The sequence below is a fragment of the Clarias gariepinus genome, chromosome 28 (genome assembly GCF_024256425.1).
Source record: "Clarias gariepinus isolate MV-2021 ecotype Netherlands chromosome 28, CGAR_prim_01v2, whole genome shotgun sequence".
Classification (NCBI taxonomy): domain Eukaryota; kingdom Metazoa; phylum Chordata; class Actinopteri; order Siluriformes; family Clariidae; genus Clarias; species Clarias gariepinus.
This window is the reverse complement of record NC_071127.1, coordinates 16,418,713-16,539,420: the sequence shown is the minus strand read 5'-3', so window position 1 is coordinate 16,539,420 and position 120,708 is coordinate 16,418,713. Positions and strand designations below refer to the sequence as shown.

At 39.1% G+C, this 120,708-nt stretch overlaps 4 protein-coding genes across 9 annotated transcripts in view; 3 read left to right on the top strand and 1 right to left on the bottom strand.

The window, feature by feature from the left end:
• Positions 1-5,504: 5,504 nt before the first annotated feature.
• On the top strand, positions 5,505-36,238 carry clcn1a (chloride channel, voltage-sensitive 1a). Its single transcript, XM_053489989.1, has 23 exons — positions 5,505-5,572; positions 8,987-9,251; positions 9,914-10,045; positions 10,410-10,538; positions 12,014-12,147; positions 13,012-13,089; positions 13,489-13,567; positions 14,479-14,604; positions 14,771-14,855; positions 16,721-16,822; positions 17,095-17,179; positions 17,268-17,423; positions 22,573-22,642; positions 24,159-24,269; positions 26,067-26,280; positions 28,868-29,001; positions 29,084-29,265; positions 30,441-30,522; positions 30,649-30,734; positions 30,853-30,897; positions 31,608-31,712; positions 32,417-32,503; positions 32,608-36,238. Exons 1-23 carry the CDS (start codon positions 5,522-5,524, stop codon positions 33,064-33,066), a joined length of 2,997 nt encoding a protein of 998 aa, XP_053345964.1. The 5' UTR covers positions 5,505-5,521; the 3' UTR covers positions 33,067-36,238.
• A 1,362-nt stretch (positions 36,239-37,600) lies between these two features.
• Positions 37,601-83,710, bottom strand: fam131ba (family with sequence similarity 131 member Ba). 4 transcript variants are annotated; one of them, XM_053490128.1, is made up of 9 exons: positions 83,596-83,710; positions 61,652-61,689; positions 58,064-58,099; positions 52,946-53,048; positions 47,306-47,524; positions 46,158-46,298; positions 42,531-42,823; positions 41,647-41,904; positions 37,601-39,171 (listed from the first exon to the last, which is right to left on the bottom strand). In XM_053490128.1, the coding sequence occupies exons 1-9, from the start codon at positions 83,621-83,623 to the stop codon at positions 38,935-38,937; spliced, it is 1,353 nt and encodes a 450-aa protein (XP_053346103.1). In that variant the 5' UTR covers positions 83,624-83,710; the 3' UTR covers positions 37,601-38,934. The 4 variants fall into 4 exon arrangements, with proteins under 4 accessions (XP_053346103.1, XP_053346104.1, XP_053346105.1 ...); XM_053490129.1 differs by having other exon boundaries at positions 52,955-53,048; XM_053490130.1 differs by lacking the exon at positions 58,064-58,099.
• Positions 83,711-99,153: 15,443 nt separating this feature from the next.
• ing4 (inhibitor of growth family, member 4) lies at positions 99,154-113,427 on the top strand. 3 transcript variants are annotated; one of them, XM_053489954.1, is made up of 8 exons: positions 99,154-99,378; positions 102,473-102,544; positions 108,335-108,501; positions 109,762-109,861; positions 109,994-110,108; positions 110,202-110,346; positions 111,286-111,347; positions 111,460-113,427. In XM_053489954.1, the coding sequence occupies exons 1-8, from the start codon at positions 99,342-99,344 to the stop codon at positions 111,497-111,499; spliced, it is 738 nt and encodes a 245-aa protein (XP_053345929.1). In that variant the 5' UTR covers positions 99,154-99,341; the 3' UTR covers positions 111,500-113,427. The 3 variants fall into 3 exon arrangements, with proteins under 3 accessions (XP_053345929.1, XP_053345928.1, XP_053345927.1); XM_053489953.1 differs by having other exon boundaries at positions 109,762-109,876; XM_053489952.1 differs by lacking the exon at positions 99,154-99,378 and having other exon boundaries at positions 102,403-102,544; positions 109,762-109,876.
• Positions 113,428-117,467: 4,040 nt separating this feature from the next.
• Positions 117,468-120,708, top strand: part of iffo1a (intermediate filament family orphan 1a) — a 12,114-nt gene continuing 8,873 nt past the window's right edge. The window contains exon 1 of the mRNA XM_053489701.1: positions 117,468-118,437. Coding sequence (XP_053345676.1) covers positions 117,575-118,437 — 863 coding nt within the window. The 5' untranslated portion in view covers positions 117,468-117,574. The remainder of the gene's footprint in view (positions 118,438-120,708) is intronic.

The window sequence follows — 120,708 nt, the reverse complement described above, 5'->3', positions numbered from 1 at the left end:
AATCTGTACTTTTTGAGATAGCTTCAGCTATCAGCTTCAGATAGATTCAACCCGCGAAGATTCAAAATCGAACGCAGCCCCCCGCCTTTCTTGGGAACCAGAAAGTAGCGACTGTAGTAGCCTGACTCCCTGTCTGGAGGAGGAACCTGTTCTATGGCTCCCTTCTCCAGCAACACCTGGAGTTCGGAGTTTAGCAGATGCGCTCTCTCCGGTATCACGGAAGTGTAGACCACGCCGTTGAAACGCGGAGGGCGATGAGCAAACTGAATCCTGTAGCCTTTCTCTACAGTCTTCAGCACCCAGGGAGATATGCCTGGCAGTAGCTTCCACGCTGCCAGTTTCTCCGAAAGCAGTACAAGTTTTAGTGCGCGGGGGGGTGGTAATGGTTCGGCATCCTGAAATATAGCAGGATAAAACCGAGGCACTAACATATCTCTGGAGGTCGGTGAGGTCCGAAACACCAGAGGCGGCGGAAACTGAACACGGGGGGGGCATGCTCTTATATGAAAGAGAGTTGAGTGCCGTTCCCCGGGGGGGATCACCCCCACAGTCCTGGGCACGTAGGCTTCAAGAAGACAGTGCGGCGATCTGCTCTTTTGGAGGCAGCCTGTTGGGGGCGACGAGCCGTACCCCAGTCCTTACGGGGGGGTGCCCGGCTGCTGACGCTCTCTTTCTGTGCCTCTCGCCTGGTGAGATTCAGATCTGGCCGAGGCTGGGTGGCCGAGGGCCTCGACTCTTGAGCACGGCGTGGGAGAAATTTTCCAAAAGCCTGTTCATACAATTTAGCTTCTCGGAACCTAGTGGCGACGGAATTCACAGCGTCGCCAAATAGGCCGGAAGGTGAGACAGGGGCATCAAGGAGGAATCTTCTATCCTTGTCCTTGATGCCTGTCAGGTTTAACCACAGGTGCCTTTCAGCGGTCACCAAGGAGGCCATGGAACGGCCGATTGCACGGGCTGTCTGTTTAGTCGCACGCAGGGATAAATCAGTAGCCCGGCGTAATTCATTGAATGCGTCATGATTCAGTGTGCCGCTCGTGCTCAAATCTTTCAGCAGATCAGCCTGATACGCCTGCAAAACCGCCATGGTGTGCAAGGAAGCGCCGGCCTGACCTGCTGCTTGGAACGCTTTCCCTACCAGGGTAGAAGAAGTTCTACACGGCTTGGAGGGAAGTGTTGGTTTCTTTAATGAGGATGATGTTCCAGGAGAGAGATAGCCCGCAAGCGTCTCTTCTATCTGGGGCATCACCACATAACCTCGTGCTTTTGCATCAACGATGTTCGAATAAAACGAAGTCGATTGTACAAAAATACGGTAAGAAAAAGGATTTCTCCAAGAACAAGATAACTCGTTGTGGAGGTCATCAAAAAATGGGAGAGAGCGGTGTTTTGGCTCCATCTCCTGGCCACCCGACAGAAATCTGTCATCTAATTTAGATTGTTTTGGGTGAACCTGCTCCTGTGGCCAGTCAATATGCAGTCGTTCGACTGCACGCGTTATAACTTCGAGCAATTCCTCATATTCTCTTTCATCTTTTAAGGAGCGTTCTGAGGAAGCAACTTCCATTTCCACAGAAGCAGGAGAACGAGTCTCTTCAACACACCCGCGAGAAGCACCGGAGTGCGCTCGTGAAGTGGAAGGAGAGACATCGGGATCGGGGGAGAGGGCGAGAGAAAGGAGGGACTCCGTCTCTCGCTCCTCGGCCAAATCTGCTTGTGATCCCCATGAGTGCAGCGCGGCTCGTGGTTCCCTAAAGAACGCGAGACGCGCGCGAAGCAGCTTCATGGGGAGAAGATCACAGTGCTCACACTCTCAATTAAGCCCTTCGAGAGCGTGCTTTTCACCCAAACATTCGAAGCAGAATGTGTGCATATCGCCCTCCGAAAGGAAATTTTCACAAGGAGGGGGACATCTAGTTCTAAACTCCGCCATAATAACTGGTGAGTTTTATAGATTTAATTCTGCTTATTTTTGTTATGCTTGCTGACACACACACGCGCACAATGCGGTGAAGAAAAAGATCTGAGGAATGTTGCCGGCTCACTCCTATTTATAACCTGCAGGTGCATCTAATCAGATGACGTCACCTGACCGAGGTTATATAAGCCAAAATTTGGCATGTTTGGTACACACATGCTTCACAACCGGCAACACGAAAAGATATTCCCATAGCGTTTTCACGCAGCATCGAGTGTAGCCTTTGAAAGGGAACTTAAAGTTTCACCAACTTAAGATCTTTTAAGCTAGCGATTTTGTGTCTGACATCATCAGGGCAATAGGGCACTGGTGGCTCGGTGGTAGGTGTTTTGCCTGTCATGCGAGAGGCCCAGGTTCAATTCCCAACATCTGAATGAAGTGCCTGTCTCAAGCTGAAGATAAAATGGGAGGGTTGTGTCGGAAGGGGCATCTGGCGTAAAACGGACCGGATCGTCTGCTGTAGACCCATTGCTGGGAGCATTCAAAAGACCAACAGAAATTCTTTTGATTTGCAATAACTAAAAAAAAAAAAGGTATTAAATAGTATAAGTTAGGCGACTCATCAAGAATGATTAATATGAATGAGTTCAACAAACTCAAAAACTGATAGAGTTTTGCCAACTGGGGTTTACAGTGTGCTTATTCCCACATCTAGGCTTCTACTAACAGTCAGAAAGGTGCCGAAGACGATCACTTATCACTATATTCTCCGAACCATGTTATACCAGGAAACAAACTTTTTAAACTGCTACAGATGCCCATGATTGGTTGTAGAGCTGTGATTGATGTGAGAGTGCTAGGTGCCTCACATCCCACCCCTCTGAGAGAGCCACCGGCTGTGGAAGGCTACAGCATCACCTGGGAATTGAACTAGCGATCTCCAATGATAGGCCGAGCACTATACCACTATTTACTTAAAGACATGTCATATTGCACATATACAGTAGCTGCCTAACATACACTATGACTTCCTATTGCCATCTCAGGGAGTTTTTCCTTGCCACTGTCACCCTCGGCTTGCTCACCAGGGACTATCTGATATTTTTTATTCATACACATTTCTCACATTCCATACACATTTCCCTAATTTTCTTTTGATTCTGTGGCCATTGTTAATAGTCTTTTGATTTGATTCAATGACCATTGTTAAAATGGAATTGAGTTGAATGTCTCATGCTACCTGAACCACTCTTTCACAATTTGAACCTGCTCAATCCTGACATGGTCATCTTGGAATCTGGTCGTGACATTAGGGAAGAAAAAATACATTGATGGGGAAAACCTGGTCACTTAGTATATTCAAGTTGTCAGCTGGCCTAATTTTTCTGGTCATATAGCATTGCTGAACCTACAGTAGACCTGACCAACATAACTACACCCAGATCATAACACTGACACCACGGTAGGCACTAAGTATGATGAGTGAATCACTTTATCCACATCTCTTCTTACCCTGACACTCCTATCACTCTGACTCTGACCACATGACCTTTTTCCAATGCTTCACAGTCCATTCTTTATGCTCCATAGCAATTTAAAGCCTTTTCTTTTCTCACTGATAAGGGGGTTTCTTAAGGCTTAACAGCTGTCCATCTGGACATCTGGACACTCTCTCTCTATATATATTTAATGATTTGTTTCAACAAACGTTTAAGAGTTCTCTATTCATGATGATTTTAAAAGACCACAAATTTTTCTTGAAGTTAATGTTTCACTGCAATTCTTCCTGGTTTTAATAATATGTTGGACAGTTTTTAACCTAATTTTGAGTACAAATTAGCTAAAAATGAGTTGCAAAATCTTCTTAATCTTCTTTTCTTTGCTTGTTGAGGGACAATAACCTGACCCTTTTTTCTTTACTAACTTGTGCAATGTTTATCTTAAAAATATTTTCCTTTATTGATTGATTGGGTCATTGATTCATTGATTGATTCATTTTCTTTCTGCAGTAGTTTCCTGGTAGGGGTTCTGATTGCAAAAGTCTAAGAGCTGCTTCTAAACTGCAGAGAACAATGACTACACTGGGAATGGAGAGCTGCTTACACTCAGAATACCCTTGCGAGGATGCATGAACTGGTCAGCTGAATGAGCCCTTACTGGTTCTCACCGTTCACCACAGTGCATAAAAAACCATGAAAATGAACAGACCCTACCTCATACACAGGATGAACGGTATAGATAATGGATGGATGGATACATGTACTCCCATAAACCACCACACCATACAGTAGTACCAGAATCATATCCTCTTGAACCTCGATAAACACAAAGGAATGCAGATTAGGGAGATCTACTTGAACCTGTGGTGGCACGGTGGCGTAGTGGTTACCGCTGTGGCTTTGCATCTCCAGGGTCAAGGGTTCAATCCTCCGGATTTTAGGGACTTTTCATCTTGGGCCACCATAATATTGGACTGCTGACAAGAGAACAAGAGAAAGAGTAGAGGACTACTAGGCTCTTGTGCATAAGCTATCCAATGATTTATCATTGGATTACCGTCCCTATGAAGAACAGAGAGATGGAGAAAGAGAAATAACACTAGGAATTAGCTTTGACAGTGCAAGCTGCATCTCTGTCTCTTTCAGCAGACAATGAGTTGAACGCCCTCCAGACCTGAGCTAACTCCGCCTTAGGAGCACGTGCATTTGTTATTGTTGTGATGGCCGTCCACGCGCTCATGTCGTAGCTGGCCGTGGTGCTGAATTTATATTCAGGAGGTGGGAATGGGTGTCTGGCATCATGAGATATATTAAGCGCCATTCATATTTGAAGGCAGGTGTTGTCTTTTTTTCTGTTTACCAACAACTAACAATTCCATAAAGCTAACAGGCTGACAGTCCGCTAACCGAGGCTCTGTCACATTATCAGCTGGTGACCAAGTTGGAGGCACTTTAACCCTTATATTGTAATGTTTATTTTGTATTGGTCGCAGGCTCCTACCCTTTAAAAGTCTGTGTTTTTTTAAGCATATTGAAAAATCATTGGCAACATTTAATACCCTTTCCTGCCCACTGGTTTTCACGGCTTCGTTTTTAGAAAAAACATAATGAGAGCAGACTACAATCTAACAAGAATCCTTCAGTTTTAACAACAATTACAAAGTGCCACTTAACATATACCTATGAGAGATGTACATAGTTATTAAAAAGATTTAGATTCTGTTACTTTACCTGATCTTGTGTTAAACCATTTATATAGTTATATATTTAGTTATATAGTCATGGCTGTGTTGTGCCTTTTCTGCTTTTTTCCAAACCGTTCAGAGGTAGCGTGTCTACAATGACCAAATTTTACTGTATCGTTAACTCATTAGCAAGTTTTTTTAAGCATATAGGCCAGTATTAGACCCAAAGAAACATGGATTAATGTCTTACCTTAAAAACCTTATAATAAGTCTTAAGAAGGTGTGTGTATTTAAGAGTTTGATGACCATGTGCACAGTCTGTGTAAAAGTGCACACACTCTCCATCAGGCTGCACCACTCCAGGCTGGGAGCGCCGAGACAGACACACGGTTTATTTTTGGGTCAGTGGCAGTGTGTCAATGGCCGCAGATGCATCGCAAAGGAAGGCTCTGAGATACAAACAGTCCCTGGTTTGTCCCTCTTTTTTCCAACTTTATCCTCTGACACTTTAACCAACCTCTCTTAAGGTGTGCTTTGTTGTGTGGTTTGTTGTCTTGTACTGACATTGACATGATTTAAGTTCTTTTTCACTCGTGTGAAATCATGGTCCGATGTTAGATCGTTCATTTCTGCCAGGACACTTTCTGTGAGTTCAACACTAAAAGCTTAGCACTCTAGGGTTCTGTATTATACAGGAGAGATCTTTATCGTACTTTATGGCACTTTGTGCTCTTTTTGAGTCCTTTATATTGGCCAGTAAGCAGGCTCATTGCTCATAGCGACACATTTTTATTTACTCACATTTCATAACATCTGCGACAATGATTTTAGAACAATAATTTTGTAATGCTTGCGTTACCACCGGTGTGTTGCTTTATATGCATAGAAAAATATAATCATAAGCTGTTGTCTTGTCTGAAGGGCAAACCTGATAATCTAGTCACAAGGGTGATGAACTTGGCACTTAGTATTTAAGAACATCTGGAACTGTTTTGATAAAAGAGAGCAAAAGAGAGAGAAAAAAAAAAGAGAGAGAGAGAGAGGTCCTCGTCCAAAGGTTTGCTTGCATTTTCATAAGGGTAGCTGGTAAGTATGACGGTGTTTATCACCATGGAGGCAGATGTGTCACCTTATTATATATTTTAGATAGCTAGGGCTGTTTAAGATTCACCACCCAGGTTATTGTACAGGGTGTCAGTGCTTTGGGCAAGGGCAACAGGCATGGCGATCGCGGCTCATGTTGGACAAACATGATCATCACCATGGTGAACAACTTCAAAGGAATGTCTATTTTAGAGGACTTTACATTGCGCCATGTGATGACAGCTTATGTATCCCGCTGTCCATGTAGTAAATACCCATCATTGTTATGGAGTGTCCAGTCTATCCTACTGTCATGAATACCACGTGTGAAGGCATGGGTAAGGTCATATAACATTAACACCTTCGAAATAACAAACTGACATCTGTGGAATCTTAGACTTTAGAATTTCATCAGACAGTTAGAGAATAAACGGAACAACGGAGATCAATCAGTAAAAAGCAACACACCGTATAGTAAGGAAGAAAGGAACGATAGAGAGTGAATGTTGGCTCACTCAGTCTAAAAATAGCCTGGCGGGTTGTGTTACAGAAAGAGAGGGAAAAGGGGGTAACTCCAGTCCAAGGGGGTGAAAGGGAGGGTACGGGGAGGTGTCAAAGGGACTGTCCATATCGAGGTATGGGGCAGATCGCAGAAAGAGAAAGAGGAGGGGTGGAATACAGAGAAGACAGGGATTATATGTACTGTGGGAACGGCAAAAGTAATAGGAGAGACTAATGGAAAAGAGCCAGACAAATGTGTAATGAGGGAATGAGATACTTGATAAATCCATCAACAGCCCATTTGCAATTCAAGAGATGTCGTGAAGCATTTAATACTAGAAAATGATATGCATAAACAAATATTTTTATGTTTAATCAGAGCGAATTTTCTTATCAGCCGCTGATATTACACACAGAAATGCACATTTAGCAGTATTGATTAAAGACATTTTCCAGCGCCATGACTGGTTTGGTTGCTCAGAATAACAGAACACAGTTATTAAAGTAAAAATTCTCCTTATTGTCTATATAATCCCCTCCTACACTAATGCACTTATCCCAGGGTTTCACTAGTGCTTGGAAATCGGGGCCATGATTAGACCGCCTGCTTCACATCTGGAACACTGGCCTTAATTAGAAAATATGAAAAAGCAGGTTTGCATCAAATGACATCTGAGCATTTAGGTTTTTAGATACATCGGGTAGAACCAAAGAATATGGAAATGTAAAACTGTGCATGTTATCCCCTGGTCATTCATTAAAGTAATTTTTTTTGCCGCATAACGTTGCTGGTACCATAACACGGTCTCCAGAGGCTTGTACAGTGGCCACTATGCATGATGAGTGCTTTGCTTCATGCGCTTACCTTCCTAACCTGATCACATCATGACCCATGGCTCCAAAGTCCAATCTTTATGCTCGCAAACAAACTGAAGCCTTTTTTAAAATAAGTCTTAATAACAACTGGTTTTCTTATGGCCAGACAGCTCTTTAATCCCATCCTGTTAGTTCTCATCACATTGTGTGTCTTACTTTTACTATTAAACATATCTCTGTTTTTTACTGTTGTTAATTTTTAGTTGTTTACCACATTTCTTTTACAAAGTTGTCGTTTATCACTATCCTTTCAGGTTTTAATAATGTATTAAAGGGACTTTTAACCCAGTTCCAGTCATTTGAAATCTCCTTAGTTGTTTTCTTCGCCTTGGGCCCAATAATTTGATCCGTCTGAAGAGGCGACTTTATTTTTTCGGCCAGGTAGTCTGTTTCCATAGGGACATTTACTGTACAGTATGTCAAAATTTTAAATATATATACAAAACCTGCATGCCTTTGGAGTGGGCATGGAAAGGAAACCCACCACGGGGAGCACATGCAAACTTCACGAGGCAGGAATTGAGCCCAGACCCTGGAGATGCAAGGCGACAGTGCTAACCACTAAGCCAGTGTGCCACCAGACATGCTTATGGAATGTAAATAAGTAAACTATTTATTCCTTATTTGATCAAAAGTATGTGGACACCTGATAATCACATGCATACTGTATGATGGCCTTCTAAGTTGGATGGAATGGCTTTGTCTGCTGAAACATTATGGATTTCCTTTAACTAAGAGGCCCAAAACTTGTTGACATAGGTTGGAGTGATAGAACTTGAGCGTTCTGTACTCACCCCTCACTAATCACTTTTGGGCTAACCCCAAACACCATTCATACCCCCAGGTCTCTGCACTCAATATCAATGGACACCAATCCCGACTCTTCAACATCTAGTGGAAGGACTTTCCATAAGAGTGGTCCTTATTATAGCAGCAAATGGGGATTATATATGGAATGGGCTGATTAAGAAGTAGATGTCTACATACTTTTGGCACTATAGTGTAGGATTTGAGGCTTATTCATATGATCAGGCTAAAGGTTTAAATTGCAGCACAAATCTCCTTATGAGTAATTTCACTTAGGATATGAACTGAGGAATATAACATTTCTTGTTTAAGCGCTTCAGTGAATGATTTATGACTAAATGTCTTTGTATTAGCTTAATAAATGAGAAACAATATTTCTTCCTTATGTCACGTCATAGAGTTTTTTATTACCACTATTGCCCCCGGCCTGTACATTAGAGATGCATATTTCTGTAAAGCTGCTTTCTGATCATGTCTATGTTTAGTCAGGGATTTTATAATAGACTTTAGGAAGAGATTAAATGTATGATGAGGGTCACTAAGGTGTTCTGGGATTTTCTACAGAAATATCATGTCAATAATAATATTATAAATAATTTACTGCTTTTCCTGCCTAGCTCTATGGGGAGTACAGTGAACAACCAGGAGGGTCCTGTGAGCGAGGGGCTGGTCACCTACTGACAGAGAACCAGACGAAGAAACATCCTCATCGTCATCACGATCATGGGCACCATCAGTATGGTCATCAAAGAAACCATCGGCACAGTCACAGCCGCCGTAGCCGACGCCACATGGTTCCGGGTGATGGACAGAATGGAAAAGAATCAGAGAAGAGGCGTGCATCCTCGCCCAAAACACCACCCTCCTACTCCAAGTGTAAAGGTGGCATTCAATGCTTTATTAACTATAGTGCTGAAGACTCAGACGTCGGGGTACCAAAAGTATTCGCTCACCTGCTGTCACATGCATATAATCTTGAGGGCATGTTGGAACAGGAAGGGGGTGTCCCCAAACTGTTCCCATAAAGTTGGGAGCGTAAAATTGTCCAAAATGTCTTGGTATGCTGAAGCATTAAGAGTTCCTTTCACTGGAAGTAAGAGGCCAGTGCACGAACAAGATCATAAAGACATGGATGGGTGGGTTTGGTGCACACAACCTGATAGAGCACATTTGGGATGAATTAAAGCGGAAACTGCGAACCAGACCCCAAAAATGTGCTTCTGGAGTAATTGTCAATAATTCCCATAAACACACTCTTAAACCTTGTGTGTAGCCTTCCCAGAAGCATTTAAGCTGTTATGGCTGCAAAGGGTGGGCAAACATCATATTAAACCCTATGGATTAAGGATTGGATATTAATCAAGCTCATGTGATGGCAGACGAGCGAATACTTTTGGCAATATAGTGTATTTGTTAAAAGCGTGGTACTGTGTGAATGTTATTTAGCAGTGTTGCAGTTGTGTTAATTCTAATGAGCATCCTAAAATGTCCAAATTCCTGAAGAGGAAGATCTCTGGTTGGCTAAGCACCTTTGGTCTGTGCAGACTGTGTGGCTCGTGTCCAGACGTTCCTAGTGACTAAACTGGGAGAAGACTGGATCTTTCTAGTGCTCCTGGGGATCTCCATGGCGTTAGTCAGCTGGACCATGGACTATGCCAGCGCCAAGAGCCTTCAAGGTACCATACCATTTAGAATTTAACAGTAGTCCTTCAATCTCCAGATTCATCCTGAGTAGTTGAGGTCTTTGAAACACTGCACACAGAAGTATCCATAATGGATGGCTGTGTCTACAATGTTGAAACGTTCTTTGGAGGGCTCCATTGGGCAAAAGTCATGTTTTCTGCTCTCTTGGTCTCCATTTCCTTACTTTTCTTTAACCATTCTGTCTCTTTTTCTACTTTGTTTCTGTCCCTCTCGTTCTATCCTCTTAATCATTTTTCTACACCTCTCAACTGTTTCCATTTTCTAATCCTGCACACTTCCCCTTCACTCTGTCCTCTTCTTTTATTCATTGCTGCTGCCACTACCCCTGACACACAGCTTATAAGTGGATGTATGGAAAACTGATGGGAAATGTCCCACTGCAGTTCTTGGTTTGGGTCGCCTATCCAATGATGCTCATCTTGTTCGCCTCCTTCTTCTGCAACCTGGTTGCTCCACAAGCCATCGGTGTGTACTTTTTGCTTTTCCCTGAGCTATTAACATCTGTACGTCTTCTGCTTTCTCGTAGCGATTTCATTTTAACCAAATCTGCTGCTAACCTGTCAAATAAATGCTGTAAAGCTTAAAAATGCTGCCTTGAAATTGCATGGTGCATGCTCCTATAGCTGATGTAAATTGTGATCATCCATTGGTTGCAGTGATGGCAGTGTGTTATCAGAGGCAAGCGCTAAAGTCTAACATCTGTCAATAGCCCCTGAATGAATCATCAAGGGCGTAACAACCATGCTGTGGGTCAAATTATTATATACATTTAAAGACATATACTGAAGATTCATTCGTTATTAATTCTTATCATTTTCAAATGTTTCAAGTTTGAACCGCCCCATCTGGGTTCATGTAATGTTTTAGCAGGAAAGCTGATTCACCTACTTTCTCATTCATCGTCTATAACACTTTATCAAGTATACAGGGTCATAGGGGGCCTGGAGCCTATCCCAGGGCACAAGGCAGGGCACACCCTGGACTGGGTGGCAATCCATCACATCTGTAGCCCAACAAAAAAAAAAATACATTTATGGAATCAGATTTGTGCAAATAAAAAAGATTTAGGACCCCAAAACAATGAGAACACAGTACTGTGGGACTCACTCAAAGGCAGCTTGCCAATGAGAACGCAGTACAAAAGCAGCTCCCCAGTGAGCACACGGTTCTGTAAGACTTACCCAAAATCAGTTGGCCAGTGAGGAAGCAGTAGTGTAAAAGTCACCCAAAAGCAGCTGGCCGATCAGGACACAACTACTGGTTAATAACGACACTTAGGCCAACGAGGACACAACTGTTCTGTATGATCTGCCCAAAAGCAGCTGGCCAATAAGGGTGCATTATTGTAACTCTAACTCATTTTGGCCAGAAGTACACATCAATTTTATTTTTTACATTAGAGGGATAAAAGAAAAGAAGCAATTCACCCACTCTCACATTCATTTCACATTTCATGATGGTAATTGATTTGCATGCGCCTCTTCCATCATCACTGACTTGACATCATCAACTGCTGGATTTCACTCTGTGCTATCTTCTAACAAGCAAGACTTACTACATGACTAACTGTCTATTCATTACTTATACTTTCTATAATTCTTTAAGATATAATAATTAAATAAGAGGTTGCAAAAGGTTATTCCACAAATGTTTTCTATTTTATGGATAAATTATGACATAATTAAAAAAACTCAAAATCTGACGTGCATGCTTAAAGAATGGACTTTTTTTTTCTTGCCATACCATCATATACCAGGTAATAAGAACAGCATAGCACTTTATACTGTACACTTTATTAGTGGTACAATAGAAACTTATGAGCAATATACTTTTATTCTTAAAATTGAAAGTGATGATTGTTTATCTTAAGTCATTCTGCCTGGTGTTACCACTTAACAGTTACATCCTTCTCCTCCTTCACCAACTTATTCTTTCCTTAGGTTCTGGTATCCCTGAGATGAAAACAATCCTTAGAGGAGTTGTGTTGAAAGAGTACCTCACATGTAAAGCCTTTGCAGCAAAAGCAGTTGGACTTACAGCAGCGCTAGGAAGCGGAATGCCAGTAGGCAAAGAGGTGAAGCGCTCACAGAGCTGGATCTAACCTTTCCGGGGACTTAAGGAGAAAATCTGCTATGGGGCGCTCCTACAGTACCTGTTCCGTTAGCCATTTTATACTGACACACAGTAAAACCTGACGCCCCAAATAAACAATTTATATTCATTCATTCATCATACCGCTTATCCTTATACAGAGAAGTGGGGACCTGGAGCCTATCCCAGGAGAATTTGGGCATAAAGCAGGATACACCCTGGACAGGGTGCCAATGCTTTGCAGGGCACATACACACTTAGGATAATTTGGGAACACCGGTTATTTATATCTGCATGCCATTGGAGTGTGGGAGGAAAGCGAAGTACCCGGAGGAAACCCACCATGCTTACAGATAGCAGGGTAGGAATCGAACCCAGAACCTGAAGGTCCACTACACCACCATGCTGCCATGCTACGTAATTTAAAATTCTCATGAGCTTGAATGTTGTTTACCCATGACACAACATTAAAGATTCCCTATTTCTTGAAATACTGTGCAGTATCATGAACAGCATGGCTCAAGCACTGAACTGCACTGATTCTAAACACGGGTCCTGCTAAAAGCACATTTTGAAATGTCAAGTCACTTTTTTATTGATTTTTTATCTCTTGGAGTATAATCACGCTCCACGGTTTTTAAATTTGTCCCCGGACAGACGGGCACGTTGGCATTAGGGGGAGGGGCTTTAACAGTTTGTGGGGTCCTGTGGAATGTGTGCAGTGAGCGAATAGGAAGGTCCAGTTACAGTATGAGCACTCATGTATACTACTGTATATAAAATTTCCTTGTGCAACTTACTGCCTGCAACAAAGCAGTTAATGCATATTTCTTTATGTGTTACTCAGGGTCCTTTTGTACACATAGCCAGCATCTGTGCCGCTGTGCTCAGCAAGTTCATGTCCTTTTTTTCTGGGGTCTATCAGGTAAGTAGAAGTTCACTGAACCACCTTGCTCCTGTAAATGCATGTAGCGAGTTGAAAATAAAAAAAAATTGTTAACCGTTGTTAACGGAGGGTCAAAAGTATGTGCACCTGACCATCACACCTATATATGATTCTTCACCCAAATGTTGTAGGCACATGATTGCATAGAATTGTATTGTATTTTAATAAGCGTTTCACTGTTGATTTTTGAACCTTTTCCCTGATAATGTTCTAATACTGGCGCTTGAGAATCCCAAGATTCTCAAGATCACATAGATATTTACAGAGTGAGCAGTTAAATAATATTTTATTAGTTTTTTGCAAAATGGTATTAAATTACTTATTTATACAACAGGCTGTATTTATTTATTTATTCTGTCTGTTTCTCTGTGTCAGTAGAGCCCATATTGCTACACCGATATCCTCACAGTCGGGTGTGCTGTGGGGGTTGGCTGCTGTTTTGGTACCCCTCTTGGAGGTAAAAATTTAATAATTCCTTCATATATTTCTGATGGTTCCTCCATAACTTGTCATATTTCATATGTATACTGTACACTGATCAAGCATAACATTAACATATTATAATTGATTATCAATTATATACCAGTTGGTGGCATGGTGGCTTAGTGGGTAGCACTGTCGCCTTGTACCTCCAGGGTTCGGGTTCAATTCTCAGCTAGGTTTGATTCCCGTCTCTGTGTGCATGGAGTTTGCAAGTTCTCCACCTGCTTGGTGGGTTTCCTCCCGCACTCTCCCAAGACATGCAGATTTGGCTAATTGGTGTTCCCAAATTGCCAGTAGTGTGTACAGTAAATGAGTGTTTGTGTGTGTACAGTACGTGTGTGTGCCCAGTGATAGGCTCCAGGCCTCCACGACCCTGTATACAGGATTAGGTGGTATAGATGATATAGTGAGTGAGTATATACTGTACTAGTAAAATGGTGACAGGTTCGTGGGTATCCAAGGCTCATGTTTGCAGGGACCAGAGGCTTGTGCAACCTCCACCCGACGAGGCCACCAACCCGACCTCCAAAATTCCATGGGTTGTGCTGGACAAAAAAGTCTGATCCATTAAAGCCATACCCCACAAGCCACAGCAACCAAAGCAATTTCTTGGTGCCAGACATCACGCATACCCCTGGAGGTCTTGTAGCATCATGGCCTGAGGGACCAGAGCTACCCAGGCTACACACCCAGGCTATTAATGTTTTGGCTGATCAGTTTACTGTATATATATATATATATATATATATATATATATATATATATATATATATATATATATATAAACTCTAACTCATGGTGTAAAAGTACACTATATTTAATATTATGCACACCTCTTGCTATTAATATCTTAATTAATCCTACTTTCCTTTTTTTCCTCTTTAGGAGTGCTGTTCAGCATTGAGGTAACCTCGACTTTCTTTGCAGTGAGGAACTACTGGAGGGGGTACTTTGCTGCCACATTTAGTGCCTTTATATTCAGAGTGCTTTCCGTGGTCAATAAAGATGCAGGTCAGAATTTGCTAAATATTGTTGCTTATTTTATACAGCATCTACAGTATATATATATTAATCTCTTTCTTTTCAGATTTGTAAAATACAATGCAGTCATAACCTGTGAATCGTTTATTCTAGTTCTATAATTTGTTCTAATCTCTATCCTTTTTCTATCCTCCAGTCACCATCACTGCTCTGTTTCGTACCAATTTCCGCATGGACTTCCCGTTTGACCTACAGGAGCTGCCGGCATTCGCCATCATTGGGTGAGAGCGTGGGGCAAGCGCGTGCCGTTCGTGGTGAGGGCACAATCCTCGAGTTATGTTTGCTGTATCGCAACCCTCGCAATGCAGCAGAGCTATATCAAAAGCATGCAACATGACTTGGGTGTTTCGTAACATCCTAGTTTTGATTTTAGAACCTCAGTTTCTTTGTGCACATTTACAGTATATATCGCAAACTTACCAAGCTTGTTGTTTAAACCGAAGTGAATATATTAATGATATTAACATGCCTTGCCTTAACATGCACGTCAGTTGATTGGCCATGGGCACAGCTGTCCTGGGAACAATAGCCTACTGATCTCTTTTGAAAGGAAATGCAAAAAATAAAATAAAAAACAGCTGAATAACTTTTTTCAATCTTTAAAGCACACTGTGTTTTAACTGTTTATACACTGCCTGGGCAAAAAAAATAAGTCGCCATTTGTGAAGTGGCAAATTATAGGCCTAAATCAAGCGAGAAAAACTCAAAATTAATGCAACTGGGTTAAGATCTGTTCAACACATTATTAAAGCATGGAATAAGACATCAACTTTACTGAAGAAATAATAATAATAATAATAAAATATAGATGAGCAGGCTCAAGCATTCTGCACCATAACCACCCCGGTGCATAAGAAAGACAACGGGGACAGTGCGGACATGCATTTAAAGGGGACATACCAATACCATTATGACATAATTTTGGAAAAAGGGGAATTTTATGTTTAGACCTAAAACCCCAAGATGCTGGGGAAAAAAAGCATCACACTATGATGTCACTCAATGTGATGTCCCACAGAAAGTTATTAACCACTTTTCGGCATAAGTTTAAGGCCTCGTCATGGCTGACCTGTTTGAGATATCCGAAATTTCTGTATCCTCAATGTCTTAAGTTCACATAGGCCTGGTTTCATGGCGATCGTATAAATTCCGTCGAGTGCATTTTGCAAACGACACAAAATAATTGACTTCCTGTTGAGTTAAACCCATGACGTGTGAAAGTTCGAAATATGTTCCAGGTTTTGCGTGTATACGTGTAAGTGTGTACGGGCTATGCAGCAAAATCTCGTGTGAGTCCCGTCTGGGGCCCAGACCCCCCAAAAGGTGGAAAAAATCCCTAGGAAAACAATAGGGCCCTTAAGACATTATGATGACATAAGGTTGACGTCATAGGGCTTGGGCCCTAAAAAACATGAACAAGCTTAATCAGTAATCAGTAGAAAGCATGAATCAGTAGGACTGGGAATAAACAGCTGTGTGGCCATACCACAAAACCACTTATTAGTCCGACTCATTAGAAGAAAAACTTCTTTTTGCTTGGGAGCTAAAGATTGGACTTTGGAATGATGGTCTGATAAGTTCAGATTTACCCTATTCCAGAGTGATGGTGATGCCAGAGTGGGAAGATAAGCGATGCACCCATCATGCATCATCCACTGTAGAGTCCTCTAGAGAAAGTGTTATGATCTGGGGTTGCTTCAGTTGGTCAGGTCGAGGCTCATTAATGTTACGTGGCAACAAAATGAAGTCACCTGAATGTGCTGAATGACCAGGTGTTTTTCTACCCAGATGGTACGCGTACTGTATATTCCAAAACTTAGATTGGGAAAGAGTGGTTCTGGGAGCATGAGGAATCATTTTGACATTGACTTGGTCCCCATAAACAATGCTAAAGGCAATCAACCCAAAATATTAGTGTGTGCAACTTTATTTTTGGCCAGGCAGTGAAAGTTTAAATGAATTTCTTTTATTATTATTATTATTTTGCGTCAGACCTTGATGCTTGATTTAGTGCTCGGTCTTGGATTTGTGGTATGTTCAATCTTAAAACTAATCTAATGTTTGTTTCTGTTGCTCTGTTACACAGCATTTTTTGTGGGTTTCTTGGAGCTTTCTTCGTCTACTTGAACCGGCAGATTGTCCTCTTTATGAGAAGACCCAACCCGCTTACATGGTTTCTTACCAGACAGTAAGAGTGACATGTAAATAGAAAGAGAGAAACTATGTCTGCCTGCATATATAGTATAGTACTTGCCAACTTTAGATTTTGAAGGAACTAGTCAGTTTACCAAATTGACTTGGCTGGATGTTCTCGTTGCGTAATCAAACTAAAAATCAGACCTTACTAAAGATTCTTTATCTCGAGATGTAGTTTTTATACTGTATTTTGGTGGATTAGCAATTCAAAAAATTATTGCAATAAATACAATTAAACAATTTTTTTTCTTCCCTCACACGCAGCCGACTAATTTACCCAGGAGTTGTAACATTTGTCATCACAATGCTGACATTCCCTCCAGGATTTGGACACTTTATGGCTGGGGAGGTTAGAAAAACACTACTTTATTTCTGAGATTGCAAGCGGATATCATTCAGTCTCTTTATAACAGTATATCAATCTTATTATTAAACAGCTCATGCCAAGAGAGGCTATAAACTCTCTGTTTGATAACTTCACCTGGGCCAAAATATGGGATGCGCCTGCTCCACCTGGTCTGGGACGATCTTCTGCCTGGCTTCATCCAGATGTCAATGTGTTCATCGTACTACTTCTCTTCTTCATCATGAAGGTAACGTTCTGTTTATATTTCTTTTTCCAGCGTATCTTAACTAACTGTATTTTATGTCTTTGTTTAAACTTAAATCATCAAAAGCGTAACATGTGGCTTGGCTTGCCTTGATAGACACAGTGCTGTGCTGAGAGGTCAGGTGTAGGATTATATGATCCTCTGCCCGAAGTAGATATCAGGCTTCAGGAGAATTGCTGAGACTTGCATGCTGTGGATTACAGCGTGCACTGGCTATCGCCCATCATAAATGCCTGGCAGCACCCAGAGTCATCAAGGGCCCTTCTGCTACATCGTAACTGCCGAGAGTAGTAGTGGTACAAAATCTTACTTGGGATTGCTTATTATTTATCTATCTATCCATCTATTGTCTATACTGCTAATCCTGCTTAGGGGGTGTGGAGCATATTGTCAGGGCACAAAGTACAGCCTACAGCACATGCATTTGGAAAGTGAAAGGAACGCTGAGAACCGAGCACAGTGAGAACATGCATACAGACCAGAGGCGAGATTCAACCCCCCAACCCTGGATGGGCAAAGTGCAGTGCCTCTCAACAAGTACACTATGGCTATGTGATGTAGTATGTAAGAGCTATAAGAGCTTGAGCGAGGTGCAACCGAGAACTCGACTTATGTCGAGTGCACTCTATATGATTTTAGCCCTGATTTCCCTGTCACACACTAATGCTTGGGATTTGTCTCCAGCTCAGTGACAAATCGCTGTATGCCCTCCATGGTGACAGCTTGTCTAGTGTGAGTGGTTCTGCAATGCTTTTTTTTCTCACTTTTCAAGCTGTCGCAGATGCTCTAATATTTTCGACTGTGTTTGAAATTCCTCGCAATGAATCTTGTAGTGTGAGCGTGTCCATGACAAGTACTAAACATCGATGAGCAGAAGCCAATGGGAGTCAGAAAGCTAACTATTGTGTGCATGGTGATGCCTCTGTGAGAAATGATTGGAAAATTAAACATTGATCTCTTGCAGTATTTTTTTTTTTTTTTTGTTTGGTCGTGACAAAATAACAAGATCAGGCAACCTTTATAAGGGATCTCTCCAGGAGATCAACTGGGTCTCTCTTAATGGTCATAATGCAACTAATGTTATATTACTATTGGCCTGTAGGTACAAACTCTTGTATACTGTGTATAAGTCCTGTGCCCACTTATTTTGACAGGCTGCAAAGTGCCTGTTTTTGTTAGTCTTTTGGCTATTCCCATTGAGGTGTCGCCACAGCGCACCAAATTGATCTGCACAAAAACTTGGAACAGGATTTACGCCGGATGCCCTACCTGACACAACCCTCCCATTTCATCCAGGCTTGGGACTCGCACTACATCCAGTGGCTGGGGTTTTGGGCATTGGCTGGGAATTGAACTGCATCCAGTGGCTGAGGTTTTGTGCATTAGCTGGGAATTAAACCTGGGCCTTTCATGTAGCTTTTGGTTTTAGTTAAACCTTTCTCATTTTTTTATGTAACAACCTCAGCAGCAACCTCATTTCCCCCCTCATTTGTTCCAACCAATCAGCATTCAGCACCACCAGTATACTAATCACCAGGCTGATCATCTGTCATCATCTGCACCTGTTTGTCACTGGTTCATGCCTTAAGTTAGATGGTTTTGGTCTTGAATGGTTCATAAGTCACTGTATGGCTTAATCAACAAAAAACATTCCTCTTAACCTGCTCAGGTAAAGGGACTGGACTGAAAAGTGAGACCCAAAAAAGTCCTTCAAAACTAAGCATGAAGAACTATTCATCAAGACTATATTAAAAATACAAGAAAGTCTGACTCTTTGAAAGCAATACGAAGAAATGATTGCCACTGTATGTTTTAGTGTTTTTTCTTCCAAACCTTAACATGTTTTGCCCTCATGTAACTGCTCCTCTGTTAGCAGGTCCAACTGATATACAGATTTTATATCAAGTGACTAACAAGCCATGCAGCCTGATAAACGATAACTGTGTGAGTCCTGTCCTGGCATGCACATTGTTAAATTACTTAAGATATCCTTTGCTCTGACTATGTGGCAATGCTGATGTTGGTATATTGTCTGACAGATTTACACCCTGATTCAAAGTTGAATCTGACCCCACCTCAGGCTAGATAACATGCTAGTCTCAAACCCCTATGTCCAGCAATGATTTATACGCAGAGTAAAGAGGTCAGAAAGCTGTCTAAGGCACTCTCTAGATGAAAATGCCCAGCTTGGTGTCAGACAAGCCTCTGCTAAATCAATAACCCATGAACTTGTAAGCTCATACATTAAGCCAAGGACTGGTCTGCTTTGTCAAAGGAATACGAGAATGCTACATATAATTTTCAGCTGCATCTGGGAAAGTTTTTCCACGCTGATGCAAGTGCTTTAATAGCATGCTAATGTGCCTACAATCCCGGCAAAGAAGTGCATTGTGACATCCAAAAAAAGTCTCATACAATTTTCACTCTTTCATACAGTGGTGTCTCACTCAGTTGAGGCTCTGACTTGCTAATCAGTTGGTTGGGGGTTTGAGCTCACCACTGTTGGGTTGCAACTGTTGGGTCATTGTTGGGTCATTGTGCAAGACCCCTAACCCTATGGTCCCAAGCCTGGTCAGGGTTGTAATTGGATGGGCATCCCGCATAAAATCCTGCGCTGGATCTGCCAGACAAAGCAAACACTCTTTCATACAGTGCTAATTATCGTGCCATCGTATAAATCATATTATTGTGACAAAAACCACCATTACTTGACTATTTCATTGATTCTACAGGACCTGCAGCTGTAGATCCCTCTGTAGGGAGCTGGTCTCAAGGTCTCCCTCATAACACTTGGGCATGGGGACACCAGGCCCAGGGCATAGAATGGCTCTCTGTCAGTCTGGTTTATGCATGCTAGCAGGTGTTATTGGACACACTCTACATTGCTGGTCACGTGCCAGGGTAAATTTTTTTGGCCTGCTGCTGTCCAACAACTCACTATCAAGTGTGGGTCTCCCTGTATGTGTTGCTGCCATCTAAGCATGCCACATCGCTATGAATTGCGTCACACTGACGCTCATAAACTTATTACAACCTTTCTGAAAAAAGCAAGCTGCCTCTGTCCAGCCCATTCACCAATGACCCCCCAGAACCCCAATACCTCTTCGAATGGACTGCAATGAGTGGCATTAATACTGCCTTTTTCCTATTACTTTAGCAAAAAGTGTAGAAGAACTGGGTGACCATCTAACTTGGGGGGGGGGTCACCTTGCCACTTTACACAGTCCACAATCAGTCCAAAGGTGTTTTGGTTCCTCATGGCACTGTGACATATGTAGTACCTCTTCATGCTGTTAGGAGGGGTGAAATAGAAGATTAGTCACATATGAAACTGTAGTCCTAAGAACACCACGGTTCCCAGTTATTTGGAACCAGTCCTGATACAAGCTGAAGGTCACATGGTGGAATGACAAATGTATCATCATACATTCCTCTTAAGTTTGGTTGGAAAGTCTTGGCATGTGTCTGATAGTCATTTAAGTGAGATTGACTGCCCCTAGTGGTGATAGACATGTCACTGTTGCTGACTTTCTGGAGGTTAGAACTACTATGCGTATATTTCTTCTTGTCCCCAGGACAACATGCATCGTACCATGATAGAACTTGGGTTGGATACTTGGGTTGGATACTTTTTATGCTTGGGGTTTTGTCCATTAACAATGATATACATTTACATTTAGGCATTTGGCAGACACTCTTATCCAGAGCGACTTACATTTTTATCTCATTACACACCTGTGCAGTTGAGGGTTAAGGGCCTTGCTCAAGGGCCCAACAGTGGCAACTTGGTGGTTGTGGGGTTTGCACCTAGGACCTTCCGAACTGTAGTGCAATGCCTTAACCACTGAGCTACCACTAGCCCAAAACTTAACTTCCCTGACCGGGAATCGAACCCAGGCCACGGCGGTGAAAGCGCCGAATCCTAGCCACAGTGATGTTTGTCTGTGTTCAATAGTAATAGATAACTGTGTCATAGTTTAACAAAGAATCCCGGATGGTAATGTCAAAATCTAGAAAGTTATAGGTAAACATGGAAATGTGAGAAACAAACCCTGGATTAATAATTTATTTATTTATTTATTTATATGGAAATACTAGATTACTAGAGTTTCTAACAGCAGGGTAGAGTGTTGCTGTTAAAAATGTACAGGCTGTAATGTACAGCGTAGTAATGTTTTGAATGTCACGATTGCTAAAATTAGAATTTTATGTAGTGATAAAACACAAGCGGAGCGAAGCAAACTGTGAAATGCACCTTTGCTCTTATCCGAAATGTCAGCGCTCTTGGAATACTGCTTATCCAATCACATTTTTATAAGACAGTTAAGCCCTGGAAAAGAATCACTTATGTTGTAAAACTTTACCTGGCTCGAAATGGTTTAAGATACTTCTGGAAATACTGGATTTTCACTGAAACAAATAGAAAACAGAAAATGCTTAGAACAAACAACTCTAAATCAAATTTTAATGAACAAAAACACTTCCTAACAAAATATAAATAGATCTTTCTTTAAATAAAATCAATTCCCTTTTATAAGTTAATAAACATGTACACTAATGTCTTCATCCTTTAAAGTGCAATTAATTTAAGGGTCATCATATACAGAATATTAGCCACCAGCTTTAGCATAAAGCATGCTAATGGCATACTTCTAAGGCTTTTCAAACTTTGCTGTTTATTTTAAAAGTTCGAGAAAACTTTAAAACAATTTAACGATATCACACAAGAGAGGGTGCTGTTGTTCTGGGATATCAGCACAGCTGAGACGAGTGCTGAAGATATCACAGCTGTGCTAATATATACTGCTTGACCTCAAGTGTGATATTGCATATGGAATTAAACGGAAAGCTAGTGGACAATGCCTAATGTTTAATCCGTTTTTCCACACATCAGGTAGTGACCTTGATAAGGAGAGGGATTTGAGATTCAGCCTTGAACAATCCCACATGGATAGTTCAAACCTAAATCAGAATGGCTTAAAAACAGGTTATTAAAATACTTGTTGTGCAGAGTATAGTAGTTAAACATGCCAGTGCTGTTATGCTCTATATTAGCACTTGTGAAATGCTTCTTGTCCAATTTAGATTGGAACTAACTGCTGTATAAATAATGTTATTAATATCTTTGCAGTTCTGGATGTCAGCTGTTTCAACGACAATGCCCATTCCCTCTGGAGCATTCATGCCTGTGTTTGTACTTGGTAAGATAATGATAACCTGCAATAGTAGAAACTAGCCATTGTCCGTCTGCAATAATTTGCCTTTCAGTTGTTAAAGGTCCTACACATCCCATTTTTCATTAAATGTTAATATGATCTTTAGGGTCCTAATGAAAAGTTTGTATTAAACGTTAATTAAAAATTCAAAAGGATTGTGTAAAAAAAAAACACTACTTTTACCTGGTAAAAACTAGCTCTGTTCTCAGCAACCTGTTTCAGTACATGCTAATTTAAATGCTCATGACCTCTGCTGACCACGCAGTGCTTTGTGGGTAATGCAGTCCAAACTGAAAAACGCTGAAATATAGAGCCTGAGCCTGTTTTCTTCAGTCGTTTTTGGTTTGATTTAAGTATGGAACCTACGCGGAAGTTTGTAATATCGCCTGACAATGCAGAAATTAAAAGAATGGACATGCATCGACTCGATTTGTCTTTCTCATCACTGCATGGGCATGAATTAACGGGCCGTTGCGCTGCCGCGAGCAACAATAACATAAAGCGGAGAAGCTTACCGAGAGAGATACGGACGCGATGTGTTTACTGATGTGTTTACATGACATAATCTTCGACAGACATCGTTATAAACCATCTAACCTAACAAAGGTAAGCATAATATAGTTTTCCGACTACGTACACAGTTTGCAACTAGACAATCACCTTAATGCATTGTTTATTATAAACGGCCGATTAGGGATTATATAGAGACGGATGTACACAGAGAAGAAGCCATAACCATGTTCTATGAGAGTATAAGTTAACTTACACTCCGCATTCATCGTGATTATTAGAAAAGGCGATCTGCAAAGAGTCATAGTAAAATAAATTACACTGACCGAGCCTGGTGAAGATGAAGCAGGAACACGAAGCGTTAGTACAGTTCCATTTTTTAGGAGCAGCTTCCTAGTAAAACCAGCTTTATATTGACCCGCGTTTATAAAGCAGTCTGGTGAAAAATTATTATCGCAAACATGAACGCATTTAGGTAGATCGGCGGGGACGTTAGCTTCAAAAACTAAATTCAGCCACTCATTTAGTGGCTCATATACCTAACCCTAGGTAGGTACCCTAGGTCACTAACCCTAGGTAGTGAATGACGACTGCTGTGTTCGCTATTACACCCAACAACTGTACACAACACTCGCTTAGGCGCCATTTTGCTCCAGCGGCGAAAAACAATGGCCGACAGCGTCTTCTCACTCGGGGCGGGTCTTTGCTAAAACACCAGTGTCAATCAACTAGTGTAGGAGCGGCCTCTTGTGGTGTGGCGTCACATTGACAGGCATTTGCGATTGGCCTGATTTCAGAAGGGGCATGTTATTGTAATAAATGAAAAGAAAACCACTGGGCGGCTCTTTATCATCGTAGAGTGGTTGTGTACGCACTCTCCTAACACAGTTCAGTCCAAACAGCTTAAAAAAGTGCATGTAGGCGTGTATGAGCCCTTTAAGAAAGAAAGTACAAGTAAGTAAAAGACAAGTCACTTTCTCTCTTTCTCTAGGCGCAGCATTTGGTCGACTAGTTGGGGAGATCATGGCTACTCTGTTTCCTCATGGAATTCTCTTTGATGGCATCCTCTACCAGATCATTCCTGGAGGGTATGCAGTCATTGGTCAGTCTTACTTCCAACTTTTCTTCTCTTCTCTTCCCCTTTCTTCTCTTTCTATTTCTATCTCTTCATCACAAACTGCATATCAACTCCATATTTGAAATGGTAGCAAATGCTGTATTAGTAAGTACAATAATTTATGTGTCTTTGCATTGTATAAGAAACCTTATTTACTCATTATAATCACTGAGGATAATCCAGCTCCTCCTTGTGTAAGTCATGCAGAGCAATCATTCTTTAAAACCATCTAGCTGACTTCACACTTGATTAATTTTGCTTCCAAATGACCCATAGTGCTCATAGAACCATAATTACATAAGTAATGTTCTGTTTCATGATTTGATGTTAGTCTTTTGGATAGCAAAAAAACAATATGGCTGTGGGTCATCACAAAGCCCAGTCATGAGGTCACTCCAGAATCATAACAGGTGAGGAAGCTTAATGCTGGTAAGGCGATTAAGTGCTCATAAGGTGACTATTTAGACCTGGACCATGTACTAAACACTTTCCACCTACGACTATACAAGGCCCATTTATTAGAAACTATTGTGTCTTTTGGAGAAGTGAATGACAGCCCACAGTGCTTCATTCTAGAAGTGCCAAATTGTCCCATCTCAGAAGTGGAAATCAAGCATGTGAACAGAATCAGCACTAGAGGTGGAAACTCATCCAGTCAGACAAGCTGTGTGCCAGTGCATCATGACTTGATGGATTGTCCAGTTTTACCAAGTATAACCAGGGAGTCTATTTTGCATCAGCAAAGAAATTCACCTGTACCCCATCAAATCTTGATATCCAAATCCAGATATTACTTCTAGGTGCAGGAGCCACTCTCACAGACAATCTACCAGACGTTGCAACATTGGTTTATGGCACAATGATAACTTCTATCAGACTCAAGACAATAGTTAACAATCCTACAATGCACCATTCGCCCACACTGTCGACACAAAAAAATTTGTTTTAAGTTGTTAAAGCATCCTTCCTATAGTCTTTATCTTGCTCCATCAGACTTCCACTGTTTGGTCCCCTGAAAGCAGTACTATGAGGACGTAGATTCACTTATGTTGAAGACATGAAGACAGCGGTGCATTTGTGGCTCGCAGTTCACACTAAAACATTTTTAATGAGGGAATACGAAAACTTGTTGACTGATAGACAAAGTGTATTAAAAAGCAAGAAGATTATCTTGAAAAAAGATGTATTAGTCTCTAATTCTACAGCCAGAAGTTTTGACTCACCCTGGTAACATCTAATTTTTTAACATGCAAAACAGGAACATTCTCCAATCCAAGATTTATGTGACTTACTGTAGTTCTGTCCTGACCCACAATGTTACAACAAGGTCCCATGGAACTTGCTATGGACCAGGGAGTGATCTGCTTGATAGGTTGATAGGGCTTGTTGATGGACTCTGGGCTGATGAGCCAGATTATGACAGATTCCATTTGGGTTTTCTGATTTCTAGTTTCTCAAACATGTGTACCCTTGAATCCTGGTCTATGTTTTACACAGCCTAGCACCAGGCTTTGATTAGCTCTATTACAGAAAGGCCGTTAACTGCAGATTGGGTGATTATTCCAGTGTTAGTAGCAAAGTGGTTATGAACTGGCTGTATGTGCCATGTGCAAGGCAATGCTTTAACATCTCACCAGACTGTCATTTAAGCAAACTCTTTGTAAAAATGAAACCACTAGTTTCATGATGCAAATGCCAATCTGTTAAATATTGAGGTGTATAGTGCATTCCACAGTAAAATTCCATCTAAATTTCTTTTCAATTAAGATCCTTCTTTTGCAGGTGCAGCAGCATTGACAGGAGCTGTCACTCATACAGTCTCTACTGCCGTGATTTGTTTTGAGCTGACTGGTCAGATCTCCCACATTCTGCCCATGATGGTAGCAGTGATCCTTGCCAACATGGTGGCACAAGGACTCCAACCTTCCCTCTATGACTCCATAATCCAGGTCAAGAAGTTGCCCTACCTCCCAGAGCTAGGTTTTGGACATATCAGGTGAGAACATCTGTGTGAGGAACCCCATACCAATGAAAAGTAGTACACCATTTTTCATCAATAAATACACTAACGTCTGCTTGATCTTTGTTAGGAAAAACTTTAGGACAAATATGTCATCTTGGAGTCTGGTCATCTAGGATTTTTAATTAAATGCTGTCCTATTAATAAGCCTTATAAGGTTGTATCTGGTGATATGGGATCTCAAATCTCTTTAGCTCAGTGTTAGGCAACTAGTACCATAAGAGTAAACCAACAACCATCTTCTCTTCATATTGATAATCTGCTTAAATATGTAGGTTTTTCTTTACAACATCTGAAAAATCTTCTCCAGGGATGCCATTCTAATGTTTGTTCAGTTCTTTGTCATTTTGAGATTGTACTAATGCAACTCCCTATTTAACTACCCCAATTTTTATTTCTCCCAATTACTCTTCCCTTAATCTTTTCTTGTTCTACAGCAGAGATCCTGCAGATTCTCACCCCCTTCATCACTTGCATTATGAATCCAGAAAAAAAAAAAAAATCCCACTATCAGACATACAATATATCTCAGATATCAGGAAATACTGACCAGCCAAGCTTGATCACAAGATGTTCTTGCCCATCCTAAGTCCTTCGAATTTGTGGCAAAGCCTCTGGTTTCCCTCAGGGCTCAGCATTGTGCCCTGTTCTGTTCTACCTCTTAGTGAGGTCATACCCATAACTCTTCATATCCCCCACTCTATGCTGATGATCCTCAATTTATCTTTTTCTATTCCTCACTCAGACACTCATGTTTCCGCTCAGATCTCAGTTCGTCTGTAGGCATCTTGTCATGGTTGGGAGCTAAATCCCAGAAACTAAATCCTAGCAAGACTGAGCTGCTGCCAGTATGCATTATGAATGGGATGATTCTTCTTCTCGCTTCTGTTTATAGTACACATACTATATTGATTGTGACTGTAATATATGGCTGATTTCTTGCCATCACATCTTTCATGTTGTTAGATGATTTTTGTATGTTGAATAGGGAGTTGGCCTCCCTAAATATTAAGTTCAGTCCAGCCTTATTTACATTGTTCTTTAAGCAATAGGCTTCAAAAAGTAAAATTACAGAAATCCAGATGTACAGTGGATGGCAATAGGCATACTCCAAAAGATGACACGAGACAAACTTTCAAAGAAAGCATACTCAAAAAGAAGCCTATCTCTTATGTAACTGTAGAATGGGGTGATCACAGGTAAGTCTATATAATTATAGCCACAGTTCATAAGTACAAATTTATACAAGTTAGATTATTTACTTAGTATTAAGACATACAGTTTTGGGCATAAATTGATTTCTGAAACTATTACTGTATTTGTAAGCTCTATTTAATGTTTCTACATTTAAAATAGCTTCATAATATCTTTAAGTATTTTAATCTTTCGAGACCTGAATGCCCTCACATGACATTTTCTCCCAACTACATTGTCCACACAGTACTGCGCAAATGACTTAAGTCCCCCTCATTTCTGTATATTTTGCCTTCAAAGATCCAGTTTACTTTTTTGTGAATGTAGTCTTGAGGAATAGTTCTCCAAGCTTTCTGAAAGACGTATTTGGCATTTATTTCCAGTCCAGTTCCAGTCCCTGTACCTGAGCAGTTTCAGAGTTTTTTTTTTGTTTGTTAAGCCACATAGTGACCTACGAACCATTCATGCATGACTTATGACATGACCCAGTGAAAAACAGGTGCAGATGTTTAAGCCGATTAGTTGGAACAGACGAGAGGGGAAATGAGGTTGCTGCTGAGGTTGTTGCAGTATATAAACAACCAATTTTTTCAATTGTATTTTTAGGCACTTTGCAGCCTGTTGCATTTAAACATTTATTGCCCTTTTATTTAATTTATTTTAATATGAAGAAATGAGTTTAACTGGCCCAAAACTTTTGCATGGTACTGTATATCCTTGTACGATGAATAGACTGATTAAGGTAATATTTATTAGATGATAATAAACAGAAACAGTGAAGAGTAATTACAAGATTCACATAAGCAGAGGGGGTCTGTCGAGATGTAAAAAGTGTAACCATGCTGTGCTGTACCAGTGTTGCCAACTTAGCGACTTTGTCGCTTTATTTAGCGAGTATTCAGACCCCTCTTGTGAAACGTTTTTTAAAAAAGCGACTAGCGACCAATCTAGCGACTTTTTCTGTTTTTTTATATACTGTATATAAGCAGGATATATGACAGAAAAAAAGTTCATTTTTATAGTTCTAAACATATTTAGGGTGTTTTTACCTACTCACTTTTTGTCATGACATTATGTAAATTATGCGATTACATCATTTAGCGACTTCTAGTGACATTTCGCAGAGCCAATGGCTACTTTCCTTACTGAGGAGTTGGCAACACTGGCTGTACACACTCAGTTGTTAAAGGAATTAAGAGGAGCTGTTTTGATCAGATTCACTTTTTCACACTTAAAAAAATGTTTCTAAGCTCAAAATATCATTAATTGCATGTATTTTGTATTTTTGCTTTCTTTCATTTTGGATGCTTATAGTTGTTGAGTCATTTTTTATAAGCAATAATATCTACTGTATTTTCTCCTTTCACAGTCAATATAACATTTTTGTTGAAGACATCATGGTGAGAAAAGTGAAATATCTGTGCTCACAGTCAACATACCGAGAAGTGCAAAATCTATTAGACTTAACGACTCTTAAAAATTTCCCTTTGGTGGATTCAAAAGGTAAGATTTTATAGAAGAAAAGGAACATGGCCATATCGGATCTTTTGTGCATATCGTGAACAGATCTGTTTTTCAACCCAAGAATCGATGATCCTCTTGGGAAGCATTGAGCGGGCGGAGCTTCTTGCCCTCTGTGACTGGTGGCTGTCAGCAGAGCGGCGGATCCTGATGCAGGGAGAGGGTGTGCAGGGCCAAGGGTTATGTGGCAGCTGGGAATCCATTGCCTATGTGGATGAAGAAGGGGAAGACAGTGGTGGTGAAAAGGTGTGTGTGTGAAGAGGGGAGAAGCGTTCTAAAATGAACACCATTTGTGTGCAAGGTTACAATGCAGCACGGTTTAACCTAATGACACTGACATGACACAGATATAATGTATATAGGCAGGTATAATAATAACATTAGCAATAACAACAATAATACAGTACTAATAACAAAAAATACACAGTACCAACAACAATAAAAACATTTTTTTTACTATTATTATTATCTGCAATAGCAATAACAGCTAACAATAACAACAATAAACAATAAACATAACAAGTACAGTAACAACAATAACAACAAAACACCAATAATAATAACAGCAATAAACAATGAACATAATTACAATACCAACAATAACAATGATTATAACAATAACAACAACAACTATATAAACAACAATACAATAACAATAATAACAACAATAACAATAGTAACAACATTTACAATTTCAGCAATATCATAAAAACATTTATAACATTTATTATTATTATGATTATTTATTTTCAGATCTAAGCAAATTAAAGTGTCTCGTGCAGAAACTTTTAAAACTAAACAAATCAGGAAGATTAAAAACAAAATAAATCAATAAGAATCAGGATGAGACAAACATGAATAAGAGTAAACAATCATAAAGCTTTAAGATTTACCGAATCAGTCAAGTCACAACCAATCTAATTCATGTTTTTTTTTATTTGTTTTGGGTGTTTTTATTGAGGATTCATTTTCTACATTGTAGAACAATACTGCCGATTTCAAAACTATGAAATAAGACATATCACGTTAGGTAATTAAGTAACATCAACAGTCAGTTGTTATTTTATGACATGAAGGTCAGCTGTTCTGGAACAGTTCTTGCAAGTACAGTAGAGAATTTTCAAGTGTATTTACAAAATCCATAAAGCACCATGCTGAAACTGGATCTCAGGAAAGCAAGACCAAAACTTACCTCTGATGCAGAGGAGAAGTTCAGAAGTTAGAGTCACCAGCCTCAGAAACCACCTCAGTTTAAATGAGATTATTGGATGTTTTGGATGCCTCCAGCATTGTTTTAGAAAGACCTAAAAACAGGAAAGACCATGGAATTAGAATCTGTTTCTAAAAAAAAATTCATAAAATGAAAATAAACTGAACTAAAATTGGGTGTGTTTGGTTTAAACCCATGTTGCCTTAATCAGGGTGGGCCGACGCTGGAAGAAAGGAACGGACCTTTACCTTCACCCAAACAGCCAGAGCCCACCACAAATCAAACCCCTCCTGGTGAGTCAATGTTGGAGACTTTACCAATGTAAAGTTGCTGCTGTGACAATGAACTAACGTTTATTTAAGTCATTCCAGTAAAGTACGTTCTCCTGTTGTGTCTTTCTCTTTGGCTGTTTACTCCAGCTAAAGGTCCCCTCAAGTCTTTCAGGAGAACGTTACACTTCCTTTTCTCCTCCTCTTCAGAAAGACAGACAGAGGAGCAGCCGAAGGTGCAAAAATACAGTAGATTTCTACCTCATTAAAACATTGTACAGTAACAAGTAGATTTCTTCTTCATCACTGATCTTATATGATTCAAATACTGTACATGATTTTTTCCCCCCACAGGAGCCAACTCCTCCACCTCTCACTGATACAATGACCCCTGAAGAGGTTGTACTTCTAGTTTAAATAAATAAATAAATAAATAAATAAATAATAATTTGTGCATGTGAAATAGCTGTAGTGCTCCTGTAATTAAGGATATGCAGAGTGATTCACTCGAAAGAGGCACCGTACATTCTGTAATAACTCTCTATGATGAAGCAATCTGAACAAAAGCAAAATGCTACATACCTTATGTATCTGTTTAAGATTGCATTACATACAATGCTGGACGTGAACTCTGTTTTTTCCAGACACATTTCAATGCTGAACGTATCTGCAAGGATATCAGGTGGACTAGCGTTTGCAGTTCCCATACCGTCCTATGAAGAACGCTCGTGGAGGGTACGTCAGATAGACCATATTTCTTTCAAAATTCACTCTGACGTCGCTTAAACGAATTGGTGATCCGATAAGTTCGCACTATGAAGATGCACTGCTCATTATTGTACACCAACATCCTGATGAGAAGTCAAGTGACTGAGTGAAGGGGTACGCCATTAAACAGCATGAAATGGCTGCCTGGCGCCTACCTTATCACCTTGACGCAGGGACATCCTGGCGTGTTCGAAGCTCCATATACTGAGGAGTACGTTGTTTCGTTCCGATTGCTTCGTCCTATTGAGAGTTATTACAGGAAATCTGGGGCCTCTTTCAAGTGGATCACTTTGTATTTTAATATTTTAGTGTTTGACCTTATCTCGTATTGGTTGGAACAGGTTAAAGCATGGGAGGAGTCAGAGATGGATAAGCCACTAGAATTTGAGCGGGTAAAGATAGATCCATCTCCTTTTCAGCTAGTGGAGAGAACGTCGCTACACAAGGTGAGTTTACCTTTAGGCATCTTGGACCTGTTTCTTTTCCTGGAATTTTACCTCTAACTTATCTTTACGCTAAAGTATGACATATGATCCATGATATGAAGTGAATATTTACCCCAAATAATAATTTGACTTACCCCCTGTACATTCTGTAGCTATGTACGAGGGCTTAAAACAGGCTGATGCTGGCCTAGTTAATACAGTTGATCAAATTCTAGACCTGTCACAATGTGGTGTCCAGCTCAAATGTTAAAATAATTATATGGAATATGGCCGCACCATCAGGGAAGGAAAACTCCATAGATGTGATAATCTGGTCATTCAGTACATTCAGGTCGACAGATGACTTCATTTTATTGCCTTAGAACATTGCTGAGCCTAGACCTGACCAACTGAAGTAACCCTTTTTTAGAGGGGTAGGGGGTGGTGAGTGTATTTCATTCAATGGTTTTATTCAATTTCGTTTGTACTTGAAATTTTCTTTAATCTAAGAGATAAATGACCACTTGGACCAAGCCTATTATAAGGTTTAAAAACAAATAAAAATATGTTAAAAACTTGTATCTAACGCGGTCCCCATCAAATTTGAGTAAGTTACAACACTACTTTCTTTATTTGTACATAAGATCCCTCTTGAGTTCCTGACTGTACATCAAGATTGTGTATGGTGACCACTGACTTTTTTTTTCTTTTTTTTTTTTACATAGACTCATACATTGTTCTCCTTATTGGGACTCAGTCATGCCTATGTTACCAGCATAGGCATGTTAGTGGGAGTTGTGGCACTCAAAGAGGTAATTAAATGTGTATGCATATGTACCCCCACCGAACAATGTATAGTATTTAATATGCATAACTATACTGTATATTCAAATTATTTGATGATATCTTGTGTCAGCTTCAGAAAGCCATCGAGGGCTCGACTCGGAGCGGTGTCCGTCTGCGTCCCCCTCTGGCCAGTTTTCGTGACACCATTCAAAAGTACTCCAAGCCGACCCAAACCTCCTCACCCCCAACGTCCCCAATGTCTTCTTCCGCTCCAGACTCCTACCAGATTCCATCCCAAGTTGTCCCCCCAGTTCTTGTGGCCCCTCCAGAACAGAAGGAAGAGGCGGAAGTGTGGATTGAAGGAGTAAAGCGGGAGATAGTGGTAAACATCAGTTGTTCCACTATAGGTAGCAGCTGTGGAAGTAGTAGCTCACAAACAGGAAGTAGTACCAGCAAGGCAGGAAGTCCTGATGGCAGCCCATCCCAAACTCCTTCCTTCCATCACCATATATCTCTCTCATCCCTGAGGCCTGTTCCTGAAGACAAAAGAGATGGTGATCAAGAAAGTGAGGATGAGGAACCCCTTTAAGAGCAGTGTTTATAATTTATTTATTATCGAGTTAATTTTTTATATCATCATTTTGAAAATGTCATTTCTTTCTTGTGATATTTTAGAATTTTAGATAATGTCATAATCCCATGTTTCTGGGAAAAATTTGAAATTATTATGTTTTGTGATTCAAGAGTTCTCATTATGAATGCATTTATTTGGATAGCAAGTGCTGATTTTTTCTTTTGCTTTCCATGTTGAATATTCTAAAAAGACATTTTCTATAAAAAATTTGTGTAGGGCTCTATATGTCCGGTCTGCTACTGTATAATCAATTAAAATAATAACCATTGCTTAAACAAGAAACTCAAAACCGTTTGGTTAAATCAAACCATCAAAAAGTTAAGATATCAAATAGACAGTACTTATACACCCATCAGCCATAACACTGTATAACACCACGTAACTTTAACACATTAACATTATCAATTATATACCATTAAACTGTTGGCATGATTATGGGCACCCAAGGCTCATCTATGCCTGTGGGGCTACCCCAAAAAGCAAAGACTACTCTGTTTGGTATGATCCCATAGAAAAGCTAATGTAGGACAACTGACTAAAAAAGTCAATTCTGGCCATGACATAAATGCACCAGAATACCCATTACACCACAATCTGCCTTGCATGGGGACTAGGCAAAGAGCCTAGGGCTACCAACCAGACCTCAAGAAAAACAAGCAAAGTCGAACAAACAAGTCGGATCCATGAAGGCCACAACTTATAACCCACAGCTCCCAGGTCATCTGGTGCCAACGTCTTAGTTTAAGACACCTCAGCACACACCCAAAGGTCTTATCAAGCCATGTCCTGAGGGGGCTGAGCTGCCCTAGTAGCACAAAGAGAAAGTACACAACTTATTGCTGCTCGGTGTAGTAACTCTGTGGTACAGAACTACGTCTTCTTACTTCCACATGTATCAGTGTCATCATGTGTCCCCCTTTGGCCAGTTTCTATGACACCATCTATATCCCACCAAGCTAGACCAGTCTTCCGTCTTTGTCTACGTATGCCCACCACTGTAGAACAATCCAGTGTTTCCTTACATATTCTGTTGCATTGGACTTAGACCTGAATCTGTAAACTGGAAAAGAACATGTAGTTACTCATGGAAGACCTTGTAAATTTGGCTTTTTCTGGTTTAAGGTTGGAAATTATAAGTTATGAAATTGAGTCAGAATTCTAACCCTGCTTGCTGAATCTTTAGAAACCTTTTTTTGCAGTTTAGCTAGCAAATGGTGTGGCAAATACTCTTTTTTATTGTTTTGCCATTCTTTTTTTAAATTTCTTTTTTATGTTTAACTTGCAATTTCATGTGAATACTCTACACTGCCAAAATTATGTGCACACCTGATTATCTCACCCATATGTGGTTTGTCCACAATCTGTCATAAGGTTAGAAGCATACAATTGCATATAACATTTCTGTATGCTGTAGCATAGCAATTTCCCTACAGAGCTCCAAACCCTGTTCTGGCATGACAGTGCCCCATGCACAAAGCCAGCTTTATGAAGACATGGTTGGTTAAAGTTAGACTGGAGTTAAACCCAGTGGAACTGGAGCTGTAGCCTCCTCAACATCCCAACATCAATGACTGATCTTACAAAGGTTCTTGTAGCTGAATGAGAATCCCCACAGACCTGCTCCTAAAACTAGAGACAAGCCTTCCTAGAAGAGTGGAGGTTATTTTAAGAGCCAATAAGTCCGGAATGGGACAAACATAGATGTGCGTGATGGTCAGGTGTTCAATAGCTTATTGTTTAATTCACAGCCTGTCATTTATGAATTCTTTATTTTCAGCTTTGGATGTTTTTTTTGTTACAGTATTAATGTAATTTAGCTTACATTAGATTTACTTCAGGTTAGATTTCCACACCATTGTCATGTGGACAGATTTCTCATCAAATCGAACCTTATGTCTACTTCTCTCAGGTTGCTCTAATGTCTTTAAACTAACAATTCTTACAAGGAATATACCATACATGGTCACTATGTACTGATATTTTTTCTTAACTTTGTAGTACGAGGTGGTATTAAAACGTTTCGTTTAGCTAACACACAAACAGATGGCAGCACAAGGTTTCACGCACAGTCACAGGGAGCACAACCTTCATAAGTCAGTATGCCAAAAGACATGTCTCAAATTCTTTGTGAAACTGGGCAAATCTGCACAGAGATGTTTGACATGATTCAGTAAATTTGCGGCGATGCTGCAATGAGTCGTTCGACTCATTAAAACTCAACTTGTTTTGAGTGGCACACGCGCTTCAAGAATGGAAGAACATCACTGGAAGACGACAAGAGATTAGGCAGACCTTCAACATGCTCAACCCCAAAAATGTCGTAACCGTTTGGCAACTTCAGCACGATGATCGTCTGAAAACAATCTACAACACTGATACAATTGTCGGTGTGTCATACGAAACAATGCAAGCAATCCTCACATGTGATTTGAACATGCGCCATGTTGCTGCCAAGTTCATCTCCAGGCTGCTGCCCCAGGGGCAGAAGGTACATTGCAACGAAGTCTGCCAAGAACTCTGTCAGCATGCCGTGGATAACATGTCCTTCAAGTCTCGGATCATTACCGGTGACGAAACTAGGGTGTATGGGTATGACCCTGAGACGAAGCAACAGTCTTCTTAGTAGAGGAGCCCATCACCTCCACGAACCAGGTCCATGGCTCGCATACTAACCGTCTTTTTCGACATTTGTGGCATTGTGCATAGAGAAATCGTCCCCAGGGGCCAGAACGTCAATAGTGACTGCCAGGTTTTAAGGAATCTGATAGAGGACATAAACAGAGCTAATCTCTAAACTTTTTAATTCCACCTTGTACATAACATCTGAAGGATAATTGCAGCTATCAGTCGGAATAAATAACTTAAAGGACTTTTTTTGTTTTGTTTGTTTTTTAATCCTGATGTACATTCTGTTTTTATTTATTGCTCTTGTTCTCATTTTAGTCAGACATGAACTTCCAAGTTTAGTATTACTGTAGTTACGCAGGTTAAGTATAGGGAACTATTTTGTGGAGTTATTTCTTGTACTAGAAAGAAAATCAGTTATTAGAATGTGATGTAAAATATTCACATTCCGATTAATTATTTAGACAGTTCATGTTTGTAGGGGGATGTTATAATTATGCAATAAATCATGCCATTTGCAACTTTCATATTTTGTCTGAATTTTATGATGATGATGGTGATGATGATAATAATGAATGTCGTAACACGGTTTACGAGTGTTCCGCAAGACGAGCAAAATTTTGAAATAATTTTTGTCTTGAAAAACGAGTATTGTCTTGGTTTACGAGTACCAAGTATCATGTATCACGCATGCGCTTCTAGTTTTGTCACCGAGCGTCACGTGATCACAACTGAGCCAACTGTGTTCATTTTTTTGGGCTGTAGAACGAATAATTTGAGTTTCCATCAATACTTATGGAAAAATTTAATTTGGTTTACAAGTGTTTTGGAATACAAGCCCGCTTCCAGAACGAATTATGCTCGTAATCCAAGGTTCCACTGTATTAGTATTTGTATATGTGTATGTATGTGTATGTGTGTGTTTATGTTTGATTGTGTCTACCTTGACAATTTCTAATCATACAGTGCCAGTCACACACAATAGTTCTTTTTTTTATTATTTACAACACATACAAATACACACATAGTGGATATCATGCTCCAACAGATCATAACAGGTTACCTTGTATCAGTTCTCCGTTAGGAAAGTTCCTTTATTATTCTTTTATTATAAAGTCCCTTTCTAAACCCAAACCAAACCACCAATCTTTTTTACATTTCTTTAATGTAATAAAAAGGTTTTAATAATGCATATATGACATCTGTCCATTGGCATTACAACACTACAAACCTCATAGATCCTGCTTCCACCTGTACACATTTGTATTTAGTACAGTATGGTATAGTATAGTATTTTAGTCATTTAAAAAACAAAAAGAAAATGTTGTTTAAGTTGCATAATAGACTTTATCGCCAAAAGAACACCCCATTGTGTTAGAATAAAAAATAAAAAGTATAATTTGTCTCATGTACCTTACAGCACATTGTATTGTTTTGTTTTTTTCTCACATATTCCAGTTAAGAAGATGGGGTCAGAGCCCCTGGAGTTAAAGGTCTCAAGAGTGGAACCTTATGGTGCTGGGGCTCGAAACCCCGACCTTCCAATCAGAAACCCACTAACTTACAGCCTTATTCACTTGAGCCACCGTGTGAACATATCAAGTAATTAAAGAAACTGTTTTATTAAAAATGTATTTGAGATTTTCTAGTCGTCCAGGTACCTATTAAAGATACTTAAATATCCCTTGTCCTTCAATGCCACTTCAAATAATTAGAACAAAGCCTACAATGAATTCGTAGCACCTTCCTTCTTTTACTTTCCTCCGTTATGTCCACAGTCATCCGGTCCATCATGACAATAAAATAATGCACAATTTCTGTTATCAAAACTGACCACCAAATCAGTTCATTATTATTATTATTATTATTATATATTTTTTCTTAAATGAGAAAATCTAAATGAAACGATCACAGTATGAGTACATTAAATCGCTGGAACACCCAAACATGGTGTTTAAATTCTACTTTATTTAAGCGCTATTTATATTTCAAATAAAAAAAAATTCTGCTTCGCTTGTAAACTATAGGATGGTTATCTGATTAGTGTTGTTGGTTATAACATCCTTTGGTTACTTTTCCTAGGCTGCTTTGTGCAAGAGTGCTTCCTGTCCCCCATCACACCGCTCTTACTCTCTCAGGAAGCTGTATCTGAACTTCCGTGCTTTATTGTCCAGTCGAAGAGTTATGATTATCAATCTTGAGAAAAAAGGCATACGAGGACGAAAAATAACAAAAATACAGTAACAAACTTAAAGGAAACGCTTTGTTCCTGATGGAACAAAAATGTCGTCGCCAGCCGTAAGACGGTACATTCTTTTATATTCATAATAGTGCATAAGTCTTATACAGATGTTGAACAGTATAGCACTGTTCCCAATTGGGCAGTATTGTGCTTGCTTATATAATATAAACAGCTTTGTATGTGTGTGTGTGTGTGTGTGTGTGTGTGTGTGTGTGTGTTGGAAGTAAAATACATATTACACACTTCAAACAACATTATTGCCAAATGGTGAATAAACAGATAATGGTTTTGAGAATATACCTTTATACATACATGCAATCATACAGTCATACCAACATACACACCAACATACACACACACACACATACATACATACATACATACATACATACATACATACATAAATAGAAACATACAGTACATGTTGTATGTACATAGAAATACATAATATTTAGTTTGGCTTTTAAATTTTATTACAAAAATCAATTTTTCGTTATTACTATATGTATACTGGTTATTCTGTCACTTAAATATTCAGAATGCATGCACTTTCTTTTGGTTGTCTTGGTATGTTAGTATTGCACAGTTTTCTTTCCTTTCTTTTTCCAAGCGTCCTTGTATACTGTAATGGTCCTTCTCCGGTCAATATGCTGTACCACATGTCATATACTATCATACTGTATCATATCATACCTTCTTTACATCTCCGTTAGTAAGTGTGTCCCTGCATTTAAAGAATGCCTTTTTGTTTGTTTGATTATGTCCTTTATCATATCGGTCACTGCGGAGTCTTTCACCTTTCGAGCGACCGAAAAAATAAAAACATACTGTATACCTTGGGTGTAGTTGGTTATACAATAGCGTATATAGTTGATTATTTCATTAAAGACGTTCCATTTTGGAAAAGTTTCTTTCTTCTATCCTCTTGAAAAAACAAAAAAACAAAAAACAAGCCGTTAATTGGTCGCCACGACGACAACAGCCCCGTCCTCGACTTCGCCTTCTTCCTTCTCTTCCAAGGATTGGATGATGCAGGACGTGACCTCGAAGGCCATGTGTTCGGGCATCGGCTCTGCGTGTGGAAGGGGCGGGCTCACGCCGCCAGGCATCGGACCCTCTCTCTGAGGCTGTGTGGTACAAACTGCCATCATAGATGTTGCCTCGGGTTCCAGCGTTAATGTGATGTCATCCTCCTTGAGTGGAACAATTTTGAAAGAAAACAGTTTTTTTTCATTATTAGCATCACAAAAACAACAGTTACTTGTTTCCGTCTTCCATATTTAAGAATATAGTCTGAAAAGTCTTTGCACAGCTCTAAGGTGCTTCTTAACATTCGTGAACTGTCCCAAATTGAAATTCTTGATTTCTGTAACATCACATTTGAATATTGACTATTCATTCACTTTAACATGTTAAAATGTATTGACAATTCACCTAGCATTCTTCTTCCACTGCGGAGCATGCCAAAACTTTAATCATTATCCATTTATTTAGTGTTTTTTTTTTTATATATTTTTTATAATTGAGTGGTGGGTCCCTGAACAGTTTTATCACCTACTGTATCATGTTATTGCTATTTTGTTGTGTTGCATTTTGGTGGTGTAGTGGTTAGCACTGTCGCCTTGCACCTCCATGGTCCGGGTTTAATTCCCAGCCAGGCTCGATTCCCATCTTGGTGTGCATGGAGTTTGCATGTTCTCCCCGTGCTCGGTGAGTTTCCTCCCACAGTCCAAAGATATGCAGGTTGGGCTTATTGGCGTTCCCAAATTGTGTGTACAGTATGTGTGTGTGCCCTGTGATGGGTTGGCACCCTGTCCAGGGTGTACACTGCCTTGTGCCGTAAGTATCCTGAAATAGGCTCCAAGTCTCCGCAACCCTGAATACAGGGTAAAGTGGTATAGAAGATGAGTGAGAGTAAGTGTTTTGAAATTGTATGTCAGAATGGATGTCACTTCAATAATTTTTCTACAAAACAAATTTACCTGCGCGGAAAAATAAATCAACTTAACCTTACCCAACCTAATCTAACCTTCGATACTAAACTTAAGTACATATTTCACCTATCTGTACCATACTTAAATCATTTTTATTAAATTATACTTTTAACTGGTACTCCACTACAACATACACTAAATATCTGTTCTTTTACTTCACTGCATAAGTGTAGCATTTAAAGCAAGAATTTAAAGCCACCTGCTGACTATCGTATGATGCATTACTGCATGACTTGCCTTTTCTTTGAAACACACCTAATAACAAAACAGGTGTTTGAAATCAGAAGCAGACCTGGGTTCATTCAGCGACTAGAACAGCACATTTATAATCAGAACGTGAAAATATGAAAAAAGCAACTGTGAGATAATACAAGCCCTGAAGTTTTGATACTTAAGACAAGTACTTCTGTACTTTTACTTGGGTACACAAGTATAGAGGACTAGAGCATGACGTGTTGCACACTCTGGACAGGGTGCCAATTCATAGCTGGGCACACACACATGCACAATCCTTCACACACTATAGGCTATTTGGAAATGCCAGTTAGCTTAATTTCCATGTTTTTGGACAATTGGAGGAAACCGGAGTACCCGGAGGAAAGCCACCATGACAAGAAATTAATTTTACATCCTGTCATTCATTATAAAGAAGCACGAACCACTTGGGAGGACTGCAAACCAGTAAATCTGCTACAGTACAACATTTAATACCTTACATTGGTACAATTTTGTTGGGGTATGTGAGAAAGAGAAGAGTGTTTTAAAAGAAAATACAAAAATGGTGTATAAAAGAAAAGTGATGAGTATGTGATAGAGAAAAGAGTGTGTAAGGAGAAAAGTACGGACAAAAAGGTTTTGTTTAAAAGGTCTAAAAACTAAAAAAGAAAAAAAATTTGTCTTTTGAACTGGAAAAAAAAAAAAACGATGTCTCTTCCAGAAAAAGGAGAAGACCTCCCAGACTGTTGCGCAATAACTCCAGCGGTTCTTTGCACCAGCATCTCCCAGTCTAAGCCCCACACCGGGCTCCCTATTATACGATAATCTTGGGGTCTCTCTTGACATACATAACAGCTTTTACGCTTCCTTTGCTGTAAAACTCTGTAAATACATACATTCCACTTTTTACATTCCACCGTAGGGATTAACGGCTCCTAGACACTTAGCGTGGTAAGATCTCAGCCTTTTTTTCATACGGGTTATTTTCACCTTGCCTACTAGGTTTAAATGTTATAATTTTATTATTGCAGTTTAAATATTGAATAAAGGAAGTTGGGGTCAGAGAGGATACAGCAGCAGATAGGGTTAAGACCCTTGCTCAAGGGCTCAACAGTGGAACCCTGGCGATGCTGGGGCTTGAACCCTCACCCTTTTGATCAGTAGCCCTCGAGCACATAGGGCTGCTAGATTTCATTTTACTTTATGAACTTTCGCCAGACATTTTCTGTTTTACCTGGACAGGAAAGTTAAAACATGGAAGAGAACTAATGATAAATAAGGAAAACCCATTGGGGTTCCAAGTCGTCATAAATGTCAGTTACTCTAGATTCACATGTTCATTAACTAATCTGTCATTTTATTATGGAAAATAACTGGACTTTTGAAAAAATTTTAATGCTAATATTAGCATGCATCATTGTTAAAATACAGAATGCGTAAAATTTTTGAATGGCACACCTTAGATTCCTCTTCCTCTTGTTGCTCAGGGATGCACTCATTTTCTGTAATTAGTTCCTCGCCATACATTTCTGACGTCCCCATTTCTGCCATGTTTATGCTCATGTGTCCCATTATTTCCATCTGATGTGGCTCCACTTGTGCAGCCGCCCACAAATCAGCCAGTCGTGGATGAGTGGGTGGACCCAAGCTATGAATGGTGCTATTTGGCGTAGCTTGCAAAGAATGGGAGGTGCTGTGTAGGCGATGTTCCAGTGACTGAAAGGAATATGGTTTAAAGACAAAAAAAAAAAAGACAAAAAAATAAATAAATTGGTAATCATGTTGCAGCAAATTTTAATCAAAGACCAAAAAAAATTAATTACTAAATAGCTGGTAAGCCCTTTGGACTTTGCAACTACATAGTTTTAAGGTCTTTACACACCAGGAAGGACGTGAATAAACGGTGCGGAAAAGTAAAAATTTAAGCGAATTAAACGCACCACGGATATTCACATCAAATCCATGTGGAGAGGTGGAGAGGTTCAGTTCTTGGTGCAAGGGTTGAACCTGTCAAGTAGGTATAAATAGACCAGTATCATAAGAAACACTCTTTGCCTCTCATTGTCTTTAAATGTTTGCAAAAAAAAAAAAAAGTTAGCCGAAACAAAGATAATAAGTTGGCTCACCAAGTGATTTATTTCAACTTGGGGCCAAAAAGGCATCTAAATTCTGCCTTTTCTTTTGGGTGGTTACTGGTTCGAAAAATATCATTGTCACAAGAAAAAACATTTAGTTGGGTAATTCGCTTCTGGTGTGTAAAGAAGTGTAGTGTTGCACTATCCCTTGTATCGCTACTGTACAGTTTCTGTTAGTACTCCATAATATAAGTGAAGTGTTCGAACCTGTTGCTGGTACTGCATGAGTTGCTGCTGCTGGTACTGCTGCATCTGCTGCAGCTGCTGTAGGTGGGTCTGCTGCTGAAGTGCAAGCTGCTGCTGGGACAGATAGTGGGGCGAGCAGTCGTAGCCTTCTCCAGAAGCCCCGCTGGCTATGTAGGAGCCAGCAGCAGGAGAGGCCATGTCTGATAGCTCATTGCTGATTGGTTCCCAGGCATCAGAGGATGAAAGGCAATACAGACCCTGGGAGACATAGGTGTGAGGCCACACTTCTGCAGATGAATGGTGCAAAGGCTGATCTAGAGTAAAAAATATAATATATTTACATTTAGGCATTTGCGAGAGCAAGTTGCAAATCGCAAAAAAAGCAACTTGCAAAAGTTTCCGTCATTGGGTAGATCCTTAAACCTGGTTACTCGGTTACTAACTAAGTACAATCAGCCAAACCCTCTCTAGTGACAATCAAATATAAATTGCTTAGCAACAATTAATGATACATAATGCATGATATTAAAAAAGAACCATGCATTCCTGTAGCTGTATTTTGTTTGAAATTCGTCTCTCAATAATAATAGTTTTTGCTCCTCTACTCCAGCAGTTATAGTTTCTTAATAAATATGAGACTCGGTGGATCCACTGAATGAGAGAAGAGTGAATCTCTGTCTTGACCAAAATGACTAACTGATGACCATGTGATACAATTTAAAGGTCCCATACTTTACTATTTCTGTAAGTGAGCACCCGCTTTAGAGCTCCCCCAATGTCTGTCTGTGTTTGTAAGTTCTCCCCATGCTTGGTGGGTTTTCTCCGGGTACTCCGGTTTCCTTCCACAGCCCAAAGACATGCAGATTAGGCTTGTGTCGGCTTGTTTTGTAAGCCTTGGTCTATAATTGGTGTTCCCTAATAGCCCGTAGTGTGTGAATAAGCAGACAGACATTGGGGGAGTTGATGGTCTGTTAAGGCTCCAGCTGAAATACCGCTTCTATACCCGCATAAAGGGTCATGGAGGGCCAGTCTCTCAGAAGACTTAGGGCACAAAGTGGGGTACATCCTGGACGGGGTCCCAATCCATCACACACATGTTTATAAACAGATGCTATCCACACTGACAACTACTAACTTAAATAATAACCATAATAATAATAAAATAAACATTAAATCTAAATAAATTATAATTTATTATTTTAACAAATAAACTAAATCGAATGTTTTATAAAGTACTGTCGCCTTGCACCTCCAGGGTCTGATTCTCGTCTCTGTGTGCATGGAGTTTGCATGTTCTCCCCGTGCTTGGTGGGTTTCCTCCGGGTACTCCGGTTTCCTCCCACAGTCCATAGACATGCAGGTTAGGCTAATTGCCGTTCCCAAATTGCCTGTAGTGTGTGAATGAGTGTGTGTTTGTGTGTGTGCCCTGCGATGGATTGGCACCCTGTCCAGGGTGTACCCTGCCTCATGCCCTACTGTAAGTCTCCTGCGATAGGCTCCAGGTCCCCGCCAACCTGAATACAGGATGAAGCGGTATAGACGATAAGTGAGAGTGGATGAGTGAATGCTTTATGATAGAACTGATATTACTAAGTCTGGAATTGTACTATGGGTCATAATCAGCCTGGAAGCATTAAGCACCCTAATGTAGGTATAGAATCCTAATTCTGCTTCTAGGAGACGCAGCGAGGATCATTGGCCTATATAGTTATCCATTGTGTGGTATCATAGCTTAACTGAGTTCTTGCAATATTTAATTGTTGTTAGATATGTTTGTTTGAGACGGCATAAATTAGCTGTCAGGGCAGGGTATGTTCAAGCCACTCCTTAATCAGTTATCAGGGTCAATTACAAGGTTGCTCTTCTCCAGCTTGTTGGATTCAGACAATAGAAGCTTCAGTTAACAACTCACAATAGATGCTAACATAGTAGGTTCAGTGGTGAATAAGGGAAATTATGCTAGCATATGCTCTGTCATTATGCTAGCAGGAAGGCACCATAACGCTAAAGAACTTTAGAGAAAGATGGTTGAAGAATAACGACCATGAGTAACAGCACTGACCATGATCATAGAAATAACTAGCAAACAACACACAGTCATTGATAACCAAGACAAGCTAGCAATGCTAAGATAGGACAGTCAACTCAAAACTAGCGCATGCCCCAGACACCTCTAGTGCTTTATTACGCACACACTGAGAACTCTGAAGCAGTGATGCTGGAGCTGCTAAGAGATTTGCTCCATATGGTGTAGATGTGTACAGAATGAGAAGGAGAAATTGAAAGATGGCTGTATGACAGCAGGGATGATAATGAATACTGTGTACTACATTATTTTCTATTTTTGTTGTGCGTCTCGCCATGCTTGTAGACAAGTGATTAGGAGTTCAAGAAGCTCAACTACTCCTTTCCTTTAAATAGGGGTCATTTATCACTTCAAAGGAATATAAAAGGACCTTTTTTTGTCAAGCAGTTCGTTCATCATTTAGTATGATGTCAGAGTTGACTGAGGCTCCTGTATCCTGAATGCCAGTTCAGTCTGTCATGATATCTAACCTACTGTAAGTGCTCTTGGAGACATTCACATTACCCGTCACCCTGGAGTGACTTAAATCCAAACTTTTTAACCTGATGTGACACAGATCTGATTTTTTTATGGCTGTCAGAACACGCACAAATCTGATGCTTTTCAGATCGGATCTGAGTATGTCATCCTAGATCAGATACATATCCCATACATGGTCATGTGATTTCAATGAGAACGAGCAGATGAGAAGTAATGGGACTTCTGTGCATGCGTAGGGCGCTAACATCGTCAGTCAGTCAGCAGATTTTATAGCAGTGCTACTGTAGCAATAGCTGCTAAAAAGGCTTTCTTTCCTTCTTCTGGACCTCAACAAATACAGCCTGAACCAAACCCCAAACAGATTTGTACCAAAATCACATGCACTGTTTAAGATGAATGCATGGTCAGACAAATACGACATGTTTTAACCCAGATTAAGTGAGTGAAGATGCATCACTGTGTGCATGTGCGCATGTTTGAGACGACAAACGCATCCACATTAGTGTAAGACTTAGTAATATTTATAAGAGCCCTTACACAGGGCTTTTGAGGAAGTCAATGAAATATGAGTATGTGAGAGTGCATAGGACACATGTGCTGGAAGACCTTCCTGTTTGGAGATACGTGGTGTTATTAATTGGAACTGAAGAGGAACTAAGTAAAACTAAACCACAAACTGAACAGAGCTCCACCATCTCTGCGAGACCAAATGCAGCATCTAAAAATAAACACTGTTGCCCTCACTGGGCGAGTCGACCCTTACTAAGGGCTTACGTGTGATTGTGACACTTTTAACTTAAACCACAGTAAGACTGAATCACGCTGGCTTCTTGCATAGAAACCGGCTTTGAGTCTTTTGCCTTTGTCTTTGTTTTCGTCTTGGCCATTAAATAGACATGACGCCAGGAACAGTGCGTCCGCTCTGGTTGGCTTTGAGGCGGCGGCGCCTGGTAACCACACGTCTAGACTGCCGCTGGAAAGCCACCTGTGGATCTGCCCATTCTGAACAGTGGGGAGTACTTTCCTGTGGCTCTGCCCCTCGAGAGACTCGCATTGTTACAAAAATGAAACATTATCTTTACCTCTGCTGGTAATGCTCTCCTGATTAACTTCACTGAGGTGTGCTACACTGCCTTGGTTGGAGTCAACACAGAAGCTCTCTCCATCCATAGAATTCCAGGCCAGCAGTGTGGCCTCGGAGATTGCAAATTGCTGCATCACTCCTGGTAATGAAAAGAAAAAGAAAAAGAAGAAGAAGTGGACTGTTAACAGGTGAAATATTCCACTGAAACTCCCACATCAGGACTCAGTAAACACGTCACTAAACCAGTACGCGAAGTGGAAGAAGGTACTACGATATACTAAACAGAATTCAAGAGATCGTAATGTGTACTTATGATTACACAACATTATGGTTTTAATTTGCTTATTTAAGTAATAAAAGAGAATATGCAGCCGATCATGAACTTATCGCACTCAGAGCTTGCTTTAAATTTAAATAGTTTATCGTTTTATTCTTTTTTCATCCATATCACAGTTACGGTCGTGATATAAGCTGTGTTTTTCAAACAGGCGTCAATTGATTATTATAATTAACTGAATTCATGTTATATCTATTTATGGATTATAATACTGCCGTTTGACATTTTATTACTTTAAAAGTTTATAATTTCACTTTAAAAACCCTGGAACTGTCAGACAATCAACCCCTGAGTGTTCAATTCACTCTCCAAGTAGCATGTAGTTATGTCTATGCTCCAAATACTTATGTGCAATTTATTCCTGATTGGGTTGGGAAAACGCTGCCTGGTTTGATGAGTCTTGATTTCTGCTGTGACATTCGGCGATAGGTGTAAACAACATGAACCTTTAAGTTTATCCTGTGTTGTATAAACAAATCAGGTTGCTGCTGGTGGTGGTGTAATGGGATGAGGGGATACCTTCTTGGGATACTTTTGGCCCATTAGCACCAAATGAGCATGGTTTAGCCTACCTGAGTATTGTTGCCCATCACTTCATGATCACAGGATAGCACACCGTAAAACATGACAATGAGGTCACTTTACTCAAATGGCCACCACGGGCACCAGATCTCAATCCATTGGAGCACCTTTGGAATGTGGTGGTGGACCAGAATGAATTGGCTGTATTTCTTGAATTTTCCCCATCAGTATTTCTTTAGTTCTGTAATTCAACTATCTAGTATAAGCTGCTTCGAAGAAAGTTTTACCAGCAGCCATTCGCGCCTCCTTCTCCCCATCACTTAGGTCACTGTAGGCGTCATTCTCGAGTCTCCTTTCCCTCTCACGGTGCAGATTGGAAAGCCTCGCTCCCCCTATTGGCCCAGCAGATGGTTTGCCCCAACTCTGCCACTCAATCATGTGGGCGACACGGCCTTGAGCCATAGCTGTGGGTTTAGTTACCTTGTCCTTCATGGACCTGGTCACACCTACATAGACAAGACACAAGCAATAAAGAAGTATTTAAAAACACATTAAGTGGCAGCTAGACATCGTTTTTTGTCATGTAATATGTATAATGTATAATTCTTCAGTCATGGTGAAGATCGTATGTGACTGCATGACTGAGCCCACATTGGCTGCTATCAATATGTTAAACCTTGGCCTAATGAGAAAAAAAAAATTTGCATGATGATCTGCACTACATGAAATTTGGACACAGCTGTGGCTCTGCATGCTCCTGAATGGAGAGAAATGAGCGTATCAAGGCAATGCATTATGAATAATGATTGGGTTTTTTTTTTTTTTTTCAAAACCATAATTGAGTCACATACAGATCTATTATAACCTAAATTCTTTCTTTTTTTTATAGAAGGAAGCCTAGCAACGGCATTGTTCGTTGGGAAAAGGTCACAGAGACTTTTTTACTCTCCAGAATTTATTACTTGGGTTAATAAACTGAGATTCATTTTCCAATAGAGGTAAAAGTCAACGCCGATGTCTTATGCACCCGTCGATGTTATTCTTCTGATGAACTACCTCATAATAACAAAAGTCATTCTGTGTCTTCATATGTAGTGATTAATTCAACTTTAGTGGCTAATTTCTCATGGCGGTGATGTATCCAGAGCCTATTCAGACGAACCAAAACCATGGAGGAAGCCCACATGGAGAATGGGAGAAATTCTGCACAGAGAGTAACAGTAACCCTGAGCTTAGGGGGCCGTGGAACTGTGAAGCAACTTGTTACCCCTTTCTCTGGATAAACATAGGAAACTTGTTTGTGTGTTTTAGAGAGAAAGGGAGGCATGGCCTATGGGATAGTGCTATACATTCCAATAATATATCAGGGTGAGTCAAAAATTATCCGCACTCCAGTTATATTAAAAACTTATTTTGGTCACACTCTTTCCGTTCAAGCTTACTGTCTCCATAGTCACTGCTGTGCAGATGTGAACATGCAGGAAATCAAAAAAAAAAAAACTTCGGACCGATGCTACCTCTTAGAAAGGTGAAAATTTTAAAGAGAATTATTACTGGTGACGAGACATGGATTCATCACTACGAGCCTGAGAGTATGGAACGGAAATGTCCTCATTTGCCCATCGAGAAAAAGTTCAAAAGTCAACCATCAGCTGGAAAATGAATCAATGCTTACAGTTTTCTGGGATTCTCAAGCGAAAGTATTGGAACACTATCAGGAAAAAGGTTCAACAATCAATGGTGCTTGTTACAGTGAGACGCTTATTAATGAGCTGAAGACCAAACTTTGGATTAAACGCCGAGAACTTCTATCCAAGGGTGTCGAGATCTTGCATGATGATGCACATTTCTGCCTACACTGTCAACACTCTGGAAAACTTTATTTTGAGGTTTTAAAGCATCCTCCCTATAGTCCTGATTTTGCTCCATCATTCATCTGTTTGGTCCCACTAAGACGAATTTTCACTTCTGATGAAGAAGTGAAGACAGCAGTGCAAACATGGCTCGCAGCTCACCCTAAAACATTTTTTTTTTAAATAAGTGAATATAAAAGCTTCTTGATATATGGACAAAGGGTATTGAGAAGCAAGGACATCATGTAAAAAGTTAATTATTGTCTTTTATTAAAAAAGCTAATTAAAATAAATTCTACAGCCAGACTGCGGATAATTTTTGACTCACATTCCTACATGTGTCTGCTCAGACGCCACTATGATTGCATTCTGTGAAACAGCTAAAAATGACCAGAATTCTGTTTTGCTGTATATTCCATTATGTAATGCAATGACATAAAAAAATGTTTCTCTTAACTCTACTTTCTAACCTAAGCCTTGATAGCAACCATACAATATGCATCGCCTAATCACTTCAGCATGGGATCAAATGACAAAACACTGTACAGGTTCCCATAACGCACCTGTCCTATCACTTGATCCAAACAAAGAATCAATCAAACACACACTGTCCTGACGACAGAGTGATCTTTAAAAAGAAGCATACAGTACATCAGTCTAGGAAATCCCATTATAACCTGTTACTTCATCTTAAATAACACCATATAAATGGTTTTCCCAGGTTGCTACACACCCACCCACGTACACACAAATATTGATATACATGATGATCCGGTGATATCTACAGTATATACAGCATACAGAGTATATCCTAATGGGAATGGCCTCTTCCAGCATGACAAAGACCACCCTGAAGAAGGAGGAAGTTGTTTAGATGTCAACCCCTTTGAACAGCTTATGTATGTACAGTTTGGCAGATTTCGGACCAGTGTGTTAGATAACACTTTACCACCATCATGAAAATTTCAACTGATTGAATCATCTGAGGTGTTGTGGTTTTCTAAGGTTTCAAAAATATCGAATATTTACACTAATTATCCATAACATTATGACCACTTGCCTAATATTGAGTAGGTCCACCTTTGCCAGCATGATGTTGATGCACTCTATGTTTTGACATCTTCCTATTGGAACCAGCATTAATATTTCCATCAATTGGATCTACACTAGCTCGTCTATTAAATTGGACTACACAGGCCAGCCTCCGCTCCCAGTGTGCAACCTTGGCTACACATGACCCTGTCTCCAGTTTACCCATTTTCCTTCCTTGGATCACTTTTGGTATGTCCTGACCACTGCAGATCAGGAACATCCCACAAGATCTGAAGTTTTGGAGGTGCTCTGACCCAGTTGTCTAACCATTACAATGTGGCTCTTTTTCAATATCTCGTTACAATGGAGGCTGGAAGTGGGTGGGATATATTTTTTCAAAGTTGACATTTTGGAAGCAGAAAAAAAAAAAACGTCAAGTGTAAGGATTTGAGCGACTTTGACAGAGGACTGGGTCAGAGCACCTCCAAAACTACAGGTCTTGTGGGATGTTCCTTGTCCTCAGTGGTCAGCACGTACCAAAATCGATCCATGGAAGGAAAACCGGTAAACTGAAGACAAGATTCACTGATGCACATTGGGAGGGAAGGCTAGCCCGTGTAGTCTGATCCAATAGAAGCGCTAGTGTAGATTAAATTGATGAAAAGGTTAATGCTGATTGTGACAGAAAGGTGTCAGAACACACAGTGCATCAGTGTTATGGTGACAAAATGAGGACCTACTCAATATTAGGTCCAAATGTTATGGCTGATCGGTGTATAAGGATATTGCGCAGTTTGAACTGCAGTCAGTGTTAGTCAAAAGGCTGTTAGTCACAATGTTAATTTGTGCAACATAAAGCCCTCTCACTTTTGCTTAAAGTGTTCCCAAAAATTCCTGCTAGCCACAATGCTAATTTGTGCAGTGTAAAACCTTATTCGTTCATGCTAATATCGTTAGCAAAAACTCCACTAGCCACAATGCTAATTTGTTATACCTTCTCACTCACACTGATAAGTCCTACCAAAAAAGTGCTAAAAGTTCTTAAAGTGTTACCAAAACGTTTACTAGGCATAGTGTTCATTTGGTCAATGTAAAACCCTATTCATTTATGCTAAAAGTGTTAGCTTAAAGTTCACTACCTACAATGCTAATATGTGCAATGCATTTAAGCTCATGCTAAAAGTGCTAGCAAAAAAATCTGCTTTAATTAGTGCTAAGTAAAACTAAGTTTTTCAAAGCATTTTTGAGAATTTGTTCCAGTTTTTATTTATTTTAAAATGTACATTTTTAACTGGTTCAAAGAGATACAAACATTTCTCTCTGACATTTTTATTCTCCTTGAACCGCTCTGTTGCGTCGCTGATCCTTATTGAAGTAAGATCCACTCAAGATCTAATACTGATCTTATTTTATAATAAGGAGGACTCAAGTGCTGACACTCAATCACTGAAAAAGTGATACTGCTCTCTACTGAAGATGAGAATCACTCTATTAATTTGGTATTTTATTCAGGATCAAAGGTCACATATTGCTTTGCTTTTAAACAAGTTATATTATGACACAGAAGTTTGTAAAACGTTTAAAGCAATGTAAAATGTGTCCGTTAACGTTCCAGTTAAAGTAAGACTCAGGTCGATCAATACCGGCATCCCTAAAATTCATTCTATATTTTTCCTGTTGTAAATGTGCATAACATTTGGAAGCTAGCAAAGCCAATCTCAACATGGTCCTTTGGGACATGGCAATGCAGGGCCTCTGGGGGTGTGCTGTGGTGTCTGACAACAGAACGTTGGCAGCGGATCTCTTAGGTGCTGTTGGTTGGGGCCTCCAGGGAGGGTGGCACATCCCATGAGTGCTCGAATGGAAAGGGAGTTTGAACTTTGTGTTTGGCGGACTGGTTGGCAGCTTCCTTGGTATCTTTGGATGCTGGGTCCCATGCACTGTGTGTTGTGGTGCACTGGGTGTTCTCATGTCCTTCTGTCATGGTCAGCATTTACTTTTTTTTGCTACTTGACGCTGGATGGGCTTTTATGTGGGATCGGACTAGACGGGCTAGCCTTTGGGTGAAAAGCCTTGGTTACCCATAATCCTATCAACAGTTTATTGGTTTATCATTTATGTTGTTAATGTTGTTGACTTCACCTGTCAGTGGTCGTAATTTTATGGCTGAACAGTGTATAAAAGGTACCATTAACTATGTTGTTTGCATGTGTTTGTGTTGCGTCCATAATCTCTCTAGGGACACCATTTTTTAGTCTTAGCATCATGAATCCCTTTCTTTCACCCCTTAGCATGATGAGACCTGGAACAAGGACAAGCATGCTGTAGAGGAAACTTCTCTTATTTACCTAAGCGTAACACACATATAACTTAAAACTTAGGCATAAAGCAACAATTCTAAATGTCTCTTGAACTGTACCACAAACTTTAAACACAATTAATCTAAATGATCTTTGTGTTTTCATGGTGGTAAACAGTGATCTCTAACACGTTGGTGTTTAATAGGATTGAAATCTGGGTGGTGGCCACGAATTATATAAAGGTCATACTCATCATACCATTAAGGCACTCCTTATATCCTGGCAATGAGGGCATCCTGGAAGTGACTATTCCCTTGAGAACAGAACGATTTCGTCATAGGATAAAGGTAATCAGTCAGTACAACTGTCACTCACAAAGCACAACACAAGAATAATATTCACAACACTGTAATAAACTCACATTTGCACACTGGACAAAACCACAAAGACACTACATCAACACTCGTATAACCACTGAAGAACCAAACAATACAATTCCCAGCAGCAAGCCTGTGGTAATGGGTTGTGAATTTTGATGAACCAATGTTTGTGCTCTGGTTGGATCTAATTGGGCTTTCGTCAATGGCTGGCTTTGGCCATTGACAAGCACTAACTAATGGCAGCAGGATATGAAACTGGAAGGGGAAGGGACCCACAGGGGCAGCCATGTTGGCTCCACTCGCCATTTCCTCCACTAGAGCCAACATGGGGTCAGTTACCATCTACCGGGACAGACACACACCTGACACACCTGACAGAGAGGACTTAGCCAGAGCTCCAATCCCATAGGCGTTGGAGTTCCGTTTGAGACGAGGCAAGATGGAGGTGGTGTCCTCCATAGACAGCTGGTAGACAGAAATGTTGCAAGGAGAGAATATAAATAGAAGATTTGGAGAAAGAAAGAAAGGAAGGAACAAGCATTAAGGAAAGATGGACATGGGCACACCTAGGTATTCATATGCTATTTACTTGTTCAGGAAAAATGAGAGATCTCTGTAGCTGAAAAGTGTTAGTGATTTAAATGCAGTTGCTTGGAAGTTTAGTTATGGCAAGTGGACTTTTGTTGCTGTTGGATTCTCTAGTCGGAGAAAGGTTGGTTTTAGGATCCAAATATTTCCCCCAGGGATGTTTTTAAGGCTTGTTATGTGTGTTGTAATTAAAGAAAGTTACATTAATGAGAAACTCATTACAGTGGGACAGTCACACCTCCTACTCTCCGTCATATCCCCAAAGAGGGCCGTTAGGTGTGGCCTTCATGCTGAACATGTGAAGTGGCTTTACTGAAGCTAATGGAAGTGGAAAGGATTTCATTCAACAGAGGTGTCAGTTTCAGACACGACATGTCTCCCACTTTCCAGGATAATTTAGATAATAACGTACTTGCCACTTCCACCAGGGAGACCACACATATCAACCCTTTTTGGGAATTGCAACTTTTTCCAGGGACATATTTTGAAACAAAATAATTACCAAAAAAAAAGTCCATTTGCCATGACTTAACAAGTCTAGACATGACAAGATCTATTGTCTGTATTATATTTCAAAATTGTACATATAGATACAGTATATCAACCAGCAATCAAGCAGTCAAGCCTACATCATATTAGGGCTGTGCAATAAATATTTTTTTTTTTATATATATATATATAATTTATTATAATTTTTTCAGTCCTCATAAAACACATGTTCTGTATCATTCTGATTCACAATAGTATCCTTCTATTCGCTTTAGAGTGTCTCGTGCTAAAAGCCCAAACTCACTCTCAGCCTGACTATATCGTTCTTTTAATTCGTTATTGTTTTTGAGTTGAATTATACACTGCCTGGCCGAAAATAAATCCCACATTCGAAGATTTTATTTAATTACTTTTAGCTTTGATTACAGCTTATAATGTGGTGGTTAGTTCATGCGTGAAAAATGAGAACTTATGCTCCCAGAACCTTTTTTTTTTTTTTTTTTTACAATTTGATCCTGAAATATGGCCGTGCTATTAACTCCATAGATGTGATAACCTGGTCATTCAGTATATTCAGGTGGTCAGCTGACTTAATTTTATTGCCACATAACGTTACCGAGCCTAAACCTGAGCAACTGAAGCAACTCCAGATCATAACACTGTCTCCAGAGGCTTCTACAGTGGACACTATGCATGATGGGTGTATCGCTTCTTGAGCCTACCTTCTTAACCCAACCCGCCCATTGCTCTGGAATAGGGTCAATCTGGACTCATCACACCACATGACCTTTTTCCATTGCTTTAATGTTTAAAGAAAACTGAAGCCTTTTCTCTCTGACAAGTGGTTTTCTTATGGACACGCAGCTGTTTAGTCCCAATCCCGTGAGTTCCTATCACATTTTGCACATATGGAAATGCTCTTACTTTCACTTTTAAACATAGCTATGGTTTTACTGTTGATTTTTTTTTTTTACCAATCAACTTTACCAAGTGTTTAAGTGATCTCCATCAAATATTTTCTTCTGACTAAATTTCTTCCACGGTTGGCGGTTCAGCACGATCCTTCCAAGTTTTAATAATGTTTTGAAGGATTCTTAACCCAGTTTCAGTCATTTCAAAATTCCTTAGTTGTTGTCTTTGCTTGATACCGCTTGATTAACCCTTCTGAAATTACACCTTCTTATGGTCCAGGCAGTGTTTCTGGTGTTGTGAACTCTGAAGTCCTCAGTTTTCAAGTTCTCAATTGATATCTCAAGGGTTATCCTTATATTACCCAAAATAATAATTGGTTTTATGATTTTTGCCTGAATATGAGAACATCTGTTTTACTAACACATCCCTAAATACATTAAAACTACTGACAGTACTTCCTGTATGTAGAACAATACATGAAATAACAATTAACACAATATCTGACTGTACATACTGATACATACTCTGCAGAATACCTGCTCTGTACTGCACTGATCATCAATTATGATCACGATTCAGTAACTATTGCACTGTCTGTTTTACTTTTAATTATACTGTATTGCTTATCCACTGTGTGACTTTGCACCACCCATAATTCAGTACTGTCTGTGCAATACTGCACATTTATATATAATTAAATTTGTATATACTGCACTACTATATATAGACATGCAAGTACTGTATATATGTACATACTGTATGTATATTCTGCTTAGCATCTTATATTCATCACCACTGCATTGTTTGTATATATATATATATATATATATATATATATATATATATATATATATATATATACAGTGAGGTCAATAAGTATTTGATCACCCTGTGATTTTGCAAGTTCTCTTACTTAGAAATCATGGAGGGGTCTACAATTTTCAGCATAGGTGCATTTCCACTGTGAGAGACAGACCTGTTATTCTGCTTTTAAATAGTCCATATGTTTCTTACGAAGCCACTCCTTGGTTCTCCACGACCCATCTTTAATGCTCTGACTGAGGGAAGGAGGTTTTTGCCCAATATTTCACAATACATGGTCCCGTGCATCCTCTCCTTAATACAGTGCAGCCGTCCTGTCCCCTGTGCAGAAAAACACCCCCAGAGCATGATGCTTCCAGCCCCATGCTTCACTGTAGGTATGGTATTATTGGGATGATACTCATCATTTTTCTTCCTCCAAACACAGCGAATGGAGTAAAGATCAAATTGTTCTACTTTGGTCTCATCTGACCACAGGACTTTCTCCCATGACTCCTCTGGATCATCCAGATGGTCCCTGGCAAACTTCAGACGGGCCTGGGACGGACATAGGCTGACTTAAGCAGGGGAACCTTCCGTGCGATGCAAGATTTTAAACCATGACGTCTTAGTGTATTACTGATAGTAGCCTTGGAAACGATGGTCCCAGCTCTCTTCACGGCATTGACCAGCTCCTCCCGTGTAGTTCTGGGCTGATTCTTCACCATTCTCAGCATCATTGATACCCCATGTATCTATAGACTTTGGCTGATTGTGGGGTGCACAGGTGTCTTTATGACAGCTCACGAGAGTGTAGCTAGACTATTTCAAAGCAAAATAACAGGTCTTTGAGAGTCAGAAATCTGGCTGATAAGCAAGTGATCAAATACTTATTTGACACAGTAATTTACAATTAAAAATCATACAATGTGATTTTGGGATTTTTCTTTTTAGATTCTGTCTCTCACAGTGGGAATGCACCTATGCTGAAAATTGTAGACCACTCCATGATTTCTAAGTGAGATAACTTGCAAAATCACAGGGTGATCAAATACTTATTGACTTCACTGTATATATATATATATATATATATATATATATATATATATATATATATATATATATGTCATACATCTCATTTATTTATAATACTTACACTCAAAAAAATGAACATGGCTACCTGTTACATGTACTAAAATGTAATATGTGTTTTGTACATAATAATTTCATGTTTCCAAGATAAACATGAATAAATTATGTTGTATTTACATGAAATTCAACAACTTAACATGTATTAGATTTAATCATGTTGAGATAAACCAAAGAGATCTTGTCACTATGAAAACCGGAAATAGCAAAACCGGAAATATCGCGAGAAGAGAACATAGCGTGTTGAGAAGACAAACGTTTGGCGGGCGTGTGGAAAAGGTAAGCAGGAATTAATTCCCATCTTTCTAAATAAAAACAATATACTGAACATAAATGTCACCTTCTGTTTAGCGATGTTTAGTCACATTATTTTGGTTTAAGCTATTTCTTGTATTTTTAATCACACTTAAAATACCGACGGTTATATGCGCGTGCTTAATCTGCGGTTCGGTTCTGGTTTCGGTCTGTTCTCATGAGTTGTGAAGCGAGAGGAACAAAGTATAAATATTGTTCATTTGATAAATTAAGTATCATGAATTTTTAATTGAATCTATCTCTGTATTTTTTTACAGGAGTTTGTGAGTAAAAGTGTCCTGTCTGCATCTGACTTCAGGAGTTTCCTGACCAACCGTCTCTAACGGTCATATTTAAAAGTCATAACGTGCAGTTATAAAGTACAAAACTTTCTGTTGGTGTTAATTTTCTTTTCTATGATTAATACTTATTTGTGGTGTTTTATGTTTTGTACATCTTTTCAAATTAAGACTTCATTTGTAAGTTGCTGCTGGTGTAAAATAAAAATCTCTGTTTTATCCCGTTTGTTTTATGCTTCTTTCCTTCACAGAATTCTGTTGATCAGGGCTTGAAAATTAAATTTACTTGAGTTGGATCAACTTAATTTACAACTGAAAAATGTGTTGTACCAACGCTATTCATTTATGTTAACAGTATTAAATTATGTTGGACGCAGCTGTAGTAAATAAGTTAAATTAACCTAATAAAATTAATTTGACTGAACCTAAGAACATTAAGTTGGGCCAACAAAATTGCTTAATGTTGAAAGAAAGCCATTAAATCAGGTGGAAATTCTTTCCATAATTTAATTACGTTCATTCAACAAGTTATTTTTTTGAGTGTACTGTACCGTCTGTAAATAATAAATACACCGATAAACCATGCAGCATATGCAATTCTCATAATATGTTATTTATTGTAAATATGCCATTTATGTGCTTTGGTTAGATGTAATCTGCATTTCAATGGCGTTGTACATGTACTTATACACAATGACTATAAAGTTGTATCTAATCTAATCTGATCTAACCATTTATCCATTTTCCATTAAAATAAATGTTTTGTTTTTTTTGCAAAAGAATGATTCTTATGTTTATGAAATACACACACACACACACACACACACACACACACATACTTACATATATATATATATATATAGTTAGTAAAACCGAAAGCGAAATGCGGTAGAGAAAGAGAACCTAGAGGTGGACAAATTTTGTTTGTTTGTCACACTACTCACTCACATTGATTCCCTCCCATGAAAACTCTGGCCGTCCTTGCTGAAGCAGAAAGCAGACAAAAAGATAAGAAGGAGTCGATGAAGTCAGAGGAAAAGGCAGTGAGTGAGCGATTTAGAAGACAGACAGGTGTTCCGGAGTAAATGAAGTAATGTAGCCTGTTAAATAACACATAATTTAAGGCCAAAAGTTTGTGAACGCTTCACCATAACACTCGTCATGCATCATTAGAGTGATTCTGATGATGATAACCACTATCTTATTGGCACATTCATATTCACATACATATTTTATATATACAGTTCTGTGCACAGAGACCTGAACCTGGATTAAGAACTCATCAACTACTGTATACAGGGTCGCGGGGGCCCTGCATCCTATCCCAGGAGACTTTTACACCCCGGATGGGGTGCCAATCACCACCATGAAGGTGTAAAGCGAGGCGACAGTGCTAACCACTACGCCACCGTGCCACTCCAAAGGCTGGTATCCACCTAATATACAGTAGCTCTAGTGGGAGTCATGAGGGGGCATCCTTTTAAGTCATTTACCCTGGCATGATTTATTCATTATAAACCCGAAACAAATCATTGCGGTTTTACTTACATAATAAAATTCATAGCACTAAATTGAAAAGGGATTAGCACACGAAACGTCTGATTGTGAGCCAGCCTCGTCTTTGTACGAGGACGCTAGTGAGACTGGAATGACACTGCCATTAGGCAGGAAAAGAACAGAGGTGGTGAAGTGGAACAATTGATGAGGTTGTGTCTCCAAGGATAGAAAGCCAGTTAATATACTGAATATACTGTAGATAACATAAGCCCCCTAGAGGCAGACTCCCGTGGCCTGTGCGAGAAACATGAAACTCTCATGCCTAGCGAGTTATATTATGTTATCTGTCACCTGGCTGGGATAGATTCCTGACTTGTTAGCACTGTAAATATAGTACAGCATGCAACAGGCCACAGGCAGGGATATGAGGGCATGGGTCAGGTGTCCGTGCTGGCATGTTATTGGTTTATTCAGTGTTGTATAGTTCTCGTAGAGAGCATGGTGATCCAACTTATTCGACCCAATACATTTTGACTAATAGTTGAGCCTATTGATATTGATTATCATATTTCAATGACATTAATGAGAGACCTCATTTCTTACATTTTTACTTGCAGAGACTTCTATAAACTGTCAATATTAATTTATTCATTTTTTTATACCGCTTATTTATAAGAAAACCGGTTGGTAAGACATTATGTACTCTCAGACACACACAGCATTCATTCATCTTTTTATTTTTCTCTGAAAAACTATTCCCTAATATATTTCTAAGACGTTTTTCTGTAACATTTCCAGTTCAAGTACTTCAAGTCACTCTTTATTGCCATGACAATCATATGAAATGTACGATCCACAGTGAGATGCAGTAACATGCATGCCATGACATACATTGTGTTTATACAGACAGGGCATGACAGAGTGCAATATGAATAAAGAAGCTCGCAGGGAAAGGTTAATGGGAAAAGGTAGGCTGAGTAAGCACCAGAAAAGCATGACTACTTCGAATTACAAAAGCGAAAAAAAAAAATAACTGATGTTGTACTAAACAATAGCAGGTCCATAGCTACAATCTGAAATTTAAATAGGTTTAAACTAGTCCTGACGATAGATTAAAAATTTTAACTAGTTAATCACAGACATAGTCTGTATGACTTGTATAGGAATTACAATTTTTAAATAGTCTTGTGTTATAAACGTGCAATGTTGATATAAAGAAATGCATGAATTATGGTCTAGGCACATTAGGCCTTGTTCACACGGGCGTTAAATTTTTGGATAAAAAAACGTGCTCTGAACGTCTTAGACGTTTATGTTGCGTTTTGTGGTGGCGCTTGATTGACTTCTACACCGCCGTTCGTTTGTCTCTGTCTAACGTCAGTCTGCAGTCCAAATTGTAGTTTGTGTGTTAACCTGTGGGGGCAGTGTGTTGGGAACTGGATATGAAAGCCCGTGGCTACCGGGTTCACTCTCTGACTGCACAGCGTCGGATTAAAGGAAGTCTTTTTTGTGGTTTATGAAGAAATGCGAAAATTTCCGCTTGATGTTTTTCGACAAATAATTTTATTTTATTTTGCCTTTTTATGAATTTTCCTATGTATAGCATGTAGGATCATGGGATATATCCGGTCCTCCGAAGCATAAAATGAACGTGAAGAAAACACACTAGAAGTGGTTTTCTTGCGTCTGTTGGGTTTTGAACGTCAAGAAAAAACTGCATGCAACGATTTTTGATGGCGTGTAAACACAAGGCCGGACAAACGCACGTCACCAAAGCCCGTGTGAACACTCTCATTGACTCCTATGTGTAGAAAACACTTGCCGTTTGATCCGCGCACACCGGACGCTACAAACGCAAGAAAAAAACGCTCGATTTTAACGCCCGTGTGAACAATGCCTTATGCAGTTTTATAATTATCTCAAACATTAACATGTGTTGAATTAAAGTCTCTAATTAATGTGTTTAATTAAAAATGGGTGGGTGGGTAGTATGAGGTGTGGCAACCCATTGACAGTATGGCTCGAACCTAGACCCTGTGATCCGAAAATCAACAACCTGGATCCTTAGCCATCCGTGCCACCACTCCCACATCTTACGTTTAATGTGTTCTTGTACAAGTAGTTCTCCTTTAAGGTAGCTCGGGCACACAACTTAGTTTTTTTTCTAAACTTTTTATAATAAAACTTTATTTCAGCACACCTGTGATGTTTTCTCATTATCTATCTTATTATTCCTGTTAAACAAGTCATTATCATACACAGCCGGGTAGCCGTGCTGCGATTATGGGAAGCCATTAGGCTCAAACTTGGTCACATGATTAATTTGCGTTAAGAAAATATTGACAGCCCTAATTTGAAGTGGCAGCGTAGTGTTGTGATTGTAAACAAGGATTATCAATGTGGTCTCGTGTTGTTAAGATAGCAATTCATATTCCACTTCAATTCAATTCTTGATTGAAGTGGAACAACTTATTGATATTGATATAACAGACCTACAGATATAGTGAAAAGGTTTTGATCCATCCCTCATTTCTTCGTATTAAAATAAACTAAATATTGCACAATAAATTAAAGGAATGAGAACAAATGTTTTACTGTGACAGGCTGCAAAATCGGTTGTTTATGTAACAACCTCAGCAGCAACCTTGTTTCCCCTCTCATCTGTGTCAAGGCTTTTGCAGAGCATAATAACCTTTTTCTTGTAACTTTTTTCTTTTATGTTTTAAATATGTAACATGCATTTTATTGTGTTAGTTTTGTCATTGTGCATCTGTATGCACTGCCATCTTGACCAGAACTTCCTGGAAAAAGAGTTCTTGTATCCCAATGAAATCGTCCTGGCTAAATCAAGGATAAACGGACTTGACGTGCAATATAAAGTGAACGAGTCTGTGGGGGGATGTCAGGCTGAAAAATGTTACTTGGGATAAATGAAATGCCTAAATCATGTATTTGGCTTGCAAGCCTTGAGTTCTCTAAACCAAAAATACTGTATCTCTGAGGACTGTGGAAATAGAAACTGTATTTATTTATTCTTACCTGTTCTCCATCTTTCCTTACAGGAACCGCGTCTGCCGCTAAAAAGAGAGAGCAAGGGTAAAGGAGAAATTAGAATGACAAGATTACGCAAGCTCTCTGACACAAAAAAGCTACATTAAATGACTGTTAAAGACTACCCTCCGAGCTGACATCAGTGACAGAATGGTGTTACCATCTGGTGTTAATATTTCTACTAATATCATTTTCTGAGATGACATGAATGTTCAGTTCTTTGTCAGATCTTTGTCATTACGTTAAATGCCATCAAGAGAAAAAAATATTTATGAAGGCATATAAAACCATATATAACCCTATACGGCACAAAAATCCCACCAACTCTAAAAACCCTCTTGTCCTGTGTTAACATAATTGCTGTCTGATCACAAGAGTTTTATCTCATATTAACCAATTGAGCATTGGTGGCTCAATCGGTTAAGGCTATGTCTTACTGATGGGAAGGTTGGGGGTTCAAGCCCCAGCACTGCCAGGCTTCCACTGTTGAGCTCTGTCTATCTAATTACGGTATGTTCGTCAGTTTTACCCAATTCAATCCAATCCCGATGACTCGCACATCATAACACATAGTTATCCCAACAATATAGTTATAACCTTACTGTGTGGGTCATGAAGCGCCAGTCTTGGTTTGTATATATTATTGGTTGTTTTTACACGACATGTAAGACCTGATTCAGATCAGACCTGACCAAATCAGACCAGATTTGTTTTTAAAAAATAATATTAATAATCTTACCATGTTGAAATATCTTAAATCTAGCCAAATTCATCTACAGTTTCTTACTGTAGAATCAAAGAGTCTTAAACTGTTTCAATATTTTAGGCTTTAACGTCTTGGTACAGTATATTGTTTGTCAAAATTAATAAAATGTACAGTAATGCTTACAAAAACAGTTAAATATGTCAAGACATAGACTTAATAATCCTATATTCAGTTTATTATAATCTATAAATAAGAAACTGTAGATAAATTGATTTTCAAATCAATTTTCAACAGAAGTTTGCATTTAACTTCTATTTGCATGTATGAAATACATTTTCCATGTAAAATGGCTCTTAAACGATCTCCTGATTCCCGACCCCTGAAAGATTCATTAAGCTTTGAATAAAAACAGCTGAGCTTTTTGCAATGCATTGACACTTTTTTGATTAACAAAGTATATTTGGAACATGAAGACCTTCATTGCTTTATTTGAAAAGTTCATTTGCTTTCTGGTTAGAAGGTGACCTCTGCACACATGCGTTAATAACTTGTTTCCACAAGATAAGGAATTGTTTTCACAACATAACAACTTGTAAGCACAAAATAACGTGTTCCAACAAGATAATAATTTGTTTTCACAGGATAATAACCAGTTCCTAAAAGATAAATAACATTATTCCACAACACAATAACTTGTTTGCACAAGTAATCAATTGTTCTTACAAGATAAATAACTTGTCCCACAAGATAAATAACAACTTTTCCCTACTAGATAAATAACTTGTTCCTATAAGATAATAACTTGTTTCCATTAGATTATAATTTGTTCTGACAAAATAAATAACTTTGGCTCCACAAGATAATAACTTGTTTTCACAAGATAAAAAACATGTTCCCACAAGAAAACAACATATTCCCACTAGATCAATAACTTGTTCCCACAAGATAATAACTTGCTCCTACAAGATAATAACTTGTTTCCACAATATAAATAACATGTTGCCACAAGAAAAGAACTTGTTCCCACTAGATAAATAAATTGTTACCACGAGATAATACCTTGTTTGCACAAGATAATAACTTCATCTATTGTAACTAATTATCTGTTCCTACTAGGTAAATAATTTGTTCCCACAAGATAATAACTTGTTCCCACAGTATAAATAACTTGTTTCCACAAGAAACCAACTTATTCCCACAAGATAATAACTTGTTCCCACAAGATAATCACTTGTGCCCACTAGATAATTACTTGTTTCCACAAGAAAATAACTTGCTCCCACAAGATAATAACTTGTTCCCACAATATGAATAACTTGTTTCCACAAAATAAATAACATGTTCCCACAAGAAACCAACTTATTTCCACTAGATAAATAACTTGTTCCCACTAGATAAATAACTTGTACACACAAGATAACAACTTAGTTTTGCAACACATACTTTTGGCAAAATGTTTTAAAACATACTGTATGCCTAATCCTGTAAACCATGCCTATAGCTTTGTTTGTGTCACTGAATGTGACGGAAGTAAAACAAGAACACGTACAGATGCTAGGTTTGTGGGTGGGTACGATGGTAAGCTGGTACGGGGCAGGGGTAGCTCAGGGGTTAAAAACTTGCTCTACTCCTTGGTAGGTCAAAAGTTCAAATTTCAGCACCAAGTTGCTACTGTTGGGCCTTTGACCAAGACCCTTAACCCTGAATTGTTCAGATAAATAATTAAATAAATGCAAGCTGCTCTGGAAAAGGGCGACTACCGAATGCCATAAATGTAAATGTGAATGTGGATTCAGGGTCAACGGTGAACACAATAGGGAAAGCAAGCAGCTAGGAAAAGATTACATGCACATACTGTAGCATAATATATACAGTATAGATCATATAACATATAAAACATGAGACTGTATTGTCTGTGGCGATAATAAATGACACACATGGCAACAGAGTTTCCACACAGCCTGGGTCATACTCATGGTCTTTATCTGATGCATGTCTACGAGACAAGTGAGTCAAAAATTATCCGCACTCTGGTTATATTAAAACTTCTCTTGGCCGCACTGTCTTTCCGTTCAAGGCTACTGTCTCCAAGACAGAGTCGGTCCCAAGCCCAGATAAAATGGGAGGGTTTGCATCAGGAAGTGCATCCGGCATAAAACCTGTTCCAAGCTTTTTTATGTCAAAAAATGATGTATTCATCTTTTCTAAAACTAAGTTCAAATAAATTCTACAGCCAGAGTGCGGATAATTTTTGACTCAACCTCGTATGTTTTAATAGCAAGGGAACTGCTGCTTAAAAGACATTTTGCAGTTCATGTTGTCCCTAACACCATTATGAGCGCTAGGCACATGGCAGTGCAGATGACGTGTGCAATAATTTGGAAAAAAAAAAAAATATATATATATAAAAATAATATATTTAAATTTAGTTTAAAGGATAATTAAACAAATAAAAATGGTTTATAGTTTACTTAAAGAATGGTAATAAATTGTGTGTGTGTGTGTGTGTGTGTGTGTGTGTGTGTGTGTGTGTGTGTTAATTGCTGGGCTCTTTTTCTGTAAGTACAGTGAAGCCTCTGAGCATTGGGGCCATTTCCACAATCAGTCTTTCTTACCCTTGAGAGAGAGAGAAAGAGAGAGAGAGAGAGAGTGAGACTTTATGGTAGACTGGAGTTGAGAAAGGCGGTGAATGAGTGGATGGCACTGTGGCATCGCACAGGGTTTCCTCTGGGTTCTCTGGTTTCCTCCCACCATCTAAAAGACATGCAGATTAGGCTAATTGACGTTCCCAAATTGCCAAAAGTGTGTGATTGAGTGTGTGAATGTTGACCGGAGGTCCTATCACGGGTGCAAAATCAATTTCAGAGATTTATTTATCTATGTGACCCCAGCCACACCCCTAAAATTAATTATAATTAATTACATTATATTGCCGAGGTTGTGCTGGAAAAAGGATTCTTAGAAGAAGAATACATTGCAAAGAACACCTTTTTCATGTTAACAAAACAGGGGGAAACCCTGCACTTCTTAGGCCAGGTCCACGTGTACAAGGAAGCTTTTTAAAATGAGTCTCGTCCACATGAAAGAAGTAATGAATAAACATTTATATAAGAGATGCTGTTATCTGATGCTGGTGACTCTAAATAAACTTCTCCTCTGCAGCAGAGGTACGTCTTGGTCTCGCTTTTCTGGGAAGGTCTTCATGAGAGACAGTTTCATTATGGTGCTTGATGGGTTTTGCAGATGCACTTGACACAATACTGTTCTTGCAAGAACTGATCCAGATCAGCTGATTTTCATATCTTAAAATAATGACTGCCTGTTGTTGTTAATTGATACGTAATTATGTGTTTTATTTCATATTTCTGAATTAGAAGGTGTGACCAAACTTTTGACTGGACTGTATGAATATGTAGCTCTTTTCCTTCCATGAAGAGATGATAAAGTTCTCATAGGGCCATCCAGTGAAGCTTACAGACAATAGCAAGGTCCAAAGGCTGTTTTATATCCAGTGTTCAAGTCAATGGGACGAGAAAAAAACAGGCTAAGAAGGGCTTATATTAATGCTAACACTGTGCTGAATAGAGTATGGTCGTTTTCATGAATAGCACAAACCAAATCACAATTTGGAGATATGATTATTTTCATAGACTGCTAAAATAGGTTTTCTCTATTATACACCTGCTACCACCCTGGAGAGTGAAGGCTTTCCCATTGTTACTTTGAGCCAATTGCATCGTTTGTACGGTACTAGATCACATTATGTGGTAACAATCAAGCAAAATATGCCCCTATCTGTCAGTATGCATGAAAAGAAATAGCTCGGCAGACTTATTACCACCACTGGCATGACAAAAATCCTAATTTACCAAATTTCATTGAAACTTTAACAACTGAAGACATCATTGAGTTCGGCTGACATAATAATGTTGGCGATTACATCGATTTCATTTGGGGTGCTGTTTAAGCTCAAATTTGTGCATTCATTGATTTTAAACTTCATTTAAGCTGTGGTAACTTGATAGAATTGGCTCGGTAACTCGATTTCTCTCCACCTTCAGTGCAGTTATCCTAAAACGGATACAGATAGTTATGTGTGTTAGAGGACCTGTAGGCTGAATATAGCACAGTTGTTTTCAAAATGAGAATAATTTATTTCACAAATAAACTTTAGGTGGCATGGTGTGCTGTCTGTGTGCTTGGAGCTCTACAGGATTGTGGGAGGCCTGCAGCCTATCCTAGGAGACCTTTGCACCCTAGGCATGGCATGCACACTCGTTCAGACACCTAAATTAGCCTAATTTTCACGTCTTTGGACTTTTAGACCCCGAATAAAACCCATAAACCATTAGGAGAACATGCAAACTCCCCACACATAGACCCAAGGTGGGGATCAAACCCCTGGCCCTGGAGGTCACCATTGTGCCACAGAGTTAGAATTACTACTATGAAATAGAGCTGGAACAACATTGACTAAATGAGGATGAACCAGGTTGACCCAATGCTCCTGAAAACAATGTTACAAAACTCACTTCAAGATATTTAATATCATTAATACCAAACTGACGGCCTGAGCAGGACTCGTCCTTTGGTCATTGCAGTAAGAGCACTACATGCTTAATGTACAATTAGACTATTAGGGAACATGTTGCTGCCTTAAAAAAGCACTTTAGAGACTTTTGGTTGTGCAGAATACAGTTATGAGAGTTATTTCTCTATATATTCCCCCGCTTAAGTTTTTCTCAGCACTCTAGAACCATGATCGACTGCCTGTTTCACGTCTGAAACGCTGGCCTTCCAGAAACTCGTGTAATGGCCCAAACATGTGGAAATGGCTTGGAGCAAGTTCAGGACTGTGTTCATGAATACAGGTGCATCTTTTCCATGCGTTCAACAAAACAATATCAGACAGCAATTTATAAAAAATATTAAATTCCATTTGGAAAAAAATGCCTAACATTTGAGATCTACAGTATGCAGTGCAAGATCTGACGTGATGCAGTTTGGACGCAGTGCAATCACCACACTACAGTAGAGTAATTTGGGAGCCGAGATGCACCTCATGGTAATATTTCTGAAAGAACACTAAGGAGGAGGAGCTCCACTTTGAGGAGCTGTTCAAAACACGGTAAACGCGGTAAATGTGGGAAACGTTTGCCACCTCAAAATATGGGCTAGCCTTATCACATCTATCCAGAAATCAGGAAAAAGTCAAATCTGCAGAAAGTCTCTCTTTCTCTTGATACTGTTGCAATGTCAGCACAATCTTTACGGAAAGACAGTTCTTTGAACACCTTTGCTGATGTTTGAGGGAAGGAGAAAAAAAAAACAAGGCTGTCATCTGTGTTTTGACAAGTGCGATTTCAGCACTCACATTACAAAATATTTGCCTTCCACAGAACTCGATAGCATACCCCTCAGTCACTGCAAGACTTTAATGAAGACAGAAGAAGGTATGCTTGGTCTTCAATTACAGATGATTGCAGTGATACAGATGTTGAGGTTGGTGGAAATGCTAAAAATGGTGAATACCATTTAATGAACCAACTTGATTCGCCTCATCGTGCTTCGTTCAAGTTAAACTTTTGATTGTGCAGAACACAGTTGAAACTACCTTTATTTCTTTATTTAATCCCCTGCGACACTAATGCACTTATCCCAGTGCTTGGATGCCATCAAGGTAGAACGTTTTTCTCAGTACGCCGGAACCATGATCGGACTGCCTGCTTCATGTCTGAAACGCTGGCCTCCCAGGAGCTCCATTAATGGTCCAAACATGTCCAACATGTTGGACATGTTTGGTCCAACACTCCATAATGGCCAAGCAAGGAGACACTGGGAATGGCTTGGAGTGAGGTCAGGACTGGAGTGAAGTGTTTGTGACAAGATTTTCAAGGTTCAGGCATTCCACTCGCTGAATGTTCACGGGAATGACTGTCTCACCTCGGATTGTCATTCATGGATGTACGGCATTCTGTAAAACATTTGCACCAATTAAACATTTCACTGCGACTAAGAGTCTTATCACTTGTCCGTGGGGACGACCGCAGCGGGCTCTGAGCCACCTCGGCTGGGATCATTATTCTCAGGTTTGGCTTTCAACAGCTGTCTTAAGGGTGGAAGTTATGTACATGTTTCGTCTAAATACTGGAAAAAGTAAATGAAGCAGCTTAATATTTAGAAGTAATCAATTTAAAATTATTACATTTAGTTCCATTTGGATAAAAAAAAACAAAACTTATTATTATTATATTAGAAAAGCTAATTCCCCTTATCCAATATGATTTCTTGCTTCTAGTTAATTGCACAAGTCAATGTAATAACTTAAAAAGTTTCATGCAAACGTTTGCATATTTATTATTATTATTATTATTATTATTATTAGTGCCATTACTGGGATTTTCACTCCGATGGTAGGGCTAACACTCGGACACACAAAGAACATGCACAGAAACTCCACTTAGTAAATGGCTTTCAGGATCGCCCCAGAGGTCTTCTGAGCCATTGTGCCACACCTAGTACTAAAACTGTGCTGCTTAATGTAGCAAATGACCTACTAATAGCCTCAGATTAGGGTAGTGTCTCCTTGCTTGTATAATTTTATTAGTTCTCAGTGTGGATTCTGTAGATGCAGAAAACACCATAGAGCACAATATTGATCTTTACAGACTAGAAAAAAAAAATCTCAGATTTGATCTAGTTGATCGTTTCCAAATAGAAAATATTACTGGCGGCTTCTTTATGCATGCATAAATAAAGTTTGGTGAGGAGCCGTTGTGTGTCGTTTTGAAGCAACCATTCACTGCATAGTTGAAGGCTGGTTTCTTTTCTAATCCTCGATTGTCCATTCTGTTCCTAAGATAGCATCAGGTTCCGTTTCTTGGCTGACAGGAGTGCTGTTTTGCTGTTGTAGCTCATTCCCCTAACGGTTTATGTTTTGTGCATGCTGCAATCCTTGAATGGTGAATAAATTTAATGAATAAACGAAGTGAAATGAATACCTTTACAATGGATGGGGTCTATCAGGCAGCAAGTAAACAGTCAGTTCTAAAAGTTGATGTAATTGCAATTAAACTGTAATTGTTTAATTCATTTTGTGGGACAACAAAGACGTAAGTAACACTGCACTGCAGTAATTCATATACGGACAATGCTTAAGGCTAAGTATCTAATCCAGTTGGGTACACCACTTAGTTTTGCATAAACACTTGCTCTGAGACAAAATGGGACATGGGTTATTGCAGCTGCACAAAATTAGAGGTAGTTCCTGAAAGTGGAATAGGGGAGAACTTTTCTAATAACTTTAAATATCCCATCAATAAGAGACCGCGAGTTCGATTCCCTGTGATGCTGTAACCTCCGGCAGCCGGAGGCCTGGAGAGAGCTGGTTGGTCGAGCTCTCAGAGGGGAGGGATGGAAGGCACAGATAGCGCTGTCCTCTGGGTGTGTTATGCCACCCCCAATGAGAAGGCAGTTTGAAAAGATGCGTTTGGCTGGCGTCACATGGCTTGGAGGAAACACGTGAGAGTCTTCAACCATTCTCCAAAAAATTATTGAAAAAAATAAGAGCTCAACTTGATGGTAGTCATACCATCTGTACTGTATACCTCTGGTGGTTACTCAGACCATCTTATCTTAACAAAGCCTGGGGTCTTGTTAGTCTGTTAGAATGTTAGTCCGCTTGAACCCTTTTTTTTCTGTCACTACACATTTAATTAACACCTCCCGGGCTTGCTCACTTCTCCTCATCTAATCATCAGTGGAAACCATGGAAACAATAACGGTCGGTAACCTAAAGCACACTGGAAGGGGCTTGAGGCCTGTAGAGAATTAAATAGGGAATTTTTATCTGTATTTCACTCAAGGGAGGTAATGACTCGACTCCTGTTGATTGTCGTGAAACAGGACACCCCATGCTATTTTCAAAGGTGTCCACTTCAACTGTGAATAGCAATGACTGAATCAGTATTGCAGGGAATAATACGGGGGTACTGGTTAATCAGTGTTCCTTAAGATTGTTTAAAAGCTTGAATTGATTTTTGACTTGATTAGAATTGAAACTTTCCTTTAAGAAGTGATTTGAGGTGACCTGCCATGGAAGATGTCTGATGCCCTTACATGAAACCCCAATAGTCATACTAGAACCTTTACAAAGCCATGCATTGTCTTTGGGCGCTCAATGTTCACACTATAAAGATACCACTTTGAAAGTACTACAGTCTGGTCCATTTTGACAGGTTTGCATTCAGAATGTAGCTGAGAAATAAGTCCGAGTTTGAAAATCCAATTTAACCAATTTATTCTCTAAACCCAATTTCCGTAAAAGCTTGGCTTACAAAATGACTCACATGTTCAACAAATCTTCAGTGAGCCTGGATTTAGTAATGACTCCGGCCCTCTTTTCTGATCCGCATGAAGTTTTAGGAGCTCCCTAAATCCATTTTGTTGGGATACTTGCGCCTCATACCATTTCTAGGGCTAAGACACTGTGTAACCCAAGCCTTTACTTCCTAAAAAAAAACTAAAATATGATGAAATATAAATCTTTTTCTCTGCTTCACTTGCTTTTAGTCTTTTAGCTGCCTCCATTGAGGGATCGCCACAGTGGACCAAGTGATCCGCACAACAACTTAGCACAGGCTTTACGACTATCCTGACGCAACACTCCCATTGTATCCAGGCTTGGGACCGGCACTGCATCCAGTGGCTGGGGTTTGGGCATCAGCTGGGACTTGAACCCAAAACTTCTGCATGGCAGGCAAGCGGCCTACCACTGAGCCACCAATGCCCTAACGTTGTTTGCTGCTTCTAATCTTTCAGTCTGAACTGTATGGCCAAGAAGTGAGACCCAAATGTCTCATGTGAGGTTTTCAGCATTAATCCAGGATATAAAGGGTTGTGACTGTTTGACAAGGTATTAGGGTCTGGTAAGACTAAAAGGAAACACTTTCAGTATGAAGAAACCAAGAGAAGAAATGTATGCGAAGAGGGTGCAGACTCTCAGAACATTGACAGAGGTTGTAGCATTCTCGTTTTAGCAATCTGTTCCTGAAATGTGTAATCAAGATGCTTGTTCAGACTAGGGAAGTGTTTGACTTAGAGCCCATTTAGTTGTGATAAATTGCAGTGCCCAAGTGTAGTGCTATCTCACACTGGTAGAATTCTTTTTTAGAACCTGTTGTAGGATGTAGAGTCAAAATAGGCCATTAGGCATTTTCCCATTGTTTTTAGTGATTAGTATTGTTGATGAAGAAATATGTGAGGTATTGACAATTCGAGCACATGGTAAGAATGATTGCGAAAGAGGACGTTTTATCAAATAGTTCACTGTAATTAAGAGAAATGTGTAGCTGTGTACTAGGTTCAGCATTATGATGGCACGGTGTTGTAGTGGTTAGCACTATCACCCCGCACCTCCAGGGTAGAGGTTCGATTCCTGCCTCAGGTCTGTGTGTGTTCTTCCCATGCTTGGTGGGTTTCCTCCGGGTGCTCCGGTTTCCTCCCACAGTCCAAAAACATGCGGGTTATGCTAACTGGCGTTTCCGAATTGCCTGTAGTGTGTGAATGAAGACTGGGCGCTGAGCTGGCATTCCAACCCCTTAAGTAACTGCCCCAGATATGACAGGTGTATTTCCAGAGTGGGAGTATTCAATGCCAGATGGCACGTGGATGGACAAAAATACCAAAACAAACAAAAGATTCAACATCATTACATATAATGTAATATACGATATTAACGTTGGTATTCTAATATATCAGAATAATGTATTATAAATTATATAGGAGTCAAAAAACAAATACAAACTTTGAAGAGACATGATTTAGAGTACTGTGCAAATTTCTTGAGCCACCCTACATTTTTTGATATTTTGCTTCGAAAGAGTCAGATTTATTGTATTTTTCTGTATGTAGTTTTGAGGAATAGTTCTCCAGGCTTCCTCAATGACCTGTTTTTTGGCAAGTTTTTGTTTTTCAGTCCAGCTTCTGTACCTGAGACGTTTCAGAGGATTGTTTTTTTGTTTGTTAAGCCACACAGTGACCTTAGAATCATTCGAGCATAGAAAATATCAAACTTTTAACGCGATTAGTATACTGGTGATGCTGAATGCTTGGAAAAGATAAGAGGGGAAATGAGGTTGCTGCTGAGGTTGTTTATTATATATATAATAAAGAAATAAGAGAAATGAAGAAATGAGAGAGCTCAAGACAGGTGCATCAGCAGTGTGATGTGCAGACGTTAATTGGATGCCCCAGTGTGGATTTAATAGCTTGTTCAAATGAAGCTGAATAAGACTAATGCAATGTGCTACATGTAATACCTTTTACAACACGTCTCATGTAAGTTGGCCCTAAAAGCCATAAACCTAACCATATTTAGACCTCAGTAGAAAAAAAAAAAACACTGGGCTGCAGGCTACATCCTTTCTACTGAACAAAAGAAGAAACCTGTAGCTGCGGGCGATGTGGACAGGCAGAGGTAACCAGAGGGACAGCGCACATTTGAGATCTAATCTTTTGTAGCCAAGGACTTGGAAAGACACAAGGGAAAGCAGTGTAAGGCTACCAAAGCCAAATGGCAAATGGATTGTATGTTGAATTATGTGCTGTAATTTGATGCAGCAGTGTGGATTTAAAAGGATGTTAAAATGCATCTGAAATAGGAGATGTGTGTTCACACAGCACATCTGGTGCAAATGAGCCCCTAAGGAGTCTATATTTATTGTTACACCATACAAGTTGAATGTAATTGTAGGTTTCTTATCATGTGAGGTTGTATTCGAGCAAAGATTGGTATTGGTGCCAAAAAAGTGTCTCACCTAAAGTAAAAAAGTGAATTTTCCGATAGAATCATATACTGTAACATAATTTTTCAAAATACTTAATGCTTCTTATCTCCCGATCCATGCTTTATTATTAATTTTTTTTTGTGAATATGCATAGGCATTTATATTTTTATCAGATAAATTTTGCTATCAGCTAAATCTCACCCTTTGATGTAGTGTCCGGAACTTTTTGTTTTAATTCAAATGATTTTAACTGTCATTCAGATGATACTTGGCCAATTTAGATTTCACTTAAAAAGGCATAAAATTGAAGAAGTGTATTATTCTAAAATGCTAAATTGTTAAGATATCGCAGCATGGATTTGACATGGTTACAGACCCTACAGATTTTTTTGCTTCTTTTAAGCTTTTACCAAAAATCATCTCTCATGCAAAGCACTGGGGTAAACCCAGGAGTTTTAATTGTATATTTATAAACGATACTGATCTGGCAGATTAGGGAAAAAAACAATTTTAACTGAATAAACTGTAGTTTGATGACCCCATAGCATAGACACATAATGTGTGACTAATTTGGGGCATTTCAACAAAACCACTGTTGTTAGTAATTTCAGGGAAAATGCCTAATTTTAAATCCATATGCTTCCAATTTTATTATCAATAATCCTAAAGAAATATTAATAATTTGGATTTAAAAATTATTATTATTGTTTGAAGTGAGACAGTATAATGCTGAAAAATGCCCATTTTGGGGGCACATACAGTATAAAATCATCTCTCCAAAGTTAGCGAACTTAAAATGTTTAGGGAAGCAAGATTGGTCATTTCCATGTTGTATACATTTCAAAAGTTGAGAAGTGGTTCTCAAACAGTTTACCTGGATAAATAAAGGTTAAATAAATAAATAAATAAAAACAATATGATGTTTTGGCCGATATTGAGCTTTAATTACTTACTAGCACAAATCCTGTTAGCGCTTTCTTTAAATCCGCTGATATGTTGTATTACCTTTCACTTATGTTCTAAAGTTTTGCATGCATGACGTGTGAAAGTACACAGAGATTAATGAATATATGATTCAGTTTTGTTGTGTGTGTATTTTTCATTTTGAAAATGCATAAAGAAACCTGTTTAAACCATAAGTAAAGGCTTTTGCAGTTATTTATCGAAGGGGCATGCTGTATCATAGTCGTCCAATTCTGCAGTGAATGCTTGCATCTGGTAAGCGTATTTCAGACTGAAAGCGCCGATAAAGGGTGTGTGTACACAGTAAGAGGTAAGAGGTGCAGCTAGTTCTGAATGAAGCACCAGTAAAAATAGGTCCGGAGTGCTTTCAGTGTGTGCAGACGTTCGGTTTCTGTTATCTCCTTCCCTCATCCATTTTTAACACCTGTACTCTCAGGATGTCACCCAAGCAGGATAGGGTGGTCTAATGGGGCTCACATTTCCCAGGTTCAACAAAGAGGTTAACCCGAGGAAGCTGCTTTACGCTGAAGAAATTTGGACTTGAGATCAGATCAAAATCGAATCGAGCTGCGTTACACAATGGTGTATGGTGCTTTTTGTATAAACCGACACGTCGCTCCAAGTATTTAAAAAAACATCAGAACGTGTGATTGACAGGTTGCCCAGATTGATTGAACCCTATTAGAATAGTTTTTTTAAAGCAATCAATAATTCTCAATGTGTTCTCTTGATTTGAACCCTGGTTCAACTATGACGACTACATTTGATGTTTAAATGGTAAAACTAACATTAAAAACCAGAGAGCTGTCTTTAGGAAAGAAACCAGACATCAAACAAGTTGGCCAAAGGAACAACAGCAAATAATGAAAGAGAAACCCTCAGAAGAAGTCAGTGTCATTACATCAACCTCCACAGGGCAGGGGTGAATAGACTACAACCCGCTATTTGAAGAAATCTTCAAAAGGAGAAATACCAGTGCCAAAAGCTTTAGAACCAAGATCAAACTCTACCAAAGTATCAGAAAAGCCAAAGCCTGGAGAAAAAAAAAACCCATACAAGTTCATCACTCCAATACGGTAATGATAACTCCGGTCATGGCTTGGTCTTCCATGGCTACATCTGGAACAGGCTCAATAATCTCATTAATCACAAAATAAAGAATGAATGAATTTGTCGAGGTTTTTTGTCTTCTGCTCGATGCAGTCATTGCACGCAAAGGGATATGAAACCAAAGTGTTGGGTGTTGTTCACTTTAATTTACTCCAAGATGATCTGTTTATATACGCTTTCTGCTCACCAAAAGCTCAGAGCATTTTGACCATTTTTTAAGGTTCAGGAAGGAGCATTGGTGGCTCAGTGGTAGGTTTCTCGTCTGCCATGCTGAAGGCTGGCTTTGATTCCCAGCTGGTGGCCAAACCCCAGCCACTGAATGCAGGATGGTCTGCTGTGCTGTGGCGACCTTTCAGCAGCCGAAAGACGACAAAAACAACATATAGGCCTTAGAATTGTGCAGTATTGAGTGACATATGCTTTTTTCACTACAACCTAGGCAATATGATGAAATATACAAACATGACTGAGCAAAAAAATTTTAAATGGGTTACATAGGCAAAGAAATAACACGAATGCACACGATCGCATGTTGTTTCTATGAACAAAGTAATAGTCATTATAAGCATTTTGAGAGTTTTACATATTTGCGACATCATTCCCATATTCCAGTAGTGGTAAAATTTACGCTAAGTAATGATAACTTTCATTGTACAGTACCTGACATATCCAATAACCCGAATGCACAGTTTGGTGTCTGAAACCTCCCCGTTAATACAGCATAAAGCAAAAATAATTCACTAAAACTATTTTCATACCTTTGAGGGTAATAATAATCGAGTTCTGCATATGAGTTACAAATGACAAGGGTCATGAATGTGGATGCGGCATTGACCAAACCATATAGAATCATTTATTTTTAAAACCATTTTCCATCCAGTGCACTTAAATATATTTAGGTTTTCATGCAATGCACAGATCAAGTGAAAGTTACTGTTAGTAACTCTAATAATAATCCCATGGATGGTGCAGGGACAAATCAGATGCCTTAGGTTTGCTAAAGACATCAACCAAGACAAGGTAAACAGCAGGGGATTGGAACCTGGAGCCTAGTGCACCAGAAGAACACCAGAAGTTCTATGATAGCCCTAGTCTAAACCTTCTATCACTGAGATCCCTAAGTTCATGTTTAAATCTTAGTTTTAAAAAATTGCAATCTTAGTCAAAAGTTAGTACAAGTTAGAACCCTATTCAGTGATTCTATTTGTTCTGCACAATGTTTTTTTATGAACACGGCCATGAGTACAAGCAGCAGTCTCACCTAAATATATATCTGTTTAATTGGTATTTGAGATATTATTCTAATATTTGTCACCATTTACCATAAATAAGACGGGCGTTCCAGTCAAACCAGGACTCGTGATGAACCTTCTTGTGAATTAAGAACAATCTATTGATATTTACAGAAGACCCCACTGCAGTAAAACATTTGAATGGTGAAACCATGAAACAAGGTGGTACATAAATGAAAAAGACGCAACTGCCTGTGGGAACTGTACCAACAATCATTCCTAACTGCCATCTCTCCTTCTCTTCTGCTCTCTCTCTACCTCTCTCTCTTTCCCACTCCCTGTCTCTCATGTCGCTCCAGAGCTGCCAGTGATCCAGGACTCCTCTGCCCCCTGGAGCTGTCTGACTCGTCCTGGAGTCCTGCTTCTGGTTTGAGATCTCGTCACATGGATGCCCCGTGTGGTCTGCCTGGGATGCGTGTGGTGACTGGGGACGCTTCCACTTTTCCATGAAGACGGTCCTGTCCTTGGGTGATGCAGGTAGCTGTTCTCTGAGAACTTGTGACTGCATTCACTCGATATTCCAGGACTGGAGATTCCTACAGTCTACCTGAGCCTCCAATAACGAACTGGACGCAATATTAACTTAAACACATCTCCTGTTATACTGAACTTCCAGCTGTCTAACACACAGTATGACTGCAGATCAAACCCTGGTATCCGTTATTACCCAAATAAGGATGGGTTCCCTGTTGAGTCTGGTTCCTCTCAAGGTTTCTTCCTATTACCATCTCAGAAAGTTTTTCCTTGCCACTGTCGCTGTCGTCCTCGGCTTGCTCATTAGGGGACAGTTTTATCATTTTGATTCATACACATTCACATTTCATACAAACTTAAATAATTCTTTTGATTGTGTAAAGCTGCTTTGCGACAATGTCACATCCCCCATACAGTCCTGACCACGCACCAATTAAAGGAGTTTCTGGGGGGCCAGTGTTTAGACATGAATCAGATAGGCTGTGCAATCATGGCTCTAGCTTTCTACCTTGATGGTATGCAAGCACTAGTATAGCACTGGGGTAAGTGCATTAGTGTAGCAATGGGTTATACAGAGAAATAATTTTGTTTTTATCTCTTATAGCTGTATTCTATTGTTCTGCACAATCAAAAATCCTGGTATGACTTAAATGCCCCTGGTATAATGCATTGTTGGTTAGCATACTCAAACATGGATTTATTTTGCAGGCCTCATTTATGTTTTCATTGCATCTCCACATAAGCAGCAGAACAAATCATGAACACAAGCAATAGATGATCCTTCTCGGTTTTGTTTATTCATCAGGGTTACCATGTACATAGATAAATATATCACCTTGAAAAATGGACATAAACCACTTTCCTGTCTTAAAGTATCACAATCATGAATGTAATGTTTCCTGTCTATCTCAGGGTTGTGTTCATGAATGCCTGGTGATGAGGAAATAAGCTTTTCTGGGTAATGAGCTCATCAAGCACTACAAGTAATGATGGACCTTACAGTAAGTGTCTATGGTGCAAGCAAAAGTCAACACCACTCAAATGTTTACCTAACTACTCTCAGAATATGTTTTAAAAGTGATTTCTTTCTTTACTGGTGCATCTGGCACCTGGCCTTAATTATTGATGCTCTTTATTGGGTTAGCTGTGCATAGCAGGGACATGCATTGAGAGGTCAACTCTTAGCTTCTCAAGAGCGATACAAGGTCATACTGTGCTAGTCAGGGTAGCTCTAAACCAATTTTCCCATTAAGACAATGATAGAGACATGATGGAGTATGATGAGTATGTCTATAGAAATGGTCTTCTAAAAGGTTGCCATCTGAAACAAAGCCAGAAGGCATAGCCCCAACAGGAGGTTCAGGTGATTGAACACAATTTGACCACAAGAGGCAGGTATTTAGCATAAAGTGAACGGAATAGGCACTAGACCGTTTCCATTTTCTTTCAGAAAGACTCCATTTCAAGGTTTTATTGTTTTGTGCCAAAAAACAAGCACCTGGATTCCACCTGGGATTACTGAGTTTCATGGTTCTCCCCTTTATTCATGGTTTTCTCCAGTTTCCTATTAAACCGGCTAGTTCACAGCGTCCTGTAACGCATTGCAGCTCCAGTTGTATATCCACGCAAATTCACTGACCAGAATTTAGCGTACGCTAAAAGTGAATGAATGAACCAAAGTGACTTTTCTTACCACAGTAAAGCTAAGGTTTTTCAGTCACTTGTCCGTAATCGCTTTGCTTCACCAATGTGTGTTCGCCCAAGTTTCATTTTCTTACTTGGTACTAAAGACAAGAACAGAAAGGAGCATGGCAAGAGAAATGAGGGGGAAAAGAATGAAAGCGAGAGAATAATCTGATCCCTAGACCATTATCTGTTGAAGCATAAAAAAGTGCTCTTCCGCTTTGAAACTAGGTGCTTGAAGACCTTACTTTTGTCCATCAAAGGAAGCCATGGCCTCAGTTGGAGATTTTCCAATGACCAGAGAGAATATATTGTTTTCACCGTAGGCATAAACAGTTGGGGAGCAAACATAACGGTCCATTGCATGAAAAAGCTTTTGCAATCTCCAGGAGGTTTATCATAAATCATACATCATACATCACAGGGCAATGCAGTGCTTTAAAGAGGACAGCTGCACAGAGGAAGTGGGCTAAAAAAGACCTCATGATTTGGGCAAAGGTGTGAGATTGAGCTGGAGGTTGGTGGCATGGAAAGCTTGCCCGAGTTCTTCAGTGGATATGTGATGTATAGCATGATCCTAAGCCTCAAGAAGTTTCTATTGTTCTAGAACTGATCTTTTCTAACCCTGCACATCTTCCTGATCTACACCGATCAGTCATAACATTATGACCACCTGACTAATATTGAGTAGGTCCCCCTTTTGCCCCCATTACAGTGATGTACCTGTTTGTTCTGACACCTCTCTATGACAACCTTATCAATTGAAGCTACTCTAGCACTTCTATTGAATTGGAGCACACGGGCGAGCCTTTGCTTCCCATGTGCATCAGCAAACTCCAGGACCTTGGCCACACATGACCTTGTCCCTAGTTCACCGGTTTTCCCTCCATACATGACTTTTGGTATGCTCTAACCCAGTCCTCTAACCATCACAATCTGGCCCTTATCAAAGTCACTCAAATTTATAAGGTCGCCCATTTTTTTCCCAACACATTGACAGTGGTCCGGACGTACCAAAAGTCATATAAGGAAGGACAACCAGGTGAACATGAGTGGCCAAGGCTCATTGATACACATGGACGGGGAGGGTTTTGGGGGGGGGGGGGGTTGACGACTGAAGGCTAGTCTGATCCAACGAGCACGAGTGTAGATCAAATTGATAAAAAAGTTATCGCTGGTTGTGATAAAAAGGTATCAGAACACACAGTGCATTACTGTCATGGTGGCGATATTATTATAAGGCAGGTGGTCATAATTTTCTATCTGATGATGTTGTAAAGCAAAGGACAAGACTGGTCCAAAGTAAATCAGATGTAAACCAAAGTAATCAGTGAGAACAAACAACATTATGGTAATTTTGTTGATATCTGAAGAGTTCTGAAACAGACCTTTTAATCTCCTCTTTTGTACATTTTATACTGGCCTTCCTCTTTCTCATACTGTAGCTCAGTCCTTCCCTCCCACCCTCCTCTCCTCTGACTCATTCTTTGCAGTCTGCTTTACTCTGCCAGTCAGTCTCTCTCTCTCTCTCCCTCTCTCTTCCTCCCCCGATCTGTCCTATCTCTCTTCATGTTGGATCATTCACACAACAGAAGCACGGTTATCAATCATATATTACTGACCAGTCACTTGAGACCGTGTTAGTCACAGTGTGGACTGGATCATGGAATCGTACATGGTTAACCGGCAGAGGTTTTAATGCAGAAAATAAGAACTTATGTCTATAGTACAAAAAAATCTAATTAGTGGTATTCATATAATATCCGTAATATTTATGATATCCTAATATTTATTATTAATATTAATAATAATAATTAATAAAAGGCAGCGTGGTGGCATAAAGGTTAGCACTGTGGAATCACACCTCCAGGGTCTGGGTTCGATTCCCGTCTCGGAGTCTCTGTGCATGGAGTTTACATGTTCTCGTGCTTGGTGGGTTTCCTCTGGGTACTCTGGTTTCCTCCCACAGTCCAAAGACATGCAGATTAAGCTAATTGGCATTCTCAAATCACCTGTAGTGTGTGTGTCCTTATCTACTATATGACCAAGCCTAAACCTCCTGGTAGAGGCAACCAGGTTTTGGTTGATACTTATGGTATATACTTTGGCATGACCAAAAAGTTTACATTTGTTTCATCAAACCTCTAAACACGGCACCAGTTTTCTTAAGGTAGGTTCTTCAAGGTAAGAAAACACATGGCCATGATTTAGCTTCACTAAAAACACATCATTTGCAATTGACAATAAAGTTAATTCACTTTGGATATCAAGGAAGCCTTACAGGTGAACCTATCCTAGGGAATTCAGGGACACTCTGGATGGGAGTACCAACCCATCACAGGGCACGAGCGCACACACAGTTACACAACCCAATTATACACTGTGGGCGATTTGGGAACACCAAATCAGCCTACAGTGCCCGTCTTTGGGCTGTGTGAGGACTCCATGCACACAGAGCAGAGAAATGATTTAAAGCCCCGACCCCTGGAGGTAAGAGGCGACAATGCTGACTACTTGTGCCACGCGTCCCCTGAGTGTCTAGTCGTGTAAATGCTGACACTGTGCCATGGTATACTTTCTAATTTTAACAAATATACTGCAACAGAGCCAAGATAAATAATGCAGCTAAATTAGCAGGAGATAATTCCTTTTCAGTAACCGCTTCATCCTCCAGGCTTCGGCCACACACCATGCACACACACTTCCATAAGTTTCCAAAACCTTCCTTATATTCAGACATCAGATTTATACAGTAGATGTTTTAAGCAAATTTCTAATCTATTCCATTCTGTTCTTTTTAGTCAAAGAGCCTTTTAACGAAGGGCATTCAGGTAAATCCGGGACTTTTAATCTTTTAGAAGTTTTTTAGAGTAAAAGCCCTCTTTATTTCTCGATATCATACCCTGCAACAATAATGCACTTCTCCCAGCGTTTCACTACCATAAAAGTAGAAACTTTTCTCTAAACACTTCGATCGGATTACCTGTCCAATCAACATCTAAAACGCTGGCCCCCCAGGAACTCCTTTAATGGCCCTAATCAAGTGGAAATGACTATGACTGGATCAAGGTCAGGACTGTATGAGGGATCCAAGTTCCTGTAATGTTCTGCGAAAAATGGTGTTGGTGCACATTTCCCACAGACAGAATTTTCAAGAATCGGACATTTGACTTGCTGAATGTTCATAGGAACGACTGCAGTGGGCTTCAAGCCAGCTACCTTTACTGCATCTAAGAATCTCATCATCTACAGGAGAGTATTTGGTAGACGCCCTTACCTAGAGCGACTTATTTCGTTTTACTTCATTATACTACATACTGTATGAGTAATTGAGGGTTAAGGGCTTTGCACAAGGGCCCGACAGCGGCGACTTGATGGTGCCATGATTTGAAATCAACCTCTAAATAATGAATCTCACATAAAGAGATATGACTTATACAGTAGGATTCATTATATATAGAAAGCTTCTTGCATATGCTGCATGGTACTAACATAAGGTAACGATCTCAGGTTGCTTTCAGGCTTTGACTCAACTCTATTGTTTTGTCCTATAATAAGTACTATATCTGGAATCTGTAGCAGTAAAAACTGAGGCATTATGATTACGCCGTGGTTAACATGTGACCGATTTGTAATTGAGAAAGCAACAGGAATGATGAACCGCCTTAGACCTGCAGATTCTGATGCAGTCCTTGCGGTCTATTGCACATGTTTTTGGAGAAGATGAAGAAGATTCCTCGCACCAGACCAGACCAGACCAGACCAGACAGTGGACTAATGTAAGATAAGCACTTGACCCATATTCTACGCATCAAAACCTCATCCCTTTTCCTTCTCTCACTATAAACCAGATACTAATTATAGATCATCATGCTAAATATGAGAGCCACGCTTTCTCCTTTGCAAACACTAAACCCAGTTCCAATTTTCCAGTGAAGTCCAACTACACCTGTATACAAGCAGCAAGTACAGTAAGCAGTTCATTCATGACAAACGAATAGAATGAAACGCAAGCAAAGCCGATGTCCCCTTCATGAAAGGGGGGGGGGGGGGGTTTCTTGCGGCTTCTTCTCCATAGGGCGTCAAATACACCCCTGTCCCTACGTTTCAGTGACAAAAACGGCACTTTGTCTCTCCGCGCTTTAACGCTGACTCAATGACAATCAAAGGTCAAATATGGCGCCAATTGTTTCGTTCCGGCTTAGGCACCGGCCCAGGTTCGGTGTAATAGGTGCGACTCTTTGAATGGCAGTTGTTCACATCCCTAAAGAAAAAGCAGTCATGATTTATGCTTTGAATCCCATCATTGCATTACCTCTACTACCATTAGATAAAAATGCAGGCTAATGGCATCTTTTTTTGTTTAGTTTTTTTGTCTTTTTTACACAAATGCACACAACTCAATTGCGCGTAACGCAGTTTATCTCGAAATAAACTTGGTGAGCGTTCCAACTCACAGACAACATGCACGTTTGTCGCATCTACTCGAGCCCTTGGAATGTCTCGTCTCACTCCTTTCACTCGTCCTGAATCTTTCCCATCATGAGATTATCATACATCTACATACATTCTCCTGTCTTCCTTCTCGCTTCCATCACCACTGACGGTGTAATGTCAAGTCTACCCCTCCACCCCCACCTGCATCCGTGATTCCCGTGTGGCGGTTAACCCCATCATCTGGATGCCGCCTTCAACACCTTTCAGTTCGCCTGTTTTCTCCTGGCATCCTTTCAGGACCGTTAGGAATCTGAGTCAGTCCTCGAAGACAAACAGCCTTTAACTAGAGGGTTTCCATAGAAACACTGCCAGTTTCCTTGGCTGGTGTGCGTGTGTGTATTAGCATCGTCCACTCTACCATCCTATTTATCCTAATAATAAAAAAGATAAATGTAAAGAAAAACAAGCAGAAGATCTTACTGATCGTCCGGGAGCCAATACAGCCCATGGTGTCTTATTGAGGGCCGGCAAGTGACTGAGAAAGAGGTGCAGACATCGCTCTCTTTCTTCTCCCGGTGTCTCTGTTGTCCTCTTCTCCGTGTCTCTCTCTCTCTCTCTCTCGCTCTCTGCAAAGCTGCGTGTGAGCGTGTGCCTCTCTCACTCTCGCCGTCATCCATGTCTCCTCCCTTCCAGCAAGCCCACCCTGCTTCACCCCTCCTTCCTGCCTTCCCACACACACACACACACACACACACACACACATTTGCCGGCTGTCAGATTTAAATCAATATGAACCATCCCATATAATAGGATCATATTTTTCCATTGCCATGTTTTCTGTTTTATACAGTAAACCTTGAACCCACTCAACGTTTCATCTTCGCTTCATCTGATTTAAACTGGAAAGGAGACGATTTGAATCATAAACCAACATATTTCAGCCTGCACGGACCGACCACTGCGTGTCCGCAGCCCGCTTCTTTCTGACGACGCGCTGCATCATTGTCTGCGCTCTGCTTCTCCCCACTTTCCATTTTTATTTCGCACCATCACATCGTGCAGACTCCGAACAACAGCAACTGTCACTCTTCTCTCGCTTGTTTTCTCACACGGATAGGGGTGGGCTCCGTGACCTTGAACGCACCCAGTCATGTGCACACAGCATACAGATCTCACTACTTGAGCGTGCGACCTGCGCTGGTTTGTTGCTCTAAAGAAACACGAGGTTCAGGTGGGGATGAGGATGATACAGTACTATCCTGGATAAAGGAAGATGGAATGAGATGAAGGTGAGAAAGATGAGAGGGAAGACAGAAAATTTGAGAAAAAGATGTTTTATCTATTGCTGTTAGCTATGCAGCAGTTGAAAAGAACATCACTGTCCTAATATATACGTTGTCTAGACCACTTATCCTGCGTAGGCTCGAGAGGGGCCTGGAACTCAATGCACAAAGGCGGGGTCCACCTCTGTGTGAGTGGCAACATTTAGCAGGGCACAACCACACGCTCAAACGCCCCAGTTAGTCTACAGTGCATTGTTTTTGGACTGTGGGAGGAAGGAAAGCCACAAAGCATGGTTAGGACATGCAAACTCCGACTGAAGGTGAGATTCGGACCCACAACCCTGGAGGTGCACTAGGTTAGGGTTACAACTACACCATAAAGATTAATAACATTTGCAGGACCAACAGGCAACATTACATATTCAAGTTTTCAATTCATTATTACGAAAGCGTTATTTCTTTACAGAAAATTTTTATTTACCTAAACATCAAAGTTTTTTTTGCTATTTGCACAGAACTGTGAAGGGAAATCCTAAACCCTATTGCAGGGAAATACTTACAGACAGATCCACTGCTCAATACACTGAACATCCTACCATGCTCTGTTACATGTACGCTACCAGTCAAAAGTTTGGACACACCTTCTAAGTCCATGGTCTTTCCTGATTTTTTTGTTCTTTCTACACTGTAAAACAATACTAAAGGCGTTCAAAAGATGCAATAATCTCCTTTTAAACAGTTATATATTGAGATTTATCTGCTACTTATGATCTGTAAAGCCTTCATAACGGCTCTAATCTGAGGTGCTGGTTGTTAATTGGTGATTTTTGAGGCTGGTAACTCTAAATGACCTTCTTTTTGCAGCAGAGGTATGTATTGGTCTTGCTTTTCAGGGATGGTCTTCATGGAAAGGTTTCATCATGGTGCTTAATGGGTTTTGCAAAACGCTTGACAATACTGTTCTTTCAAGAACTGATCCAGAATAGCAGACCTTCATGTCTTAAACCACGTGTTCGCGTAATTAACCAATAACATTGTGATACTGTATTATTGCCTATATGTTATTCAATTCAATTCAATTCAATTTTATTTGTATAGCGCTTTTAGCAATTTTCATTGCCGCAAAGCAGCTTTACATAGTCAAAAGAATTATTTAGGTTTGTATGAAATGTGAATTTGTATGAATCAAAATGGTCAGTTTGTCCCTGGTGAGCAAGCCGAGGGCGACAGTGGCAAGGAAAAACTCCCTGAGATGGTAAGAGGAAGAAACCTTGAGAGGAACCAGACTCAACAGGGAACCCATCCTCATTTGGGTGAAACAAAAAGCAGTAAATGATCTGCATTTATACAGTGTGTAGGGTGGGAGGCAGTTCAGCTATAATAGCTGATGTTAATTGATGTTAATATGGAGTCCAGGTAGTTATTGAAGACCCAGGTAGACTTGTAAGAAGTTCCAGTCATGAACTATCGAACTGTCAAGTCCCCAGAGAAACAGTTGCCAACACCAGTCAAGGCCAGAACCATTTTCTAGGTAGAGAGAATCATTCCCAGACACCAGACGCATCCCAGAGAGACACACGGGGCATCCATGTGACGAGATCTTCAGCCAGAAGCGGGGCACCAGGATGGGTCAGACAGGTCCGGAGGGCAGAGGGAGTCTGGATCACTGGCAGCTCAGGAACGACATGTGTAGCTCGACAGAGAGAGAGAGAAAGAGTGAAAGGGGGGGACAGGAGGAGAGAGGAAAAAGAAAGAGGGGGGGAAAGAGAAGAAGAGGAGAGATGGCAGTTAGGTATGGTCACAGTCACACAATGTATAATGTGAATGTATATTAACTGTAGCGTGCAAGCAGAGACTCCGGCAGGACTAACTATGACAGCATAACTAAAAGGGAGGAGCCAGAAGGAAACACAAACATGAGGGCTTCCTGACATGTAAAGCAAACAATCACCTCACCGTCAGCAAACCTGAGTGATCAATGAGAGTGAGGAAGACAGCATCCAAACATACCAATTTACCATAATACTCTACGTCCATGAGTCCCCCAGATCTGCTCCTTTACCTATGGCAAATCTATTTATAAAAATGCTCGGCTAAATAAATAGGTTTTTAGCCTGGACTTAAACACTGAGACTGTGTCTGAGTCCCGAACACTATTTGGAAGACTATTCCATAACTTTGGGGCTTTGTAAGAAAAAGCTCTGCCCCCAGCTGTATTTTTCATAATACGCGGTACTGACAAGCAGCCTGCATCCTTTGATCGAAGTAGGCGTGGCGGATCGTAAGACACTAGCAGTTCGCTCAGGTACTGCGGCGCGAGACCATTTAATGCTTTATATGTCAAGAGTAGTATTTTAAAATCAATGCGAAATTTCACAGGGAGCCAATGGAGTGAAGATAAGATAGGGGTGATGTGCTCATATCTTCTGGTTCTGGTGAGGACTCTCGCTGCTGCATTTTGGACTAGCTGAAGCTTATTTATGCATCTAGCTGAACAACCAGACAGTAAGGCATTACAATAGTCCAACCTAGAGGTGATAAAAGCATGAACTAGTTTTTCTGCGTCGTTTAGCGACAATAAATTTCTTATTCTGGCAATATTTCTGAGGTGAAAGAATGCTATCCTGGTAATATTATCTACATGTGCTTCAAATGAAAGGCTGGAATCAATAATCACACCAAGGTCTTTCACTGTTGCATTTGATGGAACAGAAAGGCCATCTAAAGTTACGGTATGATCTAAAATTTTACTCCTAGCTGTATGCGGTCCTATGACTAGAACTTCTGTCTTATCCGGATTTAGCAGAAGGAAGTTAGTTAGCATCCAATTTCTTATGTCCTGCACACATTGCTCAATTTTAGTAAGCTGTTTTTTCTCATCAGGTTTTGCTGAGACATATAACTGTGTATCATCAGCATAACAATGAAAACTAATACCATGCTTACGGATTATGTTGCCCAGAGGAAGCATGTAAAGGGAAAAAAGCAGTGGACCTAAAACTGAACCCTGCGGAACGCCAAACTCCACTAGAGAACATGCAGAATAATCACTATTTAAGTCTACATACTGATAACGATGGGTCAGATAGGATCTGAGCCAGGAGAGGGCTGTACCCTTAATTCCCACTACATTTTCTAATCTGTGAAGAAGAATAGCGTGATCAACAGTGTCAAAAGCTGCACTGAGGTCAAGTAATACAAGCATAGTTACACAACCCTGATCAGAGGCCAATAGAATGTCATTTACTACTTTAACGAGCGCCGTCTCTGTACTGTGATGAGGCCTAAATCCTGACTGATACAGTTCATGTATGCCATTCCTATGTATATATGAGCATAGCTGCTCCGCTACTATCTTTTCCAGGATCTTAGAGATAAAGGGGAGGTTTGATATTGGTCTGTAACTGGACAGCTGACAGGGGTCGAGGTCAGGTTTCTTAATTATTGGTTTGATAACTGCTAATTTAAAAGATTTTGGAACATATCCAATGCTGAGTGAAGAATTAATTATTCTCAACAGGGGTTCTATTATTGCTGGTACTATCTGTTTAAGAAAATGTGTCGGTACAGGATCTAATATACAGGTTGATGATTTTGAAGAAGAGATGAGTGAAATTAGTTCATTCTCTTCAAGGGGAGTAAAGTATTCTAGGTTCTGGTCTGACATGGCTAGATTAACATCTGCATCAATTACATTGTTCGGTTTCAAAACCTCAATTTTATGCCTAATATTTACAATTTTATTATTAAAAAAGTTCATGAAGTCCTCACTATTGCATGATGTTGTTGTGGAGATTTCTGCAGTGGTCTTATTTCTGGTTAATTTAGCTACAGCATTAAATAAGAATCTAGGATTATTTTTATTTTCTTCTATAAGAATGGAGAGATATGTTGATCTAGCTACACTAAGAGCTTTTCTATAGTTCAGGATGCTCTCCTTCCATGCTATTTGAAATACTAGTAATTTAGTTTGACGCCATTTACGTTCTAATTTCCGAGCGGTCTGTTTTAAAGTGCGCGTGTGATCGTTATACCAGGGAGCAAGTTTTTTATCTCTAATAATTTTTCTTTTGACTGGAGCTACATTATCTAGGGTATAGCGAAATGTCGACTCTAAATATTCAGTCGCCTGATCGAGTTCTGTGGGGTCAGACGGTGATCTAATCGAAGTTGGGAACTCTGGGAGATTACTGATAAAACTCTGTTTGGTAGTTGATGTGAATGTACGTTTTATACGGTAGCGCGGCGCTGTGTGTACATTATTATTGTGACACACTTGCAATGAGACAAGATAGTGATCTGAGATAACTTCAGATAGTGGTATTGTGAATAAATTTCTTATACTTAATCCAAATAATATTATTAAATCTAAAGTGTGACCTGCTTTATGAGTGGGTCCTACTACACACTGATTTACTCCTACCGAGTCCAGTATAGACATAAATGCAGTTCTCAGAGGGTCTTCTGGGTTTTCAAAATGAATATTAAAATCTCCAGCAATTAACACTTTGTCTACAGAAATGACTAGGTTTGAGAGGAAATCTGCAAATTCACTAAGAAATTCCGAGTACGGCCCTGGAGGTCTGTAAATGACAATTAGCGGGATCGACTGAGCTGACTTAATATAGTTAAATACACTTATGTTACTATAAAGAATTTCAAATGAATTAAATTTGTGTCCGTGTTTTTGTACAATAGTCAAATTATCATTGTGAATAACTGCGACGCCTCCTCCTCTACCAGTTAACCGAGGCTGGTGTATGTAGCTGTATCCAGGAGGACTAGCTTCATTTAGAGCTACATACTCGTCCTGTTTAATCCAGGTTTCTGTTAAACAGAGTATATCAAACTCCTGATCTGTGATAATTTCATTAACTATAACTGCTTTAGATGCGAGAGATCTAATATTAGCCAGTGTTATGGCTGTTACTAGAGGATTCCAATATGATGCACACTAGAGAATTTAATTAGGCTGTTTAGCATGAAATAAATAAACATTTTGACGCTCGAGGAGCTTAGTTCTAATGTCAACATTTAAGATGGTACTTAATGGGCCCCGGAGTGGCGCAGCAGTAACAAGCTCGCCCTATAATCCGGAGATCCAGAGTTTGAATCCCAGGTGATGTTGTAGCCCATCACAGCTTGGGGGCCTAGAGAGAGCTGATTGGCTGAGCTCTCTCACAGGGGAGGGCTTGGAGGCATTTAGTGCTATAACGGCTCTAAGATGATTAAGGGAGTCAGTGAGCACACACAAGAGGAAGGAGTTAGTGGATAGTGCTGTTCCCCAAATGCATTATGGTGAGCTTCCAGTTCAAAGTAGTAGATGGTGGAATCAGATGGTTTGGAGGAAACGCGTGATAGTTTTCAGCTATCCCTTGATGGGAGAATGTCCAAGTAATGGGTTGGAATTGGATACAACTAAATTATGCAGAATATTGGGAATTATCATCCCCAACAAAAGATTTCCGCCAAATGTTTTGAAATGGAAATTTGTCACTGTGCAGCGGTGAAGCTATATCACTCAGGTGGGGGTAATTGCGGGGCGAGGGGGTGGGGATGCCTGGTCTCTCAACATTACCTTACACTGTTCCGTTGTTTTTGACATTCCTTATGACTAGACTTTACCTACTGGTTACATGCATATTGCAGCCATCAACCGTCCACGTAGTTAGACGTAAGTACTGTATATTCCCACCCTGAGTGGCTTGTGAAAGAGGGTTTGTTATTGAGACACCAATGACAAAATCATCAAACACTGCTGGACTGCCATTCTCTCAGTCGGAATATCGACTTACATGGATATGGATAGAAATTGTAGTCTACGGCAGAAACTCGGTTACTGTGATAACTCAGACTGGCAGTACTGTAAGAGTGGGGATGTTGTGCATAACCTCAAAGACTGAGGCACATAGGAGTTCAGTGGTGTAGAAACCATAGCTACTGGTCAAAAGAGTTGTGAAGAGGTCAGATGAGTCACTATATGGGATAGCGCCTGAAGCCTGAATCTGTGATGCATTCAGTGAGGCGATCCGGTGATACTGTTATGCTGTGGAGAGCGTTTTGCTGCAATGGCTCGAGCTCAGCTTTCACCTTAGAGTAAAGAGTACTCCAGATCTATACAAGCTGATATGACAATTTGTGTTTTAGAGATTGTAAACATACACAAAAATACATAGTAAAATGGCGTTTAAGACCAACGAAGAATGATGGAAGGGTAGTGCTGAAGCATCAACTTAACAGAAGTAGCCATTACAAAACAAGTGTACATATGATTTTAACTTCTGGGATTGGGACTAAACTGCTGTGTGGCCATAAGAAAACCACCTGTCAGTAAGACTAAATAGAAAGAAAATTACAATAGGTGTCTGTTTGCTAGATTGGATTTTCAAGCAATGGAAAAGGTCATATGGTCTGATGAGTCCAGACTGACACTTTGGCTGTACAGTGGGTAAAAAGGGAAGCGCATGAAGCGATGCACCCATCATGCATAGTGCCAAATGTACAAACCTGTATATATGGCAAGAATAATGTGCGAAGGTCACAGTTCCTCAAGAAGAAGGTCCTCCTCAGTCTCTATGCGTGCTGGCTGTCAGGGAGCAGAAGTGCTTTCCTGACTACAACAGTAAGAAAAGTCCACTGTTGGCGTGGCTGAGGTCCTTCACGATCTGGCTGGCCTTGGTCCAGCACTGCTTGCTATAGATCGCGTGCAGTTCAGGGATCTTGGTGTGGATGATGCGTTTCCTTCAGGAAACTGGTGTACCTTGAGGAAACCCACCACGCACAGGAAGAACATGCACACAGTGGTGGGAATCGAACCTGGATCCTGGAGGTGCACGGTAACAGTGCTAACCACTGAACCACTGTGCCACCCACTGTATAGACCATTTTGAAAGAAATTTGCATTTTTTCTGGTAATAAATTCTGATTAAAATTCAATTATAAAAAGCACTATATAAGGTCAGGTTATCTTTCAAACTAGAGACATGGTTTCTTTACATGGTTTCAAAATCATAAATTATAATTTCAAAATCTCATGGCACAGTATTGCACATAAAGTGCAAAAGTGTATATCGATCAAAGCTATAATGAGTGAAAGGTGGAAGCCATGCAGGTTAATACTATTTAATCCTTTTACCTTTCACCAAATGTGTGTTAATTTATGCATATTTTTAAATAAATATATATTGTTAATACCTCTAAGACTTCTACTGGAGCTTTATTTGAATAATCAATGTCATTTTATATATCTTATTTTTTATCCTTTTATTATTTAACCAATAACTGATAAGAGGGAGTTAGAACAAGGGTGTGTTTGATGGTGCCAGAGCCAGAGGGTGCTTTGAGTATTTCAGGAAGAGCTGATACCCTGGGATTTTCACAGATTATCTAGAGTTTAAACAGAATGACCATTGAAGTGGCACTCCTACATCAAAAGAAGTGCAGTCAATAGGATGACTCTCTGTAGCCTATATATATAGCAGTCACTTTTTCTTTAACCTGCTTCCTTACTTCAGGTGAAACCTAGGGTGCCATTATAAACAGTCACACTGTTTAACAGGCTGTCACACTACTGTAACTTTTACGCTGCACTTAAAGTTCAAGTCATTCTAGGACTTTTAACTGTGCAGAATAACAGAAGTACTTTCTTGGTACTATATAGAGCTATATGATCTGACTATCTGCTTCACCTCTGAAACGCTGGCCTCCCAGGAACTCCTTTCATTTCCCAAGCATGTGGAAATGACTTGGAGTGATGTCAGGACTGTTTGTGGGATATGTGGCAATAACTCCCACCCGAGTTCCTGTAATGTGCAAGTGGTGATGGTGAACGACTGTGTGTACAGCTTCCACAGAAAGATCTTTGTCTTCTGCGGATCATGCATTCTACTTGCTATGAGCCACCTCAGCCATGGTTGAAATTTCTTAACAAATCCCAAATTGACTTGAACATCCCTTCAGTATTTGTTGGTGGAGCTATCACAAGTATTCCAACCGACAGTTTTTAATTATTCTCACTGAACCCATGCATTAAGCCGCCCCAATGTGTGCTTTTAAGAAGTGCGCCAATGCTGTAGACTCAGCAGAGGCTTAACATTTAACACAACAGCATCAGTGTGACACACAACATATGTATTGGAAATCAATTTAATGTCAAATGAACTAAGACCTAAGGTGCTTTTGCTAGACATTTACATCACTCCCCAAATGAAGCACTCTGCTTAGGGGGGTTAAAGCTCACTAATCTCACTGTCTCCCAAATTCAATGCCACTTCCCACTGATCTTCACTGTGATGCAAACATGCTGTGTTTAAGTCCCGCCTTTGTGGTCTCGGATTGGCTTGTATTTCACAGAGATCTAACTCATCATACTGAGACTGAATTCTTGTAACCAATCATTATGCAGGAAGCTGTGTTTTTGTAAAAAAATGGTTCTTGCATCTTATCCATCTTGTTGCGTTTTACTATGGTTTTTAGCTAAAGTGTGTCGAATATGTCTGACCAAAGAGTTAGCTTCTGCATTTATTTATTTATTTATTTATTTATTTATTTCATGACCCACCAGTATATTCCACTCATTCTTGGACAAACACTCCAGCTTTTTTGGATTGCAAGAGGATCTTGTGTGCACAGTACTGCAGCACTTCAGCTGCCTAACAGATGCCTGCAAGTTTTCTGCTCAACAGACCAGTATTTGACACGATTAGAGCCCCAGTCCCAGCTAAAGAGGAGATGCTCCATAGCATAATCTACCACCACCATGCTTTACTATGATTATGGGTAATAATCTCTCTTGTTTTTGTGCCAAACCTCTCTATTAGTTCTAAAGGTTCTGTTAGATCTCGTTATGTTACACTTGCAACATGGTTTAACATAATTTAGTCAGTCTTTGGTGCTTTGGGTTGTTTGCTTGTTTTCCAGTGACCAGTATTTGATTGATATTTCTGCAGCTCCTTCAATGTCGCTAATAGTCATTTTTCTCTACTTATTGATGACAATGGCCTTTATTGTGTTTCATGGTTTGGAAATTCTTTTTGCTCTCCTGACCTTCTGACAGATAGGTTCAGTACATGCTTTATAAGCTGGTTGTGGACCATGGCCTCGACTGTCAGATGAAATCAAAACGACGGCAGAAAAATGACTTGATTGAATGTGACTGCTAAACATGCTGCATTATAAAAGAAGCACACTTGTGCAGACATGTTGGAACTTCTTGTTCTCTCTTTATAAAATATTTCTCTTTTATTACTTGAATTTTGTTGGTTGTGATTTCATAATAAAGGTGAAAAACGTCTTATCATTCTTGTTTTTTTTTATTCTCTCTCACACGTGAATACCCACAAATTAAATTTTAAGGTGCCTGTAGACTGTGTATTAAGTGTTAATATAATACTAGATCAGTTTCTTGGTATTTCTTAAGTGCAAGATCTTAATACTAAAATATTGTGACTGTCCCTTTGTGAGACATAGCTTTGTGTCACTTAGCATTTATTTCTGTTTCATTTAGTACACTTCCACTGTTTCACTTACTCACTCACTCACTCACTATCTATACCACTTTATCCTGTATACAGGGTTTCAGGGACACCTGGAGCCTATCCCAGAAGACTTAGGGCATGAGGCAAGGTAAACCATGTACAGGGTGCCAGTCCATCATAGGGTATTATTCGTTCTAACAATACACACACTCACACACTCATTCACACACTACGGGCAATATAGGAACACCAATTAGCCTAATCTGTGTGTCTTTAGACTGTGGGAGGAAACTAGAGAATCCGAGGGTACTCCGAGGGAGAACATGAAAACATGCACACAGTCCCCGAGTTGGAAATCGAAACCGGTACCTGGAGGTGCAAGGCCACAGTGCTAACCACTAAACTACCGTGCCGCCTCCATTAATTCAATACTATTTATTTAGTATATACTATTGAGTTCTCCAGTATATACTGTACACTACAGTATATACTGTATTTAAATCTTTTGATAAAACTGATCATGCAATTATAATCAATTCAGTTCAGTCAAAGGACTGGAATTTGATGATTTTCATTATACTGATCCGACAGACCATTTAAGATATTGATTAGTGGTTTCTCTTTCCCAGGGGCATCATTCATCTGTGGGAATCCCCAGGGTTTTATCCTTAGGCCTGTGTTGTTTACTTTATATTATACGCATATAAAGCATATTAATCAATTTTCCTTTTCAATTTCAGCTACAATAATATGATAGTAATTAAAGAATCTAATGTGTTTACTTTTTGTAAAAATAAACAAGACAAGAGTAATGTGTGAAGAGCTTTTTTTTTTGCATGTGGGATAAACAACAAAAACAAGCACTGCACTCTTCAGAGCATATTCAATTGTGTATAAAAAAATCTTTGGCTAGATTTGACTATGCAAATACATGAAAACTATGAAACTAATATTTTCAGAATAATTATATAAAAGTATAACACTATGACAATATGCAAGACTATTTTTAACCTTATCCCACTCTTATGCCCTCATCAGGTCACCACCAGTAATCTTGATTTTTTAAAGTAAATTCGTGTAGGAAGAGTTGTTGCTTTATGGGCCTAAATGCACTTCTATGTCTTGGTGTGAACTCTGTGTGTTTGAGGAGATTTTTTTTAAGGATTCCAAACATCCTTGTGTAATGACTGTCAGTAGATTTAAAGGAAGAAAGTTAATATATTGAACAAACAATTTTGCCTTTAAGATGAAATGTTATAACAGTTTTAAATGATTATTTGCCAGTAAGTCTCTAGAAAATCAGTAGTCACAGGTTCATTTTAAGGTTAATTTTTTTATTTTAAATATTACTTTCATAAATTTCATAAACTTTCGAATTGCAGCTGGTGAAAGTTCAAATCTTAAAAGCTTCTAAAAGAAGAATATACAGTATATATACTGGTTTCTTTTCCCAGTGTCATCATTTACTTGCGGAAATCCCCAGGGTTCTATCCTCAGGCCTATGTTGTTTATATTATACATATATACTTAAATAAAGCAAATTAATAAATATAGATAGATGGATAGATGGATAGATAGATATAGTCATTTTTCACGAAACTATTACGAACTTAAATTATTATCAGAGCTCGTATTTTAAAACACTCATAAATCAAAGTGAATTTTCCCATAAGAAATAATGGAAACTCTATTTGTTCCACAGCCCAAAATAAATACATAAAAATAATTAAAACAAAATATAAAGTAAAAATAAAACTAATTAACCTGCACTTTACCTTTAAAAAAAAGTTTAATTAGATCCCGACAGATAAGTGTTTCCATTTATGCGGGCAGACACTATGTGTGTGTGTGTGTGTGTGTGTGTGTGTGTGTGTGTGTGTGTGTGTGTGAAACTAAAGTAGGAGAAAATCTTAATATTATTAATTTAAAATTTACTAAAGTAAATCCCTCAGTATATAGTAAGGAGTAAGAGCCTGTCCACATGCCATCAGGCACATTGGGTGACAAATAGTCCAACACCCCTGCAGAGATATTCCAACATTTCAGTGGCAGTTTTTTACTGGGTCATGTTGCTAGCTCAGTAAGTTTAAGAATAAATTGTCACATGTAGCTTGCAGCACAGCAATATATATTTTTTTTCTCCCTGCACAAACCCCAGTTAAGAAGCTGGTGTTAGAGAACAGGGGCAGTCAGGATATTGTACCCCTGGAGCAGATAGGGTGAGGGCCCTTGTTTAAGGGCTCAACAGTGGCAGCTTGGCAGTGCTGAGACTCGGACCCCCAACCTTCTGACCATGGCCTTATTCTCTTGAGCCACCACTGTCGGCTGGGTACTAGAGATGGGGGATCAAAATCTTTCATTTACATTACATTACGTTATCTGGTAACTATGTACTGATGTTGATGTAGAGGAACTACAGTATAACACAAATGTTGCAGTTCCTCTATAATCCTACAGGTAGCACACTCCAAACTATTGACACACTAGCAGGCATCACAGCATCCTTTGTGGTAGGAGCAAATAATTTGGTTAAAGGTAGTATACTAATATACTGTACTACTATACTTACAGAATCGCAATACAAATCTAATCAGCACAGAGGTATCGTGATTATATTATATCGGTCAGCCCCTGGTGATTCCCATCCCTATTGTCTACACAGATGTAATTTGGAAAACCGGGGCCTGTCAGTTAGTAAGTTTATAGATATTATTATACAGACACTATAGGCCATTGATAAATGTGCTTAATGGTAGATTTTATATTTCATTCATACAGACTGGGACTGTAGTAATCATTCTTTAGCAACTCAGCGGCATATGTGTTGTAGATATAATTCATGTCCAGATGGTAAAATGGTGAAATCCTGTTGCAGATCTTTTCAGAACACATACAGCCATCTGTTTTTAAGAACAGGACATCAAAAATCCCTATTAATTCTTTAAAACCCAAAATGATATCAGAATTTCTTTGCATAAGTAATCTTTATGTTGATGTAGCATTGTGAACAAGTAATCTAGGTAATACTGTATAATGATACTTGTAGCCCCCTAGTGTTAGGACATGTCTGAAATTAAGTATAGTTTCAGGACTATTTAAAGAGTAATACAAGGCCTTAACTTTAATATCTACTGGACCTCTTTTAAATAATACAGGGAACTGAACACAATACTGGCTTACTGTACTGTGTACAAAAAGCTCTGAAGCACCATTTTTATTTTCATGGAAAGTCCTAAAAAGGGATGCACTCATTATGACTATTTTTCTAGTGACTCAAAGATTAAATGGCCTACACTGAAGCCAAAAAAGTTGTTATGTACATTTTGTAGCACAGTTTTAATCAATATCGGTATACACACTCCAGAGGAGGTAAGGTCATGGCAAAGATAAAAAGCAGCTCCTAAATTAAATCAGGACTGTTCTTGTTGCTTGGCCCATTTGTTGATTATTAAGTTGCTTAATACCTAAGTGTCAGAGATACTGCAATAAATCACAGCACTATGAGTGCATTTTAAATAGCTGTTAATTTTAAAGGACTTGATGAAAGTAAAACATTTTTATGGTTAGCACTACAGTCCTTATGGTTAGCACCACTTTATCCTGTATACAGGGCCGCTGAGGGCTCGAACCTATCCCAGGAGACTTTGTGCTTGAGAAGGGTACGCCCTGGACAGGGTGCCAATCCATTGAAGGGCACGTATACACACACGTACATTAATACACTACAGGCAATTTGCATGTCTTTGGACTGTGGGAGGAAACCAGAGTGACTCGGAGGAATCCCACAACATGGAAGAACATGGAAACTCCATGCACACAGACCAGAGGCGGGAATCGAACCCAGAACCTGGAGGTGCACCTCTTTTATTTATATGGATTATACACCCACCGGTCACATTATTCAGACTTTAGCTCACATGTCTGCCGTACATTGTGCAAGTGCAGTACAGGACCAAGATCTAGTATAAAAACAGCAATGATCAGCTGGTCTTGCTAAGAAGTGCCAAGCAATAACAAGAGAGAATGGAGATGGGTGAAAAGATGGCAGACATTGCTTATTCTTTTAACATAAATCATTTAACCATCACCACGATTCTTAAGAAGTCTGTACTGATATATATTGTGTACTGTATAGCTAGTATCTAGTCAATGATTTTTGGACTTACAAACAAATTGGATTTACGAACAAGCTCTTAAAACCAGTGGCGGCTGGTGAAAGAAAAATGGGGTTTGAGGGGCAAACACAATTAAAATTTAACTTTTAATAATTGCCTATAAATAGCAATAAGAAGTACTGGAAATGCACAGAGTATAAGCTTGCCCGCGATCACTTGATTGCTGCTTAATTAGAAGATCAGGTCGATCTGGCCCAAGCTCTTTAAATTTTTTTCTTTCTTCATCCGATTGCCTCGCAAAGGGGTATTTTAGCAATGAAATTACAGAATTTTTTCTTATATTTATCTGGCTTTCATGTCAATCATTATTCAATACAGTAACTAACAATCTGCTGACCGTTAAGAACACTCGTTGAGGAAGGTCCAATCACATGAGCCCAAATATTTAAAAACAAGATTGATTTGCTAAGATCAAAAGTGGAAGGGGTTCGGGGTTCACAGTGCTGCACACCAAGAATGATTTGAAAAAATCCAATTAGAGCTCAGCCTCAAATCACATGCTTTTCAAAAATGTACGTTCCTACATAGACACTCGTTTGTCCGGCGCCCCGCGTACACAAACACGAACATAATACAGTTTAGGTTTTTTTTTTAATTGTAAATAAATTATATTAGCAAATCCAGTGAAATATTGTGACTAAATTACTTTATTTAATTATAAAAAAAAAAATTATTATGCTAAATAATAACATGTTAAAGTAGCATTCTTCTCTGCCTAACTTTAAGGGGGCCAAGCCCTCATTGACCGGCCGCCACTGCTCAAAACAGAACTTCTTCGTATGTAGAGGACTTAATATTTTGCCACGCGCTGGAGTTGACTAAAATATTTGTATTTCTGTGTATTAATGAATAAGTTAGGCATAGAGTTCTGTCATACAGAAAGAAATAATATCAATATTACAGATTACATTATTTCTACAAACTTTTTTTTTTAACTTCAGTTAGTTGTACATAATCTGAGGGGGAATTTATGGGCTCTTATGATTGTGCGCGAATCTAAAAATTAGAGAGAGAGAAAAGAAAGGCCCGTATGTCCTCTCCGGGTTTCCGTAACACCGGCGTTTCCCCCGCTGATCGTTGTTTCTGCTCTCGATTGATCTGCCCTTTTCCAGACCACACGGCAGCGCGCTGTTATCGCCAATAACTCTATCCGGCTAAGCTAATCCGGTTGCCTTTAAAGAAGCACCGTCAGGATTAGTAAATCTCCAACACGTCGTTATTATCACTAATTTGTTAAACGACACACGAAGCCCGGAACAACTTTATTGTTGTGTGTGTGTGTGTTTTCCAAGATGGCGGCCGGGATGTATCTGGAGCACTACCTGGACAGTAAGCCTTTTGTCTCGGTTTGGATTTCGAGCGAGTGGTTTAAAACACGTCTTTTAGTGCGGTATTACTCAATTATTGTGGGTTTATAACAAACCGTTTTCAACAACGGTTTAACGCCTCAGGTTGTAAAACGGCGCGAGCTTTTGTCTGGCAGGGAACGTTGTTTAAAGTGTTAGCAAGAATGCTAGTCAGCTTTTGTTTAGTGTTGTGTTTAAACACTTCACATGACTGTGTGACTTAAAGCGTGAATTAATCAATCTGTCTTACTATTATGACGTTTAACCACGTGGTATTAAACAGTTTTATTGTTTAATGTGTGAAAAAAAAAAAAGAAAAGGCAGCATTGTACACTGTGGAAGCTTGATTTTTATATTTAGCCACAAGTAGCATCACATCCTTATTGTCTTGTTCCTTAAAGGTACTGCAGTGTGATGAATTAAATGTCTCAATGTCCAGGGAGAAGTTAAGACAACTTCAGCCAACAAAATCTGCATTTCTTCTTATTATTATTTTATGTTGTTCCCCGCCTTGCCCTTCTTTACAAAGATGCAATGCATATTTTGTGTTATTAAACCTATTTGTTTCATATCGGAAAAATACACGGGTGAGTCAAAAATGACCCGTCTCCCCAGTCAAAAAAGCGAAAAATTCTTACTGGTGACGAGACACGGATTCATCACTGCGAACCTGAGTATGGAATGGAAACATCCTCAATCACCGACTGAGAAAAGGCGTGAAGGTCTACCATCAGCTGAAAAGTCCATCAGTGCTTGCAGCTTTCTGGGATTGTCAAGCACCAGTATTGGAACATTCTCAGGAAAAAGGTTCAACGATCGAAAGCGCTCGTTACACTGAGATGCCTATTGAAAAGCTGAAGTCTAAACATAGAGGACTGATATCCAAGGACATCGTGATCTCATTCACACACTTCCGCCAACACTGTCACTGCAAAAACTTTGTTTTGAGGTGTCCTCAAGCAGCCTTACGAGGATGAAGATTCAGTTCTGATGAAGAAGTGAAGACACCGGTACATTCATGGCCTGCCGCTCAGCCTAAAAAAATTTTTTGTGTATTGGAAAAGCACACTTTGAGATTATGATGGAAAATATTATGTATTTATCTTTTCTAAGAGTTAATTCCAATAAATTCTACAGCCAGAATGCGGATAATTTTTGAGTCACCCTGATAAATATGAAATGTGGAAAAAGCCAGCACAAATGAATCATTTAAGAACAATCAGGTCATTTATTTAGCCTCTGTTTTAATAGAGGACAGGATGAGGGGGTGTGTAATTGGGTTTCTTTTTCCACAACATCTCCTTTCGATGGTGTGCAGACAAGTGGTCGATCTGGTTAGTTTCAAGCCTCGGTATGCTGTTTCGTCGACCCCCTTTCTCTAGTGTGTGGTCCTCTGGCTTCCTGTGGCACTTCCTGCTTTTTCAACACCTCTTCTAAGAGGATGCATTGTGTGTTCTGTCTGAAAGTGGCCGAAACACTTTACTTTGGCTAAAAACACCATGGGGTATTTTAATAAAGCCCTCCGATTTTATTTAAAACCATTCTAATTAAGCTTTTGATATTTTTGTTCCCTCTTAGGTGATGCTAGTCTTTTAAATAATGTTTTTTTTTCATTAGTGTAGTAGTAAGTCCCTGAGAAGTTTCCCTTACATTTACTCATCATTCCATTGCCTTTTGTGGTGTAGGTGGTAATTGGCATTTGCGGGGGATGTTCAAGTCAAACCAGGACTTTTGACTGCACAGTTATAAAAGCTCCCTTTATTTCTTTTCCTTCATTACGAGACTCTGTGGTGTTTTTTTAAGCCCACTTCATTTGAACAACTTTGGAGTGCACTGTAAATGTCATGTACTCTGTCCTTCTTAGTGTATTTAACACCATATAGTCCTTATTAATTGTTGAGATGATGCTTGAACCATAAATTCAATCCATCCATAATCTCCTGTTTACACCAGATTTTAAGTACAACGTACTATAGTGGGGTATTTTACTTGTGGACAGGAGGCGAGGCCAGGTATCAACTGCTTTCCCCGATCTTTATCATGGGAAAGAATGTAAAAAATAAATACAAGTACAGCAAAAACAAAAGCCTTATTGTTATTGATTATGAATGAATTGCCAGTATGAATTTAAACCATTAAAAAAACGTAGCTCATATCTGTTAATTTATACACCACCATGTTCTATTAATATTTTTTAAAGAAAGAAAATATTGATGTTCTGGGAAATAAACAGCCAATCAGAATTGAACTTGTCAGGCTTTATTCAGAAACAGTTTGGTTATGAACAATAACTGCTCCAGCATGATGAAGCAACTTGACATAGAACAAAAGTGATAACTAAGTGTTTCAGGGAACAAAACATAAATATTTTGGGTCGATTGTCAGGAAACTCCCCAGACATTAATCTGATTGAAGACTTGTGTTCAGTCCCCAAGAGGTGGGTGGACAAACAAAAACCCACAAACTTCAAGCACTGATTCTGCAAGAATGGGTTAAAATCAGTCAGGATGTGGCCCAAAAGTTGATTGACAGCCTGTCAGGGCGTATCTTGGACGTCTTGGAAAAAGGAGGGTCAACACTGCAAATATTGACTCTTTACATAAACTCAATTAAAGCCTTTGACAGTTATCAAATGTTTCTCATTATACTTTAGTATACTATAGTAACATCTGACACAAAAAAAAGATCTAAAAACACCAGAGCAAAGACTTGAACGTAAAAAAAGTAATATTTGTTTCCTTCTCAAAACTTTTGGCCACGAGTCTTGGGCTACCTCCCAAACCCCAACTCAAAAACAAAAAACTAAATCCTTCCCAACCGTGTTTGATTGAATGATGGTATTTCTTATACCATAAGTGAACCAGTGTAAGGATGTATTTAATAGAATGAAAACTTTAAAGCACTTATGTACATTGCTTTGGATAGGAGCGTCTGCCAAATGTCTAGATATAAATGTTTCCTTTAGTGATAAATCATTTTGCTATTTTTTTTTTGACAGATAAAGTCAAGCATACAGAATGCCATGCTTTTATCATCTTACATTAAACAAGCTGAAACTTTGTGTTTTCCTTCTTCAGGTATAGAGAACCTTCCGTTCGAGCTTCAGCGGAATTTTCAGCTCATGCGGGACTTGGACCAGCGGACTGAAGGTAAAGTTGTAAAAGGCAATGGTATTTTTTTACCGGGTACGGCACAGGAGCCGTCCTTGTTATGGCAGCCTGTGAAAGGAACAGTGGCATGCTCCTTCTCGCTGTAATGTCAGGGTGTTCTCCTTGGGCAAGGGAGACTAACCCTTAAGCCCCCATTACGAGGGTCACACTTTTCTACTATTCTACTTACATTCATGGAAGAACTTTTATCACTCCGTAAGGACCCAGAGAATAATTGATCCCCACTATCCCAATTCTGTTATAAGGGAGAACTTGTTTGCCGTGAGTTGTGATCCATGTCGGTGGAGGAAGAGATCCTGATTTTTGAGAAATGTGGTTTCTGCAGCTCCCACTATCTCAACACAACACTTTTCACGCTCCTACTTCATCTAGACCTCCCGTCCTCCCGATTGGCTCAAAAAAATTATTTTGCTTGAGTAAATCATCTCTATATCTTTGATGCATAATCTGCCGAAGTTCCACGGCGCTTTGCATCCCTATTTTTTCTGCTCCAAGGTGGGTGAGAAGTAGAGATGATGGAAAGAAAAACTTAAAATATGGCTACAAAACACAACTCAAAAAAAACTTTTTTCTTTGGACCTGGATATGGACAGCACCTCTGGAAAGACATATGTTTCTGTGATAAGTAATGATGACTGGACAAAATTTATTATTTTGATTGAAGCTTTTTCTCCTGACCTCCCAATCGCCAAACTTCCCCCTTTTGCTATACAAAAGGGCATTGCAGGAATAGCAGGAACGGTAAAAGAATAAAAAAAAAATTCTGAACTTTGGCCAATGCTGAAAATGTATTACATGCCAGCATGTTAGCTGGAATACATGTTAAGACATCACCACATACAATGCTGAACTACAGTAAAGGGGTCATTTGTACCAGAGAACTGGATAATGTTGTTAAAGAAGAAATAAAAAAATGAACTTAAGACTCAAGGAGTAATAAATGTAAAAAGAATAATAATCAAAAGAGAAGAACGAGTAATTAAAACAAATTCATACATCACGTTCAATAAACCAAAAATCCCAGCCAAAAATATGGTCATGGATCAAATGGCTGCAACAATAAACAATAACACAATTATATGTAATTATAATGCAACAAAAACACAATTACATCTGTTGTAATTGTAGTGAAGAAGGCCATGACTAAGAGAGCTGTGAAAGAGCATCCAAATGTTGTAATTCGTCAGGCGATCACCCATCTGCATCAAAACAGTGTCCCATGTGGATCAAAGAAAAATAAATACAGAAGTTCAGATGTTTAAAGAGAATCAATTACCCTGAAGCTGGAAAAATGGTGCCAGCTGCTCCTGTTTTTGCTTTAAACAAAACTTCTGCTTGTGTGGTCAAAAAAAAACTGTGAAGACAATTGATTGAGAGACAAGTGGATGCATCACGTGGATGCATAAAGATAAACCCAAAACCATTAATCATAATAATCCTCTCCCACGGACAAAGAATACAGAAGTCCAGAGCAGATCTTCTTTTGACGAAAAAGCAAAAAAAAAAAAGGAACAAGAAGTTAAGTATTACTCAATTAAAGGATGATACTTCAAAAACAAGACAAATTAAACATGCAGGAATGAAAGATGGTGAACATTCTAGCAGAAGCCCTTCCCATAAAGGCAGAATAAAGACAACTGTCCCTGTTCTGTTTAATAGATGATGGAAAATGTTAGATGTGGAACCGTTGTGGTATTCGGGCTAATTTAGAGTTGCATCGTCTAACTGCAACCATCAACCCGATTGCTGTATGCCTTCAAGAAACACAGCTACCATCAGATAGCGCTTTTACTTTTACATTTTTTATTGTTTTTTTAATACTTTTTGCCCCAATAACAAGCGATCTTCTGGTGGAACAACTATTTTAATTAGAAATGATATGATTCACAGTCATATCAGTCTTCACAGCAATTTACAGGTAACAGCAGTACGACTGATACTATAGAAAACCATCAAAATCTCTTCTCTTTACATTTCTTCAGATTTAAATCTAACTCACATGGCCCTAGACTATCTAATTGCTCAGCTTTCATCCCTCTTTATTTTAATGGCAGATTTAAATAGTCATGACTACCTTTGGGGTAGTAATCACTGCAATGTAAAAGGAAAGAAGATTAAAGATTTTCTAAAAAAAAAAACATACCCTATGCATCTTAAATGATGAATCAAATAGATATCTACACCCAGGACATGGAACATACTCCGCAATCAACTTAACAATTTGTCAGCCTGAACTTTTTTTAAGATTTATCATGGAAAGTACATCATGATTTATGTGGAAGTGATCATTTCACAATTACTGTTATCAAAGGAAGAGAAGAAGTAAAAGCACAAAGATGGCAAATAAAAACTTTACAGAAACTTTTATATCTGTAGCCAAAACTACAGTCCCAATAACCTCTCTAAATTAAACATCTAAACGAATCCATGGTTTAACGAGAGGTGTAAGGAGGCTATAAAAGAGAGGAAAAAAGCTGAAAGACTTTTCTTTAGATACCCAACAACAGCAAATCTTATCGAACTTAAAATAAAGAGAACACAAGCAAGAAAACCAATAATGAAGTCAAAAAGGAAAGCTGGAGAAGATTTGTTTCCAACATGTCAACAGATACTTCATCAAGTAAAATACGGAATCTGATATGAAAAATGAAAGGAGAAAACAATGGTCCACAAATGAAACACATCAAACGAAATGATTCGATCTTAACATCAAAAGAAGAAATTGCAAACATATTAGCAAAAACCTTTGAAAAGAACTCTGAAACTTTGAAAACTGCAAAAAATGCTTTTTGATCTAGAAAAGGCCTACGACACAGCATGGAAACAAGGGATTTTAAGTGATTTGTATCAAATGAATTTTAGAGGACCTATTTTTATTTAAAGTTTCTTATTTAATAGATTTTTTTAGAGTCAAAGTAGCAAACACATTATCAGAACTACACAAACAAGAACTTACCTCAATGAAGCATTTTATCTGTATTAGTTAGATTAATCGTATTTTTATATGGTTCTGACGTTCTTTGTAGTCTTTATGTAGATGATATCTGCATTTGATACAGAAGCAAGAATATGATAACTATTGAGCGGAAAATCCAACAAAAGATAAACAAAATACTATCTTGGTCAATGCAGAATGGCTTCAAGTTCCTAAACAAAAACCGTCTGCATGTATTTCGCTTGGTCACTGCATAATAAACCAGAGTTGTTTCAACAAAGAGACTAGATTTCTTGGCGTCACCCTTGACAGCAAACAAATTTTTTTATTTTACACATTAAACTTCTTAAAAAGAAATGGGAAGCAGACAGTTCATTTCTGATAAATATATATAGAACTTTGATTCAATCAAAACTGGATTATGGAAGTATCATTTATTGTTTAGCCAGGAAATCATATATAAGCCTTCTGGACACTACATCACCAAGGCATGTGACTGGCATTAGGGGCCTACAGAACATCACCAATCCAAAGTCTGTATGTCAAAGCTAATGAACCCTCCTTGGAAAACAGACGATTAAAATTGGCACTACAATATACAATCAAACTGAGAACAAATAAGGAAAATCCAATATATCCAGCAGTCTTCACAAATCAACCTTCAACAATCTATCAAATGAAACAAAACTATATCCACCCACTTGGTTTACGTATTAAAACACATTTAGAGAACCTGAAAGTTGACTTGAACATCTTGGAACAGACACATTTTTGCGCAATAGCTCCGTGGAATCTCAAAAAGCCTAACATCTATCTGGATTTATGAAAAAAAACAAGTCTGAAACCCATCCGAATGAATATCACCAGCAGTTTCTAGACATAAGAGGAAAATTACCACAGCATACCCCAGTATACACGGCTGTATCAAAATCAGGAAATAAAGTGGCAGCAGCCTTTGCAGCCAATCTACCACAGCAGGGTTCACGCATCCCAGACCAAAGTTCAAGTTTTACTGCAGAAGCCAAATGCTCTGCTTATGGCTTTGAAATTCATTGAAACCACATCACGAAAGGATTAAGTAATAATAACGGATATAAAATCATGTCTCCAAGCATTAGAAAATATAAAAGCCAATAATTTTAACATAATTTTCTGTTGGACACTCAGGAATTCGTGGTTGCTTGAGAAAGCAATGCTTAAATAAGAAATTATATGAAATAAACCCTGATGTTGGATCAAGACATACATTTTCTTTTAAAAATCGCTGGGATCAAGTGACTTATACAAGGTGCTGGATAGGACACTCAAAGGCTACACACACATTTTTACTGAAAATCCACCACAATGTTTATCATGCAGAACCCTTCTGTCCATCAAACATATTTTATTAGACTGTAACTCTTTTATCCTTTAAGGAACTTGTTTTATTCTGTTGACACTTAAAAGAAAGTTTTTAAACAAGTAAATCCAAATGTAGTTTTAAAGTTTAATTAAAAAAATTATTTTAAACATCTTATCTAGTTTTAATATTAAATAACAAAAATGTTTCTCACCATAAATATAGCCATATAAGCTGGTTGAAAAAGAGAGAAAGAATTACAGGATTATTATATGTATACCGTGGAACCTCGGATTACGAGCTTAATTCGTTCCGGAAGTGAGCTAGTATTCCAAAACACTCTTAAACCAAATTTAATTTTTCCATAGGAAATAATGGAAACTTAAATTATTCGTTCTACAGCCCAAAAAAATAAATACATAAATATAATTAATACAAAATATAAAGTAAAAATAAAACAAATTAACCTGTACTTTATCTTAAAAAAATGTAAAATTAAACCCCGACAGATAAGGGTTTTCGTTTGTGCATGCAGAGTGTATGTGTGTAAAATGTGAGCGCGCACACACACACACACACACACACACACACACATTAACGGATAGAGCGTTTTTACAACCATTTAAAAATTAGCAAGGAACATTCCTAGTCACACTCACGTGAGCGCATACTAACAGGATCACTGCTGTAAGTAAAACAACAACAACAAAAAACAAATTAAACAGCTCCTCACCTTTGAAAACAATCGCGACAGAGAGGAGTTTGTGTGTTTATTTGGCAACCTGAGAGGAGGGGGGATGAAGGGGGCTCGCTCGCGTTTACAGCCCCTTTCTCTCAGGTTGCCAAACAAACACACAAACTCCCTGCCTTACACAGACGCAAAAACACTGCAGGCACTAAGACCCAGCAGGGGAGACGATAGGTCTCGGCTTTACAGCTCCCCTCCTCTCAGGTTGCCAAATAAACACACAAACTCTTCTCTGTCGCGACTGTTTTCAAAGGTGAGAAGCTGTTTAATTTTTAATCCCGTTAGTATGCACTCACGCGAGTGTGACTAGCGATTTTCCTTGCTAATTTTTAAACGGTTTTAAAAACGGTCTCTCCGTTAATGTGTGTGTGTGTGTGTGTGTGTCTCACACACACACACACACACACACACACACACAGCGCGTGTGTGTATTCACCCAGCAGGAGAGACGATTACCTACAATTCTGCTGCAAGCGAGAGAAAAACCGTTGGCTCACTTGTGATGACGTAACGCTCGTTGTTAAAACAAGAAGCGCATGCGTGAAACATGATACTCGGTGCTCGTTAACTAAGACAATGCTCGTTTTTCAAGTAAAAAATTATTAAAAATTGTTGCTCGTCTTGCAAAACACTCGTAAACCACGTTACTCGTAATCCGAGGTTCCACTGTATTTTATTATTAATGTGATTATATTATATTTTAACTTTTTTTTTTTTTTTTTTGGGTCATTGATGTTTCATTTTTAGATCTGAAGAGTCAGATCGATTCCCTAGCTCGTGACTACACGGCGAACGCCCGGACCCTGACCTCAGAGCAGAAACTCTCTCTCCTGAGGCAGATCCAGCAGTCATATGGGAAGTGCAAAGAATTTGGAGACGACAAGGTCCAGCTGGCCATGCAGACGTACGAGATGGTCTGTTTAAGTTTGTAAAACCTCACTGTTAACCACACGGTAGAGTAGCTTAGGCGGGCGTGGTCAATACTGTCACCATACTCATTTCTGAGATAACCTGTATATCCTGATAATTAGTAAATTTGTTTTATTACTGATTACCGAGAATAAACAGAATTGAAAGGAACCAGCTGATGTGAAAGAAAGAAAGCACTCAATCTTTAAAACTTTACCTTTTTAACAGATTTGCAGTGTTCGAGACAGTTTATTAGCTAAGTATCGTACAAATTTATTATGTATCATGATATGGTCATATCCATCATCTCTAATGAATTTTACCAGGGTTGCAGATTTATCACCTCTTTTAAAAGAAATTATTTTGAATCTCATCATTGAACACAGTAAAAATCAATTAATGAAAAAACAGATTAAAAAAAAAATGTGTACTTACTTTTGAGAGTGGGCGTACTTCACGTCAGATTCCTTTAACTGCAAGTTCACCCTTTAGTAATGTAGAAGATAATAGTTACATGAGCTACGGAGAAATATTATGCAAAACAAACACAATTAGTTTAAATCATGACACTGATTGATGTTTTCCATTCATAGAGTCTACGTTGCAGTCTGGTTATTTACTAAAGGCTGAAATTCTCTAGATGCAGGCGAAATGAAAAGTGTCAGATTTAATACTGTAAACCAAAATGAAGAATACTGTTTTTTAGTTATAATGCAGCCTCTATATATATTTGTGTGTGAGCGGCAGATCAAGGAAAATAAAAGTAGGGGAAAATATAACAAAAGACCAAAGTGGACAAAATGGAAAAGATTATTAGTTTATTCATTCGATTTATTTTGCGTGTTAAAGTGCATTGGGAGAACTGAATCTGGCTCAAATCTATTTAAATAACTTTGCATCATGGTAAGGGACGCTCATAGAACTTGCAGGTATTTCGAGTTGTACTTGTACGCCCGAGTGTAGGGTGATTATTATAACGTTTATTACATATGCTATAATGTGCGTTTTTATTTCAGCCAAAATACCGACATGTAAAAGAATTATTGTTGCTTTGGAAAGTTACTAATTAAGAATCTTGCTTGTTAAGGAATAAATAAATGTTAGTTAAAATCTGTTGTAAATCTTCAGTATTTTCTATGTAAATTCTAAATCTGTTTAATAACCAATGCTGTTTTTTTTTTGTTTGTTTTTGCCCTATTGTTTTGTAACTAACTAATTCTGCATAATTAAGTAATTCTTTGTTTTTTGTTTTATTCCCCTTTAAGGTGGATAAACACATCCGGAGGCTGGACACAGATTTGGCCCGGTTTGAGGCGGACCTCAAAGAGAAACAGATAGAAAGCACAGACTACGATTCTACCTCTAGTAAGGGAAACAAGAGTAAGCGCTTCTCATATTGCGTGAAGCTCCTGCCTGCTTATTAAATAGCTAATACACAAAGTGATGTTTACTTAATTATAACAACGATGCTAATGATTATTATGTTTATGTTTAAAGGTGACCTTCGTGGACCTAAAGAGAAAAAGGTCTCTCGCACCAGGTCAAAGGTCAAGAACTCGGACGAAGACTGCAGTCCTAAGAGCAGCCAGAAGAAAGTTAAGCTGACGCAAACGTGAGATGATCAGCCTTTGTTCCTGCCGCATTCGTGAACTAGGGAACGATCATTGTTCACATGTCATTTTTGTCAAATCTTTATCTCGCGCAGGACCGAGTTCTCCTCTCCAGCTGTGAATTTTGGCAACGTTCACCCCTCAGACGTGCTGGACATGCCGGTGGACCCGAATGAGCCAACATACTGTCTGTGCCACCAGGTCTCCTATGGAGAGATGATTGGCTGCGACAACACTGATGTGAGTCTTAACTTGAAAAACCAACAAAAAAAAGGGAAAAAGAGAGGCTATTGAATCCAAAATTCGGAATTCTAGAATTGACTGTCCGTGAGGTTCAAATGAAAAGATCGAATAGAGGTGAAATTGCGCTACAGAATACAATTAAACTGAAGATAGAATTTCCAATTTTAAAAAAATATAATAAATTAAAATAGAAATATATAGGATATACAAATTTACAGATTTTATTGACCATAGTTACTGTTCCAAAAAAAGGAAACATCATTCATTCTGAACAATACTAAGACTTGTATATGTTAAAAAAAAAAAAAAAAAAAAACAGCACAACATTTGCACAAAAGTGGTTAAATTATCTGGAATATAAACAAGCATTCTGTACATTTATAGCGATCAGTAGTCACATGATCCTGCTCTTTGTCGATAAATCATATCCAGACTGCATTTAATTGGTCTTTTGTTGTTCGATTCTCTTTATTGAATCACCAGGTCAGTTTTGGATTCATAAGTTTACAAATGTTAAATTAGCAAATTTATATGGTGACTTTTGCGAGAAATACACAGAGCTTCCATCTTTCCAACCTGAGAAATACTCTAGTTTTTGCAAGAGTATTGTGCCTCATTCTTTTGATATTATGTGCTGATTGGTGCATTACTGCCACCTAGTGGACTGAAGCGTAAGCCGATGGTTGTCGGGGAAAAAAATATTATTATAAAGATTATCACTTTGTAGGAGGCGAGGCATTTAAACTAGGAATACACTTCTAACACAGGTTACACAACATTTCAGTGTTTATTAGATAACAGTTTTAATATTTCAAAGCAGGAGGATATGGCTGCTTGAGATATATGATCAGATTGAAGCTGTACTGGTGGAAGATTTTTTAGTAGATCTCCGACTCTGGTGATGCGTGATGATGATGTGTGTGTTTGTCTCTGCAGTGCTCTATTGAGTGGTTTCACTTTGCCTGTGTGGGCCTGACCACCAAGCCCAGGGGAAAATGGTGAGCAGTCAAGTGATCCAAAAGCATACCGCTGAACTGTATATATGATGATGTAATTATTATTATTATTATTTTTTTTTAATAATAGTTTTTTTGTTTTCCACCATTCCAGGTACTGCCCCAGATGTTCACAGGAGCGGAAAAAAAAGTGAACGTTCGTTTTTCTCGAAAGAAAACGAAAGAACGGAAGATGGAATACGGCAGAGAAAAAGATTAGAAAGAAAAAAAAAGGAAAAGAGGAAAAACGAATCTCTCTCTCTATATATAGACACTAATCTAGATTTATGCTCTGCTTAATCTGGTGCTTGTCCTCCTCCTTTTATTTCCTATCCTCACCTTCTTCTCTCTGTACAACAGAAAGTCGGGATGACGGATGGACGAAGGAGCTGTAGTTATAACTGTAGCTTAATTTATGTTGGTTTTTATTTTTTTGTTTTCGTTATTTTGCTTTTTTTATATATATATATATATATATATATATACTGTATACATATATATGTTTACTTTGAACGGTTGTTATATATGTGTTTGGTCGCTTTATGATATATTTTTTAAAACAAACTTTTCTTTGTATAGTAACACAAACACACAGCAGTAGATAAATCAGGGAGCATGACACACAGTCCTTAAGTACCATATCAACGGTTTATTATTATTATTTGCTGGGATTTTTTTTTTTTTGTTTTTTACCAAAAGGTTTTGAGTCAAACACTGGCACAAGGCGATCCTATACAAAGGTAGTTCTTAGGTCTTAGAGGCTGTTTGTTTTTCCTTTTTTTTTTTATTGTTTTTTTTTTTTTTTACTCCGACATTCTTGATTATTTTTTTGTTTGCATTCCTCGGGGATCGTTTTTCTCCATCTCGAATATGTGCATGTACGAGCTTTCCCCTCCCCCAACACCACGCACACACGTGGGTACTTCGGTTAAACGTATTTTCGAGGGCGTACTGATCGATAACTTGCACACAACGCACATAAACCAGTGACTTTCACTTTCACTTCCATGTTTCAGGTTTATTCCACAACTAGCTGCTGTGAATGACATTTCCTCTGGTGCTCATAACATTTCACTATTCAATTTTACAGAATCAAACATACGCATAGCATTAACTCACAAAAGATTTGCGACTGCGATAGATTTGAGTAAAATCAAAAACAAAGAAAAACGCACTCGTATTTGACCTCGACTGGATTTATTGGTGCTCTTGAGGAGGTTTAGCAACAGATGATTACTTAAAGGGCGTAAAAAAATGAATAATTCCTACACTCATATTAATCTCTCCATCACATGGCTGGTGCCAGAGGTTAAGGTGCTGTTGTTCATATTAAAAAAACTCGGCTGTGATATTTAATACGTGATTTGCTAACACTTTATTTAAAGGGTACATACGTAGGGTCTTTAACGCATCCATAAACTCATAAGCTAGGTGTAAATAGTTTATAAAGCAGTGCCGGATTGGATGAAGAGCTTGTAGATGACAAAACGTGTACGGTTGGAGGTTTTTCTTTTATGTAACTCTGTCTTTACATAATACAAGAGAAGAGGGATTGTTATTTTGTTTAAATTCAATATTCTGCTATTTAGCATTTACCGATACAATACAAGTTTCCAATACAAAAATGAACCACAAATAAAACATTTGTTACAACCGCTAATGATAACCAAGCCTGTATTTTTCTCTGATAAGTAAAGACAGAGCAATACATTTCACACAACTTTACACGTTTTGCCCGTAATCCTCAAAGTAGTGCTTTTTAAAACATTTCTTCCATTCACAACATGTTCATCACACAGTGATGTTTGTTTCTAGTATATCTTTGATTAAATGTGCTTATTTAAGCTGATTTATTATCACAACACATTGTGTGTGTATGTATGTGTGCGCGTGTGTTTTATTAGAATATTATATCAGCCTTAAAGTGGAATTTGCATGAAGTGTTAGTGAAGGTACTTTGATTGTAATTTGATTGTTACAGAACTTTAAACTAATGTCAGATCCTCTGTTTAGTGTCTTCCATGTTGACTGAACAACGCCTGATGTCTGAAACAGATTGAAAATAATTGCTTAGAAACATGAACAGCGATCAGCGTTCTTTATTTCACTGTAGAGGGAATGATCTCCAGCAGAAAAGAAATCTTTTCTTTTTTTTCTATTATAAAAGTTCTTCCTTTTATCCCTCCTGCTTTCATCTTTTCTCTTCCTTTGTTCTTTTCCTTATTTCCCTGCTTCTCTTTTTTTCATCTTTGACTTTCTTCTCCGTTCACTTTCTTCTGTGCTTCCTAAGTTCCTTCATCTTCCTTCCTTCCTTTTTTATTTTTTATTTCTTTCTTGCACTTATTTTTGTTTTTTTTTTGCCAGCTTTCCTTTCCTTCCTTTTTTCTTTGCTGTCCCTCTCATTCTTTTTTCTTTCCTTTTTTAATTGCTTCCTACTTTCCTTCCTCATGCCCTTCCCTTCCTTCTATTCCTATTTTCTTTGTCCTTTTTCTTTTTTTTATTTTCCTTTCTCAAACTTCCTTTCTCTTCTATTTTTTTATCTTTCATTCCTTCTTTTCCTTCTTTCTCTGCCTTCCTTATTTAATTTTCCCTTCTTTTTATCCTTACCTTCCATCTTTTACCATCTTTTCTTTCCTCCTTCCTTATTCCTGTCCCATTCCCCAATTACAAGGTTGTTACTCTTAAATCCTAACTCTCGTACAAGGGGTGGAAAAAGTAAATGCCCACTCGACTTTTTTTTTTTCATGTCAGATCATCGTGGCTGCTCAGAGCTTCAACAGGAAACAAAGTAACCCCTTTAATTAACTGTATTGTATTGTAAGTATTTGCTTTAGAGCAATTAACACACATTCTGTAATCCTACTGACTGTACAGTCACTGTTATGAGGAAGCAAATATACCTCAGTCATCACACTCGACTGGTCCATTTGTTGCTAACAAAAGATGAGCATGAACAATTTATTTATACAAAATTCACTCTCTAACAGACAGATAAACTGGTGAGACTTTACACTTGATCTCAACAAGGTTCACATCAAAATGTAATGGTACGGTGTATTACACTTTTGGTAAAGGCGTCTCCCTCAATACTGTGGCGGCTCAGACAGTTGGGCCCAGACGTCTTATATCAGTCAAACCTCTCCAAACATTCCCGTCTGCTGGGACCTAGCTGATTCCTCAGGTCGAAGCCCGTCTAAGCACATGACCATCATTTAAATACCAGTGCCGAATGCAACCATACACATGGCCGTCACACTCTGGATTTAACCGGGCAAATAGTTAGAAGCCTTACACAGGATAATTATTGCAGTGTTTAATCTGCTTCAGTCTGTAAAACGTTATTTAACCCTAACTAATGCTTCTCATTTCCTAAGCAACCACGTCAGAAGACGTATCCTCAGAAGGAGCAAATACTTGTCCTGCATCAAGGAAAGAAAACAACTAAGAAGATTGCTAAAACTATTAGAATTGGCTTAAGAACTGTCTAACGCATTATTAATACTTTAAAGGATAATGGCGGACCATCATCTTCGAGGAAGAAATGTGGTCCTAAAAATATCCTAAATGAGTGATAGGAGATCACTTAAGGGCTGATCAAATCAAACAGTAGAACTCATGGCTATGTTCAGCGTAAGCCTTAAAAACACACATCAGTGAAACTAATTAAAAAAAGGCTTCTTTGCCACTGTTGTGGAAATTGACAAAGAAGTTAAATGGAAATGTCCAGGGAGTGTGCAAATATGCATAAGTGTGCAAAGATGCAATGTCCATATAATTGTGCAAAGTGAAATAGGAATGTCCAGTGTGTGTGCCTTTACCCTGTTCCAGAGTGATCAGTCCATCAGGGTAAGAAAACAGGTGGATGAAGTGATGCGCCCATCACGCCTAGTGCCTACCCTACAAGAATAAATGTTGTGATCGTGCATAAATTTGATTTTAAAATTGACTGAAATATTAGTGTGACCTTTTTCTAAGTGTGTGTGCAGTATATTACATAGCTACACTGTCATTTTAACAAACACCCCAGCTCAGTATATATATCTCACCTGTGTTGCTCTGCATTTTACTGACAAAAGAAAGAGCATAAAAATTAGAGTTCTAAAATATAGATGAATTTAAGAAGGATATGATTTAAAAATGTATTAAGCTAGTTTGAAAGCTATCTACCTAGTTAGGTCGTTACGAGGTCTTGTAGCACTGAACGCATTACAGGTGGTTAATAGCAAGAAGGCAAACCCTAAGTATAGAGATTACATATAGACGCACGTTAAAGTATTTTTACATGTTTACAGTCATGACCTGCACCTATCAAAAACAAACTCCATTTCCCATGATTCTCAGCTTAACCACTAATTGGCTTACCTGACCTGCCCTATGACCCTGTTCCCATTCACAGGTACCATATTTTCGAAGGAGTATACAACCAAATACTGAGTGTCATTTTACCTTAATTTTGGAATATCTGTTCCAATACTTTTGCTCAGCTAAAAATCAAACTGCCAGCTTTTTTTTTTTTTTTTTTTGCCTTTTGGTCCAGACTTCTGGGGCATCATTTTATATAAGCAATGAAACATTTCAATACATTAATATTAAAGAAAATAAATGTAATTAGTAAGTCATGACCTACTATATCGACAATAATGTTTTGGAGGACAACTTGAAAAATTAATTGTAATGTCTCGATCATAAGCTTATTATCATTTTAACATAAGCAAATTAAAGCAAATTTAACATTCATTTAATTATCCATATATGGCCCATGCCTGTTATTCTGCACAGGGCCACAGAGTATATATTTATGGGAACTAAGGGCATAAGGCAGTACATTCTGGATGGGATGGCAACCCATCATAGGGCACAAGCACACACACACAAAATATCAGACACTACAGGCTAATTGAAACGTTATTCAACCTACACCGCATGTCTTTGGACTATATATATATATATATATATATTCTTTCTACATTGTAAAGGAATGCTGAAGGCGTCCAAAAAATGCATTAATCTCTTTTGAACAGTTAATGGTGAGATGTTTCTGCTACTTCTGCTCTGTAAAGACTTCATAACGCCTCTAATCTGAGGTGCTGTTAATTGGTCATTTTTCAGGCTGATAACTCTAAATGAACTTCTCGTCTGCGGCAGAGGTAGGTTTTGGTCTCGCCCTCCTGGGACGGCCTTCATGAGAGCCAGTTTCATTATGGTGCTTGACGGATTTAGCAAATGCACTTGACAATACTGTTCTTGCAAGAAATATTACAGAAAGGCTGACCTCTGTGTCTTAAAATAACAACTAACTGTTGTTTTTCTTGTTGTTACGTAATTACCTAATTCCATGTGTTATTTTTTATAGTTTTGAAATCCCCAGTATTGTTGTAGAATGTAGAAAATAAATCACTAAACAAAAACAAAGAAATTTGCAAGTGACCTCAAACTTTTGAACGGTAATGTGTGTGTGTATACATATATATATATATATATATATATATATATATACACACACACACATATTACCGTTACAGGTAATGGAAGTCACCATCATATAACGATCATAATATTTTCATGTAAATATATATGAAATAATTATGATAGTTATATGATGGTGACTTCCTTCCTGTAATCAGTATAGATAAATGTATAATGTAGCTATATTACATTAGTAATATATTATTATCCTAATATTATCATATTCAGTATATCAATATATAACGTATACGTTCATTAAAAAATATTTCTACATAAAAGTTTTTCTTTTTCTGTAATGTGTATATATATACACACACACACACACACACACACACACAATCAGCTGATGTAGAGGAATTACGCAGTCCTTTTCGGCGCGCGCTGATGTCAGTACCATAAAACTCGGTCATATTGCGCATATAAAAAAAAATAAAATGTAACAAATAGGAAAATCCTTAATATATCCTCAGCAATAAAGTGTTTACACTATTAAACAGCATCATATCAGTTAAAGGCTCAGCCCTTGGCTTTGAAGACAGCCGCGCAACCATATGTATCATTTTCACACGACCGTGTACTACAGTAACTCCGGTAAACTGAGCGCGTGTTTATTATAGCGAGAGCCTGCGCAGTTATTATAGGAGCATCTCAAGCCTGCATGGGCTCTGCGGGATAATAAGCTATACAGGTCAGATTGCGCGAGAAGAGACTCTACAATACAATACAATACAATACAATACAGCAAGACTGTGGAAACGGAGTTCATGCCAGATTTCCAGCACTTCCGATTTTCCCGTAGAATGGATCCCGGTTTTGTGGAGAGCGCGCACTCGGTCCAGTATCCACAGAACCCCGGGATGAGTTTATCCGATCCGGAGTCTGGAGACGCATCATCACCTGATCAAGGTTTCTGCTTTGGGGATAGCTGGGATTCAGGCTCTCTGTCTAACAGCTTCGGGTATTTCCATCCAAGCGGCTCTCTGTCACGCGCATCCCTTCCTCATCTTCCTCCTCCTCCTCCTCCTCCTGCGGCGGCTCTGCGCAACGATCTGGGCTCCAACATCAGCGTCCTGAAGACTCTGAACCTGCGCTTCCGCTGCTTCCTGGCCAAAGTGCATGAGCTGGAGCGCAGAAACAAGGCGCTGGAAAGCCAGCTCCAGCAAGCCCTAGAAGCTAACAATAACGACAGAGGATGTGGACAAGGTCCTGGACTGGACTTCTCAACAAACCATTCTTCATGTCTGACCAGAACTTCATCCGGGCCGAGACTCGTTCCCAGAAACAAGATATTCCTCGACTCTGGAAATCTGATCGACTCAAACTCCAACCTTTCCCCACCGCTCACCCTTAACCCACCGTCTCCAGTCGATCCCAAGTCCATCTCCGATGGTGTCTCGACGGAAAGGTGGACCAACTCCGCACCGCAGGCTCATCCCAACTCGATCTGGTTCCACAACCCTCCTGGGAGGTTCAACAATAGCTGGGAGTTTAGGGTTTCGGGTCCCAGGGTGTCATGGCCGTACCAGGACGGGGTTGGGGTTCAAATCGACACCACCACGCCGGAAATCCGAGCCCTTAAAAACGTGCTGGCGAAAGTGAAGATGGAAAGGGATGAATACAAGCAAAGGTCAGCATTCCTGCACTTATCATCTCTCCTGGTCTGAAATGATGCTGATCAGCTTTAATGTAATCAGTGATATTAATATTATTATTATTTCAGGTTGAAGACCACGTACATGTCTGTCTGTCTTTCTGTATGACACAACTCTCTGACTAACTCTCTCTCTTATAACTCTGTTATAAGATTAAGTATCTCACACCTTTTTTTTTTACGCCAAGTTGTATTTCACTCTTGTTGTCAGACAAATACACTCCATGTTCAGTAATCAAGGAGTGAATCACAGATGTGAAATCGAAAAAGTAAATCGGATAAAGATGAAGTTTTGTCTTAAAATGACTTCAGGGACATTAAATTCACTTGTACCACATGAAAATATTAAATCATTTCAGTAAAAATATTCAGTTTAGCTTTTCTAATTAATATCTATTGGTGCAGGTGTTTGTTTACATTGAGCAATTAAATAATACCAATAATAATAATAATAACGATAATAATGCATTTTATTTATATAGGTGCCTTTCTGGTTACCCAAGGTTGCTTTCCAGCAACTTACCAGTATTAGTATCTTATTTTAAAGTAGATTATTAAATCTGACACATAACTGTTTATAATATCGCCTTCACTCAACATTTTGATTTCACTTATGGTGCAGGTTAAAGTTCAGGCAGATATCTAAGTACTGCAAAAGTTTCAGTAAATTTTATCCAGGTTGTTTAGCGTAATGCTGTGACATAATGTTTTGTGACATTTTTTTTTTATTATTTGTCTCATTTTTCTGGAAAAAACTTTCCAATTCTCTTTCCAAATTTTTTTTTTCGCTCCCTCAAATCCTTGTGCTTTCTCAACATCTCCCAGCTAAGGAAGAAATCCTGGAAGATGCTTCATTCTTAGTGGATGTTTCTTCGCCAATCAGAAGCGGCCAATCAGAACTGAGCTTTTTCCAGGCTCTGCTGGCCGTGCTTTTTGCAGCATGTTGTCAGGCTGGGCGAGCTCGCTTGCGATAATGATGGAAAGAGTGAGCGGACAAAAATACAATATGTTTATGGGCAAAAAACAAGAGTTGTTCGGATCACTAGAGGCATCATCCTGCATGTGCTGTATGTTTCATATCCTAACTGAACTGAACAGTTATCGGTATTGTAAGGTCATATTGCCCCCCTGTTTAATCTGTTCTGACCCTGATTTTTACATGTGTATTTTCACTTATACAGTACAACAGCTAATTTCTGTCCACTAATTTGATTGGGTGACTAGTGGTTAGCACTGTCGCTGTTGCTTCTCCAGGTTCCAGGTTCGATTCCTCCTCTCGGGGTCTGTGTTCATGGAGTTCATGTTCATGTTCTCCCTGTGCCTGGGTTGTTCCCCTAGAATTCTTCGGTTTCCTTCCACAGTTCATATGCAGATTAAACTTTGAAATATAACCCATTTTTTGGCAGTATGTCCTGCTGAAAGTGGCCCCTGCCATTACGAAACAGCATTGCCATACAACCTGTTACTCGGTCTGTAGTAATGTTTAAGTAGGTGATATGCATCAAACCCTTGGGAGCCCAGGACTTGGTCATGAGTTTACCAGTTGTCCTTTCTTGGATCACTTTTGGTACGTGCTAACAACTAAAAACCAGGAACACCAATGGAGATGCTCCGACCCAATTGATCTAGCCATCACAATTTGGTCCTTGTCCAAGTCACTCAGATCCCTACGGTTGCCCATTTTCCCAACACATTCAAGTGCCGCTTAATATATTCCATTCGGCCAGTACACAGTATTGGTGCTGATTTTATTTTTTATGTTGTGCCAGAGAAGCTACATTCAAAAATTGTCAAGTGGTTAACTTCAGCTGTTTTGGAGGGATGACTTTGTATGTGCCCCACCAAAAATGGCCATTTTTTTTTTAGTTTTACTGTCTCGCTTTAAACAATAATAGTTTAAAATGCTAATTATTAATATTTCTTTACGAGTATTGATACTAAAATTGGAGTAACCTTCTAGAAGCATATGGACTGTTAAAATTGTTAAAATTAAAGCATTCCGGTTTTTTGGTTAAAACTTAAAAAGGAAAAAATCTGTAGTGTCTGTAACCATGTGAAATTCATGTTGCCATATCTTAACAGTTTCACATTTAAGAATAAAACAATTTTTCAGGTTTATGTCTTGTCATGTAAAATCTAAATTGGCCAAGTTTCATCTAAATGAAAGTGAATGAAGTCAAAAAGGTTACGGACACTACAGACAAAAACGAGCAGAAAACTGTATTTAGCAAAAATGCGTTTCTTTTA

Bases quoted from the DNA above. Each gene is read 5' to 3' on its own strand.
- clcn1a (XM_053489989.1), top strand. From the start codon at position 5,522: ATGGCCGCAGATGCATCGCAAAGGAAGGCTCTGAGATACAAACAGTCC. The intron at 26,281-28,867 runs GTGAGAACATCT...CTCCTTTCACAG, and splicing joins CTAGGTTTTGGACATATCAG to TCAATATAACATTTTTGTTG. The intron at 30,735-30,852 runs GTGCAAAAATAC...TTCCCCCCACAG, and splicing joins AGACAGAGGAGCAGCCGAAG to GAGCCAACTCCTCCACCTCT.
- fam131ba (XM_053490128.1), bottom strand. From the start codon at position 83,623: ATGGGCTGTATTGGCTCCCGGACGATCA. The intron at 53,049-58,063 runs GTGAGTGAGTAG...TCTGTCTACCAG, and splicing joins TTTCATGGGAGGGAATCAAT to CTGTCTATGGAGGACACCAC. The intron at 42,824-46,157 runs GTAAAGATAATG...TTTTTACTCTAG, and splicing joins GGAGAGCATTACCAGCAGAG to ATCAGCCTTTGCACCATTCA.
- ing4 (XM_053489952.1), top strand. From the start codon at position 102,418: ATGCTTTTATCATCTTACATTAAACAAGCTGAAACTTTGTGTTTTCCT. The intron at 110,109-110,201 runs GTGAGATGATCA...TATCTCGCGCAG, and splicing joins AAAGTTAAGCTGACGCAAAC to GACCGAGTTCTCCTCTCCAG. The intron at 110,347-111,285 runs GTGAGTCTTAAC...TTGTCTCTGCAG, and splicing joins TTGGCTGCGACAACACTGAT to TGCTCTATTGAGTGGTTTCA.